Source organism: Macaca thibetana, chromosome 2, assembly GCF_024542745.1.
Source record: "Macaca thibetana thibetana isolate TM-01 chromosome 2, ASM2454274v1, whole genome shotgun sequence".
NCBI lineage: Eukaryota > Metazoa > Chordata > Mammalia > Primates > Cercopithecidae > Macaca > Macaca thibetana.
Window position 1 is genome coordinate 32450010 of NC_065579.1, and position 124703 is coordinate 32574712.

Sequence of the window (124703 nt, forward strand, 5' to 3'; positions counted from 1 at the left end):
AGACTAATTATCCATTCTGCACTTAAAAAATGATCTGAAACAGCTACTAGGCATGAAGTCAAAATCCTTTTTAAAATGGCTGTGAAATGTTGGACACAAATTACACAGAAACCAGTGGCCTAAAAATGTCTTCACCATATTCAATCTGGTAATTTTGCGTCTGGAATTCCTGACATGGGAAGCTCCTGCTCTGTGCCTGTTGGGTGATTGAATACATGCATGACTAAAGTAGGCCACCCTCCACGCCCTTCATGGTAGTCCTTGCAACTTATCTCTATGGGGTGCCAAGCATCGCTGCTAAGCAAGGAGATCCTCTATAGGGCTCCGGATCAAATGATACCAGCATCAAGCCATCCTGCACAGTCAGGCAATGTGCCCAACTCTTGCCCAAAGCTACTGTGATTTATTAAGGTCCCTGGAATCCCCGGATGAGCTGTGTTGTACAGAAAGAATTCTATTACTCATACCTTCCCATGGCTGCCCCCATCTCAACATTTTCCAGTCCCCACCCGCCCTTCACCCCGAAGCGCTGCACTCTCTCCAGTTATTCCAGGTCCTGCCTACACATTCCATTTACTGACAGAAAATTCCATTACTGGCAGATGTGAGGAACACTTCTTTTCTATTTTTAAAAGCCGCTTTAAGGTCTACATTTCTGACGCTGCCGGTGGAGCTAGCGTTGCCATTTCATCTGGATAGAGTTCCGGTTGGCCAGAATGGGAAAGTTCCCCACAGGGGCCATTTCTAATCGAGCTTTTGCTTTGAGAGCTTGTTTCTTACCTCAGAAAATGTTTAAGGCTTATGAAATATTTACATGTCCTGGGTAAGTCACTTGATCAACAAGATTAAAAACAACAACAACAACAACAACAAAAACCCAAGCCACTACCTTGTGGATGTGTAAAATAGAAACTGACATTTATTTTTGTTTTAGCTTGAGACCAATTGCATACTGAGAGATTTGTTAGAGGAAGATGTGGCTTGAAAAAGATAAATGTGAATAGAAAATACCAGCTAATGTCTCGATGATTGAGGTTTAAGAGGAAGACACTGAGGGAATCTGCCTCTCCTACTTGTTCCACAGTCCCCAGGGTGGAATCTGGTGCCACAGAAGTGGGCTCCTGCCCTTAAGGCAGAAAGGTGGTCCCAGGGCTTGTAGCCTGTGGAAGTGCAAGGCTGTCACCATGATGGCCAGAGTCCGCCCCACAGACCACATACTTTTCCTAGTCCCTCTCATACAAGCGCCCATAGAGAGCTGCCGTCACCAGCCCAGAGGACAGCCCACTCTTCCTCAGGAAATAGTGGTCCTTCTCCCAGCCAAGCTGGTCAGGGACTTCTAGGGTCATCCCCGAGGTCAGAAACAAAGGAAAGATATAGGAAGTACTGAAGTTGCCCCACAGGTGAAACTCGAATATCCCTGTGGCCTCTGTGATCTCCTGTCCACAGGTGCCGAAGCCAAGACCCCCACACCTGACCAAGGCACACACTTGGATGTAGTAAGTGCCATGTACTGTGTGAAGCCCATCAAAGACCCCCAGGGCATACAGCTCTTCGGATAAGGTGGGCCTCTCGTAAAGTAAATAACAGCAGAGGCCATTTGAACAGACGTGGAGATAGCCTTCCTTTCCCCAGACAGGGACCAGGGTGAAATTGTCATACATCATCTCAGAGTGAAATGTGGGAGGAGCATTCATGTTCCACTTGGTGGCTTCATCACAGTGGACTTCCTGAGCATCCTTCTCACAGTACGGATCGCCTGACAAAATTTTTAAAAACTTACTATGGGATGGGTCCGTTTCGCCTGTTGCATTCTCTGCACCAATGAGACCCACTGGATTTTTGGCCACCTGGGCAATTATAAGGTGACTTTCGGGATTCTCCATGTCATGGTACCAAAAGGACTCCAGAGGGGTGTGTATGCCACTCCCTGTCATCCCCAGAACTGGGTGGTGGACATTAGCTGCCAGAACGTTGATGCCAAAGGCAACAGCAAAAGCTTTCTGAATCTCAATTGCTGCCAAGAGTGGGAGCTGGTTCATCCAGGCAGTCGGGTACACAACATGCTTCACCTTGTAGTCTCTGAGGAGTCTGACGGCAGGGTCAAAGAACAATATATCAAAGCACGTGAAGATGCCAAACCTGCCAGCAAAGGGGGTATCAAAGGTGATGTGATCCACGTTAAGAGGAACATCAAACGCTGCCTCAAAGTACAGGTTGTGTTTACGGTAGCGGTCAACAAGGGTTCCCTTATTGCTGAACACGACATTTGTGTTGAACTGGTATCTCCCATCATTTGGGCACCCTGGGTCACTGCTATGACAAGGCTGCTTTGTCCCAAGATTGGCCACCAAGAACATATCTCCCTTGATGGCCATACAACTCAGGCGCTGGAGCACCTAGAGGAAAAAAAGGTATCAATACATGAGCTTTTAAAATCCTTCCTTTTGCTTCTTTTATTTTTTTTTCAAGAGACAGGGTCTTGTTATATTGCCCAGGCTGGACTCAAACTCTTGGCCTCAAGCAATCCTCTCGTCTCAGCCTCCTAAGAAGCTGGGACTACAGGTGTGCACCATTGTACTTGGCTCTCACAATTTTTAAATACAAAACTACTTATATTGTATCCATAATAAACAGCTATCGTATATCAATAAGAAAAAAGCAATCACTACTGAAAATGTGCAAAGGATATAGATAGGTGATTCACAGAAGAACAAAGAAAAATGGCCTGCGAACATCTCAAAACATGCTCAGTCTCATTAGTGAGAGAGAAATGCAAACTAAAGCAACGAGATAGCTATCATTTCTCACCTGCATAAGACTGGCAACAATTCAAAAGATTATTCTTTTTCTTTTCTTTTTTTTTTTTGAGGCAGGGTCTGGCTCTGTTGCCCAGGCTGGAGTGCAGTGGCACAATCTTGGCTCACTGCAACCTCTGCCTCCCAGGCTCAAGCCATCCTCCCACCTCAGCCCCCCGAGTGGCTGGGACTACAGGCATGCATCACCACATCCAGCTAATTTTTGTATTTTTTGTAGAGACGAGGTTTCACCATGTTGGCCAGGCAGGTCTCGAACTCATAAGCTCAACCTATCCGCCAGCCTCGGCCTCCTAAAATGCTGGGATTACAGATGTGAACCAACGTGCCCAGGCTCAAAAGATTATTCTATCTTGCATTGACCAAAGGATGAAAAAAGAGGCACTCATACTGTATTACTGGGGTTGTAAAGTGAAATCAAAGTTTTTAAGGGGAAATTTGGTACTCTTTAATATCATTTAAAAATGTATATATCCTTTGAGGGATTCCATTTTTTTTTGAGGCGGAGTTTTGCTCCTGTTGCCCAGGCTGGAGTACAGGGGCGCGATCTTGGCTCACCGCAACCCCTGCCTCCTGGGTTCAAGTGATTCTCCTACCTCAGCCTCCCGAGTAGCTGGATTGCAGGCATGCACCACCACCCCTGGCTAATTTTGTATTTTTAGTAGAGATGGGGTTTCTCTATGTTGGTCAGGCTGGTCGCAAACTCCCAGCCTCAGGTGATCTGCCCACTTTAGCCTCCCAAAGTGCTGGGATTACAGGAGTGAGTCACCGTACCTGGCCTGAGGGATTTCATTTCTAAAAATTTTATTTTACAGAAAAACTTGAACATGTTTACAAAAATATAATAGCAAACATTTAAAAGTGAATAAGCATATAGTACGCTTAAAAAGAGGATGTCAAGGCCGGGTGCGGTGGCTCACGCCTGTAATCCCAGCACTTTGTAAGGCCGAGGTGGATGGATCACGAGGTCAGGAGATTGAGACCATCCTGGCTAACATGGTGAAATCCCGTCTCTACTAAAATACAAAAAAAAAAAAAAAAAATTAGCTGGGCGTGGTGGCAGGCACCTGTAGTCCCAGCTACTCGGGAGGTTGAGGCAGGAGAATGGCGTGAACCTGGGAGGCAGAGCTTGCAGTGAGCCAAGATTGCGCCACTCCAGCCTCGGGGACAGAGCAAGACTGTCTCAAAAAAAAAACAAAAACAAAAACAAACAAACAAACAAAAAAAGAGGATGTCAATAACTATGAAATGCATGGAAAAGAATACAGCTGAATGCACATCAAATTGTTGATGGCAGTTTCTCTAAGCAAGGGCATAGGACGAGGGGCAGGCTGTGGTGAAGATGAACTTTTCTTTTTTAACTTTTGGTTTGTTTTGGTTTGGCTTAAGTATACATTCCTGTATTTCTTGTATAATTAATAAATGGAAAGATCCGTAGATGAATAAGATAATTAATAAATGGAAAGATCCGTAGATGAATAAGTGCCTTGTAACGTCAGACATTCTTTAATGGAATGAACATGTGGCACGTGGATCTTTGGGAGTCTGGGTTGGATTTTTGGGATCCTAAGGGCTCCTTTTGATCTCAGTTAACATGTCATAGCTTCTGGTCCCTGACTTAGTTCATCTCTGTGTACCCTCAGCCTATGGAGGAAAAAGGCCAAAATCACCTCCGTGTCATTGAAACGGCGAGGCTCCAGGCATGGGTTCCACCCGACCACCTGGGGAGACGGCATGAAGTCCAAAAATGGATAAATGGATGTTCTTGTAAAGTTGAATCCATGAATGCCATCTTCTGGAAACACTATAATCTGTACACCCTGAAAAGGAAAACATCGAAGAATAGTCTGTTATGAGACGATGGGAAGACCGCTGCATTCGTTCATTCTTCTGTTCATTCACTCGGCAACCATCACGAAGCTACTCTGTACCGGAACCGGAGGCACAGACATAGTGTCTTTACTGTCCTCAGAGACCTTAGTCTTGGGGATGCCGTCTCGCTTCACCTGATCCCCAAGGAACAAAGACAAAGTCCTCTAGGAACAACCATTACCTGTGCTTGGGGTCATGTGAGGGAAGGAGGGAATGAAAGTAAGCTCAGGAGTTTGACAAGCAAATAGCTAGAAAGGATTTAGAGTTCTTAGGGCACCAGGGGAGATGGGGCTGACTACAGGGCCTTGAATACACTGGGCCCATTAACACATGTGGCATCTTCGGTCTGGTGGTGGTCAACTTTCATTGTGCATCTAAATCAGGTGGGGAACTCCTGAAAAGCACTGATGCTGGGGCCCTCCCCTGCGAAGTCTGATTTAATTGACTCTGGGTGGGATACTGGCAACAGTGTTTGTTTAAAGGCCCCCTGGGTGATTCTCATTTGTAGCCAAGGTTAGGACCCACTGGGCCAGTGGGTAAGACGCAAGTGTGTTGATCTCAGCCTGGAAACAAGAACTCACTTGAAATCTCCATTCCCCAGCTGGGAATTAGGAGGCTCCCTTTGGGACTCTGGCCACCCTAAAGGCCTTTTCCCACACCTGGTAACATCCTGTGCTTCCTGGCTGTGATGGCCTGGGGCTCCCTGTGACATTTACAGCAAGCTAAAAAAATACAAACAAACAGGGCAGCCCTCAGCTCTCAGGGCTGGGGCGTCATTCTTCCACTGCTCTCCACTTACAGGGTTTAAAATGTCAAGTCGGGAACACCAGCCCCAGGGAGGAAGGTAGAGAAGGCAGGCAGAGAAGGCATGAATAATTCAAATTAGCAAAGTTTGAGACACTTATTTCTGGAATACACTGCAAACTTTTAAATTTTTTTCCTGGTTATAAAAGCTTCAAAACTTTAAATGTAGAAAATTTGGAAAACAGGGGGAAAAAAATCATAATTCTATAACAGATACTTATTGTTAATATTTTGGATATTTTCATTATTTTTTCTCTCTCTGTATACCTGTATATGTGTATATAATGGACATAATAATAAATATATGGTTTTACATCTTGACTTTCCTCATTAAAAATACGACCAAGCATGGTGGCTCATGCCTGTAATCCCAACACTTTGGGAGGCCCAGGTGGGCAGATCACCTGAGCTCAGGAGTTCGAGACCAGCCTGGCCAACATGATGAAACCCCATCTCTATTAAAACTACAAAAATTAGCCAGGCATGGTGGTGTGCACCTGTAATCCCAGCTACTCGGGAGGCTGAGGCAGGAGAATCACTGGAACCTGGGAGGCGGAGGTTGTGGTGAGGTGAGATCACTCCATTGCATTCCAGCCTGGGTGATAGAGTGAAACTCAGTCACACACACACACACACACACACACACACACACACACACTTTCAAAAATACATTTGTAATAGGGCCACATCATATTTAAGAGGACGCCATAGTTTACCCTCTATTATTGGAATTTGAAGTGTCCCCAACTTTTTGTAATAAAAAGAAAACTGTGGTAACCATCTGCATAGTGTGCCTAAAACACTTATTGCATAATTATATACTTCACACAAATCTTTGATTGCATCTCTGATTATTTCTTTGGAAGAAAGTCTTACAAGTGAAATTACTGGGTCAAAGGGTATAAAAATTAGAGTTTTAAGTTTTGTTTTGTTTTCTGAGAGACGGTCTTGGTCTGTCGCCCAGGCTGGAGTGCAGTGTTGTGATCTCGGCTCACTGCAACCTCCGCCTCCTGGGTTCAAGTAATTCTCGTGCCTTAGCCTCCTGAGTAGCTGGGATTACACACATGCGCCACCACACCTGGCTAAATTTTGTATTTTTAGTAGAGATTTTTAGTAGAGATGGTTTGAGACCATCAGGCTGGTCTCAAACTCCTGAATTCAAGTGATCCACCCGCTTTGGCCTCCCAAAGTGCTGGGATTACAGGCATACGCCACAGCACCTGGCCTAAAAATTAAACTTTTAAGTTCTTAACACACACTGCCAAACTGCTTTCCAGAAATATTATACCAATGTATGTTCCTTCCAGTACAGTATCATCTCATTGCACACTTAGCAATGAACGTGTAAAGAAAAATTATCACAAACCTAAAAATAAGGCAAAGATGGAGATGCAGGCTTTCCAAATTATACTAGGGTATTGTTTAACAGGCTCACTCCATTATTCTTTAATTAGCTACAGAATGTACCACTGTTTGACTTTGTTATTTAAAAGATCACCTCAAAGATTACAATTGTATTGCCCTATAGGACATTACCCAGTTTTGCATCTATTAGGAAATTCATTTCAACAATCAGTGGACTGACTGATATACACATTTCCATTCCTCAAATTTTCCTTTGAACCAGCTTTACCATCTTACTGGTGCCTTAATTAATGAATTAAATAAAAGCTTTATTCATTCTATATTTGCATGAGTCATCTTTTCAGATTTTTGAAAATTATAGTTGGATAGACATTTTTCTTTATTAAAAACAAAACTTTGAGAGCACCGAATGGTTCTTCACGGAGAAGAACATTGAAATTATGTATACATACTAGATTATTATCAACCAGGAATGAGGAGAGGAACCAAACCTGAGCTGGGGCAAAACTTTGGGTCTGATGTGATGAGGATATCTAGGAAGTAATTTGCATTGCTGATAAATGGCTTCAGCAACTTTCTGGTAGACCTCAATGAGATCAAGAACCCCTTCCTTCTGAGGAATGAAGGTTACAAACCCAAGTGACTGCCCAGCTGAATCACCTTGAAACTGGACTCTGTTTTTCCCCTATGAATGCCTCTACTGAGACAGAAATATAGTCATGCACTGCATAATGACAGTTTGGTCAATGACAGACCACATATGTGATGGTGGTTCCATAAGATTATAGTACTGAATTTTTATTGTACCTTTTCTATGTTTACATACACAAATGCTTACCATTTGCTACAACTCTACAGTGTTCAGTGTAACATGCTGTAAAGGTTTATAACCTAGGAACAATGGGCCATACCATATAGCCCAGGTGCATAGTAGGCCCTACCATGTAGGTTTGTGTAAGTATATGCTATGAGGCATGCACAATGACACAACGGCCTAATGATGCATCCTTTCAGAACATATCCCTGTCATTAAGCAATGCATGACTGTATTTCAATTGGTTTGCTCAGGAACCTCTTATAACAACTTTGATATAAAACTTTCACACAAACTTGCTATCAATTTGTCTTAGAAGTTGCTTTAAAACATATAACCAGATTTGCTTAATACCCTGTACATATCTTTGATTTTCAACCCTCAGTACATGTGGCTTGGTCACTTTGTGGCTAAGGTAAGAAAGTGCTTATGGAAGACAAGTCTGCGGCTTGGTGAGCCTGCGTGGCCAGCAGTCTCTGATCTGTGCAGGGTATTAATGTGTCAGGGTTGCGTGTTCTGGGATTTCTCTAGAGACTGGCAAGGGCTCCTGAACCAGTAGTTTCTGTGCTGCTGGTCTGTAAGGGTTGGAAAGTCCAAGACTTAGGACCCAGCTTCCTTTGTTAGCTGATGTTTTTTGCCAGAACACCATGGGCTGTTACTTGTCTGAGTTGAAAGTTGTTTGCATTTACTCCTGTAAATGTATTCATCCTTTTAAATTTACGTAAGGTTTTTCTGTATGCAATTCTCGATTCTTTAAAGAGAGGACAACAAATTACGGTTTTCTACTGTTATGTGAGAACATTAGGCCCCAGCAACACATCATCGTGTAAGGAAAAATAAAAGTGCTGCTGGAAAACAAACCAACACAAAACATAGAACCAGGTATGGGAACTGAGATATCTGTAAATTCTAAAAGTGATCATATCAACAGCTTCATCCTGGTCCTGGAAAACAAATAGAGACGGAGTGATGCTGTGCAGCTGGCGTGGGTTCAACAAAACCGTGTTAAGTGCTTCCTTTGGGGGCAGGTTATGGAAAGGTGAATGCAGGAGAATTCTACAGTCACAGTCTGGGTTTCAGTGTGTCATTTGCCAAATGTCTCAGAATGGTCCGGTGGACAGGGGAGGGAAGCAAGAGGCAGATGACATTTCAGGTGCTGGACTCAGTGCCATGCAGGCAAACATCTCTATCAAGAGAATGCCTGCCCTCTAGGAGATCAGTGTCATCAGGAGGTCTGAGGGCATAGCCTGGGTTTTTTTTACACTGACTTCAGCATAGACATAAATGAGGTGTGTATCAAATGTGTGAATGACGTAAAGGTAACTGATACTTGGGATGTCAGTAAAGATCCCTAAATAGCCCAACAGGCTGGAATGATGAAATTTCACAGCATAAATGTGAAGTCTTGCCCTCAGCTTAAATCAATCACCTTTATAAGTACAGGATGGCAACGGCAGCATGTGTGTCTGCTCGTGTGAAAAGGTGTTTTAGTTGACAGCAAGTGCCTTATACATAACCCACAGTGAGATGTGTGGCTGCCAGCGGTTTGCTGGGGACAACATCTAGAATGAGACAGGTGAGAATTCTCCATCCTGCCCTTGTTAGAATCGGGAGAGCTACATACAGTTCTGAGCACAGAGAACACGTGGAAGTCTTTAGTAGAAGGTTTGGAAACTGAGTCTCCTAAGGAACTGTGGAAGAGACTGAGGATATAGCCTGGGGGACAGATGCTGGGGGTCATGACAGCTGCCCTCAAAGGTGGAGAAGATGGCATGCCGCGGTAAGGGACACGGCCTGCTCCCTTTAGCTGTGAGGACGGAATCGTGGTGGCAGTTACGGGGAGGCTGACTGCTGCTCATTGAAAGGAAGATCTGTCCAGAAGTTCCCACCATTGGAACAAATGGGCCTGTGAGACTGAGAGTTCTGAGCCACTGAAGGTGTTCAAGGAGAAACCGTACGTCAGGTTGGAACTAAAGAAAAGTGTCACCCTTGCAAAAGTTGATCTTGGTTGAAAAAAAAAGAAGTGTCACCCATCAGAAGCTGGACCAAGTCTTCAAGTTGCCTTTCAACATCATGTTATACACACATACATACCCCCCAAAATCACCCCCAACCCCGCACACATAGCCTTCGTACATGTATTATAGACTAAACTTTTAAAACGTAGCACTTTTTTAATTGCTGTGGCTGTCCAGGCCATCCTGACCGCCCTGCTCTAAGGCAGGGACTGTTTGGGGCAGGACCTGCCGGCAGGGCAGGACCTGCTGGTTCTGCCCTGTACGTTCCCAGAGAGCAGGAAAGCGTTGCTCACAATGAGTTTACATCCTGTTGAGGCACAGCAGAGCTTCCTCAAGCAGCTGCGCTTGGTCACCCTGCACCAGTTACAGCCCAAACTTCCTTTGGGTTTGTGTTTTCCAGCAGGGCATTTTCTTAGGCAACCTCTGGCACCACATTTCCCTCTTTGCCCCCGGGGGGCCTCTCCTTTGTCCCCACCCTTCCTGGAGGGAGCAAGAAATTCAGGTCAACCAGGAAGCCTTCACAAAGGCTGGCACTGACCTTCCCTTTGTCAGCTTGGGGTCTGTTCTGTCTGGGCAAAGGTCTCAGACTGTTCACAGTCCGACACAGAGACCGGAAACGAGCCCCAAACAGTCTGAAGGGAGCAAAAGGCATTCTTGCAGATGTTTACTACTTCAGTGAGGCTTTGAATGACTCAGAGAGGTCGTCACGCCCAGTCATCTTCAAATTTTTCTGCACATTAGACTGCCCTGGGGAGCCGGAAAACAATCCCAATGCCCAGTCCACACCCCTTCCACACCAATTACAACGGACTCTCTGGGACCCAGGCAGCATACTGTTTACCACTTGTCTGGTGATTCTTATGTACAACCACACTTGCGAACCGGAGATCTAGTTCTGGGCTTCTCATACTTGCCGTGTTTGAAAGCATCACCTGGGGATCCCGCTAAAACGCACATTCTGATTCGGTAGGTCTGGGGTGCGCTCCAAGATTCTGCATTTCTTTTTCTTTTCTTTTTTTTTTTTTTTTTTTTTTGAGACGGAGTCTCGCTCTGTCGCCCAGGCTGGAGTGCAGTGGCGCAGTCTCGACTCACTGCAAGCTCCGCCTCCCGGGTTCACGCCATCCTCCTGCCTCAGCCTCCCGAGTAGCTGGGACTACAGGCGCCCACAACCACGCCCGGCTAATTTTTTGTATTTTTTAATAGAGACGGGGTTTCACCGTGTTAGCCAGATGGTCTCGATCTCCCGACTTCGTGATCCGCCCGTCTCGGCCTCCCAAAGGATTCTACATTTCTAACAAGCTCCCAGGGGATGCTGATGCTGCCAGTCCACGGACCACTCTCTGAGGGGTAAGGCTCCTAATCCAACTGACTAATTCAACTCAGGTTAACTAGCTGGATGATTGGTTTTGTTTTTGTTTTTGTTTTGAGACGGAGTCTCGCTCAGTCGCCCAGGCTGGAGTGCAGTGGCGCAGTCTCGACTCACTGCAAGCTCCGCCTCGCGGGTTCACGCCATTCTCCTGCCTCAGCCTCCCGTGTAGTTGGGACTACAGGCGCCCGCCACCTCGCCCGGCTAATGTTTTGTATTTTTAGTAGAGACAGGGTTTCACCGTGTTAGCCAGGATGGTCTCGATCTCCTGACCTCGTGATCCGCCCGCCTCCGCCTCCCAAAGTGCTGGGATTACAGGCGTGAGCCACCGCACCCAGTCGTTGGATGATTTTTCAGAGGCTGGTAGGAAGCCTAGGATTACCCAAGGGGTAAAGGGATTTACTCAAGGGATAAAGAGCAATTTGCTCTGTTCTACGAGAGAAACTCAGGTTCTGAGAAGCATTCTTGCCTTTTGGGCTGCAGTCATCACTTGCTGTTCATAGATGTCAAGGTTCTGGTTCATGAGCTCCAAGGCCTCCTGGCGGCTGATGAGCGCCAGAGGGTTCGGACTCAAGATGGATGGATGCTCGTACACGGCAGCCACGTAATATTCAGCCTCGTGATGTTCAGCCACGCTCTCCTCCCCGGTGTGGGCTCCCAGGGCAACCACGTAACAGCCGCAGAGGAAAAGAGCAAGCTTACTTCTGGCTCCAGACATAATGCAGACCATAAATCTGGAATGTAATGGGGCAAGGGGAAAACAGCTGAATAAAGAATCCTGCCAAGAATTTAACGTTCGCAGCTGTGATTTATTAATCCCAGCAATTAAACTCACTCGCAGTGATACTGCGGCTCAAAGAGTTTGTTTCATGTTCCTAATAAAAGAGTATGTGTTTCTCTCCAAACACGTAGCAAGCCACATTTAAAATGGCTCACTGTGTTAATAGTCTGGTTTTAGAACATTTCCAAAACAGACTCAACGTTTGCCATGATTTTCTTACCCAGTGTTCAGCAAGACCGTAGTGCATCACTACCCACTTTTCTAGCTGTGCACTTCAATTTTAAGCAATAGTAATTATCCAGATTATTTGACATAATTCTGTGATATATTTCACACTCCACCCTCTGCCCTCTATCCACACAAACACGCGACAGGTCAGCCATCCGTAATGTCTGTGATTGTCATGACCCTAATAACACAGCTTGACTTTCCTGACCATCAAAACCTGATGAATTACAATTCTCCTTGCATTTCTTTGGTTAGTAAAAAATACTATGGATAATTCTCCCTCGATTCACAACAAAATTATTTATTTGGTGCCAAGAAACTGCTGACTTCTACATAAATGCCAATAGCTCCTTTCTTTTATAGACAAGCAAAGTCTCCCAATAAAAGCATGTTATTTTTCCTCCTTGAACTTGAGAATCGCCACTGCACATTGTCACTTTCTTAACTCCGTCTCTGTGACTCCAAAACTCTTGCTCAAAAGCCTACTCATTTGGAAATAAAATCCTTTTTGCAGTGATAAAATGCAATTTTCTAGAAAATAAACTACAAATTTCCAGAAAGTAAACTCAGTTTCATAGCTTCTACCAGAAAAGACTAGAAGTAAATGACACTTCTGTGTGTCTCCTCCTACCTCCCAGAATAGGAATGTTTCTTTCTAAACAGTGTGTGTTACTGAGTGTTTGAGAGTAAATAGTCCAATTCTGCCTTTAAAAATCAGGCTGGCCTCCCAGCTGAAGCATCCTCTCAGGCAGAGATTTACTGGGTAGTGTGCCAAAGCCAGGCCACCTGCCCCTGGAGATGTCCTGGGGCTGACCAACTGCCCAGGAATCTGGATTAAAAGTCAAGATAACAAAGACAAATCCAAGAATCATACTGCTGCCCTTTAAAAAGAAAATGACACCCTGTCCAAGTCTTGACTCATAACTCCTGTGTTTGCATTTTAAAACCAAACTCCCTCAGCTACAAATTTATTTATTTTTTTGTCAAAAGTTCCAAAAACAAACCAGTTATTTTCATCAATAGACTAAGAACCAGGAATGCTCATCTTGGCAAAATTAGATATTCCTCAGAATGAGAAGTATTCTCCCACCCCAACCCTGCTCCATCTCAAACTGTTACTTCTTTCCCCAGGGAATAAATGTACCATCCAAACAGCAAACCCCAGGATTTGTTGCCATTCATCTGGGACACTGTAAACAATGTTTTAAGATAAGAACAAGGAGCTTTTGAGTGAGTAGTCATGAGTTTTTGAGTAGAAACAAAAGTATAATTGATAAGCTTTCTTATCTGAATTTTGCCTCTAAAGACAAGCAAGGAATAATTTAAAATGTCTCAGAAATCCATTTTTCCATTCCATCTCTGGTTTCACAGTGATAACAGAGAGCGGTTTTTGGGGCGAACTTTCATCTTCAAAGTCATACTGACAATATTTCTGAAGTATAAGGTAAAGGCCTCACTAAGAGGTGTGGAAACTGAGGCCAGGAGAGGAGGGTATGAACCAGTCCCCAGTGGAGGCAGGTCAGGAGTGCCTGGGGCCAAGAGTGGCATTCACATTAATTACATCTCTTTCTCAACTGAGAGCTGGGTACTACCGATGTTGGGGTACAGAGTATTTGTTTAAGCCTGAAGAACTTGCAATCCAGCAAAACAAGGAAACCACAGAACCTGCAAGGTATCACATTTCTTTCTATCTTGAGAAAATAAAATTTATTTTACCAAAGGAGCCTAGTAGGAGAGCTCTAAGCAGCAATCATTTGTGTGTGAACAAAGGTAGGTCGATAATAAGAGGTTATGCAGATTCAACCAGGTATTCATGCTTGAAAGAACCAAGCTTAATGAGGTAGAAGAGAATGAGTAATTACAACAAAAATAGGTCTAGTCAGCCGGCCCTCAGTATCCATTGTTTCTGCATCCATGGATTCTACCAACCTTGGATTGAAATTACTGGGGCAGGAGGGGGAGAGGGGAGTCCAATAAAATAATAGCACAACAATAAAAAAAAAAGCAATTTAAAAAATACAGTACAACAATTATTTATATAGCATTTAGATTGTATTAGGTAGTGTAAGGGATCTAGAGATGATTTGAAGTATACAGGAGGAAGTGTTTAGGTTATACGTAAATTCTACACTATTTAATATAAGGAACTTGAGCATCTGAGGGTTTTGGTATCCACAGGGGTCCTGGAACCAGTCCCAACAGATACTGAGGGACAACTGAACATCAATTTGCCCTTCCCAAGGAAACATTTTATCCAAATTAGCAAATGCTGCTTTTCTCTCTTTGGCATCACAGATACCTTCTCAGAAAAAAGTAAACAGGGCCAGCGGCAAGGACTCTGAAGGACTCAGCAGGCTGCAGCGGGAGGTGCTCAGTTGTAAAGTGGCAGGACTAGAGGTAGGACTGGAGGAGCCCAGCCTTCCAGCAGCTACCAGGTGCTGGCCCATGAGGTTATGCACAGGACGACTGGGGTGTGGGGCTTCCCTGGGAACAAGGGGCCCTGGAAGTCATGGGGTTCTTGGAAATACAGCAGCTGGCCCATCTTTAGAACTGGTCAGGACCTGGACCATAAAGAAAATGGTAACTAGAGGTGTGACATGGTGGCAATGTACTTGCTTTCATTGAAGGGCATCTGACATAGGAGAGTAAACTGCAGGAAGGGCCCAGTGTGAATGCACAGTTGAGGCGGTGACCATGTGCATGCCCTCTGAGATGAGGGCCTTGGTTCGTGGGGTACACTGAACCCCACTTCCAGGGAACAACAGAACCAGGAGGGTGCTGGCTTCAGACAGCCATGCAATTCCCAACTGTGGGCCAGCCCCAAGGGTAGGTGTCAGGGGTCCAGCAGTGGACAAGACAGACCCTTCCTCGTGGGGCTCGTGCTCTGGATAACCATGTCAGATGGTGAGTAAGTGCAAAGGAGAAATGAGGCAGTGAAGGTGGTAAGGTGAAGCGAGGGGGACAATTTTAAGCAGTGTGGTCAAGGAAGGCCTCGATGAGAGGGTGATGTTTGAACAGAGGCCTGAAGGGGCTTCAGGAGGAAGTCACGTGGGTCTGCGGAGTGACAGCACAGCAGGCAGAGAGCCTGAGGCAGGAACATGCCTCACAGGTGCAAGAAACAGCAAGGACGACAGGGGGCTGGAGCCAAGGGGACAAGGAGAAAGTGGCAGCAAAAGGAATCAGAGAGAGAGAAATGACAGGGACCTGCCCAGTGGTCTCCTAACATCCCCCTGCATTTGTCCTCATCCTCTTCCATTCTGGACTCATAAGAGCAGCCAATGAGATCCAGAGAAAGCGTGAGTCTACCAAGGTGCACCTCTGAAACTCTTCCAGTGACTCCCCGGTTCATGCAGCATAGAAGTCAAAATCCTTACAATAAGCCAATAGGAAGCAGCCGCGAGACAGGAAACACTTGGCAGGTGGGGAGAGCGGCAGAGTGGTATCTTGAAGCAAGCATCCTGATCTCAGATGGCCCTACAGAAGCTCTGTTTCTCATTTCATAAGGAAAACATTCCCCCAACACCACTCCTGATCAGGAAGGTTCTTTCCATCTAAGAGGAAAAATCAGTCTCAATTACATGGAAATTTATTTTGTATAAATTTGGTAACATGTCAATCACTAGATATTTTTACACACAAGGGATTTTTCCCCACCTTGCTAAATGATTCATCTTAATAATTAGCTATGTTTCCTTCCTAGTCATGCTATTACAATAGTGTCTTCTGCAATAAGATGAAAGGGATTATTATTAAGCCATTCTTAATAATTTCAGAGGCATTTAAATACATTAAATTTAATGTAAATTTAAATACATTAAAAATATTTAAAAGATACATAAAACATCTTTTTAAATAAAAGTTCTTGTCATTCTTTACTTGTCAGGGAGAACAGCAGTCCTATGATTGGGAAAGGAGGCAGGAAAAGTTGGCAGAGGAAATGTCACATCCTGTGGAACAAAGCCTGAGGGACCTGCTAAGTCATTAGGAGTCGGCATAGTATACATTTCTATGTGTAGTGACTGAATGCCAAGAAAAACATTGGGAAGTTCCAACAGTTTTTAAATTATTCTCATGAATTTCGTGACTTCATTGTCTAAATTATTTTACATAAACAGGAGAAATAATGTCTATCTCCACCTAATTAATATGATCTGAATTTAAAGAAATCACAAAAATGATCTTTTATTTCCCAGAAAATCTTCTCTTGCCTCTTGTTATCTGATTGTCGCATCTGAGCGTGCTGGTCATGAGCTTGTCCGTGACTGGCCCCGGAACAAGAAGCTCCACAATGGTTCTCGCGTGGGCAGCTTTGTTAAAACCCACCCACTACCAAGACGTTTGATGTCTCATTAGGAAAGGTCAAGTGTAAACACTTGTGAGTGGCAGCTGATATTTAAGCCTGAACTCACCAGCAACCGTGAATAAGTTATCAAGCTAATATGTCCTCTGAGTTGAGGTGGTAAATTGTAATTTCACTTTTTACAAAATTCCAGCTGTTATTTTCAAAAAAGAGAATGATATACAGAAGTGTAACTGTGCACTGTTCCTTTGATTAGCCAGTTTCTGCTCCACTGGCTAGAATAATTTATCCTAGGAAACTAAATGTGCAATCAAAGGATCTTGACATTTCAACCGAAACATGTTATCTTTCTTTTCCTCAAATGAGAAACTGCCTTCACAATTTAAGTCAAATAAAACTTCTTCCTGAAATACCTAGGTATTTAATGTAAGAAGGCTTTTTTTGCATGTGGAATTTGAATAACAGTCTTTCACTTTCTGTAGACAGAAGGAACCCCAGCGGAGACGGATTCTCAGACAGTTGCTACTGCCACTCTGTGGACAAACTGAGTATCATTAACCCAAGTGGCTACGCATGTGACCTTAGGTATCGCGATAGCAGAGACATTCTTAAGCAGTAAATGGATGGCTTTTTCCCTCCTTTCCTTCTCCATTTCTAATACTTTATCTCTTTTACAGTTAAAGAAGACCCAGAAAGCATTGATTTTCAAGATTTGAGTTTCATGAAAGCTGTTTTTTATTCACCACACTCCCACAATGGCATCTTTTATAGTCACAAGTTCGAATTCGTTGCAATTTCATAGAATATGACTGGATGTAAAAAGTGATGCTGTCCATTCCCCTGTGACACACAGCGTCTGCCTGGGGAAATCTGTCTGAATTAAGGGATCTACAATCAATGCCACATTGCATTTTACATGCAACATAAGCCGTTTGAATATCCATTATTATTATTTTTTTTTTATCTTCCTGCAACACAAAGCAGAGAAAGCAGATGGTAAATATCCCATTTTCATGGTGAGGGAAAACTCCAGGACTGGTTAGTAATGAGAATGAGACTGGGAGCCAGGTCTCCCGGCTTCTGGTCCAGCCTGCCTAGTGCATGCTGAAGAACCAGGGCAATTTAGTGGTCAAGCTTTAACGACCACTGCGGAGGTGAAACCCTGTCTGTACTAAAAATACAAAAAGTTAGACGGGCGTGGTGGCACGTGCCTGTAATCCCAGCTACTCAGGAGGCTGAGGCAGGAGAATCGCTTGAACCCGGGAGGTGGAGGTTGCAGTGGGCCTAGATCGCACCATTGCACTCCAGCCTGGGCGACAGAGTGAGACTCTGTCTCAAAACAAAACAAAACAAAACAAAACAAAACAACCACTGCAGAGTCTTCAATATGCTGTGGGGGAAGTAAGCAGAAATTTCAAGGTAGCTCTCCCAAGGGAGATTCTGGGTGATCAGACCAGAGCAGAGGGTCTCAAATGTGAGCATGCCATCAGAGTCACCCGAGGACTTGAACACACAGATCTCTGGAGCCCATGCCTGAAAGTTTTGATTGAGTAGGTATGGAATAGGGTCTGAGAATCTGCATTTTATGGCAAATTCCCAGGTGATGCTGATGCTCCTGGTCTGAGTCACACTTGGAGAAGCACTTGAGGAGAAGATAAAGGAATGTATATCCTCTATTCTGTTTTTTTTTTTTTTTTTTTTTTTTTTTTTTTGAGACAGAGTCTCGCTCTGCCACCCAGGCTGGAGTGCAGTGGCCGGATCTCAGCTCACTGCAAGCTCCGCCCCCTGGGTTCACGCCATTCTCCTGCCTCAGCCTCCCGAGTAGCTGGGACTACAGGCGCCCGCCACCTCGCCCGGCTAGTTTTTTGTATTTTTTAGTACAGACGGGGTTTCACCGGGTTAGCCAGGATGGTCTCGATCTCCTGACCTTGTGATCCGCCCGTCTCGGCCTCCCAAAGTGCTGGGATTACAGGCTTGAGCCACCGCGCCCGGCCTTATCCTCTATTCTGACTCCTATCTTTGCCTTATGTCAAAGAAAGATATGAGTCAGAAACATCATCTTCATTTCTCAGGTGCCTCTCCAATAGGGCTGATGGAATTTGGGCAGATTTCAAAGTGTTTCTACCATATTGAGTGAAAATAAGCAGCAAAGAAAGCATTAAACACTCAAACTAGAGGGAAAAATCTCCCTAAGCAACTTGATGCAGGTCAGTTAAAGGACTCAGTGCTTGTCTTAGCCATGGCAGGAATACCACTGAAGAACCCGGTTGTTATTGGTTTTTGCTTAAAGTTCCTGATTTTAAAAAAGGTGGGGGGCAATATGGTAGACTAGATAATCTGAAATATCTTTCAACCATATCCTGCAAAAATGGAACAGATTATTTTTAAATGCATATTTGAGTTTGCAGGAAAGTTAAAGGAAATCCTGAGTGGTCGAAAATGAACTGTGAAAAAGTTTTAAACTATTGATTGGAGACCTTGACCAGGTAGCAAGGAAAATACACACACATAAAGCTTTTCCACCGTCAGTCAGTCCTGGGACACATGAATGGTGGGGGCACTTCTAGCTACTCTGTTCTTCTGGAATGCTTATGGTTTCCAAAAACCATCATCGAATTCTCTGAAATGAGTTTCAATGAGTGTCAGCAAGGTATTGCTTTTAAAAGCCTTTGGGAAATTTCTCCCCCATTTCCTTCTTGGACTACCTGAAAGAACCACCTTCTAGATAATGTGGACCTGAGGGCTTGACATCCAGAAGAAAAAAAACCAGTGCGTGGAAAATGTGACGTCCTAGAACCACATGTCAAAATTTTCAGGGAAGATGTGCTCAGAAATGTGGGCAATGTAATGGCTTTTTGTGATTATTAAATGTATGATGGACACAATATTGCTGATTGTATAGTGCATACAACATCTCTAGATGTATGATGGGTGCAACATAACTGTATGATGGATGCAACCTCACTAAGCCTGTGATGGATACAGAATCTCTAAGCCTGTGGTGGATGTAACCTCTCTAAGCCTGTGGTGGATACAGTGTCACTACATCAAGTCCCATTACCCTTGTGCTCATCTTCGCCAGTACTCAGGAGTGAAAAATGCAGATGAAGATGGTCAGGATGCAGAGTGGAGAACAATGTGGTGGGTAATAGGGCCAAGGAACCCTGTTCCCCCAAATCAAAAGAATAATCCTTGAGGCCAGGCATGGTGACTCACACCTGTAATCCCAGCACTTTGGGAGGCCAAGGTGGGTGGATCAGCTGAGGTCAGGAGTTCAGGACCAGCCTGGCCAACATGGTGAAACCCCAACTCTACTAAAAGTACAAAAAAATTAGCTAGGCATGGTGGTGGGCGCTGTAATCCTAGCTACATGGGAGGCAGGGGAATAGCTTGAACCTGGGAGGCAGAGGTTGCAGTGAGCCATGATCATGCCATCGCACTCCAGCCTGGGCAATAAGAGCGAAACTCCATCTCAAAAAACAAAACAAAACAAAAGAACAACCCTTAACAGGATAGCTAGAAACGCCAACACTGGATGACAGTAGAAATTATGAAGGAAACAAATTAAAAAGCTGAAGTAAACCACAGTGCTGGAAATAACATGCCAAAGGCCACCTTCGCTCGTGCTGAGGCCAAGAGGTATATATTTGGGAGAGGCATAGTCAAAATTACCAAGAGAGGCCAGGCATGGTAGCTCATGCCTGTCATCCCAACACTTTGGGAGGCTGAGACAGGAGGATTGCTTGAGCCCAGGAGTTTGAAACTAGCCTGGGCAACATGGAGAAACACTGTCTCTACCAAAAAGAAAATTTTAATTAGCTGGGCATGGTGGCATGCACTTGTAGTCCCAGCTACTTGGAAGGCTGAGGTGGGAGGATCGCTTGAGCCTGGGAGGCAGGGGTTGCAGTAAGCTGTGATTGCAAGACCCTGTCTTAAGAAGAACAGCAAAAAGCAGGCAAAAAGCAGGGGATCCTGGTGCTGTAGCTTCTGAGAACCTGTGGAGGTGCTCTTGATCCATGTGTGGTAGGAAGCACGGTGAGGCGTGCAGCGGCTGCTCAGGGATGTTTGGTTGGAGGGCAGAGCTCAATCCAGAATGATGGTAACCTTTCCAGATCTATTCACCAACCTGGCTCTCTTCTTCACCCACGGCATGCCAGATGCGCAGAGAAATGATTAGTATCTCTATCTTTGCCTCTCTTCCTGGAGGCATTGGATATTTTGGTTTTCTTCTGCTTTGGTCAAATGAGTAACTATTTGCATGCCTTTTTTCCTCTGACAGATGGTTCCAAGTCAGCCATAGCTGCATTCTGGTTCTAACACATTTCTGCATTCTGGCCCTGTGCCATCTAGACTCTTAGTAGGACAGACATATGACTAGCTCCCCTATGTCCTATAGCTTCTTTTTTTTTTTTTTTCTTTTTTGAGACAGGGTCTTGCTCTGTCACCCAGGCTGGAGTACAGTGGCGTGATCATAGCTCGCAGCAGCCTCAAACTCCGAGGTTCAAGTGATCCCTCCCCAAGAGCCTCTCAAGTAGCTGGGACTACAGTGCACGCTACCATGTGTGACTAATTTTTAAATTTTTTGTAGAGATGGGGTCTTGCTATGTGGCTCAGGCTAGTCTTGAACTCCAGGCCTCAAGCAATCCTCTCACCTAAAGTGCTGGGATTATGGCTGTGAGCCACCATGCCTGGCCTCTGTCCTACAGCTTTACCTGGCATGAAAGTCCGAGGCCTGCAGAGCTGGGGCTCCCTGAGGGTGTTGGGAGTACAGGGTTGCATACCAGAGGCTTCAGCGTCTTCCATGATAGTTGTAGGTGCAACATTCCTCAGCACTAGAGGCAAAGCAGACGATCTTCTAGCGCCTTTTGTGAAGAAGTTACTCTTAAAGTAGGAGGGGACTGATACTCATAGCCAGGATTTTACCCAAATCTGTTCTGACCAAAAGCCCACATGCTTTTTAATGCAACCACACTCAAAACAGTGGTGGTGGTGGGGGAGGTTGATTGAATATGATACTAGGATGACTAAATAACAATAGGAATAATAGCATCTTAGGCCATACACAAAAATATACTCAAAATCAGAAGCTGAATATCAAATGTTAGAAAAACTAGCATAAATTAGAATTAGGTATCAGATACTTGAAACAACTTTCTAAAATTTGGAACAATTAAAAGAAGAAACAGATTGACAAATTAAAATTTACATGTCAAATATAAACATCAAGACAACACTTATAAACAGGCAATGAACAAGAACAGATTTTAACAAGAAAATAAATCATAAACAAACACTTTGGAAGGCTTTGAATTTATGTACAAAATAAAAAATTAAAACTGGTACTACTCAAAATATTAATTTTGAGTATACTAAGGGATAAACTAGTATAGTGATAAAGAATAGCAATGTCTTCCTAGTATAAACAAGCTTGAAAACTCATATTATGAATCACAAACAGTGTATTTCTGGGATTTTATCTTAGGAAGTCATTCAAAAGAAGGAAAAAAGGTGTTTGCTGAAGTAATGGCATACCATGGAGGTAAGGAATACAGGCTTTTGATCTTCCGCATATCTGAGTTGAAATCCTGCTCTGATGCTTACTTGTTACATAATCTTGTTATATTTAACATAACTAAACTTAAATTCCTTCCTCAATAAGTTGAAATAAAAACATCTGATGTGGCTGGGTATGGTGGCTCACATCTGTAATCCCAGCGCTTTGGGAGGGCAAGGTGGGAGGACTGCTTGAGGTTAGGAGTTCAAGACCAGCCTGGAAAACATAGTGAGACCCTCTCTATAAAAATGTGAAAAACATTAGCAGAACATGGTGGCACACACCTGTAGTCCCAGCTACTTGGGAGGTTCAGGTGGGAGGATCACCTGAGTCCAGGAGTTCAAGACTGCAGTGAGCCATAACTGCACAACTGCACTCCAACCTGGGCAACATAGTGAGACCCCCATCTCTACCAAAAAAAAGTTAAAATCCGATATAAAATGCCTCATGTTTAGTAAGTTGAGGCTAGCTGAAACTGAAGAATGAATCCCAACAGAAGACAGCTAGAAACAAACAATATCCAATAGGAAGAAAATTAGGAAAATGAATGAATATCAGTCAGGTGGAATATTAAACAAAAATTTAAAAAATAATTGTGAAGATTCTGAAAATAAAATATGCTTAAGGTGTGCTAAACACTTAATGAAAATTTTTATACATTTACTGTGATAATAGCTAAGTTAAAATGTATGCATGTAAACAAAGATTGAAAATCAATGTGAATAAATGAAAACATGAAGGTTATTTTACAAGGATTTAAAATGTCTTCTTCAATGTTACACTGTTTTTCTAATAAATGAAAACCACAAGGAAAAAAAATAAATTACTGGCTGACTTCAGGTTTTCAGTCCAGCCTGTAAGGAGCTTGGAAGTTGCCACTCCATCCTAACAGGAGGAACACTAAACAAGCTGAAAACCAACAACTCTTCCTAGATATATCAGAGAATTGAGGTCACAGGGCAAACTGCTGTCCCCAGTATTAGAGAAACACACAAGTGAATTCAGAGTCACAAGTTACCAAAGCACAAACCCACAAGCAGAACCTCCACAGGAAAACCTAAAATGCAACTGATGAATTGCTGGACGCTCAGGATGAGTCAGTTAAAAAGTCCAGAGGGGGCCAAGCACGGTGGCTTACGCCTATAATCCCAGAACTTTGGGAGGCTGACGCGGGCAGATCATGAGGTCAAGAGATCGAGACCATCCTGGCCAACATGGTGAAACCCTGTCTCTACTAAAAATACAAAAATTAGCTGGGCGTGGTGGTGTGTGCCTGTAGTCCCAGCTACTCAGGAGCCTGAGGCAGGAGAATTGCTTGAACCTGGGAGGTGGAGATTGCAGTGAGCCAAGATCATGCCACTGCACTCCAGTCTGGCAAGAGAGCGGGACTCCGTCTCAAAACAGACAGATAAAAAATAAAAATAAAAATAAAAAATAAAAAAAACTCCAGAGGGGCCCAGACTTAGATGGAGACACCTACACTTTTGTAAGTTTTACCTGTAGGAGCTCTACCAGGTTCTCACAACGAAGACTGGAGTAAAAATCCTCCCATGCTTCTGCCACAGGAAGAAGGAAAGTAAAAAAGCATTCTGGTCTTTAGCAGGCCTCTCCTCGAGAGAAACTGTTTTTACCTGAGCCTAACTTATTGGGGTTTTATCAAAGCTTAACTGACCTGGGGGAAGGGAAATACCGAACTCTAGCCCCATTCTGTCCCACGTGAGTGGAGCTGGGGGCTGAGAAGCACTTATAAAGTTCACAGTCCAGAAACACTGGCTCCCTAAAGACTGAGCCTAATTATAAGACAACAGAACACTTTCCCTCCCACCACATTTCAATTAAATGCCTTTTTACTGCAGTGCCTTTACTCAATACATCGTGTCCAACTTCCAACAGAAAATTACAAGGTATACTTAAAGGTAAAAAAATTGAGTTTGAAAACAGAGCAGGCATCAGAACCAGAGTCAGGCCAGGTGCAGTAACTCATGTCTGTAATCCCAGCACTTTGGAAGGTCAAGGTAGGTGGATAGCTTGAGGCTATGAGTTCAAGGCCAGGAGTTCAAGACCAGCCTGACCAACATGGTGAAACCCTGTCTTCACTAAAAATATAAAAATTGTCCAGGCATGGTGGCACATGCCTGTAGTCCCAGCTACTTGGGAGGCTGAGGCACAAAAATTGCTGGAACCCAGGAGGTGGAGGTTGCACTGAGCTGATATCACACCACTGCACTCCAGCCTGGGTGACAGAGCAAGACTTTATCTAAAAACAAACAAACAAAACAAAACAAAAAAACCAGAAGAACCAGAGTCAGATATGGCAGGGATGTTGTAATTATCAGACTAGCAATTTAAAATATATATGATGAATATGCCAAAGGCTCTACTGGAAAAAAACAAAACAAAACAGACAACATGCAAGAACAAATAGGTAATCTAAGCAGGTAGATGGAAATTCTAAGAAAGAATCAAAAAAGAAATGCTTGAGATTAAAAAACACTAACAGAAATGAAGAATCGCTTTAATGGATTCATTAGTAGATTGGACATGGCTGAGGAAGGAATCCCTGAGCTTGAGAATATGACAAGAGAAATGCCCAAAACTGAAAAGCAAAGAGAAAAAAGACGGAAAAAAAGGAAAAAAAATCAACAAACAGTGGAACTACAAAGGTTATAAATATGTACAATGGGAATACCAGAAGGAGAAAGAATAGAAGCAATATCTGAGGCAATAATGACTGAGAATTTCCCCAGATTAATATCAGACACCAATCCACCAAACCATCAGACATCAGACCCAGGAAGCTCAGAGAACACCAAGCAGGTTAACTTCCAAAAATGAAAATAAAAAATAAAAAAAATGCATGCAGGCAAATCATATTCAAATTGCAGAAAAGCAAAGATAAAGAAAAAAATCCTGAAAGAAGCCAGAGGGGAAAAAAACATCTTATATATAGAGAAGCAAAGACAAGAAAGATATCTGACTTGTCAGAAATCATACAAACAATAAGATAGTGATGTGAAATATTTAAAGTGTTGAGAGGAAAAAAGTACCTACCTAGCATTGTATGTCTGTATTAGCCCATTCTCACACTGCTATAAAGAACTACCTGAAGCTGGGTAATTTATGAAGAAAAGAGGTTCCACAGGCTGTACAAGAGGCATGGCTGGGAGGCCTCAGGAAACTCAGAATCATGGCAGAAGGGCAAAGGGGAAGCAAGCGCATCTTCACATGGTGGCAGAAGACAGAGAGAGCTAAGTGGGAAGTGCTACACACTTTTAAACAACCAGATCTCATGAGAACTCTGTCATGAGACAGCACTAGGGGGATAGTGCTAAACTGTTAGAAACCATCCACATGATCCAATCACCTCCCACCAGGCCACACCTTCAATACTCGGGATCACAGTTCAACATGAGATTTGGGTGGGAACACAGAGCTAAACCATATCAACATCCTACAAAATTAACCTTCAAAAGCAGAGAAATAAGATACTTTCAGACAAAACCATGCGACAATATCACATAAAATGTTCAATTAAAACACCAAAACTCGGAAAAAGAGTGGAAGACAAAAACAGGAACAATGAACAAAGGCGGCAAGTAGAAAAAAGTAACAAATATGGTAGATAATAATCCAATTATATCAATAATCACTTTAAAAGTCAATGGTCTAAATATATCAAGTCAAAACAAGAGATTGTTACAGTAGATAAAAAACATGACTCAACTATATGTTGTCTACAAGAAACCCACTTTAAATATAAAGACACATGTAGATTGTGTAGTAAATGGATGGATATACCATCCTAATAGTAACTGATATGGTTTGGCTGTGTCCCCACCCAAATCTCACCTTGAATTGTAGTAATCCCCACGTGTCAAAGGTGGAGCCACGTGGAGATAATTGAATCATGGGGGTGGTTTCCCGCATACTGTTCTTGTGGTAGTGAGTAAGTCTCATGATATCTGATGGTTTTATAAACAGAAGTTCCTCTGCACAAACTCTCTTGCCTGCTGCCATGTAAGACGTGACTTTGCTCCTCATTTGCCTTCTGCCATGATTGTGATGCCTACCCAGCCATATGGAACTGTGAGTCCATTAAACCTCTTTCCTTTATAAATTACCCAGTGTCAGGTATGTCGTTATTAACAGCATGAAAACAGACTAACAGTCATCAAGAGAAAGCAGGAATAGCTATATAAATTTCAGACACAGCTGACTTTAGACCAAGGAAAGTTATCAGGATTAAAAAGTGGATCATAAAAGGGATCAATTTAATAAGAAATAAAAATCCTTAATGTACACGTGCCAACAATGGAGCATCAAAATACATGAGGCAAAAATGGACAGAACTGCAAGGAGAAACAGATGTATCCACTATTATAATTGTAAACTTCAACACTCATCTATCAGTAATGGATAAAATCCAGAAGGCAGAAAATCAGCAAGGACATAGTTGAATTCAATAGCACCATCAATCAACTGTATACAAGAGACATCTATAGACTACTTCATCTAATAACAGCAAAATACAGATTCTTCTCAAGCTCACATGGAACATTTACCACGACAAGACACACTGTGAGCCATAAAATGCACCTTAACAGATTTAAAAGAGTAGAAATAATACAATGTCTGCTCTCAGACCACAGTAGAATTAAACTAAAAATCAATAACATAAATTTAGCAGGAAATACCCAAAATACTTAGAAATAAAACCACACAGTTCTAAATAACAAATGGGTCAGAAAAGAAATCCCAAGAGAAATGTACAAAAGAATTAAGATACAAGATTAGTAGTCTAAAGTTTTACTTCAAGAAACTAGAAAAAGAAGAGCAACTTAATTCTAAAGCAAGAAGAATGAAAGAAATTATAAACACTAGAGTAGAAATCAATGAAATGTAAAGCAGGAGACCAATAGAGAAAAATGAAACTAAATTCTGGTTCTTTGAAAGATCAAGAAAAATCAATAAGCCTTTAGCCAGGCTAAGAAAAAAAAAATAGAGAAGACACATATTACTGACATGAGCAATGAAAGAAGGCACATAACTACAGATCCCATGGACACTGAAAGAATAATAAAGGAATATTATAAACAACTTTATTCCCCAAAATTTGATAACCTAGATGTCAATTTAAGAAACTGATGTCCAGGCATGGTGACTCACGCCTGTAATCCCAGCACTTTGGGAGGCTGAGGCAGGTGGATCACCTGAGGTTAGGAGTTGGAGACCAGCCTGGCCAACATGGTGAAACCTCATCTCCACTAAACATACAAAAATTAGCCGGGTGTGGTGGTGGGCACCTGTAATCCCAGCTATTCAGGAGGCCGAGGCAGGAAAATTGCTTGAACCAGGGAGGCAGAGGTTGCAGTGAGCCGAGATTGCACCACTGCACTCCAGCCTGGGCGACAAGAGCAAAACTCCATCTCAAAGTAAAGGAAAAAAAAAGGAAAATGATAACAAATTCCTTAAAAGACAGAATTTGCTAAAACTCACATAAGAAAAACAGACAATCTGAAGAGGCCTATATGTATTAGACAAATTGAGTCAATAATTCATAATCTTTTAAAACAGAGATCACCAAGTCCAGGTGGGTTCACTGGTGAATTCTACCAAACATTCAGAAATAAACCATACCAATTCTCTACTATCTCTTCCAGAAGACAGAATCAGAGGGAATACTTCTTAACTCATTCCATGAGGGCAGCATTACCCCAATACTGAAACAGACAAAAACATTACAACAAAAGAAAACTACTGTGAGGATTAATTTTAGATGTCAACTTGAATGGATTAAGGAACACTGTAGAAACCTGGTAAAGCATTACTTTTGGATGTGCTTGTGATCAGCATGAGAAGGTGAGTGTGTGAGTCTAAGTGGATTAGGTAAAGATGAGCCACCCTCAATGTGAGCAGGCACCATCTAATAAGCCAAGAGCTAAGAGAGGAAAAAAAACAGAAAAAGCAAGTGTGTTGATTTATCTGCAGGAGCTGGGATATACCCATCCTCTCCTGCCCTGGCCTGTGGACTCCAGGACTTGCACTAGCAGCCCTCTGGGTTCTCAGGCCTTCGGCCTTGGATTTAGTTATGCCATTAACATTCCAGGGTCTCCAGCTTGCAGATGGCCTGTCATTGGACTTTTCAGCCTCCATAATTGTGTGAGCCAATTCCTCTAATAAATCTCTTTCGTATATCTCTCTCTATATATCCCTTTGGCACTGTCTCCCTATTACAGGAAGTCAGGGACCCCGAACATAGGGACCGGCTGGAGCCGTGGCAGAGGAACATAAATTGTGAAGATTTCATCTTTATATGGACATTTATCAGTTCTCAAATAATACTTTCATAATTTCTTATGCCTGTCTTTAATCTCTTAATCCTGTTATCTTCATAAGCTGAGGATATACGTCACCTTAGGACCACTGTGATAATTGTGTTAACTGTACAAATTGATTGTAAAACATGTGTTTGAACAATATGCAATCAGTGCACCTTGTAAAAGAACAGAATAATAGCAATTTTTATGGACTCCTGCAGAACCCTCAGGCTTACTAGGGTTGCGAAAACTCAGCCCTAGTAAATTTGTGGTCAGACAGGTTCTCTGCTCTCGAACACTGTTTTCTGTTGTTTAAGATGTTTATCAAGACAATATGTGCACCGCTGAACATAGACCCTTATCAGTGGTTCTGCTTTTGCCCTTTGCCCTGTGATCTTTGTTGGACCCTTATCAGTGGTTCTGCTTTTGCCCTTTGCCTTGTTCCCACAGAAGCATGTGATCTTTGTTAGACCCTTATCAGTGGTTCTGCTTTTTGTCCTTTGAAGCATGTGATCTTTGTACCTACTCTCTGTTCTTACACCCCCTCCCCTTTTGAAACCATTAATAAAAACTTGCTGGTCTGAGACTCAGGCGGGTATCACAGTCCTACCAATATGTGATGTCACCCCTGGCGGCCCAGCTGTAAAATTCCTCTCTTTGTACAGTCTCTCTTTATTTCTCAGCCGGCCAACACTTATGGAAAATAGAACCTATGTTGAAATATTGGGGGTGGGTTCTCCCAATATCTCCCTAGAGAATTCTGACTAATACAACTACGGAGAAGTATCTCTCATGAATATAGATGCAATAATCTTTAGCAAAATCCTTGGGTTGGTGCAAAAGTCATTTGCCATTACTTTCAATGGCAAAAACCACAATGACTTTTGCACCAACAAATATTAGCAAATTGAATCTCATAACCCATAGAAGAAATTATATACCATGACTAAGTGAAATTTATCTCAGGTATGAAAGGTGGGTTCAATATTTGAAAATCAATTTATGTAATCTATCACATTAACAGGCTAAATAAGAAAAATCACATGGCTCAGGAGGTGGAGGCTGCAGTGAGCTGTGTTCGCACCACTGCACTCCAGCTGGTGCGACAGAGTGAGACCCTGTCTCAAAAAAAGAAAAGAAAAATCACGTGATCATATCAATAGATGCAAAAAAATAGATGTCAAATAGATGTATTTGACAAAATACAATACCCATTTGGAATGATAATAACTCTCAGTAAACTACAAATAGAGGGGAACTTCCTCAACTTGATTTAAAAAAACCACCTACAGCTAACATCATAGTTAGTGGTAAGAAACTAGAGCCTTTATACTAACATTAGGAACAAGGTAATGATGCCCCCTCTCACCACTGCTTTTCAACATCATACCGTAAGTCCTAGCTAATGCAAAAAGCAAAGAAAAGATACAGACTGGGCAAGAAGAAATAAAACTGCCTTTGTTCTCAGATGAAATTGTCATTGATGTAGAAAATTGGAATGAATTAATAAAAAATCTCTGTAATAAGTTATTATACCATTCTTGTAGGATACAAGGTTCATATGCAAACATCAATTTATTTCTCATATATCAGTGAAGAACAGTGGACTTTTAAATTTAAAACATAATACTATTGGCTGGGCGCAGTAGCTCACGCCTGTAATCCCAGCACTTTGGGAGGCCGAGGCAGGTGGATCACAAGGTCAGGAGATCAAGACCATCCTGGCTTACACAGTGAAACCCCATCTCTATGAAAAATACAAAACATTAACCAGGTGTGGTGGTGGACATCTGTAGTCCCAGCTACTCAGGAGGGCTGAGGCAGGAGAATGGCATGAACCCGGGAGGCGGAGCTTGCAGTGAGCCGAGATCATGCCACTGCACTCCAGCCTGGGCGACAGAGCGAGACTCCATCCCACAAGTAAATAAATAAAACGATAACATTATTTATATTTGTACTCTACATATGAAATATTTAGGCATAAATTTTTTAAAAATGTGTAAGGCCTGTGTGAAAAAAACTACAAAACTCTGTTGAAAGAAATCAAAGCAGCACTAAATAAATGCAGAGACTCAATATTGTCAAGATGTCAGTTCTTGACAACAACTTGATCTATAGATTCAACACAATCCCAACTGAAATCCCAACAAGTTATTTTGCAGGTATCAACAAACTGATTCTAAACTGTATATGGAGAAGTGGCTTATGCCTGTAAGCTCAGCACTTTAAGAGGCAAGGCAGGAGGATCATGTGAGGCCAGGAATTTGAGACCACCAGCCTGGGCAAAATAGAGAGACCGTATTCTCTACAAAATTAAAAAAGAAATTTAAGTTAGCTGTGCAAGGCAGTGTGTACCTGCAGTCCTGGCTACTCAGCAGACAGAAGTGGGAGGATCACTTGATCCCAGGAGTTCAAGGTTATAGTGAGCTATGATCACGCCACTGCATTCCAGCTTGGGTGACAGAGCAAGACCTGTCTCTAAAGAAATACATAAAAATAAATTGCATATGGAGAGGTAAAAAGACCAAGAATGGCCAACACAATATCGAAGAAGAATGAAGTCAGAACACACACTACCAACTTCAAGACATTATAAAACTGTAGTAATCCAGACAATATGATATTTTACCTATTGGCCAAAGAACAGACAAATAGATGGAACAGAATAGAGAATCCAGAAATAGACCCACATAAATACAGTCAACTGGTCTTATTTATTTATGTGTGTATTTATGTATTTATTTATTTTACAGATGAGGTCTCACTGTGTTGCCTAGGCTGGACTCGCATTCCTAGGCTGAAGCAATTCTTCCACCTCAGCCTCCTAAAGAAAACTATGGAACTCTACTGAGCAGCTGGGACTACAAGTGTGCACCACTGCACACCAGGCTGGAGTCATCTTTGACAAAGGAGCAAAGGCAATGTGATGGAGCAAAGACAGTCTTTTCAACAAATGGTGCTGGAACAAACGGACACCCACACGTAAAAAATAAATCTAGATAAAGATCTTATACCCTTTACAAGAAGTAACTCAAACAGATCATAGATCTAAATGTAAAGTACAAAACTATAAAACTCTTAGAAGATAACATGGGAGAATATCTAGATGACCTTGCATTGGGCAAAAAAGAAAGAATTGATACACTGGACTTCACTAAATGTAAAACTTTTGCTCTGCCAATGAAACTGTCAAGAAAAGAAGAAGATAAGCTACAGACTGAGAGAAAATATTTGCAAAAGATTTATCAGTTAAGGCCGGGCGCGGTGGCTCAAGCCTGTAATCCCAGCACTTTGGGAGGCCGAGACGGGCGGATCACGAGGTCAGGAGATCGAGACCATCCTGGCTAACACGGTGAAACCCCGTCTCTACTAAAAAATACAAAAAACTATCTGGGTGAGGTGGCGGGCGCCTGTAGTCCCAGCTACTCGGGAGGCTGAGGCAGGAGAATGGTGTGAACCCGGGAGGCGGAGCTTGCAGTTAGCTGAGATCCAGCCACTGCACTCCAGCCTGGGCGACAGAGCAAGACTCCGTCTCAAAAAAAAAAAAAAAAAAAGATTTATCAGTTAAAGGAATGTTATCCAAAATATCAAAGAACTCTTAAAACTCAACAATAAGAAAGTAAACAACTTGATTATAAAATAGGCAAAAGGCCGAGCGTGGTGGTTCACGCCTGTAATCCCAGCACTTTGGGAGGCCAAGGCAGGCGGACCACGAGGTCAAGAGGTCGGAACCATCCTGGCCAACGTGGTGAAACCTCGTCTCTTCTAAAAATACAAAACATGAGCTGAGTGTGGTGGCTCGTGCCTGTAGTCCCACCTACTCGGGAGGCTGAGGCAGGAGAATCACTTGAACCCGGGAGGCAGAGGTTGCAGTGAGCCGAGATTGCACCACTGCACTCTAGCCTGGGTGACAGAGTTGGACTCAAAAAAAAAAAAAATTAATTAATTAATTAAATAAAATAGGCGAAAGATCTGTATAGACATCTCACCAAGGAAGATATACAAATGGCAATAAACTTATGAAAAGATGCTCAGCATCATATGTCCTTAGGGAATTGCAAATTTAAAAAATCAGACACCACTATGCACCTATTAGAATAGCCAAAATCCAAAACACTGACAAGACTAAATGCTTAGTTTGGTAGAAGGAAAAAACAAACCAATTTTTTTTTTTTTGAGAGGAAGTCTCGCTCTTGTCCCCCAGGCTGGAGTACAATGGTGCGATCTCGGCTCACTGCAACCTCCGCCTCCCGGGTTCAAGCGATTCTCCTGCCTCAGCCTCCCGAGTAGCTGGGATTACAGGCACCTGCCACCACACCCGGCTAATTTTTGTATTTTTTAAGAGAGACAGGGTTTCTCTATGTTGGTCAGACCTGTCTCGAACTCCTGACCTCAGGCCTCCCAAAATTGCTGGGATTACAGGTGTGAGCCACTGCTCCTGGCCCAAAACAATTTTTAAAAAGACTAAATGCTGTTGAGAATATAGAGCAACAGGAAGTCTGGTTCATCGCTGATGGGAACACAAAATGACACAGCCACTTTGGGAGGCAGCTTGGCATTTTCTTACAAAATGAAAAATACTCTTATCACATGATTCAGCAATCATATTCTCTGTATTTACCCAAAGGAGTAGAAAACTTATGTCTCCACAAAAAACTGCACAGGAGTGTTTACAGCAGTGTTTTTCATAGTTACCAAAACTTGGAAACAATCAAGATATTCTTCAGTAGGTGAATGGATTTATAAAGTGTGGTACATTCAGACAATGGAATATTATTCAGTGCTAAAAAGAAATGAACTATCAAGCCATGAAAAGATACGGAGGAACCTTAGATGTACACTATTAAAGGAAAGAAACCAATCTGAAAAGGCTACATACTGTATGATTCCAATATGTAACATTTCCAGGGGTGGAAAAAGCAAAATTGCAGAGATAGTAAAATGATCAGTGGTTGCCAAGGGTTAAGGGAGAAGAAGTGAATCCTAATGTAAACTATGGACTTAACGTTATAACAATGTGTCAATGCAGGTTCAGTGATTATAACAAACACACCATTCTAGTCTGGGATATTGATAATAGGGAAGGCTATGCATGTATTGGGACAGGGAGTATATGTAAACTTTGTGCTCAATTTTACTGTGAGCCTAAAACTTCTCTTTTGTGGCATGGGAGTTAGAATTGTTAAAAAAATTGTTTATAATGTACCAGAGATGACAAAAGCGAAAAAAAGATGATGAGACATGGAAGACATACATAATGTTCCATGATATTTCTTTTCTTTTCTTTTTTTTTTGAGACGGAGTCTCGCTCTGTTGCCCAGGCTGGAGTGCAGTGGCCGGATCTCAGCTCACCGCAAGCTCCGCCTCCCGGGTTCCCGCCATTCTCCTGCCTCAGCTTCCCGAGTAGCTGGGACTACAGGCGCCCGCCACCGCGCCCGGCTAGTTTTTTTGTATTTTTTTAGTAGAGACGGGGTTTCACCATGTTAGCCAGGATGGTCTCGATCTTCTGACCTCGTGATCCGCCCGTCTCGGCCTCCCAAAGTGCTGGGATTACAGGCTTGAGCCACCGCGCCCGGTCTGTTCCATGATATTTCTTATTGGAATTTCAGAAGGGGAAAATACAGGCTGTGTGCAAAGGCTCATGCCTGTAATCCCAACACTTTGGAGGTCAAGATGAGAGAATCGCTTGAGGCCAGGAGTTCAAGATCAGCCTGGGCAATATAATCTCTACAAAAAGTAAAAAAGTATTAGCTGGGCATGGTGGTGTGCACCTGTGGTCCCAGGATCTCAAGAGGCTGAGGTGGTAGGATTTTGAGCCCAGGAGTTCAAGGCTGCATTGGGCTATGGGTGTGCCACTGTACTCCAGCTTGGGTGACAGAGCAAGACCTTGACTTAAAAAAAAAAAAAAAAAAAAAAAAAGAAAGAGGGAGAAAATACATAAAATGACACATGACACATTACACATGTTTGAAGGTAAAATAGGTGAGAATTTTACCAATAAAATACAGAAATCCATAGATTCAGGACAACCAAAAAGAAATCTACACACAACATAAAGAAACCAGAACACCAAATACTTTAAGAAGAAAAAAATCTTAGACGCAACCAGAGGGAAGAGAGATTACCTTTAAAGACACAGTGACTTGAAAACAGCAGACTTTTCAAGAGTAACAGTAGAAGTAAGAAAACAAAATCTTCAATGTGCTAAGAAAAAATAACTGTGAACCAGAATGGCCTTGTTCACACATAAATCTCCTACAAATAAACAGTAGAGGAAAAACTCACTCAAAAATGAGTAAATAAAAAGCTCAAGATCTTTTGAAAGATACCATAACAAAGGTTATACCCCCCAAAATTGCCACAATGCAAATAAAAAGTGTGACAAAACATTCTGCCATGAGTGAAAAAAAACACTGCTTATATTAAATAAAGGCACAAAATAGACCAAGACGAGAGAATTAAAAGATGAAAGGGAAAAAGGGGAGAAGGGGAGGAAAGGAGGGGAAGAGAAGAAGGTGAGGAGGGGAAGAGGGAAGAAGGGAGTGGGGAATAGAAAGCGGGGAGACAGATGAAATATTATCTGGCAGAGCTTAGGAAAGAAACAGAAGAAAAAATTAAAACGTCAAGAAATTAGGGCAAAGACAGAAGCAGCAAAAGCAATCAGAAGATGCTGTAAATAAATAAGCAATATGAATGGAAATACAGAATTGAAAAGGAGTCCACAGGAAATGACAGGGAGAACAGGTGAACGAGATCCATCTATGCATAATTGGAAAATACATAAAAGAAAAAAAAATAATATGTGGTGGACACACCCTAAGGTGACTCCTTGTATAATCCTCTTTTCTTGAGTGCAGGTGGAAATTGTGCTCTGTTCTAACCAACAGAATCTGACAAAGGTGAAGGGCTTTCACATATGTAGTTAAAATCCCAAGCCAGTTAATCTAGTTAATCAAAAGAGATGATCCTGCTGGGTCTGACTTAATCAGGTCTTTAAAAAAAGAACTGGGGTGCTGCAAGATTTCAGATATACTCTCTCCCCTGCTGACCTTGAAGAAGCAAGCCACCATGAATACAACTGCAAGGAAATTCATTCTTTCGACAATCAGTTGAATTTGGAAGAAAACTCAGCCTCAGATGAGACCATGAGGCCAGCTGACAACTTCACTGCAGCCTTGTGAGATGGTGACCAGAGGATCCAGTAAAACTATGCACAGACTCCTGACACATAGAGACTTTGAGATAATAAATGGGTCTTGTTTTAAGCTGCTAAATAGGTCGTAGGGTAAATTTTTATACAACAATAGACAACATATAATGGAGCAAACAAAATATTTAAAGATGAAGAAAACTCACCAGAAATAAAAGCATATTTCAATTTATAGACTGAAAAGAGATAGCAAAACTCAAGAAAGAAAGGAACAGAAGGTCAACATCAGCAGATGGCCTAGTAAAATTCCTGATCTTCAAAGATAAAGTAAGAATCATTTGGGAAGCTAAATAAAAAGATCAAGGGCATTTATTAGGGGCAAAAAATCAGGCTGTCCTCAGACTTTACTACAATAACACCAATGCCAGTAAAAGCCTATAGAATCCTTCTGGAAAGTAAAACATAAGCCAGAAATTATATATTATGCCAACCTATGGTTGAAGTAAAGAAAAAAAGCCAGATAATAGGTATGAAAATGTAAGAACTCAGGGAATATTATTCTCATCGGCCTCATCAGCCTTTGAAAAAATGCATAGAGGGTAATCTTCGGCTAAGTAAGAGGTGAATGGAAAAACTGGCAAGAGCCTTGAATATAAAATAAACATAAGGATTATGTTTATAGAACACAGTGCAAATGTTATTAACTCTGGCAGTGTAGAGATTGTAAAACTAACAAAAGGTGGTAAGAGTGAGGAAAAGAGTAATGGCATGCTCAAGAAAGCAAAAGGAAGGAAATAAAAATAAGACTGCCCAGAACTCTGGGAGGCCGAGGCGGGCGGATCACGAGGTCAGGAGATCGAGACCATCCTGGCTAACACGGTGAAACCCCGTCTCTACTAAAAAAAATACAAAAAACTAGCCGGGCGAGGTGGCGGGCGCCTGTAGTCCCAGCTATTCAGGAGGCTGAGGCAGGAGAATGGCGTAAACCCGGGAGGCAGAGCTTGCAGTGAGCTGAGATCCGGCCACTGCACTCCAGCCCGGGCGACAGAGCGAGACTCCGTCTCAAAAAAAAAAAAAAAAAAAAAAAAAAGACTGGAAATTAAATTAGAAAACAGAAAAATGAGAGAATGAATAAGTATGTCTAAGGAGTTGTTGTTTAGAGGAAAAAAAAGGTAAAGACAAATGATCAGCTAACCGAATTAAGAAAAAAAGAGAAACAAATATACAAAATAAATAATAATAAAGAGAAATCTATAAATGCAGAAGAAGTTTTCAAAATAAAGAATAATCACCTCATTCAATCCTATATTGATAAGCTTGAAAATTTAGATGGGTAATTTCCTAGAAAAAATATATATATTTGTTTTGTCTTTTTCTTTCTTTTTTTTTTTTTTTTTTGGAGGCAGTCTCGCTCCATCACCCAGGCTGGAGTATAGTGGTGCAATCTCAGCTCATTGCAACCTCTGCCTCCTGGGTTCAAGCAATTCTTGTGCCTCAGCCTCCAGAGTAGATGGGATTGAAAAATATATTTTTATCAAAACTTCAGATAAAAGAAAAAACTAAACCTTGCCAACAATCATAGAAGAAACAGTTATCAAACAATCATTCCCTCCCATTCTCCACCCTCAAAACAGGCCCAAATAGTTTCTAGAAGAATTCTTTCTAACCATAAAGGATAATCAAATAATCCTAATGCTACTCAATGTGTGTGAGAATATAGTAAAAGAAGGCATTTTTTCTTATGAAGTGATACAAATCTGATAATAAAACTGACAAAGGCAAGAGTCATATAGGACCCAGGATCCCTCTCTTTCTGGGCCTAACTTCTTGGCATGTAGCTTCCACCTTCAAAGTCATCTTACGGTTCCAAAACGCCTTCTGCAACTCCAGTTATCATGCTGTACAGGGGAAGAGTACAGAGGGTACTTGCCAGTTTCATCAGCTTTCCCAAAAGCCCTGCCCAGTGACTCCTATTTAAATTGCTTTGGCCCATGTGTGGACACGTGACCACTCCTAGCTACAAGGAAGGCTGGGCAATGTAAACCACATTATCACCCTGAATAAAATCAGGATTTTTTCAGGTAAAAATACAGGTGGCCCAGTTAAATTTAACTTTCAGATAAATAAGTATGTTAGAACATACTTATACTACAAAAAATTATGCATTGTTCATCTAAAGTTCAAATTCACCTGGGAGTCTTGGTGTCCTGTTTTTTTTTTTTTTTCTAAATCTGACAACATTACCCATGAGGCATCAAGCAACCATAACGCTGACTTTTATAGTCATCACTTCTTTGTCTTTTAAAATAGCTTTATCACCCAGTGTGCATCCCTAGACACGGTAGTTTAGTCTTGCCCACTAAAAAAACTCTGTATCTTTTAAATCTCTTTTAATCTAAAGTTTCCTCTTCCACCCCTTCTAGTTCCTTAAAACTAATATAATAAACTAGATGGCTTCAAAAGAATGAAGTCCAGGGACTACTTGTCCTACCAACATCAAGACTTATTTTAAAAATAGAGAAATTAAGATAGTGTGGGATTGGTGTTAGGATAGGAAAAGAACAGAGTACAGAAATACATCATAAATGTGTGAGCATGACATTCCACAGAGGGGAAATTATGTATCACTGGGATGAGAATCAACTATATTATGAATGGTGCTTGGACAACTGGATGTTATGGTAAATTGACTATAAAAAAGGCCAGCAACTGCTCCCCTCTCTGTATCCATGTTCCATTATCATGTAACTTTAATGCCTTTAACTCAGAGTCTGAGCCCAGTCACATAACTTGCTTTGGCTAATGAGATGTCAGCAAACACTGCACATAGAGGCTTGCACAATGAGGCTTATTCCCTTTTGCAACCTGCTGCCATCAAATGAAGAAGTCCAGCTAGTCTGCTGAGTGGTGAGAGCTTTGTGGCTCATTGGCAATATGCCTGCTACCCCAGTGGACAACTAGCTAACCTCCAGGGGCTGAGTGACTCAGCTCACTGGCAACTGACCACCAGACACACAAGTGAGCCAAGTAGAGCCCAGCCTCATAGGAATATATGTTAAATAAATGGTGGTTCTTTTAACCCACTAAGTTTTGGGGTGGTTAATTACACAGCAAATCTAATTGACATATATTATATGGATTCCTACTTCTCAACATACAAAAATCAATTCCAGGTAGAGACTTAAATATAAAAAATTAAACTTCACACTTTTTGATATCCAAAAAAATCCTCATAACCTCAGGTTAGAAAAGTTTTCTTTAGCAAGTTACAAAAAAAAAAAAAATAAGGAAAAAGAATTGTCAAATGTGACTACAAAAAAACCCTTTATACCTCTACAATCACTATTAACAAAGTTAAAAGACAAATAATTAGCGTTCAGAATACATAAAGGGCATCTACAAGTCAAAAAGCAAAAAATAATCAAATAAGGAAATGGGCAACAGATGTAAACAGGTAATTCACAGAAAAAGAAACACGCATGGCCAATATATATATACAAATATAACTTAACCTTATTAGTAGTCAGCGAAATGGAACTGAGAAGCCATTTCACATCTAAAAATGTTTAAAGCTTCACAATTGAGACTATGGAGAAAGGGTAGCTCTAATACACAGATCTTGGGAGTATAAATTGGTATAATACTTTGGAGATCAAATGATGATGACCTCCACCTTGATATATATGTAGAAACTCTCACACATGTGCACAACAAGGAAACATGCAAGAATTTCAGAGCACACTGTTTTTACACCAAAAAAACTAAAAATGACCCAAATATCCATCATCTAAAGAATGGATAATGTGGGAATTATAAACACCAAATTCAAGACAGTGGTTACCTCTGCAGGACAGGAAAAGAGGTGTAATGGGGAAAGGATACCCAGGGGCTTCATTATATTTGTGATGTATTTCTTAAGCCAGCGGCTGGGTACATGGGTGTATATTAATCTCTGATCCTATTCATGTGTCTGAAACATGTCATACATGTTAAATGTATTTTTTTAAAGTGTAAACAATAAATCACAGCTAAGCTCCAAAGAAGAACTCAAAGGTTATGATGCAAAAAGAAGTTTAAGGGCTTAAGTTCATCATGAAGATGTCCCCATTTCAACCCCCAAACCCTGGGAATCACTCAGAGATTCTTCCCTAGAGATAAGTCTTTGTTTTGCTGACATGGAGAATAGATTAAGCTCAAAACAAAGCAATAAAGTACAAATTAAAAAGTTAAAGGAAAGGGCTGTAATGAATGCTAATGGCAAAGGAAGCAAGTGAAAACAAAATATTTCAACACTAGTACCATATTTCATGGGTGATAGCTGCCCCCCTACCCTGTGGGACACTCCCCCAAGTGTGGAGTTCCATCATACGGAGAAATATTATGATTTCTTTTCTTTTCTTTTCTTTTTTTGAGACGGAGTCTCGCTCTGTCACCAGGCTGGAGTGCAGTAGCGCAATCTCGGCTCACTGCAACCTCCGACTCCTGGGTTCAAGCGATTCTCCTGCCTCAGCTTCCCCAGTAGCTAGGATTACAGGCGCGCATCACCATACCCAGCTAATCTTTGTATTTTTAGTAGAAACAGGGTTTCACCATGTTGGCCAGGATGGTGTCAATCTCCTGAACTCATGATCTGCCCACCTCGGCCTCCCAAAGTGTTGAGATTACAGGCGTGAGCCACCACGCTGGCCTATATTATGATTTCTAAGCTATTTGAGATAAATCTCTTACACCCTCATAGCACAACATAGAGTTGTCACTATTTTCTGATGCATTTTACACAAGTAAACGTCCTCATCAGTGATGTAATGACTGCTGCTGTCAAACTATCTCAAATGCTCTTAAAAAAAAACCAAACTCATAATGGATGAATACAAAGCTAAAACAAGGGAACAACATTCCTTCTGTTTTCTTCCCACGGCACTCCCTGCTTCAGTCCTGGGTCTCCCTGGCATTAAAATGTAGAGTAAAGACACAGGGCTTGCCAGCTCAAGCCAAAGGCAGGAATCCAAGCTTTCTCTAGGTCACAGAGTACCTGGGGAAAACTCTCAGTGTCTGTCAACCGACATCAGGCACTGGGAGTTTCATTATCAAGCTTTTTTATTAGTGAGTTATTATTGATATCAATCCTCAGCTCAATAATAAAGTTGCTTTTCACTGGGTTTGTTTCAAGCCTATTGCTGAGCTTTGGTACTTTGAAGTCCACAAATTTAATAAGCAGCAAAGAAAATCAATTTAACCCACTTTATTCAAAGAACCTTTTCATTACATTATTTTACTTCCTATGTTGACATATTTCCTACAGCACATTTCCTGCTGTACAGTTTTCGCATTGCTATAAAAAATAGTGTTCTATATAGATTCCTTTTTTTGTTGTTTCTGCCTTTTTTGTTTTTGAGATATTCAGTTTCAGCTTCATCATCTTTATGTCAGGCAATTTCATTTTAGGCTTCTATAATGTATCACAAATGACCTTGATTCATTTCCTCATTTGATAAGTAAACATTTCACATTTTGATAACACGTTTGTGAGAATATTTAATCACAAGTTCAGCTAGTGTTATGTCTTAAAATAATCACAAGGATTTTTAGTGTCCTTGTTAGTGTATTGAAATTAAAATGCACTATCCCAATTTGGGGGCTTTAAGAGTTACTGCCTGTAGAAGCTGCAGTCTTTAGAGAATTAATTTTCTCCAGGCACTATATTTGCAACTCTTACTAAATTACCTGGTTGCCTGGATATCTCCTTGGCCCAGATAGAAGAAAACCAACAATTTGCTCTTTTTCATAATCTTAAATCCAGAACCCACAAATAGAGTAATTGGTATGCAGATTCTTTGATGACTAGCTCTGCTCTTTGGAGAGCATGTTATGAATATTTTAGCCTTTTCTTTTAAACAGGTTAGCTTTATTCCTCCTTTGACTTCCTCCCACCAATCAGTAAATAAGCAAAAGCAAATAAAATTTCAGTAAAATATCCAACAAATAAAGTGTTATACCTATTGCCAATGAAAGTAATAAAGAATGTGGATAGTGTTTACAGAGAATGCACAGAGGGCCTCTGAGAAATTACAGAAGAATCCTGGGATTCTGTCAGGGGTATCCAATCTTTTGGATTCCCTGGGCCATACTGGAAGAAGAATAATCGTCTTGGGCCACACATAAAATACACTAACACGAATGATAGCTGATGAGCTAAAAAAAAAAAAAAAAAAAAAAAAAGGGTCGTTGCATACATCTCATAATGTTTTAAGACAGTTTATGAATTTGTGTTGGGCCGCATTCAAAGCCGTCCTGGGCCAAGGGTTGGACAAGCTGGCTGTAATTACAACTGGATTGCAAAGGAGTTGCTCCTTGGCCCCGTTAATTCAGGGAGCCAGAACTCAAATCACTTCCTTCTGCTGAATCATCAAGCCCAAGTTAACAATTGAACACTGCATTCTGAACTGAAAGGTGTAAAGGTGAAAGCAAGTTTAAACAATCCCAATGATTTTTCTTTGTTAAATGGCAGAATCCAGCCAGTTGAGTATTTATCCTTTTGCAAAACCAGTTAACTGAATTCCAGGTATTTGTTCCAATTCAGAGTTGTTTTCATTGCACTTCATACTGAGTGGTTCTGTCAGTGTTTCTTCTGACACAGAAGTAGGGCTGGTGAACTGACTATCTGCCATCGATACAGCTTGTTCTGCCAATGTCAAATCAGCCTTGAATCTGTCAATCCAAATTAATCAACAATATTCCTTTGGTGACAGGCAATTATATGTTTAATTAGTAAGTCATGCTTCTGGCACGAATATAGAGCTAGGGTTCTCAACTCTGGGCTGCAAAGCAAAATCAGGTAGCAGCTTTTTAAAAATACAGGTGCCTAACTTGTCCTAAGATGCTGATTCAGGAGATCTGGGGTAGGGCCCAAGTAACTATTTGGAAAAAGCTTTCCAAGTGACTCTGATGCAACAGGGGCAGAGACTGTCACAGAAGGTACTGATATAAATAATACATGATGGAAGGGGGTGGGGTCCATACTTCTCCAACAAGGACAGGAGGCATTGTGTCAAGGACTATTCAAAGTGCAAAGATGATTTCACATCTTTCTTCTTTTTTCTTTTTGAGATAGGATCTCGCTCTGTCACTCAGGCTGGAGTGCAGTGGTGCAATCTTGGTTTACTGCAACCTCTACCTCTCTGGCTCAAGTGATCCTCCCACCTCAGCCTCCTGAAGAGCTGGGATTACAGGCATGTGCCACCACACCCGGATAATTTTTGTATTTTAGTAGAGATGGGGTTTCACCATGTTGGCCAGGCTGGTCTCGAACTCCTGACCTCAAATGATCTGCCCAGCTTGGCCTCTCAAAGTGCTGGGATTACAGGCATGAGCTATTGTGCCCAGCCCATTTCACATCTTTCTGGAATGTCAATTTTACTTGACAGGTAAGCAGTTTAAAACGTCATTTTTATTTTGGGTAGTGATTTTATAGGTATGTATAGATATATATATAAAACTGTCAAAACTCATCTGACTAACATTTAAGATCTGGGCATTGAATTTTATCCTTATTATAACTTAAAAAATGTCATTTTAAAGTTAAAATATGGATACATTCTAGATAGAATGCAAAATCTGCATTTTCTTTTTAGATATACTTTGAGACTTGAAAGAAGTCACCCTCTTAGATGGGTCCCTGATATAGTTTGGTTGTGTCCCCACTCAAATCTCATCTTGAATTATAGCTCCCATAATCCCCACATATGAGTGGTACCTGGTGGAAGGTAACTGAATCATGGGGGACGGTTTTTCCCATGCTGTTCTTGTGATCAAGTTGTGATGGTTTTATAAATGGGAATTTCCCTGCACACACCCTTGTCTGTTGCCATGTAAGACGTGCCTTTGCTCCTCCTCCATTTTCCACCATGATTGTGACGTCTCTCCAGCCATGTGGAACTGTGAATCTATTAAACCTCTTTTTCTTTATAAATTACCCAGTTTGGGATATTTCTTCATAGCAGTATGAAAATGGACTAACACAGAAAATTGGTAATGCAGAGAGTGGGGCACTGCTGTGAAGACAACCGAAACTGTGGAAACAACTTTGGAACTGGGTAACTGGCAGAGGTTGGAACAGATTGGAGGGCTCAGAAGACAGGAAAATGTGGGAAAGTCTGGAACTTCCTAGAGACTTGGAGAGCTCAGAAGACAGGAAAATGTGGGAAAGTTTGGAACCTCCTAGAGACTTATTGAATGGCTTTGACCAAAATGCTGATAGTGATATGGACAATAAAATTCAGGCTGAGGTGGTTTCTGATGGAGATGAGGAACTTATTCAGAATTGGAGTAAAGGTTACTCTTGCTATGCAAAGAGACTAGTGGCATTTTGCCCCTGCCCTAGAGATCTGTGGAACTTTGAACTTGAGAGAGATGATTTAGGGTGTCTGGCAGAAGAAATTTCTAAATGGCAAAGTGTTCCAGAGGAAGCAGAGCATACAAATTTGAAAAATTTGCAGACTAATGATGCAGTAGAAAATAAAAACCCATTTTCTAGGGAGAAATTCAAGCTGGCAGCAGAAATTTGCATAAGTAATAAGGAGCCAACTATTAATCACCAAGACAATGGGGAAAATGTCTCCAAGGCATGTCAGAGACCTTCACAGCAGGCCCTCCCATCACAGGCCCAGAAACCTAGAAGGAAAAATGGTTTCATGGGTCAGGTCCAGGGTCCCCCTGCTGTGTGTAGCCTAGGAACTTGGTGTCCTGCATCCCAGCCATGCCAGCCATGGCTAAAAGGGGTCAATGTACAGCTCAGGCCTGGCTTCAGAGGGTGCAAACCTGAAGCCTTGGCAGCTTCCACATGGTGTTGAGCCTGCAGGTGCACAGAAGTCAAAAATTGAGGTTTGGGAACCTCTGCCTAGATTTCAGAGGATGTATGGAAATGCTTGGATGTCCAGGTAGAAGCTTGCTGCAGGGGTAGAGACCTCATAGAGAATCTCTGCTAGGGCAGTGTGGGAGGGAAATGTGGGGTGGGAGCCCCCATACAGAGTCCCTACTGCTGCACTGCCTAGTGGAACTGTGAGAAGGGGGCCACCATACTCCAGACCCCAGAATGGTAGATCCACTGACTGCTTGCATCATGTGCCTAGAGGTGCAGGCACTCAATATCAGCTTGTGAAAGCAGCTGCGAGCGGGAGTTGTAGCCTGTAAAGCCACAGGGGCAGAGCTGCCCAAGGCCGTGGGAGCCCAGCTCTTGCATCAGCATGATCTGGATGTGAGACACGAGGTCAAAGGAGATCATCATAGAGCTTTAATATTTGACTGCCCTGCTAGATTTTGGACTTGCATGGGGCCTTTAGCCCCTTTGTTTTGGCCAATTTCTCCCATTTGGAACAGGTATATTTACCCCACACCTGTACCCCATTGTATCTAGGAAGTAACTAGCTTGCTTTTGATTTTATAGGCTCATAGGCGGAAGGGACTTGCCTTGTCTCAGATGAGACTCTGGACTGTGGACTTTTGAGTTAATGCTGAAATGAGTTAAGACTTTGGGGGACTGTTGGGAAGGCATGATTGGTTTTGAAATGTGAGGATATGATATTTGGGAGGGACTGGGGCAGAATGGTTTGGCTGTGTCCTCACCCAAATCTCATCTTGAATTATAGCTCCCGTTATCCCCACATGTGGTGAGAGGGACCCAGTGGGAAGTAACGGAATCATGGGGAGGGGGTTTTTCCCATGCTGTTCTTACGATAGTAAGTCTCATGAGATCTGATGGTTTTATAAAGGGCAGTTCCCCTGCACACGCTGTCTTGCCTGCCACCATGTAAGACATGCCTTTGCTCCTCCTTCACCTTCTGCCATGATTTTGAGGCCTCCGCAGCCATTTGCAACTGTGAGACCATTAAATCTCTTTTTCTTTATAAATTACCCAGTTTGGGGTATTTCTTTATAGCAGTATGAAAATGAACTAACACAGTCCCCATATGCAGGGAGGCAACCACTTCACTCTCCTCTGCTTGGGGTGGGGTTGAGGGGTTGAGAAAAAGAGGGGAAGAGCTTTTGAAAATACCCGGGACTAGAGTTTGAAAATGTCCGGGTTTAGAAATCCTTTCACTTCCAGTGCTTCTCATTCATTTCACTACCCATGACCCACCCCCCTCTCATCTCTTTACTGTCCACTTATCACTGGTCTTTTTGCTTAAAATGACTCCAAATCCTCAAAAAATTAAAGTTCCACTGTTTATTATAATTGGGAATTTTATGTTTATTGTCATTGAGCAGAGGGTCTAATGACACTAAGGCAGTAGTTTCAGATATTGCACATTGCAAACGATTTTCACACAAAAATGTTTTAAAAGGCTACCGGGTGCAGGGCTGGTTGTAGGTAGGGACCCAACCTAGAATTATGAAACGCCATAGTTCCTAACTTTGGAAAGAGACGAGCGGAAAGTAATATGGATTAGTAGCAACGGCTGGAGAAAACAGTGCTCTCTACTACCTTCAAGGTGCCCTACTTCATCGCTTGGGACCCAACGGCTGAATAGTGGGTAGGAAACAGGATTCAGGGTCTCAAGCACGGTCTGGATCTACCGACTCTCACCGTCATTTTAACTCTCGCTGGGGTACACACCTGCTTCTGGATTTTAGTAACGTGTGTTACAATCATTTAAGGACTATAAAACCACAAGATTATGAGAGCGTAAACCACAAAGCGTGTAAGTAAATGTGCAGAAAACGCAACGCAGTAGCACAGCAGCAAGGAACAAAGCTAAGAACCCGAACCACACAAGCGCGCCGCGCTTTCCGGCTCCCGGCAGCCTTTGCGCAGCCCTCCCGCAGCCCCCTGGTCGGCCGGGGGCGGGGTCTGGGCCGCACGCCGGCACCACGTCCATTCCACGCCACGCCGCGCCGCGCCCCCTCCGCACCTGCTCTTAGCGCGCCTTCCGCCCCGAATATGCGCATGCGCTACTCTCCCTTTACAGCGCCGAAAACGCTCCGGCTGGCCGACTCCAAGACAATGGCGAGAGGCCTCACAGCGCGGCTTCTTACTGCTTTGCATAGGCAGCAGTCTCCTGCTAGTCCCGCCTCCCTCTGGCACTCTGGCGCGCAAATGGAGGAGCTGGGAAGAGAGCGCAGTTCTGATTGGAGAACGCGCGTGTTTACATTCTCACCTCTCCCGGGGAGTGGAAGAATTTAGACCGCCTCTTCCTTCCCGTTCTTTAAGAGAATTGGTTGCCCTCCTGTCCGTCAGAGGTGCAGTCCCACAGGGGGCGTGCCGCCGTTTTCGCGTTTGCCTCGCTGGGTGACTCCGCTTGTTTGTCGGCTGCATGAGTGCCTAGAGGTTTTCGGTGGAAGATGCCGGACAGTAACTTCGCAGAGCGCAGCGAGGAACAGGTGTCTGGTGCTAAAGTCATCGCCCAGGCCCTGAAAACGCAAGTACGATGGACCTTCCTGGAATGAAACGCTCCTACGGAAGGTGGCGGAGACCGCAATGTTGTCTCGGAGACGAGTAGAAATGGGCGATGGGAGTCGGGGGTTTTCTTTTTAGCGTCCAGGAGGGAGGGAAGGATGTGGCGATGTGGTGGGGCCGTGGGAGATTACTCTCTTGTTCTTCGTCCCTCAGGATGTGGAGTACGTATTTGGAATCGTAGGCATCCCAGTGACCGAAATTGCCATTGCTGCCCAGCAGCTAGGCATCAAGTACATCGGGATGAGGAATGAGCAAGCGGTGAGTATGGACGCAGGTGTCTGAATCCGTTACTGGGAATGATCAATAATAGCGGTAGGTATGCATTGCAAACACTCAGATAGCGCTTACCACTCTTCTGCTGCTTTACACATATATCAATCACTATTGAATATTAACTGTTGTTATACCTAGTTGACAGTTGAGAAAAGACACAGGTTAAGTAAAACTTGCCTTTGGTGACACAGCTGGTAGTAGCAGAGCCAGGATTTGAACCTACGTATTCTGGGTCTGAGTCCATGCTCTTACTACCATACTGTATGTCATGATTGGAAGAGACAGTTTATGAGTAAAGTCTGATTTCCTTATTAGGCTACAGGCTCCATTAGAGCGGGGATATTATTTCTTCACGACACGTCTGGTACCCCCAGTGCTTAGTGTGATGCCTGCATAAGCAAGGTGTTCAGAGGTTACCTGTGGGATAAATGAGTGAAGGCCAAGTCTTTGTTGTATGATCCGTTCGGGGCAGGGTGGAGGATATCACAAATGGTAAAGCCTTAATGGAAACTCAGATGTCTCAGATCCTAGCCTGACGCTCTTTCCACCACATCATGCTGCCACCTTTCTTAGAGGCTTACTTGGAAGCAGGATAAGGAAGGTACGGCATTTTGTCAATCCACTTTTAAGTGCATCAATCCAACCTTGCCCTTCTCTCAGTAGTGCTGGCTTAAAAGATCAAGAATCCAATTCTGTGATATCACATACTGTCAGTCCAGCTGAGGCTAAGTATTCCTGCTCTACACTCCCACTGTTGCTTTCTAATTTAGATTCTTGCCTCCTCTTGCCCAAACAACTGCCTGGCCGCCCTAAATGGTGCCTTTTGCCATCATACGTGAGTGCATGGAGGGCAGAAGTTGTGGTTCATTTGTTATATCACCACAGTGCCTGGCTTGGTTGGTGCTTTCACATGGTATGGATGCTTAATATTATGCATTATTTATTAATTGAATGACATTCTTTATAAGGTTTGAGATTTGTATTTTTTATCTTAAAACTAGCAAGTCTTGAGTTTCTGTTGCTTCTACATTTTACTTGTCTTTGTTAGAACAACATTCTGTTCTTTCATCTGTGTGAAAAAATGAAGCTATTGACCTATGAATGGAACCTATATTTAACTCTTTTTGTAGAGATGACATATCTGCTACTGATTTCTTTATACAGCAAACATTTATTGACTAAATATTGTATACTAAGGATTGTGCTACATAACCTGTAGGGGAGAGGGATGTAAAGGAGGAGTGAGGTTTAGTCTTGATCTTCAAGTTGATCAGTCTTGGAAGGTTAGGGTAAGACTTACAGAAAAAAACTCATCTATTATAACTCTCACAATAGATGTAGTAGCACAGAAGGGATGACTGGTTCTCTTTGAGGACAGAGAAGATTGCCTGTAGAGGTAATGTTAGTTCATGTGGTTCCATCGAGGTAGGTAAAGGCATGGTGAGCTGTGAGACGGGTAGGTAGGTTGAGGTTATGTTGTGGAGAATCTAAAAAGAATTTGAACTTTTTTTTTTTTAACAATAGGCAATGGGGGAGACTAAAGGTTTTTCTAAACAGGTGGGAGATGTAATTAGGCTTGTATTTCAGAAAGATGATGCCAGGCATGGTTGTACATGCCAGTAATCCCAGCTACTTAGGAGGCTGAGGCAGGAGGATTACTCAAGTCCAGGAATTAGAGGCTGCCTGGGCAACATAGCATGACCTCTGTCTCTAAGTTTTATTTCAGCCCCTATAAGCTTAATTGAGGGTTCTTTAGGTCCCATGTGCTGTGTTGGGTGTTGGATACAGAGATGAATGATAGTTCCTGGCTTTAAGGGGCTTACAGCCAAGCTATGGAGACAGACACAAACAATTGTGTTATAAGGTGGTAAGTGCTGTGATAGAGAAATACCTAGGGTGCTATAAAGCCCAGGGAAGGAGTACCCAGGCTCAGCTTCCCACAGGAGATGATATCTGTGCTGTCCAGAAGGATAAGTAGTCATTAACCAGTTAGGAAGGAGGAGGCAGGCTCCTCTGGACATGATTCCTAGATTTTGGGCTTGCTTGATTGTGTGGATCTTACTGTCTGTGACTGAGACTGGGAATATAGAGGGAAGAGCCAGTTTGGAGGAGAAAGGTGATGTTCAGTTTTGAACACATGCATTTGAGATGTTGGTGGAACATCCCAGTAGATGTGTCCCTCAAGCAGCCTGACTCTGTGGTAGTCAGAGGAAAACTTAAATGGTGTCTGAACTAAGGGTAGTGACAGAATGATTCAGAGGGAACATGAAAACAGGCTAAGGCATTCAGGAGCATGTTTGTGCTAAAGAGAAAGATGTAGTTGGGGGTGACTTGATTGTCTTTGATTAGATCCATAGAGTAATCAAGACATACTGACCAATTGGTCAGCAAGTAGGCAGATTGTCAGCAGGTTCATTGTTCTTGAGAGCTTACTGTGTGTGGGCACTATTCTGAGTGTTTTACACATATGAACTGATTTCATCCTCACAGCAGTGCTTTGAATTATTTTCATTTTATGGATGAGGAAACAGAGATGTAGAGCAACTTGCCAAAATTACACAGTAGAAAGTAGGGAAGCTGGGATTTAAATAAAAACAGATTGGCTCCAGAGTCAGCTCTCTAAGTACCATGTACACTGCTCTGCCTGTGAATGGAGGTAGTTTAGTAGAGGAACAGATCTTTTATGGTCATAAAACCGGTTACGGCCAGGCGCGGTGGCTCATGCCTGTAATCTCAGCACTTTGGGAGGCCAAGGTGGGCGGATCACCTGAGGTCAGGAGTTTGAGACCAGCCTGACCAACATGGAGAAACCCTGTTTCTACTAAAAATACAAAATTAGCTGGCTGTGGTGACGCATGTTTGTAATACCAGCTACTCGGGAAGCTGAGGCAGGAGAATTGCTTGAACCTGGGAGGTGGAGGTTGCTGTGAGCCAATATTGCGCCATTGCACTCCAGCCTGGGCAACAAGAGCGAAACTGCGTCTCAAAAAAGAAAAACAAAACTGTTACCTCTCAACTTTTGACATTTCGTACCAGAGGAATATACTTTTTGTCACATGTTGTATGTTTTGCATTGCCTAGCAACATTTCTTACCTAGCTATCATAAGTGGGCAATTCTTTTGGGTGTCTAAATAAAGTGTTCTTATTGCAGCAGGTATTTACATGCCTGCATTTCTTAGGAGTTGTCTTATTCTTCTAATGTGAATTTGGCCTTATGTGCAAAAGGGAAGAGAGACAGGACCAGTAGAGAATAGCAACACAGGAAAAGAGCAACGCCTTTTGTGCAGGTTCTCAGTGGGTATATGATAGTAGAGACAGTTGAGATTGTGATCCATAAACATTTCCTTTCTGTTTTTTTTTTTTACATTTATGTTCTTAATGTGGATTTCTTTAAGACAGTATACTACTTCATTTAAAGCTGAGTGAAGGCTAGGAAATACACAATCTATTGTTATTTCTAAAGAAATGAGAAGAAATAATACTGGGAAAAAAAATGATGTCACAAACTAAGAAGAAGAATTTGAGAGAGCACTCAGCATTTTCCCAGGTTATCTTGTGTGCATTTAATTTAGTGCCCCCTCTCTTCCTGATTATGAGCTAAAGTAGAGTTACAAGGTAAAAACTATCCATATGCAGGCCATAAAGGAAATCTCAATAAATTGCCAAGGATTGAAAGCTTGCAGTATGTGTGACCTGACCATGTGGAAGTAAAGTGGAACTCGGTAACAGATCACTGAGAAGAATCTCAAACATTTGGAAATTAAGCAACATAGTTTTTGGTATTGTGTAAATATTTGAAAAGATTAACAAGATGAATAAACTTCAAGATAGACTGATTGAGAATAAAAGAGAAAACAGATTACCAATGTCAGGAATAAAAAAAGGAGATATCACTACAGATCCTAATTAGCCAATAGGTTGAAGAAGAAATCACAATGGAAAGTAGAAAATATTTTGAATGGAATGATAATGAAAAGATGCAATCTCAAACTTGTAACCTATAACTAAAGCAGTTCTTAGAGGGAATCATTTTAAACAAATCTATTAGTAAAGAAAATTAAAAACCAGTGTTCTAAATTTGTATTTTAAGAAGCTGGAAAAAGAAAAGCAAATCAAATTCAAAATGACTGAAATAATAAATACGAGAACAGAAATCAATGAAATAGAAAACAATAGAGAAATACCAACAAAGGCACAAATATGTTCTTTGAAAAGATGGATAAATTTGATAAACGCCTCATGAGACCGATGAAGAATAAAAGAATGAAAACAAATTACCAATATCATTAATAAAATAGGACATTCCTGTTGATCCTGCAGATACTTAAGCAATCGTAAGAGGATGTTTCGAATAACACACATATGAACAAATTTCCTGAAAAACTGAAAATTAGATAATTTTAACCATTATTTGAAATTTTTGCATAGAACATTTATTACTAAGATGGAAAGTGTTTTAATTCTGCCTTTACCATTACATTTTTGTCTCTTAATGTAATAGTAAGTTGCTCTCGTAAATGTACTATAAGGATCCCAATATGCTCAAGTCCCAGTGTTCTTTCTTCATAGGCTTGTTATGGTGCCTCCGCGATTGGATATCTGACAGGCAGGTAAACTAAAATCTGTTTCACTTCAATTTAATATTTTGGGGTAGAGCTATTATGTCTTTCAGCTGAAGGGTGAGTTCATTTGGAAAGATTATAGAAGAATATATTAAATAACAAGATAAAAAAATTGAAAACTCTCTGAGAGCCACATCAAAAGAATAATGATACCAGAAGTGTTTTAGAGTGGAACACATTGCCATTTTGCAGGTGAATCACTGGTGATCAGATAGTGAGTTGATGTGTGATACCTTGTGTTGGATCTCACAACTACACCCCAGCACACTTAATACAAAAATGCTTGGTTCAAAATGTGGCTGTTGGGACCTGTTTCATGCATTCTGATTTTTTAGTGTGTATCCATGTTACCTAACTACTACTCCCTTTTTATTATTAAAAATTAATACATTTTAAAAATGTTCATTTTGGAAAACTTGGAAAATATAGAAAGCATCAAGAAAAAATGAAAATCGACTGGGCACGGTGGCTCACACCTGTAATACCAGCACTCTGGGAGGTTGAGGCGGGTGGATCCCCTGAGGTCAGGAGTTTGAGACCAGCCTGGCCAACATGGTGAAACCCCATCTCTACTAAAAATACAAAAATCAGCCTCATGTGGTGGCATGCGCCTGTAATCCCAGCTACTCAGAAGGCTGAGGCAGGAGAATCGGCTTGAACCTGGGAGGCGGAGGTTGCAGTGAGCTGAGATTGCGCCACTGCGCTCCAGCCTGGGCGATAGAGCGAGACTCCGTCTCAAAAAAAAAAAAAGGAGAACAAGATGAAGAGAATGAAAATCACCTATGATCTCACAACTGTTAAGAATTGGTCATTTTCTTCCGATTTTTTTCCCCTACAGTTGTATTTTTTAAACAGAATTTGGACTCTCACGGTAATATGTATCATACTTTTTTCATTTATATTACATTTGTATTTTTTTATTTGTTTGTTTGTTTTTTGAAGTCTCGCTCTGTCGCCCGGGCTGGAGTGCAGTGGCCAATTCAGCTCACTACAAGCTCCGCCTCCCGGGTTCCCGCCATTCTCCTGCCTCAGCCTCCCGAGGTAATGGGATACAGTCGCCCGGCTAGCTTTTTGTATTTTTTTAGTAGAGATTTCACTGTTTGGTTCGATCTCCTGACCTTGATCCGCCCGTCTCGGCCTCCCAATGGGATTACAGGCTTTTATATGACTTTTAATACACTTTCTAATTTCCAAAAATGAAACTAGTAATTTAGTTGCTAAGAAATGTAAACTAATAAGATCTCAAAGTCTAGACCTCACCAGAACAGTTTTTTTTCTGTGATAAGAAACTTGTGAATTTGAGCCTGAAGAAAATAGGCCATCAAGTAACACTATTGTCAGCATTTTCTGCCACTTTATTTACGTATGACAAATATTTTTAATCTTTTCGTTTAGCTTGGAAAGCATTTAAATTATAGTTATTAATTGATGCCTTAATGTAAAAAATGCTAGAACAATGATTAAGACAATGGTTAAAAGTTCATACTTTTTTTTTTTCTTTTTCGTTTTTTCTTTTGAGATGGAGTCTTACTCTGTCGCCTGGCTGGACAGTGCAGTGGTGCGTGATCTCAGCTCACTGCAACCTCTGCCTCCTGGATTCTAGCAATCCTCCTGCCTCAGCCTCCTGAGTAGCTAGGACTACAGGAGTGCACCACCATGCCCAGCTAATTTTTGTAATTTAGTAGAGATGGGGTCTCACCATGTTGGCCAGGATGGTCTTTATCTCTTGACCTTGTGTTCCGCCGGCCTCGGCCTCCCAAAGTGCTGGGATTATAGGTGTGAGCCACCGTGCCTGGCGTAGAAGTTTGTATTTAAACATTTTTTGCTATTTGAATGAACTTCTGGAACTGCACTGGCAAGTATAGTAGCCACGAGCGATATGTACCTGTTTACATTTAAATTCATTAAAATTAAATAATATTTAAATCATAGTTCATCAGTTTGTAGTAGCCACATTTCAGGTGCTCAGCAACCATGTCAGTAGTGGCTACCGTATCATACTGCAAATGCAGAACATTTCTATTACTATACAAAGTTCTGTTGGATAGCACTGTTCTAGAAGTTTAGTTTACTTGGTGATAATTACTTATTTTCAAGTCTGTCTTGAACAGAAATTTTTAAGAAATTATTTTATAAATGTAAAGTGGCAAACTGAATTATATTAAGATACCTTTTCCCTGAGTGCTTTAAGCTTAGAAAGTCACACCGAAGGGTAAAACATTCAAGTTGAATATTTATTTGGAGTCTCACTCTCGCCCCCAGGCTGGCGTGCAGTGGCACCATCTCGGCTTGCTGCAACCTCCACCTCCCAGGTTCCAGCAATTCTCCTGCCTCAGCCTCCCAAGTAGCTGGGACTACAGGTGCACACTACCACACTCAGCTAGCTTTTATATTTTTTATAGAGACAGGGTTTCACCATATTTCCCAGGCTGGTCTTGAACTCCTGGGCTTCAGTGATCCATCTTCCTCAGCCTCTCAACATGCTGGGATTACAGACATCAGCCACTGCCCTCAGCCTCAAGTTCAGTTTTAAAAGATTTTGGGGGCCGGGCGTGATGGCTCATTCCTGTAATCCCAGCACTTTGGGAGGCTGAGGCGGGCGGATCACCTGAGGTCAGGAGTTTGAGACCAGCCTGACCAACATGGTGAAACCCCCATCTCTACTAAAAATACAAAAATTAGCCGGGCATAGTGGCAGGCGCCTGTAATCCCAGCTACTTGGGAGGCTGAGGCAGGAGAATCACTTGAATCCAGGAGGTGGAGGTTGCAGTGAGCTGAGATCGAGCCATTGCACTCCAGCCTGGAGGACAAGAACTAGACTTCGTCTCAAAAAAAAAAAAAAAAAAAAAAAAAAAGATTTTGGGCAAAGCACTTTGCGGATCACGAGGTCGGGAGATCAGAATTACTTTCCTATCAAAGATCAGTTGACGTTAGTGAGCTAGATTTCCATTTGCCTCAAAAAAAAAAAAAAAAAAAAAAAAAAAATCAGTTGACGTTATATTTATTTGTTAAGAAATGAAAAAAACCTGTTTTTCATACAAAAGTGAACTCAGCAGTCAAAAATTTGCTTTTGTAGGCCATTAACTTGATTTAGCCCAGATGTAGGATCAAAATAAGTGGTTAGTGATATAAGGTGTGAAAATGATAGGTACCTTATTTCTTGCAAGAAATCCGATAAATATAATCTTTCTTTTTTTGGGCCAGGCATGCTGGCTTATGCTTGTAATCCCAGCACTTTGGGAAGCCAAGGCAGGCGGATCGCTTGAGCCCAGGAGTTCAAGAGCAGCCTGGGCAACATGGTGAAATCCTGTCTCTACCAAAAAAAAAATACAAAAAATTAGCCAGGCGTGGTGGCATCTGCCTGTAGTCCCAGTTACTTGGGAGGCTGTGGTGGGAAGATTACCTGAGCCTAGGAGGTTGAGGCTGCAGTGAGCCCTGATCGTGCCACTGCACTCCAACCTGGGCGACAGAGTGAGATGCTATCTCAAAAAAAAAAAAAAAAAAAAGTATGTGTGTATATATATATATATGTGTGTGTATATATATATACACACACACACACATATATATAAATTTTTTATTAAGAATATTCTAATAATTATTTTACCAGTTATACTATAGACCTGTAGGTCTTTCTTTTGAAGTCCAAGATTGCCGTGTTTCACACTAAAGTGTTATGAATCAGTTGTTAACATTTGACTTGATTTTAATAAAATAAATTCTGTTTTGCTTTTAGGCCAGGAGTCTGCCTTGTTGTTTCTGGCCCAGGTCTCATCCACGCCTTGGGTGGTATGGCAAATGCAAACGTGAACTGCTGGTAATCATGCTATTATTACTGAAAACATTTTCTTAAAAAGGTCACTGCAGGATTTTACTGAGTAGAGCTAATACTGATCTAGGGTAGAAAGACTTGGAAAAAAAACCCTTCAATTCTTAGAAACCGAAAGTGGAAAGTTACTGGGGAGGGAATGAGGAGGAGGAGGAGGGGGAATAGGGAGCTAGGTCAAAGGGTACAAAGTTTCAGTCAAGTAGAACAAAGCCTGGAGATCTAATGTACAACATGAAAGCTGTAGTTAATAATATTGTGTATTGTAAATTTGCAAAGAGAGTAAATTTTAGGTACTTTTACCAAAAAAGTGACTATTTCTACAGTATCTTAGGAAAAAAGTACCATGAATGTGTTAATTTGCTTGACTGTAGTAATCATTTCACTATATGTGTGTCAAAACATCATATGGTATTCCTTAAATATATATAACTAACAAAAGAATATTAGGACGAAAGTTCAAAGCACCAGCAATTTATTTACTTAGAGACGAACACTTTTTCTTTTTTTTCTTTTTTGACGCGGAGTCTCACTCTGTCACCTAGGCTGGACTGCAGTGGTGCAATCTTGGCTCACCACAACCTCTGCCTCCCAGGTTCAAGTGATTCTCCTACCTCAGCCTCCCAAGTAGCTGGGATTACAGGCCCCCGCCACCACGCCCGGCTAATTTTTGTATTTTTAGTAAAGACGAGGTTTCGTCATGCTGGCCAGGCTGGTCTCAAACTCCTGACCTCAGGTGATCCACCTGCTTCGGCCTCCCAAAGTGCTGGGATTACAGGCATGAGCCACCGCACCCAGCTGAGATAAACACTTTTAACATTTTAGAGTTTCCTAATATGTGTGTGTATGTGTGAATGTGTATGTAGTTCTATTTACTTTAAGTGATGAATTGTTTTTTTAAAGATCCCAGCTCAGTGTGTAAAAATGTGGCCAATTTTTCACCTTGTTTGGCATAGGTAGGAAGATATTTAAAATTCTTATATTCATTTAGTTTGCTTTATATATAAACTACTTAGTACTTATTCTCTGATCTTGCCCTTAACTCCATCTCTGGCACGTTACCAATGAGATCAGGTTGAAGGGGGTTAGGTTCTAATCAATTTGGAACATATTTAATCTTTCTAGTGGAAAGGACATTGTTTTCTTTCTTGCCCTGTGTTTCTTATAGTTTCTTCTTTACTTTCCTTTTGATCTTTCTCTTCTTTATCTACTTAAAGGTGTTACATTTTTTAAGTACCTTAGGGTTTGCCATATCTTTTTTTTTCCACATTGAAGGGTAAGAATTTCATTGCTGAGGAATGTCACTTATTTTGTAATTTCCAAATATATTCACTTAGGAAAGTGTAAAATTTTTCTTCCCCTTGTCCCAAAAGTAATAAGAAAGGCATAAAAATTTATTTTATGTCAGTATACAGGGAAGTTTAGCATCAGCATCCAAAAGGGGAAGAAGGGAAGAAAAACTATACATTTTGTCTTTTTCTGATATTGAGGGAAGTTCTGTCATATCAGGTTGCTTCCTAGCTATTTTTTAATCAACAGTTTCTTTTTTTTCTTTCTTTTCGTTCTTTCGTTCTTTCGACAGAGTCTTGCTCTGTCACCCAGGCTGGAGTGCAGTGGCACAATCTTGGCTCTCTGTAACCTCTACCTCCTAGGTTCAAGCAATTCTCCTACCTCAGCCTCCTGAGTGACTGGGATTACAGGTGCCTGCCACCATCCCCAGCTAATTTTTGTATTTTGTATAGAGCTAGGGTTTCACCATGTTGGCCAGGCTGGTCTTGAACTCCTGACTTCAAGTGATCCACCCGCCTCGGCCTCCTAGAGTGCTGGATTACAGGCATGAGCCACCTTGCCCAGCCTTAATCTACAGTTTCTAAGAGAAAAATATAATATTCTCTCCCTTTAACATTTATTATTTGTTATGAATTAGACATTCTGTTTAGTGTTTCACATGATGATCTCATTTGTAATTATCTTGTTAAAAAAATGACTGTTTCAGGCCCTTGCTTGTGATTGGTGGTTCCCCTGAAAGAAACCAAGAAACGATGGGAGCTTTCCAGGAGTTTCCTCAGGTATCCAACTTTAAGATGTTATTTTTTTAATTTTTAATTTTTGAAACAGGATCTTGCTTTGTTGCCCAGGCTGGAGTGTGATGGTGCGATCTCAGCTCACTGCAGTCTTGACCTCCTGACCTCAAGCAATCCTCCCACTTTGGCCTCCCAAGCAGCTGGGACTACAGATTCGCACCACCATGCCTGGCTAATTTTTGAATTTTTTGTAGAGACGAGGTTTCACCATGTTGCCCAGGCTGGTCTTGAACTCCTGAGCTCAAGTGATCTGCCCGCCTTAGCTTTCCAAAGTGCTGGGATTACAGGCATGAGCCACCGCACCTGGCCTGCAACTCTTAAGATTTTGGTAACACGATACATACACACCATTAAGAGTTAGGGAGAAGATTAAAAAAACCCTCCTGTTTGCAAAATAAAATAAATAAATTAGAAGTACCTGAAGTAACTTAAAGGTAATTATCTTGAGCTACTATAAGACAACCTCAGGGTGGGTATTAAGGGTAAGCTTAGGCCCTGCTTAGAAACAAGCTTTTAAGAAATACACCTTTGTGGCCGGGCGCGGTGGCTCAAGCCTGTAATCCCAGCACTTTGGGAGGCCGAGGCGGGTGGATCACGAGGTCAGGAGATCGAGACCATCCTGGCTAACACAGTGAAACCCCGTCTCGACTAAAAATACAAAAAACTAGCCGGGCGTGGTGGCGGGCGCCTGTAGTCCCAGCTACTCGGAGGCTGAGGCAGGAGAATGGTGTGAACCTGGGAGGCGGAGCTTGCAGTGAGCCGGGATCACGCCACTGCACTCCAGCCTGGGTGACACAGCGCGAGACTCCGTCTCAAAAAAAAAAAAAAAGAAATACACCTTTGTGACAGGATTTTAAGCTCTGAAAATAGGCTCTTAAAAGAGTCAAGAAGAGGTAGGAATAAAAATGATTTTGGACTATGCCTCCCAGACTTTAGGGAAATAAATGAGAGGAAAAATCTTACTCAAAATGATTGTCAGTAGACTCTGGGTAAGCATATTTTTGTTTTAGAAGGAGGAAAGAAAGCATTTCAAAATTAAAAGAAACTTGAAAGAATGTATCAACAAAATGCTATAGTTTTAAGAATAAAGCTCTCACGCCTGTAATCCTAGCACTTTGGGAGGCCAAGGTGGGCAGATCATGAGGTCAGGAGATCAAGACCATCCTGGCTAACACGGTGAAACTCCATCTCTACTAAAAATACAAAAAAATTAGCCGGGCTTGGTGGTGGGCACCCGTAATCCCAGCTACTCGGGAGGCTGAGGCAGGAGAATGGCATGAACCTGGGAGGCAGAGCTTGCAGCGAGCCGAGATCGAGCCACTGCACTCCAGTCTGGGCGAAAGAGCGAGACTCTGTCTCAAATAAATAAATAAATAAATAAATAAAAATAAAGCTAGACAAGGTGTTTCATAACTGTATTCCTAGCTACTCAGCTGCTAGGCTGAGGTGGGAGAATTGCTGGAGCCCAAACGTTTGAGACCAGTCTGTGTAACATATTCAGGTCTTGTCTCTTTCTTTTTTTTCTCTCTCTTTTTTGAGACAGGGTATGACTGTGTTGCCTAGTCTGGAGTGCAGTGGTGCGATCTTGGCCCACTGCAACCTCCTGGGCTTAAGCCATCCTCCCACCTCAGCCTCCCAAGTGGCTGGGACTATAGATAGGCACACACCACCATGCCCAGATAATTTTTGTACTTTTTGCAGAGACAGTGTTTTGCCATGTTGCCCAGGCTGGTCTTGAACTACTGACCTCAAGTGACCCACCCACCTTGGCCTCCCAGAGTGCTGGGATTATAGGCATGAGCCACCACACCCATCCAAGAGACCTTGTCTTTTTTTTTTTAAAAAAAGGAACAGTTGTAGGAAACAAATAGATGAAAGTGAATGATTGACACTTAAGATGCAAATATATTTGAGCATTTACAGGGACAAAGTTAAAATCATTAGACAGCCGGGCACAGTGTCTCATCCCTGTAATCACAGCACTACTTTGGGAGGCCCAAGCGGATAGATCACTTGAGGTCAGGAATTTGACACCAGCCTGGCTAACATGTTGAAACCCTGTTTCTACTAAAAAATACAAAAATTAGCCGGGCTTGGTGGCAGGTGCCTGTAATCCCAGCTACTTGGGAGGCTGAGGCAGGAGTATCCCTTGAACCCAGGAGGCAGAGGTTGCAGTGAGCCGAGATTGCACCACTATACTCCAGTCTGGGTGACAAGAGCGACACTCTGTCTCAAAAATAAATACATAAATAAAATCATTAGACAAAGTCTATTTGTAAATCAGGAATCATTGTTGAGAACTTCAAAACATAAACTTTCATATATGATAAACTAAAATACTGAACTGTAGTATAGGTTAATGCAGAAATTATATTTTTATACTCTTAGAAATGAATTAAAGTTTTATTTAGTTAATGGTAGACGATAACAACAGTTATTTAAAAGATGCTGATGTGTTTGGAAAATAAGTAGAGCAGATAAGTTAATTAAAAGGAAATCTAAAGTTACTGTAGAAACTATATAGGTGAAAAAGAAAACAGGATAAATGTCCACTATATATTTTTTTCCTGAAATGGAAAATAATAGTTTATTAGATCAAATTTAAAAACAGAAGAGGAAGAATCCAAATATCTGTTTTTTGTGGAAGTCCTTAAAACTAAAGGACATGAACATAGACTGAAAATCATGGGGTGATCTTAATTTTGTCATGCCTGGGACTATCAGTTTTTCATAGATTTCATACTGAAATTGTAAAACTGTTTCAAGAGAAACAGTTTCTATATAATGCCTCAAGATATATTAAGCAGTGAAAAATTATCACTACTGAATTCATATGTTCTAAACACCATAGCAAGAAGGCACATAAAAGGAACACTGGCAGAAATGTAAGAATAGATTATTATTATAACAAAATATAACAGATGAAGTTACATATTCTTATCTGTGAAATTGCTGGATCCAAAGATACGCTGATTTAAATTTTTTGTAGATTGTGTTAACTTCCTTTCCCATTTATAGTCTCACCAGCAGTTTGTAGAATTTTCCTGTGTTGTGTTGGATGGTGGGTATTATCAAACTTTTGCATCTTTGCCAAAAGATTTTGCATCTTTGGTATGATATGCTTCCTGAATCATACCAAGGCAAAACTTTGTGCTTTGAATAGGCTTTTAAGGGACAGTCTAGGTAATGCATTTTCTCCATCTTGCCTCTAAACATAAAAGAAACTAATTATTAACATTTTGTCTTCTTTCAGGAGAGTAATATGATTGTGAGCTGAATTTTAAGTGATTTTCATTTTCCCCGTAGGTTGAAGCTTGTAGATTATATACCAAGTTCTCTGCCCGTCCAAGCAGCATAGAAGCTGTTCCTTTTGTTATTGAAAAGGTATGGTATTTAGTAACAAGCTCTCCAAGTCAACTGATTTTTCTCAGTTGCTTATATTTAATGTTATTCTTATTCTCAGAAGAATGAGTGACAAATTGGAATATACTCAGGCAGTTAAAAATGGCATTGTTAGAAAACTATTTACATTTTAATGTTCACTGTCATTACATTTAATTATAGAGAGGTAAAATAAGTTATTTTTGGAAAAAGTTTCTCCTGTGTTTTAGTTTTTAAAATTACCTTTTTAATTATACAAAAGTAAAGAGAAAGGTTTATAATGAACCCCTGAGTACCTTTTCTCTTGTGCTTTTGCAAAAGATTATTTTTGAAAATTGGGACTAAACCAAAACCCTCTAAGACCCTCTGTTCGTTAATTAAACAGCATACAGGTTGATTATTCCTTACCTGAAATGCTTTTCAGAAGGGTTTCTGACTGCAGATTTTTTCAGATTTTAGAATATTTGCATATATATAACGAGACATCTTGGGGATACGACCCAAGTCTAAATATGAAATTCATTTATGTTTTATATGTGCCTTATATACATAGTCTGATGATAACTTTATTTTTCCCTTGGGGACGCTGAATAAACTGTTTAGACACCTGCATTTTGACTGTGAGCTGTCACATGAGGTCAGATGTGGAATTCTCCACTTGTATCATCATGTTGGCACACACAAAGTTTCACATTTTGGGAGATTTTGGATTTTTGGATTACAGATAATCTGTATTATAAATTATAATCAGCATTTATACATGAAATTATGTTTGAGCTGTTTCAAAACCAGGAGTTACAGAAACCGTTTGATACATGTAACAACATCACAGTTTCTGAAAACACTGCCAGATTATTAAGATTAGGGAGCAGGTGAAAGTACATATTACAGTGCAAAAACTTGGCAGGCAGAGCCTGGTGAATAATTTCCAAAACTAAAGTGTAATAGAACATGAATTTTAAAGCCCTAAATGAATACTTTCTTATCTGTCTCCCTTTTAAATAAAAAATCTTTAAAACTGTAGTCAATAGAAGACATTTCAATTGTGATCATCAGAAAGATGAAAATAGTGTTCATAATTACAGTTTTAAATTATCTTTGAGTAGAATATGATAAGACTGAGATTTTACAAATCTTTTCTTCTACTTGTAATGAACGTAGGCAGTGAGAAGCAGTATCTATGGTCGTCCAGGTGCTTGCTATGTTGACATACCAGCAGATTTTGTGAACCTTCAGGTGAATGTGAGTTCTATAAAGTGAGTAATAGTTATGCTGGAATTCTTTCTTCAATGTACATGTATTATCATAATGCCTACCTTTCTAGAAGAATTTACCCAGCAGTTTATAAGTTAATTTCCATTTGTCTTAACTTGATGATTTAGTAATTAAACTGAATCCTAGCCAAAGGGCTTAATTCTCTTAATTAAAATGATATTAGTAGGTATTTCTGGATTTAATTACTAAACCAAATACTTAGAACGTCCTGAACTCCTCGTTGAAATTATTCCTCCATTAACCATAAATATACATCCCTTGTTAATGTAGTATGGGTCCTTGAGAATCTTTATAATGTAAGCCAAGAGGTTCGGTGATTATTAAAAATTATTAAGACTCAGGATAAAAAACATCTAGCTGTCTCTCTCTGTGGTTAACAAATATTCCAATATAGAGGTTTCTATGATTTCTCATATTCTCATATTTCTTAAATAAACACTAAGTGAAAAGAAGTACAAAAATCATTTTTCACTGATATCTAAGTCATCCCCTGATAAGGATAGGTACTTGGGGTTAAAGCATCATGGGTACCGTTTAGTGCATTTCTGCTGTTGTGGACCAAATGGATCTTTAGTGACTACAGAGAGAGTGGGTCTTACTGTTTACTCTGTGTACCAAAGAGTGATTTTTTTTGTTTTTTTTTTTGAGACCGAGTCTCTCCCTGTTGCCCAGGCTGGAGTGCAGTGGCACAATCTCAGCTCACTGCAACCTCTGCCTCCCAGGTTCAAGCGATTCTTCTGCCTCAGCCTCCCAAGTAGCTGGGATTACAGGCGCCTGCCACCATGCTCGGCTAATTTTTGTATTTTTAGTAGAAACAGGGTTTCACCATGTTGGCCAGGCTGGTCTCGAACTCCTGACCTCATGATCTGCCAACCTTGGCCTCACAAAGTGCTGGGATTACAGGCATGAGCCACCGTGCCTGGCCAGGAGTGATTTTTATTTGAGAGAGCTGGATAAAAAAGACATCTGTTTATTCTGCCTAATAGCTGAACATGATAATCAAAATAATACTAAGGGGAGGATGGCAAGCTCAGGTAAGTTAACTCTGTAAGCCTTCTTTTAAATTTTATACAGATTGTCCTTTTCTATTATATGTCTAAATATTTTGACAATATGTCTAAATTTTATACAGTATAATTTATGTTAATTAGAATAAATGAAATGTCACAGGACTTGGTGTCCAGAAATACTTGACTGTGACAGTTTGAATATTTATTTTACTAATGCATATTGTGATACTAAAATATTAACACCCAGTGAGTGGAAATGTAGTGAGGCCAGGTGTGGTGGCTCACATCTGTAATCCCAGCACTTTGGGAGGCCGAGGTGGGTGGATCACCTGAGGTAGGAGTTTGAGACCAGCCTGGCCAACATGGTGAAACCCCATCTCTACGAAAAATACAAAAATTAGCCAGGCTTGGTGAGATGTGCCTGTAGTCCCAGCTACTCAGGAGGCTGAGGCAGGAGAATCACTTGAACTCGGGAAATGGAAGTTGCAGTGAGCTAAGTTCGCACCACTGTACTCCAGCCTGGGTGACAGAGTAAGACTCTGTCTCCAAAAAAAAAAAAAAAGAAATGTGGTAAGGTGTTTAAAAGCATGGACTTTGGAGACAGAATGACTGGTTCAATCCAGTCTCTGCCATGTGCCATCTGGAGATCTTGGATAAGTTACTTTCTCTGAGTCCTTTTTTTTCCTCAGTGGTGAAGTGGAGATGATGTTAATACCTAACCTCATTGTTTTGACAGATAAATGAGAATAAATGGCACATAGCAAACATTAGATTTTATTATGTTTTTACTGTTAAGACAGCTGCTACTGCTACTGCAGTACAAAGCCATTAACTCAGATTTTCTGTCAATGAATTGACCATTTCACTGGCTATTAGATGATATCAGGGAATAACTCTTAATTTACCAGATGTGATAATGATGTGATAGTTGAATATAGGAGAAGGTCCTTATTATTCACAGCTGCACGGAGAAATTTTTAAGGGTAAAGTGTCTTGATGCCTATTATTTACTTTAGAATAGTTCAGGAAAAATAAATGCATGTTTATGTGTGTATATATGAAACAAATGTGGTAAAATGATATTAAGTTGTTAGATCTATATGGGGGTATGTGGGGACTTATTGTACTATTTTTTCTACCTTTCTATATATTTGAAATTTTCACAATAAAAAGATCAGAGCTGGCCTCTTTTAATTAATAGGGCTCTTTTTTTCCAGGCACGTGGAGCGCTGCATGTCACCTCCTATTAGCATGGCAGAAACCTCTGCTGTGTGCACGGCAGCTTCTGTTATTAAGAATGCCAAACAGCCCCTTCTTATCATCGGGAAAGGTAACATGAATAGAACTCTAAATCTTGCTAGGCTTTTGAAAGTGCCAATTCTTTTTATAAACTTTTGTTGTTTATTAATGTCTGTTCTAATGTTTGAAATTGGAGTAAGAATTCTCATCATCCATTTAGCATTATTTGTTTTGAAATTATAGACATTAATGCCCAGAGATTTCACCCTTTTAAGGAAATACTACCTATTTAATTTCTTTGGTCTTATTAGTGAAATGTGTTTATTCTATTATAAAACATTTTGGAAAACCAAGAAAAGTAGAAGTTCCTTCATCTAAGGTAGCTATTTTTAACATTTAGTACATTTCTATTCCTTTTGACATATATATTACATACTGTGCTCATACTATATAGACAGTTTTGTATTCTACCTTATTCATTTAAGATTATAATATTTTTCATCTTAGAAGTATTTCCTAAGTATATTTTTTAATGTGTCTTCATGTGTACATTAACACTTACTTTCCTGGCAAATATTTAAATCTTTGCCAATTACTATTTGTTTGTTTAGAGTAGCTGTGGCAAACATGTTTGTGCCTAAAGCTTTTTCTGTATTTAGGATTTAAGATTCCTAGAAAGAAAAGTTAGAGGGTATTAATATTTTTAAGAGTTTTGTACATATTGTCATATTGCTTTCTCCAGAGGTGGTGTACCAACCAACTTATACTCCTGTCAGCAACTGATTATAGTATCCATTTCGTGTTCTAGAACGGAGGCTGCTGGGATCACCTATGACCGTGCTAATCAATTATCAACTGCTTAGGAACTAAATACGTAGAAACTAAAAATAGTTTGATAGTGTACGACAAAAAAATTGAGGTCAGAATTGAGTTGAACGTGTTATATGATGTATTAGCTCGGTGACTTTGGGAAACAACTGCTTTGAGTCTCAGATTACCTCACTTGTAAAATAGGGATATTAACTGCCTCAGTGGGATACAATTAAATAGCAAAATATGTGGAAAGCACTCAGTGGATGCTAGTTTTCATTCTTCTTTTAACAAACATTTGATGAGTGCTTATGATAAGGCAGGGATTACATAAAACATTCATGAGGGATACAGAGAAATAGTAGTTCCTACCTATTGGGGAGGGGAGATAGACCTGGTAACAAGTAAGTGCGGTATACTCTTGTGCGATGGGTACAGAGAGGCTGAGGTGGGTTTTCAAGGAAAGCAGAAACAATTTGCTTGTGTAGGTAATACGGAAGGACTATCCAGAAGAGGTGACACAACAGCTGTATCTTGAAAAAGCAGACAGTGGTTTACCAAGTGGATAGAGACCAAAGGCAAAGCAGGAAGAGAGAACTGAGTGTACAAAGACATTGAGACAGGAAGGAGAATACAAGAACACTTTCTGGATAAAAAAAGGAACTGATTTTCATCATACATGTATAAGAAGGGATTTCAAGGTAGTTTTGTAGAATGGAGCATTATATTGAATCTGCAAGTGCATGATACTATTTACTAGGATTCAGTAGAGAATTATAAATACAGAATATGGAATAATATACTAGCCTTGAAAAAGTATAAAATAGCAAAAAAATATAGTGGTCTTGATGACGTTAGAAATGGAATATTTGAACAATAAGGTATTTTTCGTGCCATCAAGGGAATAGGGTATAGGGTTATTCCCAGGCACACAACTGTGAAAACAAATGATAATGTGGGCCGAGCGGGGTGGCTCATGCCTGTAGTCCCAGCACTCTGGGAGGCTGAGGTGGGTGGATCCCCTGAGGTCAGGAGTTCAAGACCAGCCTGGCTAACATGGTGAAACCCCGTCTCTACTAAAAATACAAAAATTAGCCGGGCGTGGTGGCAGGCGCCTGTAATCGCAGCTACTTGGGAAGCTGGGGAAGGAGAATCACTTGAACCCGGGAGGCGGAGGTTGCAGTGAGCTGAGATTGCGCCATTGCACTCCAGCCTGGATGACAAGAGTGAGACTTTGCCTCAAAAAAAAAAAAAGATAATGTGTCCCACTGGGGTTAGCTCTGTTACAATCACAGAATTATAGAGCCTGTAGAAAGATCTGCATATCTTTAGAAACTTAATGCACCTTAGAATTTCCATGCCTGGACTAGGAGACCTTGTGTAGAGGAGGTTTGCTGGAGATGAGGACCAACATGTGAGGGTAGAGAGGGCTTTTCTCTTTCGGGGCAACATTCTTCCCAGGCCACCTGGGCCTCCCAATGAAGATAGTGTGTTCAGGGAATTGTAGAGTGGAGTGTAGTTCAGTAGGACCGTAGCATAGAATGGGTAAGTGACAGTAGCAAGAGCTGTGAGATGTGACTTTTGTTTTGAGATAGACATCCTTCAGAATAATTGAGAGTATTATTGGTGGAAGATTAGAACTCTTACTTTGGTAAGCATTTAAAAATAACAGCAATAAAAACTGTAGTCACAATTTGTTTTGAGTTTAAGCTCAGGTATAGGCAGAAGGAGAGTATTTGAGTATTGATCTACAAGCAATTTCGTAGGAGGTCAAGGAAGGAGGATTGCTTGAGCCCATGAGTTCAAGACCAGCAGACTTGCCTGGGCAATATAGGGAGACCTCGCCTCTTCAGAAAATTTTAAAAGTAGCTGAGTGCGGTGGTGGTGTGTGCCTGTAGTCCCAGCAACTCGGGAAGCTGAGGAGGGAAGATTACTTGAGCCAGGGGAGCAGAGGTTACAGTGAGCCAAAATTATGCTGCTGCACTCCAGCCTGGGTGATAGAGTAAGTCCCTGTCTCAAAAAATAAATAAATAAAAAGCAATTTCACATGAACTTTTTTTTTGAGACGGAGTCTTGCTCTGTCACCCAGGCTGGAGTGCAGTGGCCCGATCTCGGCTCACTGCAAGCTCCGCCTCCTGGGTTTACGCCATTCTCCTGCCTCAGCCTCCCGAGTAGCTGGGACTACAGGCGCCCGCCACCTCGCCCGGCTAGTTTTTTGTATTTTTAGTAGAGACGGGGTTTCACTGTGTTAGCCAGGATGGTGTCGATCTCCTGACCTCGTGATCCGCCCGCCTCGACCTCCCAAAGTGCTGGGATTACAGACTTGAGCCACCGCGCCCGGCCCACATGAACTTTTTTAAGGGTCACAGTGCCTAGAGCTTAACTGAATTGTCCAATGCATTTGTATTTCTTGTAGGTGCTGCTTATGCTCATGCAGAAGAGAGTATCCAGAAATTGGTGGAGCAATATAAACTGCCATTTTTGCCCACCCCTATGGGGAAGGGTGTTGTCCCTGACAACCATCCATACTGTGTAGGTGCAGCCAGATCCAGGTGTGTGGCGTTCCAGATTTTAAATACAATGGCTTGGTAGATTTTAGGCTAATTTAAATTATTTTGTGATCTTCATCTAGGATGGAGTTCTGAAAGAATCGTGAAATTTTAAGCATACCTGTTTATTTTTGGACTATCTTCTGGCTTTCCTGGTTTCATATGAGAAATCTGCAGTTATTCAAATTATTGTTGCTCTGTATGTAATATGTTGTTTTTCCATGGCTGCTCCCGATATTTTCTTTTATCTTTCGTTTCCAGCAGTTTAATTATGATGTGTCTGTACATGGTTTATTTTAATTTAGCCTGTTTGGGATTCTCAAGTCTTGAATCTGAAAATTTATTTCTTTCTCTAAATTTGTCTTTCTCTAGATTTGGAAAGTTTTCATCATTCTTTCTTCAAATATTGTTTTCTATGTCAACCTTCATCCATTTTGATATTGTCTGATATGTCCCTGAGTATCTATTCATTTCTTTTTAATTCTTTTATTTTATATTTTGTTTCTCTGCTCAGATCTTCTATTTTCACATTTCTTTCAAGAATATTTTTCTATACTTCATGATGGAGTAAGTTACAATAGTTTCTGCAGTCTTTGTTTATTAATTCCAACATCTGAGTCATCTCAGATTGGCATCTATTCATTATCTTTTATTTTGAGACTTGATCACATTTTTCTGGCTCTTTTTGTACTGAGTAATTTTGGATTGTATCCTGGATTTTTGAATATTATATTTTGAGATTCTGGGTCATATTAAATCCTCTGTAGAATGTTGATTTTTGTTGGTTTCTCTTAGCAATCAATCAACATGATTAGATTAGCTTGACTACAAATTGAAGTGTGAACTTACCATAAGTAAGTAGTTCCAGGGTCACGTAAGTTTCAGAGCCTTTGCTGTGCTGTTTTCAGGCTGTCTGCACATGCTCAGCTCAGGGGTGAGCCCCAGACATGTACTGGTTCATACCCAAATTAGAGATTTATTTTCTCTCCTCCGTAGGCTCCCTACCCCCACTCTCCCATTCTCAGGTGCCCCCTTTCCTGGCTCTTGCTGCTCCCTTATAGTATCACATAACTAAAGCTGCCCTCTGAACAAGCTGCAGAAGAAAAAAATAATGGGGATTGTCCCCATGCTCTTCAGACCACAGGAACCCTTTTTTCCAATCCCTCTTGCCTGAGAGATGACGTTTCTCTTGGAATTTCAGCTGCTTGGGAGCCACCACAATGCAGCTCTGCAGTAGGGCTGCCCTCAGAGCAGAGCTGGGAGATAAAGAAAAAAAGAAGAAAAATCTGACCATTTTCCCCTAGACTGTCCAGCTTGCAGTGGCCCTTTTCCTGATCCTTTGGCCAAAAAAACAGTTTCTCTGCGAGTTTTCGCTGCTTGCAGTTCTGCAACTAGGGCTGTCTTTGAGTGAAAGCCAGGAGACAAAACACGGGGGAGAAATACCTTGGAAACTCACCCTCTGTGTGGGTTGCTTCTTCAGACTTACCCAATCTTGGCTGGCATTGGAAGCTTCCTCTTTTTAGATTTTTAAGACATGCTTTTTAATGTACTATAACTTTTTTCTTTTTAATTTCTTGAAATGTCTTTATCATGAAATATTCTAACTATACACACAGGAAGAGAGAATAATGTAACGAACACTTACATAACCACCACTCAGTGTCAACATAAAAAGTACAGACAGATGAATCTCTAAGTAAAAAAGGTTTCATTTGGGAATAATATATAATAAGTAGGATTGCATCAGTTATTAACATTATTTTATATTGCTTTAGGGTTTTTGGGTTTTTTGGAGAGGGGGTCTTGCTCTGTTGCCCAGACTGGAGTGCAGTGGCACAATCACACCTGATTGCAACCTCTGCCTACTGGGCTAAAGCAATCCTCCCACCTCAGCCTCCCAAGTATTAATAGCTAGAACTACAGGCGTGTGCCATTACAACCTGGCTAATTTTTGTATTTTTTGTACAAACGAGGTTTCACCATGTTGCCCATGCTGGTCTTGATCTCCTGGGCTCAAGGAATCCACCCATCTAAGCCTCCCAAAGTGCTGGGATTACAGGCATGAGCCACCATGCCTGGCCTAGGGTTGGTTTTTTTTTCTTTTTAGGAAGCAAAAAATTATGGATTCATTTGCAGTCCCCTAAATATCTTTTTTGATCCCATTTTTTCCTTCCCTTTCCATAGTTTATTATTGTCACGTATTTGGTGTTCTTCATATTTTCATTCATGGGTTAAAATTAATTCTGAAGGTTTTTAATTTTTATTTTGTAGAGACAGGGCCTCACTGTGTTCCCCAGCCTGTACTCAGACCCCTAGGCTCAAGTGATCCTTCCACCTTGGCCTCCCAAAGTGCTGGGAATACAGGCGTGAACACTTGGCTTCTGAGGGCTTTGTAAATGTAATATTTGCTGCTAGATCTTTAATTGTTCCTCACTTAATGCTACCTTAATATATCATCTTTTTATTTATATTACTATATACAGTAACCAAGTTAAGTCTTACACTGTTAATTTTTTTTATACTTAGGTTAAAATGAAGTTTATCTTCAACCTAGCCAGATTTTAAGAGGATAATATTAATGACATTGCCAGTGTAAAAAAGGTTGCAAGGGGCTATAAATAATCAAATCAATGATTTCAAGAGTTTTAGAGTATCAGTAAGCAAGTCTGTCCTGCTGATTGCAGTTATCTGTTTGTTAAATTGGGTCTCATAGGACTATTACAATATTGAAGATGATTTTTGAGTATGTGCTTAATTTTTGAGTATACAATTTCTGCGAAAAATTGCATTTATCACCGAAGAAGACAAAAGCAGTAAATACAGATCCTGTATGGCAAAAGACAAGAAAAATGGGAACTAGATAAAAGACGCAGAAAAATGAGAAGTGAAAAGCAAAACAAAACCCACAGCGATGATGATAATAAACTCTCTTGGAAAAAGGCAGACATTCAGATTAGATTAGTAATAACAGCAACTATATGTGTTATAAGAGCCACATCTGAAACATAATGATACAGCTTTAAAACAAGACTGGGCAAAGATAAGTGAAGTAAAGAAAAAGCAAGCAAGGGTGGTTGTGTTATGAAAGTAAAAATCATTAAAAGATTAGAAGTTATATTGACAAAAGTATTAAAATAAATAGAACTTAGAAATCTAGTTGATACAATATTTTAGAAAGCAATTCTGGAATATGGATCAATAGTCTTAAAAATACTTCTTTCTAGGGACCAACATGAAGAGTGCATTAAGACTTAAGTATGAAGATGTGCAACCCAGCACTATTAATAACAGAATATCCAGAAATTGAGAAAACATTAAATAAATTTTGGTATATGTGTTCAGCAAAATATGTAGACTTTAAAAGTTGTATTTAAGAACTTAATGACAAAGGAAAACTTTTTTTTTTTTTTTTTTGAGACATAGTCTCGCTCTGTCGCTAGGCTGGAGTGCAGTGGCGTGATCTCTGCTCACTGCAACCTCTGCCTCTTGGGTTCAAGCGATTCTTCTGCCTCAGCCTCCCAAGTAGCTGGGACTACAGGTGCACACCACCAAGCACGGCTAATTTTTGTATTTTTAGTATAGACTGGGTTTCACCATGTTGGCCAGGGTAGTCGCCATCTGTTGACCTCGTGATCTGCCTATCTTGGCCTCCCAAAGTGTTGGGATTGCAGGCGTGAGCCACTGCACCAGGCCAGGAAAACATTTATGTAAGCAAAAGTATATGAGACAGCCAGGCACAATGGTTCATGCCTGTAATCCAAACAATTTGGGAGGCCAATGCGGGTGAATCGCTTGAGCCCAGGAGTTCGAGACCAGTCTACAAAAAATTAAAAATTAGCCAGGTGCAGTGGCACGTGCCTGTAGTCCCAACTGCTCAGGAGGCTGAGGTAGGAGGATTGCTTAAGCCTGAGAGGTAGAGAATGCGGTGAGCCATGATTGCACCACGCATTTCAGCCCAGGCGAAAGAGAGAGACTGTGTCTCAAAACAAAACAAAACAAAGTGTATGAGACAGTATTATAGTATATAAAGTCAACTATGTAAAAATATATTTGCATACAAAAAAAGAGTGGATGAAAATATGCCAGGATATTCATAATAGTTTATAAGTTGAAAGTATTATGGGGTGATTTTGTTTTTAGCCTTATACTTTTTCTGTTTTTTTCTGGATTGTCTACAGTGGACTTGTACTAATTTTTCTAATTATAAAAAAGTAATAAAAGTATAGATACAGCTTATGGTAATTTTTTAAACTTAATTTATATTTTAGATAACTATTTATATAGAATGGTTTTATAAATTATTTTAGCTTGAAAGATCAAATATACCCTAGAAGCTGATTCTGAAGTCTGATGTAAGCGCCAAATGATTTAGACTTTTCAAATACTTTAGAGATAAATTTTAGAATGATTCAAATAAGAAATATAGTTATACTTTTATATCAATTTTTTTAATAGGGCTTTGCAATTTGCTGATGTAATTGTGTTATTTGGTGCCAGACTAAATTGGATTTTACATTTTGGACTGCCTCCAAGATACCAGCCAGATGTGAAGTTTATCCAGGTACTTAGGAGGAACTTAAAATCAGAAATGTCTGTGTTCATTGTTCTCCCTATCAGCCATAATCAGCTCTGTTTTCTTCTTGATTTCTATTAAAAAAACTGTTCTCGGCTGGGCGCGGTGGCTCAAGCCTGTAATCCCAGCACTTTGGGAGGCCGAGGCGGGTGGATCACGAGGTCAGGAGATCGAGACTATCCTGGCTAACATGGTGAAACCCCGTCTCTACTAAAAATACAAAAAAACTAGCCGGGCGTGGTGGCGGGCGCCTGTAGTCTTAGCTACTTGGGAGGCTGAGGCGGGAGAATGGCGTGAACCCGGGAGGCGGAGCTTGCAGTGAGCTGAGATCACGCCACTGCACTCCAGCCTGGGAGACACAGCGAGACTCCGACTCAAAAAAAAAAAAAAAAAAAAAAAAAAAAAAAAACTGTTCTCTTTTTACGTAAGTAGAATTTTATAAATTGTCTAACATAATTACAGGTACCAAAATAAGCTTCCTTTTCTAGCCTATGAAACATAATGGGCCGCTTTACTTCTAGCCAGAAAACCTTTCAAAATTAACTTTCAAACAGTTTAAAAAGCATAATTTGTCTTTTCTTCACAATTCAAGTATATTTAAAGGTAGAGAAAAGAGACTGTAGGATGGTAGACTAGAACAAAACATTTGGCCTTGTTAGGGAGTGAGGTTTTCTTTCAGATGCCAAAACTTTTACCTTTCCAATGGGAATTTCTAAATGACACTGTTTTATATGTCATTAAACAGTATCCGGAATGTATTCTGACCTGTCTTTGATGATTCTTCTATCGTTATGACCCACCTTATAAGCCAGTTTCTTTACTGATGTGGAAAATACTACCTGCATAGTGGCATGCAAACCTTTTTGCTCTACACTGATTGGCCCCATTTTGCTTGATGTTTTTGCTTGGTGGTTGTTTTTGAGACAGCATCTTGCTCTGTCACCCAGGCAGGAGTGCAGTGGCATGATAATGGCTCACTTCAACCTAAATCTCTCGAGCTCAAGTGATCCTCCCACCTCAGCTTCCTGACATGCTGGGACTATAGATGCGTACAACAATGCCTGGCTAATTTTTTATTTTTTTGTAAAGACACAGTCTCACCGTGTTGCCCAGGCTGGTCTCAAACTCCTGACCTCGAGCAATTCTCCTACCTCAGTCTCCCAAAATGCTGGAGTACAGACTTGAGCCACTGTGCTTGGGTTATTTTAATGTTTGATGAGCCAGCTGCAGTTGCCCTTTTCCCAGTCTACCTTTTGCTACTTAAGGAGTCAACGTCTAATTGCTCCTTTCCCAGCTGAACGCATTGAGAACTAAAACCGCAGACAAGCAAGACTGAGTTAACTGGAAGATACTGATACCTCTTGATTACCCCTCTTGATTATAGAATAAGATACATCCCCTTTGGGGTGGCTACATTATTCCTCTTTGCAGAAGCCATTTTCGTTTGTCCATGGCCATCCAGACATGGAACTTCTGAGTAAATGGAGAAGTAATCACACCATGTTCTTGGAGTGATTCTCTAAATGTGATTCCCTGGGCCAGCTACATCAGCACCACCTGTGAAACCTGTTAGAAAAGCACATTTCTGGACCCTACCCCAGACTTATTAAAATAAAAAACTCTGAGGTAGACTCCTACAGTCTATGGTTTATCAAGCCCAGAATACACCAGGTGACTCTGATATATGCTCAAATTTGAGAACCTACACTCTAGATAGGAATTCCAAGTGTGATTCAATAAAACTTACTGATTAGATGCAAAACCATAATTGATCAGGTCAAATGCATTCGCTATGGGTATAATGAAGCAATACCAAAATTCCGTAGAGTAGATTTTTAAATGAGGCTCTCTATACTAGCTATGATACTAATATAGTTCTATGGACTTTTACTTTTTTTATTAAGGAACTTCGAAATATCAAATCTTCTTTATCATGTGTTCTATATACACAGTTCATTTATTCAGTCTTAATTGATTTCTGACATATTTTTCAGAATAAACATGGATTGTTCTTTAGCCTTGTCTCTTTTTTAGGTTGATATCTGTGCAGAAGAATTGGGTAATAATGTGAAGCCGGCTGTTACTTTACTAGGAGACATAAATGCTGTCACTAAGCAGGTGAGAACTTTTGTTTTAGTTTGTGTGGAGCGCTCTTTAGGGAATAGTCAATTCTTGAAAATGTTTTAATCTTGATTCACTTGGTAACAGGTCTACTATTCATATCTGTTTTAAACAAAATGTGTGATCGAAAACTATTCTTAAATACAACTTTGGAACTTGATAAGTCCAACTTCTGGTACATAGCTCATTTTTATGTAAGTTAAGCATTTTTGGAAGGTGATCGAAAATGTAACATCTTTCAGTAGGCAAACCGTAATTTACTAAATAGGATCCAGCTATCTGAAAAAGTATACCTTCCAAAGGAACTGAACTTACTGCCAAGAAATGGCTTAGCACTGGAAAAGTCTAACAGTATTTTTTTAGGTAAAAAAGAGCTTTTTACTCTTTAATCAGTGACTTTTCAGGTTCTTATTATTTGTACGTAGTTTGTACACTTCACTGTGACAGGAGATAAAATATAGACACATTTATCACTTGATTTTGGATGATACAATTTGGTATGGTTGTCACGATTACACAGTATAGGATGTAATCCCGAATCACATATTAAATCACTCTGGAGCAAATGGTCTGTATCATAGAAGTCCATGGTTATTTTTTGGTTTTCCTATAAGAGTTCTGTGGAAGGAGTGATTTTCCTTCTAGTGTCAAAGACCAAGGAGGGTCTCAGAGCCCCTGCTTGAGGTGTGGAGGAGGTAACAGTACTCCAGTCTGTCCTAAGGGCATTCCAGCATCTAGCAGAAACCCACACTGACCCAAACGGAAGCCTTCCATGTTATCCATTGATATTCTATCAGGTGTTTACTAACTAGAGGGAAAAAAGAGTCTGAGTAATATGAAGAGTAGTATGGCCATACTGTCTTCCTTAAGAAGATATTTCCATGTTAATATGATTTAAATTTATTTTTTTAAAGCAGACTGGGCACGGTGGCTCATCCCTGTAATCCCAGCACTTTGGGAGGCCAAGACAGGTAGATCACCTGAGGTTAGGAGTTTGAGACCAGCCTGGCCAACATGGTGAAACTCCGTCTCTACTGAAAAAACAAAAATTAGTCGAGTGTGGTGGCAGGCACCTGTAGTCCCAGGAGTTTGAGGCAGAAGAATCGCTTGAACCTGGGAGGTGGAGGTTGCAGTGACCTGAGACTGCGCCACTGTACTCCAGCCTCAGTGACAGAACGAGACTTTATTTCAAAAAAAAAAGGCAAAGAAAAAGTTTATATGGTTTTGTGTGTGTGTGTGTGTGTGTGTGTGTTTTTTAGCTTTTAGAGGAACTTGATAAAACACCATGGCAGTATCCTCCAGAGAGCAAGTGGTGGAAAACTCTGAGAGAAAAAATGAAGAGCAATGAAGCTGCATCCAAGGTAAAATGGGACCTACTGAAGCTCAAGAACAGGTCAGGCGCATGATTCAGTTACTTCTGCCGTAACGTGACATGTGTATTCCTAAAAATCACCTTGCTGTGCAAAATTGTGCAATAAAAACCCCAGGGCTCATGGAAAAAGGGGTGTAGTGGCACCATTCTCAAAAACTTGGTGTAACATAAAAATAAGATAAGAGCCTAATGTTTTAAACATGTTAAATGGTTAAGAAATATATGCCAATGAATATAGTATTTTACTTTGAAAAAGACCTGAAGTTTCTGAAAGGTTGTAGCTTGTGAGTTACTGTGAGCTGGTGGAAGAAAGGTGATCAGACGTCAGATGGAAAGTGATAATAGTAGAAGTGGATGGGTGTGTTTTCAGTTTGATGTTGGCATAGAACATCATATTTAAACACCTGTAATCTGAGTGCTTTTGGAGGCCAAGGCAGTAAGATCAGTTGAGGCCTGGAGTTTGAGACCAGCCTGGGTATAGCAAGACCTTGTCTCTACAAAAAAAAAAAAAATTAGCCAGATGTGGTGGGACACACCTGTTGTCCTGTCTCCTCAGGAGGCTGATATTGGAGGATTGCTTGAGTCTAGGAGTTGAGGTGGCAGTGCAGTAGATCATGCCACTGCACTCAAGCCTGGGTGGCAGAGTGAGACCCTGTCTCTAAAGGAAAAATTAACTATTAAGTGATTTTTTTGTTTTGGGAATCCTTAAATTTTGGGATGTTTGAGATGTTTTTCTGCTTTTAAGATTTAAGTCCTTCAGGGCGTGCTATTATAATAGCTTGTTTCATAAAAATTGAAATTTTGATCCAATGTATAGCCTTCTTTTCTATTTAACTTTTGTATCACTGCTGGAAATTTTTTTGCGGCACTCTCATTTGCACTCTTGGCTTTGCCTGGTAGCTAAGGTTTTGGAAATTGTAGTGATGCTAGAAACCATCAAACTGTCTACTACTAGCACTGAAATGAATCAGTGCTGTAGGATTTGGCAATTTACAGTAAAGTCTGTATGTGTGTATGTACATGCACCTGTGTGCATGTGTGTGTGTGCATGTGTGTGTGTATTGTGCTTTCCCTATGTGAGAAAGGTGATTTTTAAAAATTGTTTTGTGTATTCCTATGTATCTTTGTTCAACTGGGTGCAGATTTCTGGTAGAATCATGCATAAGCAAATATAAAATTTGAGTTATGCTCACTTGGTTCCCTAATATATCAATTGTCTTAGAATAAATTCACGTTTTTGCATCAAGCATTATAGCAGAATTGATTATGCATGAATCTATCTTACATTGGAATTTTTTTTTTTTTTTTTTTGAGACGGAGTCTTGCTCTGTCACCAGGCTGGAGTGCAATGGCCTGATCTCAGCTCACTGCAACCTCCGCCTCCCGGGTTCAAGTGATTCTCCTGCCTCAGCCTCCCAAGTAGCTGGGATTACAGATACATACTACCATGCCCAGCTAGTTTTTGTATTTTTAGTAAAGACGGGTTTCACCATGTTGGCCAGGATGGTCTCCATCTCTTGACCTCATGTTCCCCCTACTCAGCTTGCCAAAGTGCTGGGATTATAGGCATGAGCCACTGTGCCTGGCCTACATTGGAATTTTAATCAACGACTGTTTCTATCTGGAGCCAGTCTCATTTTTTTTTTCTGACGTGGAGTTTCACTCTTGTTGCCCAGGCTAGAGTGCAGTGGCGTGATCTCAGCTCACTGCAACCTCTGCCTTCCAGTTTCAAGCGATTCTCCTGCTTCAGCCTCCTGAGTAGCTGGGATTACAGGTACCTGGCACCACGTCCGGCTAATTTTTTTTTTTTTCTTTTTTGAGATGGAGTATTGCTTTTGTTGCCCAGGCTGGAGTACAGTGGCGCGATCTTGGCTCACTGCAACCTCTGCCTCCTGGGTTCATGTGATTCTCCGGCCTCAGCCTCCCAAGTAACTGGATTACAGGCATGCGCCACCATGCCTGGCTAATTTTGTATGTTTAGTAGAGGCGGAGCTTCTCCATGTTGGTCAGGCTGATCTCAAACTCTCGACCTCAGGTGATCTGCCCACCTCAGCCTCCCAAAGTGCTGGGATTATAGGTGTGAGCCACCACACCCAGGCAATTTTTGTATTTTTTTTTTTAAGTAGAGACAGGGTTTCACCATGTTGGCCAGGATGGTCTTGAACTCCTAACATCGTGATCCACCCGCCTCAGCCTCCTAAAGTGCTGGGATTACAGGCGTGAGCCACTGCACCCAGCCACCAGTCTCAATTTTATTTCCTGAGTCGTATCATGACTAATCTTTTCTTTCACATAGGAATGATATTGGTTTAAGATAGAAGGGACTTGCCTCTCTTCCTTGGTGCCAGAGTATAGGAGGGTCCCTCATTTATCATGGGTATAATGTCCAGCAGAACAAAGTAGCATAAGTGAAGAGGCAGTGCCGGGACCAGATGGGACTGTTGCTGCTAAAACTCTCTATGGCTTTCTCTCAGCCCTAAAAGGCATGTGGCTAAACAAAGGCATTTACTTTGCTGTTTTTCTCTCCATTCAGGGACTCTTTAGAATAGTGGGGGTAACGTATCTCCTTTACTCTCAAGTGTGTTGGGGGAAAAACTAGATTTTCAGATTGTGTTCTAAATTGTGACAGTTTAAGTTTAGGGTCATATTTCAGATGAAAATATTCTGAAATAAATTTTACTTTTTCTAAGGCACCATTTTCCTAAGAGTGCTCAAATAAGAATGTTTAGTTTTATATAACCCAGTGCTTCCCAGCTCTCTTTACTATAGGACTTCTCAGAGTCTTTAATACACTCCTGTGCGTTGCAGATCTCCAAGAGGAGGGATATTCCCAAGCTTATTTAATTGTGTTCCAAACTGGGACTGTGGGACACATGTCCCCCAGGGCTGTTCACAGGTCAGCCAGCTTCTCAGAGTGGCCATTTTATAGCCATTTGGGAACCTTGTAGCTTTTGTAGTTGTTGCATATTTCCAAATAAGTTTGATAACAGTTTATTAACATTGGTTATTTTCATTGTATCCCAATTTAATTTGATTACATTCCCATCTACTTTTCAGGAACTAGCTTCCAGAGAATCTCTGCCTATGAATTATTACACAGTATTCTACCATGTTCAAGAGCAACTACCTAGAGACTGCTTTGTGGTAAGCGAAGGAGCAAATACTATGGACATTGGACGGACTGTGCTTCAGAACTACCTTCCTCGCCACAGGTAAGACTTCTAAAGAAGAAAGAAGTCGTAATTCATTATGATGTGTTTAATATGAAACTATAATAGTGCAGATTAAGAAGACATTTGAGAATTAATACATGTTCAGTATGTAAGGGCATATTTCATAAAAGTATTGTTAGGTGAGGTTTTGTAGAGTTTTTATGCTTGATGTGTTCTTGGTATCCTGTGATAATTATTTACTTAGTGTTATAGGAATATGTTTATAGTCTCCCAAGCAAACATGAGTGGCTTTTTTCTGTCCTTGACAAATTAGTTCCTAACAGTCTAAGGATTTTATATTGAAGAAAGAGAATGTTTTTATGGTTCTTTATTTTTCCATCAACCATGTAAATAGGACTAGAAGGTTTGTGCCAACCCCATCCTCTATGACATGCCCCAGAGGGTTTCATTTTAGCTTTGTTCTCCAACAGGCTTGATGCTGGTACTTTCGGAACAATGGGAGTTGGTTTAGGATTTGCTATTGCAGCTGCCATGGTGGCTAAAGATAGAAGCCCTGGGCAACGGGTCATCTGTGTGGAAGGAGACAGTGCATTTGGGTTTTCTGGCATGGAGGTGGAAACCATCTGCAGGTAAAACATCATCCTGAATCAGAGCACTTGATTCTCTAGAATATGAAAAATGACACAGTCATCTGACAAATACTTACCAGGTGTTCACCAGCTGCCCTGTGAATAGCACTGTGCTCTGTCCTGAGGATGCTAGTGGCAGTAACCCACGGTCTTTCTCTTCCAGAACAGTATCTTTCTGGCCTCCTCACTGTGTGGTAAAAACCTATAAAACTGTGGGGAGTGGTTTTGAGGTCACTGAGAAAAAAATGTTGGGGACTGAAAGAAGCTTGTTTCCTATGGGAAATAGCGAGTGTGGTGGTTAAGGGCATGGCTTCTGCCAGGTGCCTTGGCTCACACCTGTAATCCCAGCCCTTTGGGAAGCCAAGGCAGGCAGATCACTTTAGGTCAGGAGTTCAAGACCAGCCTGGCCAGCATGGTGAAACCCCATCTCTACTAAATATACAAAAAAAAAAAAAAAAAAATAGCCAGATGTGGTGAAGCATGCCTGTAATCCCAGCTATTCAGGAAGCTGAGGCAGAAGAATTGCTTGAACTGGGAGGTGGAGGTTGTAGTGAGCTGAAGTCACACCACTGCACTCCAGCCTGGGCAACAGAGTGAGACCCCGTCTCAATGTGGGACAGATGGCCTGGATTTAAAAACTGGTTCTATCAAGTCAGAGCCATGTGACTTTAAGTCACTTAACCAAGGTTGGGCATGGTAGCTTACACCTGTAATCCCAACACTTTGGGTGGCCGAGGTGGGCAGATCACCTGAGGTCAAGAGTTAGAGACCAGTCTGGCCAACATGGTGAAACCCTGTCTGTACTAAAAATATAAAAAAGAGCCAGGTGTGGTGGTACATGCCTATAGTCCCAGCTATTTGGGAGGCCGAGGCAGGAGAATCGCTTGAACCTGGGAGGCGTAGGTTGCAGTGAGCCAAGATCGCACCACTGTACTCCAGCCTGGGCGACAGAGCAAGACTCTGTCTCAAACAAACAAACAAAAAAGTCACTTAACCAAGCCTTAGTCTCATCTCTTCTAAAGTAGGAATAGTATCCTTTAGGCAGAAATTCCTTGAAAAAAAAAAAAAGGTAGGATTAGTCATAGTTCCTACCTTAGAAAGATGATTATGAGGAACAAATGAGATAATCCAAGCAATTTTTTTTTTTTTCAAGATGGGGGTCTCGCTTTGTCACCCAGGCTGGAGTGGAATGGTGCAATTGCGGCTCACCGTAGCCTCAACCACTGAAGTTCAAGTGATCGTGCTTCCTTAGCCTTCTGAGTAGCTGGGATCACAGGCATGCACCACCACGCTCAGCTAATTTTTTGTATTTTTTTTTGTAGAGACAGGGTTTTGCCATGTTGGCCACACTGGTCTCGCATTTGTAAGCTCAAGCAATCCACCCACCTTGGCCTCCCTAAGTGCTAGAATTACAGGTGTGAGCCACCGTGCTTGGCCCCAGCTAAACTCTGAGGTGATGCTCAGTGAACATGAGCCATTTGGATCATGTGTGTAGTTATGAGAATTCATGGAGAAACTCATGAATTGTAGATCCTAACTATAGAAGGATGGGGGTTTTATTTTTCCAGCTATATTTAAACTGTAGTAAAACTATTCTATTCTTAGCCAGGGTTCTTATTAGGGCTTTTGTGACTCATGTTTTTGGGCTGGCAAAGCTTTGGTAGATGAAACGTTCAAGATTTGGGAAGGTATAGTTGTCCCTCCATATCCATGGGGGATTGGTTCCAGGACCTTCCTCAAATACCAAAATCCAAGGATGCTCAAGTGAGTCCCTGATATAAAATGGTACAGTATTTGCAAATAACCTATGCATATCACCCCGTATATTTTTAATGATCTCTAGATTACCTTAAAATGCTGAATACAATATAAATGCTATATAAAAAATTGTTGTGCTGTATTGTTTAGGGAATAATGACAAGAACAAAGTCTGTGTGTGTTGAGTACAGACCCAAATTTTTTTTCCAAATATTTTTGACCTGCAGTTGGTTAAATCCACGGATGCAGAACTCAGATAATGAGGTCTGACTATATGTGTCTGGTAGAGTGTCTTTATTGACATCAAAGTGATCTACATAAAAAAGATGACTTATGGGGAAGTCAGCCTTTTAGTGAATAATGATTCCTTTTGAGCATGGAGAGCAAATAATTACCACAGTCCTGTTATTTAACGGTATGCAGTTTAGTTTTGTTTTTACTACTTGCCCTTGGAAATTATGTTAGAAAATAAAACCTACATTCTTTTCAGTCAATAACATTTAATCAACCTTTTCTTTTTTGTCTTTGCTGTACTGTTTAGCACATTGTTAAATACGCCTTTTCTGTAACGATTACACCATGTAATGTGTTTCTGATTATGGGTGTGGTAGTTTGAGTGCAGATTGTGTGTGCTAGTCACTTGTGTATCTCCTACAGCATCTAGCAAGGGCTGGGTGTCTGTGGCGAGCTCAGTAAATAGAAAGGTACTTTTCAAACATTGTTCCTAGGAACCAACTAGAAGTGGTCCTTTAGAGAGTATTAAATAGGGAAGGTGTTCTTCGTATACCATCTAGACTTATGAAAACCTAGATTCAGAAAAGCTCAGTGATTTGTCTGAGGTTCATAGCTAATAGCTAAAGGACTATCAACTATTTTTTTTTTTTTTCTGAGATGGAGTCACGCTCTGTCACCCAGGCTGGAGTGCAGTAGTGTGATCTCGGTTCACTGCAACCTCCACCTGCTGGGTTCAAGCGATTCTTCTGCCTCAGCCTCCCGAGTAGCTGGGACTACAGGCCCGTGCTACCATGCCCAGCTAATCTTTGTATTTTTAGTAGAGACGGGGTTTCACCATATTGGCCAGGCTCATCTTGAACTCCTGACCTTGTGATCTGCCTGCCTCAGCCTCCCAAAGTGCTGGGATTACAGGCGTGAGCCACCACGCCCAGCCAGGACTAACAACTCTTAATCTTGCAATCTTTCTGCCTTTCCATGATGTTTCTGTTAATGATTTGATATTCTTTCTTAGGATAATAAATGCTTGACTTTTAGTCTTCCTCTAATATCACAAAAAGCTTATAGAAAACTATTCATTTTTAAGTTAAAATTTCAGCCCAAAGAAAAGAAATTACTTTAGAATGAAGAATAATTTCCTTCATATTTTACTCTCACTTTAGGTACAACTTGCCAATCATACTCTTGGTAGTGAATAACAATGGAATTTACCAAGGTTTTGATACCGATACTTGGAAAGAAATGTTAAAATTCCAAGATGCTGCTTCAGTGTAAGTAACCAAGACCAATGTCTATTTACTTCCTCTCACCCGTTTTAATCTCTTAAAAAGTCTTCTATATTGGTAATAGTGTGCCTACATGGTATGAGTATTGTCTGTTTTGATTGTCAGCCCTTCTAAAGAGCAGGAATCCTGTCTTAGTTCCTCTTTGCACAAATATCCATGATTAGGTGCTTCAATAAATAGTTTATAATCAGGGAACAGCTGAAGACTCAGATAAATGAGTGTGATGTCTGAGCCTTGTTAATGAGAAGGCTTATTGCAAAATGCTGCCAGGACTGGGAGCAATAGTAGGACCATGTAGAAACACCATGTAGAAATGTGGATGTGTACATATTATATATGTTCCAGAGGCCTACCTTCCTTTTACCACTTAGCTAAATCTTGATCATCTGATGGCAGAGCCAAATTAAGACGGTATTGTAGCTGGCCGTGGATTGTGAGATAGACGTGAATTTGTGAGCCAGCCTTGGGGTGGAACAGGATATGGGCGTGTCTATTTATGCCTCGCCAACTTTATTTGTTGTTTTCTTGTTATTTGTTGTTTTGCACTAATCTTTTTTTTTTTTTTTTTTTCATATTTTTCTTCTGGATTCATAATAGTTGGTAGTGTAGCCTGTACTATCTAGTATGGTAGCCACTAGGCATGTTGCAACTGTTGCAATTTAGATTTAAATTACTTCAAATTAAATGAAGTTAAAAATTTAGTTCCTCAGTTTAGTCACGTTTCAAGTGCTCACAGCAACAGGTAGATAGTGGCTACTATTTTGGATCACACAGGTTTAAAACATTTCTATCATCACAGAAAGTTCTGTTGGACATTGCTTTATAGACAATTATAAACATAGGAAAAACTCAGTGTACTGGCATCTCAGCTTAAGTGTTGAAGTTAAAATTATGCCTTTCAGTTCAGCCTAAATTTTTTTAATGAAGTATTTCAGAGAATGACTTTTTGTTTTTTTTTCTACAAGGTTTAAGATTTAAATTTCATTGACTCATGACCTTGTTTTTCAGGGTCCCTCCAATGTGTTTGCTGCCAAATTCACATTATGAGCAAGTCATGACTGCATTTGGAGGAAAAGGGTATTTTGTACAAACACCAGAAGAACTCCAAAAGTCCCTGAGGCAGAGCCTAGCAGACACAGCTAAACCCTCTCTTATCAACATCATGATTGAGCCACAAGCCACACGGAAGACCCAGGTAAATACAGTTGCTAAGCAGAAAGCAAGAAATGCATCTGCTTCCCCATCCCCCTCCAAAAAGTATCTACCAAACAGAACACCCTCTATCGTGCACAGAGGTCTTTCTAAACCTTTTCTGAGTTTGGCAGTTTCATTTATTTGTTCAGTGAATATTGAGATATGTGTTAGGTGCTACGAATAGCATGGCGAGCCAAACCAGGCTCAGTCCTCACCTTCATGGAGCTTTTATGGTCTGGTAGGGGAGAGGGACAGTCTGGTAACCTCACAACTGAACACACTACGACAGAGTGAAGCAATTGCTTGGAAGGAAAAGAACCCAGTTCTAAGCAAACATACCACAAAGGAATCGATTTATGTTGGGGTTACAGGGAAGGCTTCTCAGGGGAGATGATTCTTAAACGGAGATCAGAAGGATAAGCAGAGACTAACTCGGCAAAGGGGAGAGGGAAGAGATGTGCAAAAGGCTCTGTAGCAAGAGGAAAGAGAAAGCATGGCAAGTCTGAGGAAGAGGGAGATGCAACTCTAATACGAGGATTTGTGCAGGTACATTCAAAATTAGTTACTTTGACCTCTAAAGTGAAACTACAGTGTTGATTATAGCAGTAAAGTGAATGACAAAGTTCATAGCATGAACCTCTCCTATCCCAGATTAAGTTGCATTTCATACTTAATTTTCTACTGCCATCCTGGTTCTGCCACTTGCCTCCTCTTGTAACCTGTCATCCATGCGAACACTTTGCATATCAGCCACTGTTTTCAGAGCAGGTATTTTTTTCAAGTACTTTCTGTCTTGGTTCTTAAACATATGGGATCTCTTTCTTTTGTGAACAAAGCAGAGGATGAATGGGCAAACAGATACCTGGATAATCACTGAAATATAAATTAACTAATTTAGACACTAAAATATATAGAATTCTACTGAAATTCTATTTGTGTGAAAATAGATTTCAGCGACTTTGGCATTTACTTCCTAGCAGAGAGAGGAGACACTCAGGAAGCCTAGTGATGAGGAAGATAAATGCCGAAAAAGTAGGCCAGTAAGCTGAAGGGCAGGGGGCATTAGCAGGGATTTCTGTGGAGCAAGCAGGCAGACTGTTTTAAGGGAGGGTCAACAACTTTCAGAATCTGTCTGTACTCCTGCGGGTTTGTGGATTGTCTTCTCTTTTTAAGTTCTATTTAAAATGATTTATGCCAGTCAGACACTCAATAGACAGGCTTTTTCATCTCATGCCACTTTATGGATTTATAACGGGGTTTATACTTTCCAGTGACTGGGATGTTAGTTTGGTAACCAAAAACACCCTCCTCTGGGCATCAGGCCGTCAGAGCACTGGGGAAACTAAAGCCACTGTAAGAAGCCTAATGAATACATATAATCTTGATGGCTGGGCCCAGTGGCTCATGCCTGTAATCCCAGCCCTTTGGGATGCCGAGGTGGGCGGATCACTTGAGGCCGGGAGTTTGAGACCTGCCTGGCCAACATGGTGTCTACTAAAAATACAAAATACAAAAAATACAAAAATTAACTGGGCATGGTGGTGCATGTCTGTAATCCCGGCTACTCAGGAGGCAGAGGCACGAGAATCGCTTGAACCCAGGAGGTGGAGGTTGCAGTGAGCTAAGATTGTGCCACTGCACTCCAACCTGGGTGACAGTGAGACTCTGTCTCAAAATCATCATCATCATAATCTTGAGACCTATGTTAATCACAGAAAAGCCCTAACAAATTCTCTGCCAGTGAGTTCGCGCTTCTATTGATTTGCTTCCAATGATCTGTTCTACAATTTCTCTATGAATTTTGTTTGGATATTGCCAGAGAAATATAAGTTCTCGTCTTCCTTTTATAATTCTATGAGGATTATCTTTATATTTCTTACATTTATCACTTTGAAATTATTTATTTTCATTCCAGTGGAATTTACATACATTATACTTTCCAAACTGTTGATTTTTGTCTGTCTGTCCCTCTGCCATTTGTCATTGATTCTCAGTGTTGGCTGGCCACTTTCTGCCTCAATATGGGAATGCCTGTATCTGTGTCTGTGTCCAGGCCGTATGTGTAGGATGGTGTTTGTTCTGGAAGAGGCTTCCGTGCACAGTTCTTCCTACTTTTGTTCTCAGACCCAGGAGCTCAGCCCTCTGTGGGCCTCCTTTATCTCCCTTCTCCTTCTGAGTGTACTTGTGGTTCTTTTAGACTATAGTTTTTGTGCTCTGATTACTGTTAATGGAAGAGGACCCAGAATGCCATTTTAGATTGTTTTATAGGACACAGCAGGAAGATTCACTAGTAGGTTTTAAGTCCTTTTTGGGAAAAGCACCAGAACAAGACAAACCTCATTTTGCCACCATTGTGTAGGACTTTTAGGTTTTAGAACAAGTGAAACAATGAGGATATAATTTGAGACAATCATTTCTTTTTACTGAATGTTTGTTGTCTTCTTTTTCTAGGATTTTCATTGGCTGACCCGCTCTAATATGTAAATAAAGACGCCAGTTGGTGGTCTTGAGTTTTCTCTTTCTTGCAAGATGAAATTTTATTTTCCACAGCAAAATTACTCTACTGTTAAAATTGTGCAAAATAAAATAAACATTTTAAAATGACATTTTACAGTAAAGGAATTGATTAAAAACAGAAAAAGTTAGAAAAAGTAACAGAAAAAGTTATTCTGCCACAAAACTACTTACAGATGAATGGAGAGCTTTTATTAAATAATAGCGTTGTAACTGCCTAAATGTTGATTTACATATCAATATTCTTTTTCTGCCATAGTGTGCATGTTTGTTCCCCAGAACCTCATGTAGAAATTTGATCTCCAGTGGTGGAGGTAGGGCCTAATGGGAGGTGTTTGGGTCATGGGGATGGATCCCACATGAAAGGTTTGGTGAGTTCTCAGGGTAATGAGCTCTCCCTCTATTAGTTACCACTAGAGCTGGTTGTTAAAAGGAACCTAGCAGCCAGGCACAGTGACTCATGCCTATAATACCAGAATTTTGGGAAGTTGAGGCGGGCAGATCACCTGAGGTCGGGAGTTCGAGACCAGCCTGACCAACATGGAGAAACCCCATCTCTACTAAAAATACAAAATTAGTTGGGCATGGTGGTGCATGCCTGTAGTCCCAGCTACTCAGGAGGCTGAGGCAGGAGAATCGCTTGAACCCAAGAGGTGGAGGTTGCGGTGAGCTGAGATTGTACCACTGCACTCCAGCCTGGGCAACAAGAGCGAAACTCTGTCTCAAAAAAAAAAAAAAAAAAAAGGAAAGGAACCCAGCACCTTCCCTGCAGGGAACCTATCACCTTCCCCACCTCTCTCCTGCTTCCTCTCTCCTCATGTGGACTCTGCACACACTGGCTCCCCTTCACTTCTGCCATGAATGGAGGCAACCTGAGCCCTCACCAGATGCCCAGTCTTGAACCTTCCAGCTATCAGAACTGTGAGCTAAATAGACCGCTTTGTAAAACAAGTTACTTAGCTGTAGTAAATATTCCTTTATAGCAACACTAAACAGACTAAGGCAGTTACCTATCTTTTAAGAATTGAAGAAAAAAGCTGTAAGAATTATCTAATGTAGAGACATGTTCAATTAGTTGAGATACATAGGCTCTTTCTGCTTCCTATTTTATTTTTTGACTACTCAGTACCTAAGTGTCCCCAGTGTTTAGTGGGGCTTGTCCTATATTTTATGAATTTGGTGGTTTTTTTTTTTTTTTTTGGAAAGAATTTATTGAGCCAAAGGCAAAGTCACACCACACCCAAACTAATAATTTCAGGATATATTTGGACTAGCGACCTAAGTTCAAGCATACCACATTTAGACCAATGAAGTTAACAATATATAAAGAACTCAGACCGGAGGCAGTGGCTCACACCTGTAATCCTAGCACTTTGGGAGGCCAAGGCGGGTGGATCACTTGAGATCAGGAGTTCAAGACTAGCCTGGCCAACATGGTGAAACCCCATCTCTACTAAAAATAAAAAAATTAGCCCGGCGTGGTGGCACACTCCTGTAATCCCAGCTACTCAGGGAGCTGAGGCTCGAGAATCACTTGAACCCGGGAGGCAGAGGCTGCAATGAACCAAGATCCCGCCACTGCTCTTGAGCCTGGGCAACAGACTTAGTGTGACTCCCTCTCAAAAAATAAATAAATAAATAAAATAAAAAGAACTCTTTTATATATAAGAAAAATATTAAGGTGCCAGTAGAAAAATGGGCAGAGGGCATGAATGTACAATTCATAGAAAAAATATAAATGCTCAATGAAAGTATGAATATAAATAAATATGAATATGTAAGTTATATTGAAAATCCCTTTTTTCCCCCTGGCCTATCCACCTGGCAAAGAACTTTCTAAATTAATCTGAATTGTGGTGAAGTGGAAGTGAAAATGAGACTCCCTACGCTGCTGATGGAAGTTGAAGTTGGTACATTTCCACAGAGTAATTCTAGCATTGCTTGTATTTGGAATCTTAAAAATGTTCATACCCTGTAAGTTTTGACCCCATGAAGTTTTTTTTTTTTTTTTTTTTTTTTTTTTTCTCAAGACAGGGTATTGCTCTGTTGCTCAGGCTAGAGTGCAATGACGTGATCACGGCTCACTGCATCTTTGACCTCCTTGGGCTCAAGTGATCCTCCCACCTCAGTCTCCCAAGTAACTGGCACTACAAGTGCATGCCACCATGCGCGACTAATTTTTTTATTCTGTTTTTGTAGAGACAGGGTCTCAATATGTTGCCTAGGTTGGTCTCAAACTCGTGGGCTTACGCTATCCTCTTGCCCCTGCCTCCCAGGGTGCTGGGAGTACAGTCATGAGCCACCGTGCCAGGCCCCAGTGATCTTATTTAGGGAATATATCCTAAAGAAATAATAAAATATTTGGTCAAATATTTATATGAAAGGCCATTTTACATAGTTTTATTTAGGAACAACCCCAACGTTTAATAGGAGGACATTGGTTACATAAATGATGATCTATCATCATAAAATAAAAATTGTGTTATTTATTGATTGAGAAATAATCACAATACAACATGTGAAAAGAGCAGCAAGCTACAAAATGAAATGGAGTGAAGTAAGGAAATATGCATACTCATGCATACATGCTTGCTTACAGAACAGAGATGGGCACAAAATTAACTAAAACTGTAATACAACTTGGTAGATGGAATTGTAGGCAGTTTCTATTTCTTTAATTTTTTCCTTTATATAATTTTATAAATATGTAATTTTTATTATCAGAAGCAGGCATTATTTTAAAAGAATATTTGAAATTGAAAAACATCACTTATTTTCAGGGTCATTCATATTTTTTATCTGCAGTTTTACATACATTGAAGCATAAGACTTTATATCAAAATTCAGCTTGTTTGCACCACCCAGATCAGACTTGTCTACACTGGTTAGTTTAGGCACAAGTGACCACCGTGAAGTGGTAGACTTCAGTTTTAGGGGTGAACCCAGAAGATACTGTGATTGGGCCCCTGACGGACTCATAGAAGCAGCCCCATTTTGCAGGTATTCTTATGTCCTGCACAGGAGGAAGACACTATGAAGAGGAGCATTCGGACTGGATAGCTCCTGTAACCTCACCAGCCTCCTCCCACTCTGCCTCTGGACACACCGCTGGCAGCCAAATGCAATATAAGATTTTGCCATTAGGTGGTGTAGAGGGCTTGATTAATATTTATAAATTGAACTTGTAAATCTGTTACTAAATACTAGATAAAATTCGGGGAAAATGCCCCTTTCCTAATCATATTCTCTCAGAGAAAAAAAAAAATTCAGACAGGTTATTAGACTGTCCAGCAGAGGTCAGTCTAAATGTGTATAGACCACATTAGTCCAGGTTTATTTAGTTTATTTAGTAAAAATGATCTTGAAATTAGTCTCCTCACAGCAGATTTTCCTTGGATAAGATACTGAAAATACCCCTCTAAAATGGATCTATTGGTTGATAGATACTTGATAGAATATTTTGCAGCCCCTAGTTTAATAATGAATTTCTTATGTGAGCCTAGTATACGTATTAATAATACCCAATTGCCTCACAAAAACTGAGCTTCAAAAGATTATGGCAGTTTTCTTAATTAAGGAAAACCTAGAATCTAGGGTTGAGGAGATCAATGGGAAATGAATTTTTTTATTATTTTTTTGAGACAGGGTATTCCTCTGTTGCCCAGACTGGAGTACAGTGGCATAGTCATAGCTCACTGCAGCCTTGAACTCCTGGGCTCAAGTAATTCTCCCACCTCACCCTCCCAAGTAGCTAGGACTACAGGTACATGCCACAACACCTGGCTAATTTTTTAAATTTTTTTGGAGAGATGTGTCTGTTGGCGAGGCTGGTCTCAAACTCTTGGGCTCAAGCGGTCCTCCCACTTCAACCTCCCAAAGTGAAATGGTTTCTTAGGTTACTTTCTCTGCTAATAGTCTTTCCAAAAATCTTTCATATTTCGTGGGGTTATTTGGGGATTCAAAAAGCCACCCAGAAGCTCCTAGCCCAATGCCTGTCATATAAAAGGCACTCAATAAGTGCCACTGTGTTTTAGGAAGGTGAGAATTTAGAGAAGAGAACACCACCTGGAGTCTCAGCTTAGCAGTGAATGTAAAAGTATACATAGTGGTTTCCCTTTTCTCAAGTGAGTGGGTCTTCAAGTAAATTAGACATTTCCTGGAAATCAGGGGTTGTGTATTTTCACTTCTCTATATAGCCATAGTGCTCTGTAAGAGTTCACTAACTACTAGTTGAGTGGGAACTCATGATGGTTAACAATAGCTCAGTGGAGATGTTCTACAGTTACTTCATACATGCTACTTTGAAGTAGCTCAGCTTTTTTGTGAAGTGAGTGTGTATGCCATAGGGAAAAAAAGTCTCAAATCCATTGCAAGAAAATGATAGGACTTTTGGACACTGAAGGAAAAAGAAAATGAAAAGGAAAATTATATTGAATCCCAAAACATTTTTGTTCCTGTATTATTTTCAAGACAGCTAGGCGGTGGGGAAGCAGTGCATGTGAATGAAGAAGTAGCCCATGACTCTGAAATAATGCAAATGTAAAGTGATTACCGTAGAACATCATATGACTGTTTTAAGAAAGTAGGAAACCAGTTACTTTTGTGACTGGTTGGGAATTGTGACTGAGAAACCCCGAGAAAACTAACTACTGACTATTACAGAGAGTAAAATACAGACGAAGTGTGAATTATCTGGTGTGTGTTTGGTTGCATTTGCTGCTGCTAATGTGAATAAATGGAATAATGTGGAAAGGAGAAATTGACAATCCTGTAAATTTTACTTTTGGAAGAGGTGGAGATAAAAGCATATGCCTTGGATTCTGATCTAACTGACAGGATTGCCTCTGGCTTTCACTAGATGTCTTGACTCTTCCCTCCCTTCCAGGACCCTCTCTTTCAGAAGGGGGCTAGCTGGCCAGTGAACCCTTGACACATTCAGGTTGTGTGGTCACTCTTTCAGTTAGGGAGCTATGAAAGGAACACATAGAAACTCCTGGATCTCCTGTTTCAAAGTTTGAAGGGACCACTTTAAATTTTGATTTACGGCCTAGAAATACCTGCAGAGATGGCAAGATCCATGATTTTCCTTCTATGCAGTGGTTGCTGGAGCCTGCTCTGTGGAGTGGCTAATCTACAGCCATGTAGTTCACTGCCAAGGCTCACTTCCCTGGTCCCTCCATATTTCCAGGAATTGCCTCCCCATTGCATGGTCAAGTTGGGCTCAAGAAGTCAGACCTGGTTTCGCCTTAGCCCCAGCTTTGCTTGTGCTGTTTCTGCTGTGATGCTCTGTACTCACCCACCCATTTTTGCCATGTGAAATTGGCTATATGCTTCAAGGCCCAGCTCAACAGTCCCCTCTTCCGTGAAGCCTTCCTTTCTCTGGATGCTCCTGCAGCACCTGGGGTGCACCACTGTCACAAACTCACAGTGTTCATGGTGAGCTAAATTCCCATCTCCCTCACCATCTTGTCTTGGTAAGGAAGTAATCCAGGAAGGGTTTATATCACAAAAGCTATAGCAGACAATGTTCAACAAGGATGCAGGGTGGATAGATGAGCTACCAGGGATCAGAAGCCCACCCTGATACCTAGGTATTAAGTAAGCCCAGTAGTTCTTAGAGCAATGCTGGGGATGGGGGCTGGTGGGCGTGAGGCCCTGAAATGACTGAAGTTTTATTTCCACCTGGCGAAATGAAGGTCAAAATTAAAATTAGGTAGAATTACTGAAAATAAATATTTCTTTCACACTGTTGTGGACTGAGATTTATACTCACTACATTCATCAAACCATTTAATGGTTCGTAGTGCCATCCCTGGCTCCCTACCCTCCATCAGCCACTCCATCTGTCCCCTCTCCCCACCACCCTATATTACTCGTGCATTTCAGAATTTTTATGGCTATTTTATTTATTTATTTATTTATTTAGAGACCAAGTTTCCCTCTGTCACCCAGGCTGGAGTGCAATGGCATAATCTCAGCTCACTGCAACCTCTTCCTCCCAGGTTCAAGCGTTTCTCCTGCCTCAGCCTCCCTAGTAGCTGAGATAATAGGCGCCCGCAACCACGCCCAGCTAATTTTTGTATTTTTAGTAGAGACGGGGTGTCACTATGTGGTCAGGCCAGTCTCGAACTCCTGACCTCAGTGATCCACCCGCCTCGGCTTCCCAAAGTGCTGTGATTACAGACATGAGCCACCGCGCCTGGTGGTTATTTTCACTTGATTATTTTTCCATATTAACTTTAGTAGCAAAAAAATCTGATATTTCAATTAGAGTGTGTTTTTTAAAATAGAGTGTGTTAACAGAAAATCTTAACATTCAGTAAGGCCAACATATCAGGAGACTGTTGCCATTGAAAAAATAGTTGTTACTCAAGAGTTCCCAAGAAGAGGTCTCAGGTAGAAAGAGAATGAGAACTAGTGGGCTAAAGCCCTATCGTGATTACTGCAGGAAGAAAGAAGTGAGGCAGGGTCAACACGTTTAGGATTGGTTTGTTTGAACAGTGTTGATATGCTCAGGGATGGTGTAGAGGCTGTCCCTAGCTGTCTGGATATGGGGTGATTGGGCAGGGAGATGGTCTCCCAGAATGTGAGAGCACCATAAAGAGGGCCATGAAGAAGGAAGCTGGGGTTATGAGCTCTGGATTGGTTGGCTTGTGTATGAAAGGAAAGTTGTTTGACCTCTCCACGGTCAGTAAGGCTCAAGCAGGTGAATCGTTTACTATAACTGGGAATTGTCTAACCCTGTGCTGGGCAGTTCTTTCAGGATCATTGAGGCCCAATTGTCAGTGGGATTTTAAAGTTTTCATTATATTGATCTTACACAATTTTTGTTAAATTTGTCTCTAGATATTAATCTGTTTTGTTGCTATTTAGTGGCATTGGCAAGTACTTCCAAAACAATGCTAAATGGCATTGGTGGGCATGCACCACTTTCCTTCTAGGTGTTTTAGAATCAGCATGTCATTTATCTACTTTCCTCCTTCAGGAGGAGTAAAAGATGACAAGAAAACCTCCCTATTAGGAGTTAGTGAGGCTGCAGAGTTTGAATGTCTTTCCCAAAAATACATGACAAGGTCAAAAAAGAATACCTACTACCATTTCCAAGTTGGGGCTTGTGGTCACCTGCAATGACAAGTGACTTATTGGCAATTAATCCTCAGTCAGGGCTAGTTGAAAGCTAGTCAATTATTTGTTGCCTAAACCACCTTCCTTTATAGCATCGAGACCAATGACAAAGGCAAACATATTGAGAAAGCTGCTTCTCTGTAGTCTTTACCTTCAAAATCTCAGACCAGAAAAGAGGGAGGAGGTGGCACAAGATGACTGAATAGGAGCTTCCACCAATTGTCCTCCTTGCAGAAACACCAAGTTTAACTATCCACACGAGAAAGCACCTTTATAAGAACCAAAAATAAGGTGAGAAATCACAGTACCTATTTTTAACTTCCTATCACTGAAAGAAGCACTGAAGAGAGGAGGAAAGATAGTCTTGAATTGCCGATGCCACCCCTCCCCCATGCCCCAGCAGTGGCTGTGTGGCGTGGAGAGAATCTGCATTTAGGGGAGGAAGAGTGCAGTAATTGTGGGACTTTGTATTGGAACTTAGTGCTGCTGTGTCACAGCAGAAAGCATCATGAGGAAGAATTCAGCTGGTGTCCATGGAGGGAGCATTTAGACCAGTCCTAGCCAGAAGGGCCAAAGTGCTTTGGGGTCCTAAATAAACTTGAAAGGCAGTCTAAACCAGAAGGGCTTCAATTCCTGGGCAAGTCTTGATGCTGTGCTGGGCTTGGAGCCAGTAGACTTCAGGGGCACACAGTCCAGTGAGACATCAGCCAGGGTGGCCAAAGGAGTGCTTATACCACCCCTTCCCCTGCCCCGGGCAGCACAGCTCATAGCTCTAGGAGAGACTCATTCCTTCTGTCTAACGAGAGGGAAGAGTAAAGAGGACTTTGTCTTGCAACTTGGATACCAGCTTAGCCACAGTGGGGTAGGGCACCCATTCTAGGCCCTAGGTCCTTGATGACATTTCTAGACATACCTGAGCCAGAAGAGAACCCACTGCCTTGAAGGAAAGGACCCAATCCTGGCAGGATTCATCACCTGCTGACGAAAGAGCCCTTGGGCCCTGAATAATCAGCAGTAGGAGCCAGGTGGTACATGTCATGGGCCTTGGGTGAGACTCAGATGTGCTGGCTTCTGGTATGATCCAGCACATTCCCAGCTATGGTGGCTATGGGGGGAGATTCCTTCTTGAGAAAAGGAGAGGAAAAAGTAAAGGTGACTTTGTCTTGTAGCTTAGGTACCAATTCAGCCACAGTGAATAGAGCACCAAGCAGGCTCTTGGAGTTCCCAGTATCAGGCCTTGGTTCTTAGATGGCAATCCTGGTCCTGCCCTGGGCCAGAGGGGAGCCCAGTGACCTGGAGGGAGAGTCCCAGGCCTAGGAGCGTTCATCACAAGCTGACTAAAGAGGACTTCAACCTTGGGTGAACATTGACAGTGGCCAGGCAGTAGTTGCTGTGTGCCTGGGGTGGTGGTGACAATGAAGAGACTCCTCTCCTTGTGGAAATGGGAGGGAAGAGTGGGAAGGACTTTGTCTTGTGACTTGGGTGCCAGCTCTGCCTCAGTAAAATAGTGAACCAGGTAAATTCCAAAGTTTCTGACTCTAGATCCTGTTCCCGGATGGCATCTCTGTACCTAGTCAAGGCAGAGGGGAACTCACTGCCCTAAAGGGAAGGACACAAGCCTGGCTGACTTTGTCCAGCTGATTGTAGAGCCCTAGAGCCTTGAGTGAACATACACAGTAGCCAGGTAGTGGTTACCGTGGGCCTTGGGCAAGACCCAGTGCTGTGCTGGCTTCAGGTCTGAGCCAGTGCAGTCCCAGTGGTGGTGGCCATAGGTGTGCTTGTGTCATCTCTCCCCCAGCACCAGGCAGCTCAGCACAGAAAGATTACGTTTGTTTGGGAGAAAGTAAGGTAAGAGAACAAGAGTCTAGGCCTGGCAATTCAGAGAATTCTTCTGGATCTTATCCAAGAGCACCAAGGTCTTGGGATTACACAGCATTACTGGGCGTGGGGTACCCCCTAATGCAGATATGGCTGCAGCAGCCAAAAATTTGGATCACAACACCCAATTTCCTTCAAATGCCTGGAAAGCCTTCCCAAGAAAGATAGGTACAAACAAGCCCAGACTGTGAAGACTACAATAAATAACTGTATTAGTTCATTTTCATGCTGCTAGTAAAGACATACTGGAGACTGGGAAGAAAAAGAGGTTTAATTGGACTTACAGCTCCACATGGCCAGGGAGGCCTCAGAATCGTGGGAGGCAGCAAGAGAAAATGACGAAGAAACAAAACGGAAACCCCTGATAAACCCATCAGATCTCCTGAGACTTACTATCACGAGAATAACACAGGAAAGACCGGCCCCCATGATTAAATCACCTCCTCCTGGGGTCCCCCCCAAACGTGGAAATTCTGGGAGATACAATTCAAGTTGAGATTTGGAGGGGGGACACAACTAAACCATATCATTCTGCCCCTGGCCCCTCCAAATCTCATGTCCTCACATTTCAAAACCATGCCTTCCCAAGAGTCCCCCAAAGTCTTAACTCGTTTCAGCATTAACCCAAAAGTCCACAGTCCAAAGTCTCATCTGAGACAAGGCAAGTCCCTTCTGCCTATGAACCTGTAAAATCCAAAGCAAGCTGGGTACTTCCTAGATACAATGAGGGTAGAGGCATTGGGTAAATACAGCCATTCCAAATGGGATAAATTGGCCAAAACAAAGGGGCTACAGGGCCTATGCAAGTCCTAAATCTAGTGGGGCCATCAAATGTTAAAGCTCCAAAATGATCTTCTTTGACTCCAGGTTTCACACCCAGGTCACACTGATGCAAGAGGTGAGTTCCCATGGTCTTGGGCAGCTCTGCTCCTGTGGCTTTGCAGGGTACAGCCTCCCTCCTGGTCGTTTTCATGGGCTGGTGTTCAGTGTCTGCGGCTTTTCCAGGTACATGGTGCAAGCTGTCAGTGGATCTACTGTTCTGGGGTCTGCAGGATGGTGGCCCTCTTCTCACAGCTCCACTAGGCAGTGCCCCAGTAGGGACTCTGTGTGGGGGCTCTGACCACACATTTCCCTTCCGCACTGCCCTAGCGGAGGTTCTCCATGAGGGCCCCGCCCCTGCAGCAAATTTTTGCCCGGGCATCCAGGCATTTCCGTACATCTTCTGAAATCTAGGCAGAGGTTCCCAAACCTCAGTTCTCGACTTATGTGCACCCACAGGCTCAACACCATGTGGAAGCTGCCTAGGCTTGAGGCTTCCACCCTCTGAAGCCACAGCCTGAGCTGTATGTTGGCCCCTTTAATCCATGGCTGGAGCTGCTGGGGCACAGGGCACAAAGTCCCTAGGTTGCATGCAGCACAGGGATCCTGGACCTGGCCCACGAAACCACTTTTTCCTCCTTGGCCCTTCAGGCATGTGATGGGAGGGGCTGCTGCGAAGTCCTCTGACATTGCCTGGAGACACTTTCCCCATGGTCTTGGGGATTAACGTTAGGCTTCTTCCAAATTGTGCAAATTTCTGCAGTTGACTTGATTTCTTTCTCCCCAGAAAATGGGGTTTTCTTTTCTATTGCACAGCCAGGCTGCACATTTTCCAAACTTTTATGCTCTGCTTCCCTTATAAAAGTGAATGGCTTTAACAGCACCCAAGTCACCTCTTGAATGCTTTGTTGCTTAGAAATTTCTTCTGCCAGGTACCCTAAATCATCTCTCTCAAATTCAAAGTTCCACAAATCTCTAGGGCAGGGGCAAAATGTTGCCACTCTCTTTTTTAAAACTTAACAAGAGTCACCTTTGCTCCAACAAGTTAATCCTCTCCATCTGAGACCACCTCAACCTGAATTTTATTGTCCATATCGCTGTCAGCATTTTGGACAAAGCTATTTTACAAGTCTCTAGGAAGTTCCAGACTTTACCGCATTTTATTGTCTTCTGAGCCCTTCAAACTATTCCAATCTCTGCCTGTTACCCAGTTCCAAAGTCACTTTCGCATATTCGGGTATCTTTTCAGCAACGCCCCACTCTACTGGTACGAAGTTACTGTATTAGTTCATTTTCATGCTGCTTGTAAAGACATACCCGAGTCTGGGAAGAAGAACAGGTTTAATTGGACTTACAGTTCCACATGGTGGGGGAAGCCTCAGAATCATGGTGGGAGGTGAAAAGGCACTTCTTACATGGTGGCAGCAAGAGAAAATGAGGAAGAAGAAAAAGCAGAAACCCCTGATAAACCCATCAGATCTTGTGAGACTTATTCACTATCACAAGAATAGCATGGGAAAGACCAGCCCCCATGATTCAATTACCTTGCCCTGGGTCCCTCCCACAACATGTGGGAATTCTGGGAGATACAATTCAAGTTGAGATTTGGGTGGGGATACAGCCAAACCATATCAGTACCTAATTCTTCAATGTGAATGCCCTGATGAACATCCACAAGCATCAAGACCATCCAGGAAAACATGACTAATGCACTAGGGACCAATCCCAAAGAGAGAGAGATATGTGACCTTTCAGACAGAATTCAAAATAGCTGTTTTGAGGAAAGTCAAAGAAATTCAAGATAACACAGAGAAAGAATTCAGAATCTTTTCAGATAAATTTAGCAAAGAGATTGAAATGATTAAATAGAATCAAGCAGAAATTCTGGATTTGAAAAATGCTGTTGACATGCTGAAGGATGTACCAGTCTCTTAACAGCAGAGTTGATGAAGAAGAAGAAAGTAAGCTTGAAGACAAGCTATTTGAAAATATATGGTCAGAGGAGACAAAAAATAAATAAAGAATGAAGCATGCCTACAAAATCTAGAAAATAGCATCAAAAGTGCAAATCTAAGAGTTGTTGGCCTTAAAGTCCAGGCGTGGGTGGCTCACGTCTGTAATCCCGGCACTTCAGGAGGCTGACGCAGGTGGATGATGAGGTCAGGAGATCGAGACCATCCTGGCTAACACAGTGAAACCCTGTCTCTACAAAAAAAAAAAAATACAAAAAATTGGCCGGGCGTGGTGGCACATGCCTGTAGTCCCAGCTACTCGGGAGACTGAGGCAGGAGAATCCCTTGAACCCAGGAGGTAGAGGTTGCAGTGAGCCGAGATTGCGCCACTGCACTCCAACCTGGGTGACAAAGTGAGACTCCATCCCAAAAAAAAAAAAAAAAAAAAAAAAGTTATTGGCCCTAAAGAGGAGGTAGAGAGAGAGATGAGGGTAGAAATTTTATTCAAGAGGATAATAGCAGAGAGCTTCCCAAACCTAGAGAAAGATATTAATACTCAAATACAAGACAGTTATAGAATACCAAGCAGATTTAACCTAAGGAAGGCTACCTCAAGGCATTTAATAATTAAACTCCCAAACATCAAGGATAAGGAAATCATCCTAAAAGCAAGAGAGAAGAAACAGTATACAATGCTGCTCCAATATGTCTGGCAGCAGACTTTTCAGTGGAAACCTTACAGGCCAGGAAAAAGAGTGACATGACACATTTCAAGTGCAGAAGGAAAAAACTTTTACTATAGAATAATATAACCATCATAAATTTCCTTCAACTATGAAGAAGAAATACTTTCCCAAACAAAAGCTGAGGGTATTCGTCAACACCAGACCTGTCCTACAAGAAATGCTAAAGGGAGTTCTTCAGTCTGAAAGAAAAAGACTTTAATGAGCAATAAGAAATTATCTGAAGCTAGCCAGGCGCAGTGGCTCACGCTTGTAATCCCAGCACTTTGGTAGGCTGAGGCAGGCGGATCACGAGTTCAGAAGATTGAGACAATCCTGGCTAACACGGTGAAACCCCGTCTCTACTAAAACTAACAAAAAAAATTTAGCTGGGCGTGGTGGCAGGCCTCTGTAGTCCTAGCTGCTTGGGAGGCTGAGGCAGGAGAATGGCGTGAACCCAGGAGACGGAGCTTGCAGTGAGCCAAGATTTGCACCACTGCACTCCAACCTGGGTGACAAAGCGAGACTCCATCTCTCAAAAAAATAAAATAAAATAAAATATCTTAAGGAGAAAGACTAAACGACGGACAAGTCAAAAATAGCCAGGCACAGTGGCTCTTTCCTGTAATCCCAGCACTTTGGGAGGCCAAGGTAGACAGGTCGCTTGAGCCCAAGGGTTCAAGACCATTCTGGGCAACATAGTGAAACCCTGTCACTACAAAAAAGTACAAAAAGATTAGTTGGATGTAGTGGCATGTGCCTGCAGTTTCAGCTACTCAGGAGGCTGAGGTGGGAGTCACCTGAGCCCTGGAGGTTGAGGCTACAGCCAGCCTGGGTGTTGAGTGAGACCCTACCTCCAAACAAAACAGTAACTGCAACAACTTTTCAAGACAGAGAGAGTAAAATAAGTTATAAATTGAAACAACAAAAAATGAAAACTAGGGAGAAGAAGTTAAAGTGTAGAGATTTTTTATTTTTATTTCCCACACTACACTCATGTAAGAAGTGTAGCATTTTAATTAGTTTTCTCTTTGCTTGTTTATACAAGTGTTAAGTTGTCATCAGTTTAAAGAAATGGGTTATAAGATATTATTTGCAAGCTTCATGGTCACCTCAAATCAAAAAACATACAATAGATAACACAAACAATGAAAAGCAAGAAATTAAAACGTACCACCAGAGAAAATCACCTTCACTAAAAGGAAGACAGGAAGGAAGGAAAGAAGGAAGAGAAAATCACAAAACCACCAGAAAATAAGTCATTACTTATCAATAATAAATTGAATGTAAATGGACTAAACTTTCCAATAAAAAAGTGTAGAGTGGTTGAATGGATTAAAAAAAAAAAGACCCAATGATCTGTTGCCTACAAGAAACACACTTAACCTATAAAGACACTGATAGACAAAATAAAGGGATGGAAAGAGATATTCCATGCCAATGGAAATCAAAAAAGAGCAGGAGTAGCTATACCTATATCAGACAAAATAGAGTTCAAGACAAAAACTGTAAAAAGATACCAGATTATTATATAATTATAGAGGAATCAATTCAGCAAGAGGATATAAGTATATATGCACCCAATACTGGAGCACCCAGATATATAAAGCAAATATTATTAGAGTTAAAGAGAGAGATAGACCCCAATATAATAATAGTGGGAGACTTCAACACCCCACTTTCAGCATTGGACAGATCATCCAGACAGAAAACAAAGTAACATTGGACTTAATCTGCACTACAGGCCAAACGGACCTAATAGATACTTACAAAACATTTCATGCAATGGCTGCAGAATACACATTCTTCTCCTCAGCACATAGATTATTCTCAAGCATAGACCATATATATGTTAGGCCACAAAACAAGTCTTAAAACATTAAAAAAAACTGAAATAATATCAGGTGTCTTCCCTGATCTCAGTGGAACAAAACTAGAAATCAATAATGAGGAATTTTGGAAACTATACAAACACATGGAAATTAAACAATATGTGCCTGAGTAACCAATGGGTCAATGAGGAAATAAAGAAGGAAACTGCAAAAATTATTGAAACACAGCTAATGTGATAATGGAAACACAGCACACCAAAACCTACCGAATACAGCAAAAGCAGTGCCAAGAGGGAAGTTTATAGCTGTAAGTGCCTACATCAAAAAAGTAGAAAAACTGGCTGGGCGCAGTGGCTCACAACTGTAATCCCAGCACTCTGGGAGGCTGAAGTGGGCAGATCACCTGGCCAACATGATGAAACCCTGTCTCTACTAAAAATACACAAAGAAAAAAAAAAAAAAAGCTGGGTGTGGTGACACGTGCTGTAATCCCAACTACTCGGGAGGCTGAGGCAGGAGAATCGCTTAAACCCAGGAGATGGAGGTTGCAGTGAGCCAATATCGCACCACTGTACTCTAGCCTGGGTGACAGAGCAAGACTCCATCTCAAAAAAAAAAAAAAAAGAAAAAAGAGAAAATAGAAAAACTTAAAATAAACAACCTAACAATACATCTTAAAGATTTAGCAAAGCAAGAGCAAACCAAACTTAAGATTAGTAGAAGAAATAATAAATATCAGAGCAGAAATAAATGTAATTGAAATAAAACAATGCAAAAGATCAACAAGACAGTTTTTTAAAAGATAAAATCCTTTCACCAGATTAAAAAAGAAGAGCAGACCCAAATAAATCAGAGATGAAAAAGGAGACATTACAACTGATAGCACAGAAATTCAAGGGATCATTAGAGGCTACTATGAGCAACTATATGACAAGAAATTGGAAAACCCAGAAGAAATGGATAAATTCCTAGGCACATACAACCTACCAAGATTGAACCATAAGTAACACCCCACGAGCACAGGCAACCAAAGCAAAAATAGACAAATGGAGTCACATCAAGTTAAAAAGCTTCTGCACAGCAAAGGAAACAAAGTGAAGAGACAACCCACAGACTGGGAGAAAATATTTGCAAACTACCCATCAGAATATATAAGGAGCTCAAACAGCTCTATAGGGAAAAAAATCTAATACAATTAAAAAATGGGCAAGAGATCTGAACAGACATTTCTCAAAATAAGTCATACAAAAGGGAAACAGGTATATGAAAAGGTGCTCAATATCATGGTCATCAGAGAAATGCATATGAAAACTGCAATGATATGTTATCTCACCCCAGTTAAAATGGCTTTTATTCAAAAGATAGGCAATAACAAATGCTGGAGAGGATGTGGAGAAAAGGAAGCCCTTGTACACTGTTGGTGGAATATAAATTAGTACAGTCATACTATGGAGAGCAGTTTGGAGGTTCCTCAAAAAACTGAAAATAGAGGGCCGGGCACGGTGGCTCATGCCTATAATCTCAGCACTTTGGGAGGCTGAGGAGGGGAGATTGCTTTAGCTCAGGCATTTGAGACCAGCTGGGAAATATGGCAAAACCTTGTCTCTACAAAAATACAAAAAAAAAAAAAAAAAAAAAAAATTAGCCAGGCATGGTGGTACATGCCTGTAGTCCCAACTACTCAGGGGACTAAGGATGAGGTATTGCTTGAGCCCAAGAGGTCGAGGCTACGGTGAGCCGAGACTGTGCCACTGCTCTCCTGCCTAGGTGACAGAGCAAGACCCTGTCTCAAAAAAAAAAAAAAAAAAAAAAAAAGAAAACCACTAAAAATAGAGCTACAATATGATCCAGCAACCCACTCCTAGGCTTATACCCAAAAGAAAGGAAATCAGTACATTGAAGTGGTATCTGCACTCCCATGTTTATTGTAGCACTGTTCACTGTAGCCAAGTTCTGGGAACAACCTAAGTGTCCATCAGCAGATGGATGGATAAAGAAAATGTGGTACATATACACAATGGAGTACTATTCAGTCATAAAAAGAATGAGAACCTGTCATTTGCAATAACATGGATGGAATTGGAGGTCATTATGTTAAGTGAAATAAGCCAGGCACAGAAAGGCAAACTTCACATGTTCTCACTTATTGGTGGGAGCTAAAAATTAAAACAATCGAACTCATGGACATAGACAGTAGAAGGATGGTTACCAGAGGCTGGCAACAGTAGTCAGGAGAGGGGCAGTGGAGATGGTTAATGGGTACAAAAAAATAAAAAGAATGAATAAGACCTAGTATTTGATAGCACAACAGGATGACTGTAGTCAACAATTGTACATTTTACAGTAACCGGAAGAGTATACTTTGATTGTTTGTAACAAAAAGGATAAATGTGTGAGGTGATGGATGCCCCATTTACCCTGATGTGATTATTATGCATTGTATGCCTGTATCAAAATATCTCATGTACTCCATAAATTTAGACACCTATGTGCCTACAATTTTTAAAAAAATTTCAGACCAGCTTCCCCTTGATGAGTCAGCTGATGACCTTTTCTCTTCCCGCACTGTGACCTTCCCCACTGTGATGTGTGTATGCTTGGGGGCACCATTAGGGAGGGGCATTTCTGTCATCCAGGTCCTCTGCAAAGTAGATGCCAAGGTGGGATTAAATACATGAGGGACTTTATTAAGGGAAATGCCTCTGTGAGAGAAAACAGAAGAGCTGGGAAAGGCTGAGAGCCATGAGGCTGCAATGCAGGTCACACCCCAGTGAGAAGAGAGGGTAGCAAGGATGGGCAGAAGCATCCTGGCTGGGTGCCATCTGAGGAGAATTTGGCAAGGCTTCTATCAGAGGAGTCCCATGCCTCCCAGGAACAGGCCCACCTTCGTATTTCTACTGGAGATTGGAGAGGAGCAGCACAATGCCTAGGAAATGTGGCCTCAGCATAAATGTGGGTGACAGATTTCAGAGAGTGGCAGCTGGGGCTCTTGGTCAGTCATGCTCCTGTGGTTGGAGACAGATTCTCGTGGCTGCACAGGTACTTTCTGGAGGTCTCTTTGCTGCTGCCTTTAGACTGTTAGAACTGAAAAATTGGGAGGTGAAGTTTGCTTAGCAGCACTTAAAATCTAAGGATCTGACCCAAGTCCATCTGCATTTCTCCCTCTTCGACGGACAGATGGTATGTCAGAAAGTGTTGAGTGTGATAAGCCGGAGTTTCTATTCTGGCTCTGCTTTGGGTTATACAACCTCGCTGAACCTCAGTTTCCTCATCTCTATAATGTGGGTTCCGGAATGCCTAACTCTATAGAACTAAGACCATATGCTATTTATAGAAATGCTTCCTATGAAACCTGGCACCAAATAGCTCCTTGAAAAACATAAGCCCCTCTTCCTTTGTTCCTTCTTTATGCCTCTAGTCCCCAACCCTCATAGAGTACAGGATGAGGAGAAAGCTAGCTTTGCTCCGTCGTGGAATCCTCTGTTAGGCAAGTCCCTTCATATGGTTACCATGTGCCATTGACACCTTGTCTGTTGCCCACTGGAGAACTGGCTGCAGCTGGCGTTTAATTCAGCCACCTTCCTTCCACATCTCAGCACAGAGCTGGGTTGTCAGTGTCAGTGCAGGAAAGAGCACATTCATTTCGACCCAACTGAATTAGCCAGGCCAGTCGGCAGCCAGGAAGTCATGTGCTGCTTTCCCGAACCAAATAGAAATTATTTTTAGATTATTCACTGTTTGGTATTGTCCATACCACAGCTCCCTCCTATTACAGCACATCAGAGAAAATTGGCTGCAGCCAATTAATGGATATTTAGCAAACCATTTGCCAGTCCTGGGCCTCTGTGTTCTCATTTGTGAGAAGAGTGGTTGAAATTGACCCACAGTTCTCAACCCTGGCGGCACATTGAAATCACCTGGGGAGCTTTAAAAAAATCCTGATTCCCAAGTCACACCTCAGATCAATTACCTCAGAATCTCTAGAGTGGGCCCCAGGCATCAGTATTTTTTAAAGCTCTCCAGGTGATTCCAGTGTGCAGCCCAGTTTGAGAACCAGCGAAGGAGGATTTCAAAGCTTCCTTCCATCTCGAATTCCAGGGATGATGATCTTGAAAAGGGTATAGTCTACTTCTAATTTAACTCATTGAAATAGGAGTTACAAGAATGAGTATTCCAGCAATGTTATAATTTTATATTCTCAGGTTCCTTGTTCTTAATCATGTTTCTGTTTGGCATCTTGGTCACTCAGTGTTTAGATCCATAAATAATACTTTTTTCCATATACATTTGTTTACTTCATGTGTCTGCCATTCTTTGTTTTCACTTATGTTTGTTGCAGGTGTACATTTCACAGAATTGGTAAACTTTTCTTTATTACTCTGTAATAGAAATTAGCTCCTCAACTCCATTCCCACTTAGTATTTAAGTGTACAGCTCAGTGAATTTTTCATAGGTATGTGCCCATGTAACCACCACCCAGATCAAGGTATAGGGCACTGCCAGCAATCCAGAAGGCTCCCTCATGTCCTCTCCAGCCAACCCATCCAATCCCCCGAACTATTACTCTTCTGACTTCTATCACTAGGGGTTAAAACTCAAGTCTCTTGAGTAAGTGTTTAATTTAGTCTCATTCCTCTCCCTTGTTTTCTTCTTCTTTGGGGACGACCTAATTTTCAGGGGTCTTATTACCATCCTGCCATCAGGGTAGAGTTCTTCTTCAAGAATGACTGATTCAGCAATCCATGTATACGCAACAAACTATCCCAAACCAGAGGGACTAAATCCAAGAAATTATTCTCTCACATTTTGTGGGTTGACTGGATTCAGTGGTTCTGCTTATCCTGCTTGAGCCATCTTATGCAGCTGTGGGCAGATGGCAGCTAAAGCCGGGTCCTCTTGAGGACAGCAGTGGGCTGGAAGGCCTGAGTTGCTTGCCTTCTTCACTTTGAGAAAATGAAAATGAGCTTGGGCTAAGAATGTAAAAAAAAATAAATAAATCTGCCTAAATAGGCATCAGGCTGGAATAACAGATGCAGATTAACATGGTTTGAATCTGTGTCTCCACCAAATCTCATGTCGAATTGTAATCCCCCCTGTTGGAGATGGTGGGAGGTGATTGGCTCATGGGGGCGGGGTTCTCTTAAATGGGTTAGCACCATCCCCTTGGTGCTGTTCTCATGATGGTGAGTGAGTGAATTATTGTGAGATCTGGTTGTTTAAAAGTGTGTGGTGCCCCATTCTCTCTTCCTCCTGCTCCGGCCATGTAAGACATGTCTACTTCCCCTTCACCTTCTGCCATAATAGGTTTCCTTAGGCCTTCCCGGAAGCCAAGAAGATGGCAGCATCTACGCTTCCTCTATAGCCTGCAGAACCGTCAGCCAACTGAACCTCTTTTCTTTATAAATGACCCAGTCTCAGGTATTTCTTTATAGCAGTGTGAGAGTGGACTAATACATGGATAAAGCCAGATGTGAAGTTAACAGGAGGAAATTTTTATTCAGAGGCACACTGCAGCTATAAGTGGCTAACACCTGCCTTTCTTATTCAGTGAGAAGCTTTGTTTTCTAAAATCATAGATCATTAGAAACTTTTATAAGTGCGAATGACATACTCCACTTTTGCCTGGAGGAGCTCAGTCGCTTTGGAACAGAGAAACAGTTTTAATTTGCAACTCAGATGCAGAGGGTTTTCTGGACACAGCATTCTACATCTACCACAGCTTTCTAATATATGAGGAAGCAGGAGGACCCTGGCATCTCCTTCATAGTCCACACCTGATGTTGAAACCTTTACACAGAGCCTGCTTTACTTTGAGACCATCAACACTCAAATTTAATACGAAAAATCAGTGAATCGTGTAGTCTAAAATGATGACTTACGTGAATTTATGGTCTGTGGAATATGGCATCTCAATTTGTTAAAATGACATACATTAAAAGACTTGGAATGTTGTATATGGCTTTGCATCTGTTGGCACTTCCAGGGCTAGTATTGTCTTATTACTTGACTCCCAGTAGATCTCCATTGCTTCAGTGTGTACCGGGGCTAGTATACTAAGGTTCCCTCATGCCCCTCATCCCTCACCTTCTGGTCTATACCCACCTCATTCTTCTTTTATTATTTTTTTTTGTCGAGATTGGGTCTTGCTCTGTTGCCCAGGCTGGAGTGCAGTGGCACGATCTCAGCTCACTGCAACCTCCACCTCCCAGGCTCAAGTGACCCACATCAGCCTCTTTAGCAGCTGGAACTACAGGCATGTGCCACCATGCCCAGACAATTTTTGTATTTTTTGTAGAGACTGGGTTTCACCATGTTGTCCAGGCTGGTCTCAAACTCCTGGTCTCAAGTGATCCGCCTGCCTCAGTCTCTCAGATTTCTGAGATTACAGGCGTGAGCCACTGTGGCTGCCCCCCACTCATTTTTCTTGAGTCCCCTTCTCATATATATATATATAAGGCATATATATTCTTCAAACGCTTTGTGTGAAAATTGTTTGACTCTTAATGTCACTTTTGAGTTTCGTTGATGACTTCAATTTATAGAACAATTTTTCAGTTCAAAAACAAGCAGAAAAAGATCGACTTCATTTAAATTCCACCTTTCCCCCAAATCCTGTACTAACTCCACATTACGTTTGTTTGGCAAGCTGCCCCACAGTTCCTCTGGGCTGCTGTCTCCCTCATTGCAGTGGTGAATAAACCTGATTTTGTCAGACTTCTGATTTGTTTCTGACAGCCTTAAACTGATTGGTCCAGGACAACTGTGGCCCCTTGGTACTCCTCCACGTGGTCTCTCTCCAGTAGGGTACCTGGTTTTTCTCATGAGGGCAAAAGTAAAAGCTGCCAGGCCTGAAACTGGCACAGTGTCACTTCTGCTGCATTCTAATGGTTACAACAAATGACAGGACCAAGCCAGGTTCAGTGTGCGAGGGGACTACACAGGAATGTGACCACTGGGAGGTGTGGTTGACTGGGGGCCATCTTTGGAGACCAGCTACTATAATTGTCCCCTCTCCTCACGGAGTTCCCATCCTGAGGCTCCACTTCTAATTTGCTAATGGATCTACTCTTTGCAAACAGGACTATTCCAGTTTGCCATCTGCTCAGCCCCTTTCCACATCCTTGTGGGGACATGGGAAGTTTCTGGCAACCTTCTTCATACTATGCTGGGATGTACAGATCTCTGCAGGTCTCAGGCCCGTCTGCCTGGACTTCTCCCTCAGACACTGGGATGCTGCCACTGGATGCCATGTTGGGCATGGGCTTCTCCTTGGGGTCCACACTCTGGAGAGTCAGGCAATGGTCTCTTCTGCTCAGGGCTTCCCCAGACTTGGCTGACCCATCCACTCCCTGAGATGACCCAAGGAATGGAGGACTTTGGGAAAATAAGAAGAAAACATGGAAGAGAAAATGGCTAATGTTCTGTTTTAGGTAACTATCAATGTTGATTACTGGTATAGTTTTGATCTAGATTTGAGGGAATAATGATAAGTTTATATAACTCTTAGGAGCATTCATACACATAATTTTATTTCAGTCTTCACAGAAATCTTTTGGAGGGAGTGGTATTATCCCCAGGTCAGGAAAGAGGCCCAGGGAAATTAAGTGGCTTTTTCAAGGTCGCGTATCGTGTGGTTTTATCTTGAAGAGTGCAATTTTAAAAGACAAAAGATTTAAAAGAGAATAAATGGGGCTGTGGTTTTAAATTGAGAACTTTTGAATTTTTCCATTTTGATCTTCTTGTAAAATTCTGGGCTTAATATTTAGGTGACAAAACTCAGGATGACCCAAAGAACAAGCAGTGGCAAAGTACAAGGAGGAGCGGTGATAAAGTGGTAAAGAAATAGATCATAACTCCTCTATGTCATTCAGCTTCTACTGAGTCACCATTGTGTGCCGTGCACTTTGCTAACCTTGTGTATAGCAAGATGTGAGCCTCTAGATTGCTCATCTGAGAAGACACTAGACACAGTTCCCACAGAACAGCTAACGGGGCGACCAGACAAACTGTTGGCTGAGATTTGATTCAGTGAGATTGATAAATAAGAGAAAGCAGGGGAGATGGTGCTCCTCAAATTGCAGGAGACGTGAGGTAGGCTTCTCCAGGGACGCACGCTTCAGGGCACTGAGCAGTGACCACCTAGGGGAGACATCTAGCCCCTAAGCAACAATAACATGTGGCAGTGTGCCTGGCGATGTGCATCTGAATCTGCTCCTCAAAGTCATGGCAACATGGAACTCAACACAACAGGAGGGAGTTGTGATGAGTCCCCGCCAGTGTGGGAAAGTGCTCACCAAAGACTTTGGTATTGGTATTGGGGTCTTAATTTTGAAAATTTCTTCCCAATGGATATTTTAATATATCTTCATCCTGCCATCAAGTCATTATGCAATAAACACTTTACATTCATTTTTTAAAAGACTTTATTTTTTAAAGAGCAATTTTAGGTTCACAGCAAAATTGAGAGGAAGGTATGGAGATATCTCATACACCTCTGGTTTCCACACAGGCATAGCCTTGCCCACTATCAACAGCATTCATTATTTATTATTATTATTATTATTATTATTATTGAGACAGAGTCTTGCTCTGTTGCCCAGGCTGGAGTACAGTAGCACGATCAACTCACTGCAGCCTCCACCTCCCGGGTTCAAGTGATTCTTTTGCCTAACCCTCCTGAGTAGCTGGGACTACCGGTGTGCACCACCACACCCATCTGATTTTTGTATTTTTAGTAGAGATGGGGTTTTGCCATTTGGCCAGGCTGGTCTTGAACTCCTGGCCTCAAACGATCCACCCTTCTTAGCCTCCCAAAGTGTTGGGATTACAGGAATAAGCCACCATGCCTGGCCAGCATTCATTCTTTTTAAAAGCCAGATTCCATTTTTAATAGAAATAGATTACTAGCTGGCTGGAGAGAGAGGTTATTAATAAAAACAATGTTATATGCTGGTGTAGTTTTCTTTTTCCTTTTCTTGCAAATATGTTTAAAATTGTACATCAGGAATATAAACCATTTCAACTTTCTTTGACAATTTGACTCAACTGGAACAAATAGGGTTGAGAATGATCCAGAGAAAAGTAAAACAAATTGGCTATTTATGGAGCCAATTACTAATATAAATGGAAATGCTTTTAGAACATGCTCTTTCCAGAAATTTCCCAGACTGACTGAAATAGAGCAGAATAAAAATAGAAAATTACTTTAGAAGGTCATTTGCACATTAGATGCTACCATTTGTTAGCTGCTTTGAGTTTGTGAAGTTCCTAAGTCAAGTACTTGGCAGATTCAAACTGATACGGAAGGGGAGAAATGTAATGGAAAGTTGGAGCATGTAAGAAAGTCCAACTTTTAAGTTGGCCTCAATTCAAAATGTGTTTTTGAATTTGCAAACCACAGGGCCTCCTCCAAGGCCTCAATTCTCAGAATTTGTGTACCAATAAAGTGAAAGGCAGTTATAAACAAAAATCTAAAAGAAAAAAATAGGTTATATATGCTTTTAGGGTGGATATATTTAATGGAAGGAGAAGAACATAGGAAGGAGATAAGAGACCAGCCACAAAACATAATTTTCAGGGAAGTTGTAAGTTTGTCCAGATTACCCTGCTGAAAATGGCCACCTGGATAAGTGTGCCCCAATTATTCAATCACTGTAGGTGCATTCATTTTGCTCAATTAATCCTTATACCAGTGGTTCTCACAGTGTGGCTCATGGACCAGCATCAGGAGCATCATAAAACATAAGAAATGGAAATCCGCACCCAACTCCCAAGACTTTCTGAGTCAGAAAATCTTTGTTTTAACACATTCTCTGGGTGACCTGATGCATGCTAAGATTCGACCTCTCGGCTTACCCACAAGGTGACATGTTTTTAGTTGTAGTATCTAAGAAGAAAAATTGGCCCATTTTTCTTCTATCCAGGTGTACGTGGATGTTTGGCCTCATTCCTGAGGCACAGGATGTCAAAAGGATAGGGAAGTGGAGTTTGGGTATAAGTTTGTTCTGGGCCACGATGGCATACAAATGGGAGGCAAGTGTGCTGGGCTCAGGATAAAGGCTGTGTGCCCTTGCAGATTCGAGGAGATGGCAGAGAGGATGCTAGGATTCATTTGCATAACAAACCGGCGAGCCTTATGAGAAGGAAGTCACTCTAAGAAAGGAGATCCTTGGTGTGCACAAGTTTGACTCAAGAAAAGTAGATGAGTGAGAGAAAGTGATGGTTTTGAAATATGTCTACAGATTTGTTGGTACTCCTTCCTTCAAGTGGTGAAGCTTAATTCTCTCCTTGAGTGTGGCCTGGACTTAGTGACTTGGCTCTAGTGGTAGTGTGTCACTTCTGGGAGTAGGTCATCAAAAGGTATGGAGGCATTTTCCTTTATATTGCTCTTGGATCACTTGCTCTTGAGGAAGCCACTTGACATATCCTGAAGATGCTCATGAAGCCCTATGGAGAAGTATAGGTTTCTGAAATCTTCCAGCCCCAGCTAACTCTTCAGGTAACTGCAGAGACTGAGCTCATTGCATCCTCCTGCAGCCTGACTCATATTGCCTGTCTCCACCCTCTGCTATCTCTCCCACCCACACTTGCATTGGAACCCTCAGTTTCAGTCTGTATTACATTTTAACATGCTTTTTAAAGAGCACTTTGTAAGAGGTTTGGGATTTTTTGTGGGACAAATGGTAAAAATCAAGTGAGATGTAAGATTGTATTCAAAGGGGATAACTCAATTAGGAGAGTGCTTTGACTTGACTCTTGTATTGTGGCAAAAGTTGGAAGATCTGAACTTCTGGTGCTTTGAAGAAGTGTTAGGGATATAAGATACCAAAGAGACAAGAAATAGTAAGTACTGATAACTAGTTTATTGAAAGTTTGGGGCTCTTAAAAGAGCACTATCACTTCTCCCTTTTCCAGATTTTGGGTTATAGTTTAAGCAGGAATCATAACTTTCGCTGTTAGTTTCAGCTATTAACCAGATATCTCATTTTCAAGCTTTAGAAAGTTCAGTCTTGTCTATATCAAAACTTCTCATTCAATTCAAATAGGAAGGGAGGTCTCTACCTAAAGAGAGGTAGTGGCCGTCTCTATGTGCCTGATACTAGGTAGCCTACAACCTGATCTGTTTCCTGTGGCTGGCACAGTGATGCTCCCCACCAGCACAGGGGTAGGGAAGATGTCCTAATGCATCTGCTCCATAGAGGCCTTCTTTCTCCTTAGGGTAGGGCTGGGCTAAAGGGAGCCATGAGCACTCCTCCCTCTTCCCCTCTCTTCCCCAGGGCTCCATCAGCAAGTTGCCCTGTGTATTCAAGAGGACAAACATTCCCATATGTAGGCTAAGGGGGAAACTTTCCACATGACCATTCCTTTGATTCTCACAAACCCAGGAACCCCAGTTTGCAAATGAGGAAGCAAAAACTCAGAGAGGTTTAACAACTTGCCCATGACCATATAGCTGGGAAATAAATGGACTTAAATTCAGGTCCGTCTGACCCCAAAGATGTGTGCTTTCTTCCACAGCTGAAACCAATTAAGCTGAGTGTTACAGGCTGAAATGTGTCTTCTCCAAATTCATATGTTGAAGCCCTAACCTCTAGTACTTCAGATATGACTGTATCTGGAGATTGGGTCTTTAAGAAGTGGTTGGGATAGGCTGGGCACGGTGGCTCACTCCTGTAATCCCAGCAATTTGGGAGGCCGAGGCAAGCAGATCGTGAGGTCAGGAGTTCGACACCAGCCTGACCAATATGGTGAAACCCTGTCTCTGCTAAAAATACAAAGAAAATTCGCCAGGAGTGGTGGCGCGTGCCTGTAATCCCAGCTACTCAGGAGGCTGAGGCAAGAGAATCACTTGAACCTGGGAGGTGGAGGTTGCAGTGAGCCGAGATAACGCCACTGCACTCCAGCCTGGGCGACAGAATGAAACTCCGTCTCAAAAAAAAAAAAAAAAAAGACGTGGTTAGGATAAAATGAGGTAATGAGAGTGGGCCCCAATCCAATCCAATTGGTGTCCTTATAAGAGGAGGCAATTTGGACACATGAGACACCAGGGCTGTGTACACAGAGGTAAGACCACGTGAGGACACAGCAAGAATGTGACCATCTGCCAGTCAAGGAGAGAAGTCAGAGAAGAAACCAACTCTGTCTGCGTGTTGATCTTGGACTTCTGGCCCCCTAAACTGGGAGAAATAAATTTCTGTCGTTTAAGCCGCCCAGCAGGGGGTACTTTTTATTATGGCAGCCCTAGCAAACTAATACACTTGACTAATGCATTTTCCAGGCAGTGTGTGGAGAATCACAGACTGAGAATCACAAGCTGTCATTGAGGTTATGTCATCATGTCAGCATCTTCCCATCTGAAGACTATTTTTTTCGGATCAATGACCTGGCACTTCCTGAAGCCAGAGCTGAGGAGAGCTGGTTCTTTTGTCCCAGGCTAGGTGGCATCCCTGATATGGGAGATGTCTGGCATATCGTGGAGAGAGACTGGGGGAGGCAGGTGGGCATCAAGGCACTCACCCCGCTGCCAGCTCAAACAGAGGGCCGTGGGACCTCACATTCCTGGGCCAGACTTGTGCAAGGTGCCTTCCATGTGTCATCCCATTTAAAGCAAAGGCCCGTGGGTTCTCTTGGCAAGAGGCCATCTGTTCTGAGACTTTATAAAGGGAAGCTTGATCCAGGCTGAATTACTTTTTTTTTTTTTTTTTTTTTTTTGAGATGTAGTCTCGCTTTGTCACCCAGTCTGGAGTACAATGGATCTCTGCTCGCTGCAACCTCCGCCTCCCAGGCTCAAGCAATTCTCCTGCCTTAGCCTCCCGAGTAGCTGGGATTACAGGCGTCCATCACCATGCCCAGCTAATTTCTGTATTTTTAGTACAGATGGGATTTCACCATGTTGGCCAGGCTGGTTTCAAACTCCTGATCTCAAATGATCTGCCTGCCTCCGCCTCCCAAAGTGCTGGGATTATAGGCATGAGCCACCACGTTTGGCCTGAATTACTTTTAAGGTTCTAGATATATGCAGTGTAGTTTGTCTATCTTGCATGCATCATGCAAATCAACTCATTAATTAATTCAACACTATCAAATGCCCACTATGAATCAGATTTGGCACCTGGAGGAATAAAAAGATAAAGCAGCAAGGGCCTTGTGCTCAAGAATTAATAATCTACTTAGAGAAATAAATCACATGCCTAAATAGTTATGGCTGTAGACCAAACATTTGTGTCCTCCCCAAATTCATATATTGAAACTTAATCCCCAAGTGATGGTATTAGGAGATAGTACCTTTGGGACGTGATTAAGTCATGAGTTTAGAGCCTTTATGAATAGGATGAGTGCCTTTAAAATAGAAGTCTCAGAGAGACCCCTTGTCCCTTCTGCCATGTTGAGGACACAGTGAGAAGACTGCCATCTATGAACCAGGAAATGAGCTCTCTGCAGACACCAAATCTGCCACCACCTTGATCTTGGACTTCCCAGAGCTGTGATAAATAAATCTCTGTTGTTTATAAGCCACCCAGGAAAATATATTCTGTTCTAGCATCCCAAACAGACCAAGACAATTATATTGCAAGGTTGAAAGAACCGACTAGAGCTTCATTTACATTTACACGTATACATACACACAAACCTCAGTATTCATATTTTGGAATAGTTTAGATCACTCTTGCCACATGGCAAGGCATTCTATAAGGTTTTTTGTTTGTTTGTTTTTTTGAGACGAAGTCTCACTCTGTTGCCCAGTCTGGAGGGCAGTGGCATGATCTCAGTTCACTGCAAATTCCGCCTCCCAGGTTCAAGCGATTCTCTGGCCTCAGCCTCCCAAGTAGCTGGGGTTACAGGCACGTGCCACCACACCTGGCTAATTTTTATATTATTGTTAGAGACGGGATTTCGCCATGTTGGCCAGGCTGGTCTTGAACTCTTGACCTCAGGTGATCCGCCCACATTTGCCTCCCAACATACTGGGATTACAGTCGTGAGCCACCGTGCCTGGCCTTTATAAGGTATTTTACATGCTGTATGTCTAATCCATACTGTTGAAGAGGAGACCCCTTTCCCCACATTTCTACCTGGGCTACCGCCATCTAAATCCATGCTCCTATGCCCTACAAGAAAAAAAGGAGTTATCAATTTGATCAGAACCAAGGATACTCTGTGGGTCATTTTACTCATGGGTGGGTGTCACCCTACTGTAATTATCAGCACGGTGGCACGGGCTACCTTTGTCCCATGCTTATGGTCAGGAGTCCTCCTAGCAGCTGCTTACTCAGATCTGGACTCTGTGTGCCACCTCTCTCCTTCCTATCCCTGGAGGGGAGGCAGACAGGAGCCCAAAGAGGAGCTGGCCATCTTAGATTCCATGGGGAGGAAGCAGGTAATTCTTTGTGGTCTCCAGGCTTAACCCACATTCCCCAACTTTAGCAGAACCTGTTTGGTTGTTACCACAATTATTAAGGTGACCTCCCATTTCCATTTGGCTGCTAAGGCTTACATGGAGCTTCCCTAGTTAGGAGTCCTGAAGGAAGGAGGGAGGAGAACTGAGTCCTGAGATCTGGATAGTCGTTGTCCAAGGAGCCTCAGCAGTAATCTCTGACGCTATTGAAACCCCAGAAGGATTTTTCAGAGGAACTCTGAAGAGTTTCCTAGCTATTGAGTGGCAGAGCCAGGAATCAAACCAGGTACTGTCCGCTTTAAACCATTTTGCTCTTGCCCTCAAGCACACTGCCCTACGAGTGCCAAGGAAGAAAAGCAGAGCATGAACTAGGGAAGTTCCCAGAGGGAACACATTCCTCCTGGCAAAGGCTTTGTTGAGGGGGAAACATATAAATTTGGGAGTTGGGAGGATTTGGACATGAAGGGATGGGGCAGGAGGCTTTCCAGGTGGAGGAAATGCAGGGATTCTGGAATAGCATGTCAGGCCAGGGAAAACACAGGGCAAGCTGTCCTTGCTGGCAGTTCCCAGCAGGAGCAGGAGCTGGAGTGCAATGAGCCCAAATAAAATGTTCCCCCACTGTCCAGCCGTCCAGATTTGGAAGTGGCCTTCTGCTATGCTGAGCCACCAGAATCTGCCAGCAGTTTATCATCCCAGCATAGCTCATTCTATTTCTCTTCAAGGGCTCCCAGCCAAGAGACCCTGCCACTGGCCCCCAAAGGGACATGATCGCGCCCACACTGTGCCCTGGGATGGGGCAGTTCACTCACCTGCCTCCCCATTTCCCTACTGTGTCTGATCCTGGAGCTGGGTAGTGAGGTGTAAAGAATACAGGCTTTGAGGTATGTGGGCTGGCTTTGCGTTCTAGCTGTGTGACCTTGAGCAGATTACCTAAGCTACCTTTGTCAACCTCTATCCCTAGAGATAGTAATACCTACCTCATAGAGTTAACTCAAAAGCCTAGAGGCTTTCAAGAAATCACATCTGTAGGAACATCATAGGTATTTAATGATTGGTGGTTGTAGTTGGCATTTTCATCCCTGAAGGTCAGAAATGACTCTTCCATGAATTCTTGCCAGAGAACTACAATTAAAATTCATCTCTTACCTTCCTCATCGACTCTGGCACTCCTCCTTCCAAATTCCTGTAACTCAGATGGCAGTGAAGCCTCCCAGATCACCAATGACCCCAGTTCCATAGCTCTGATCACACTAAGTCCCCTCCAGATTTCCACAGCGTCTCGGGAAAGACTTTTCTGCCCGTCCCATCCCTACTTTGTCCTACACTAGCCTAGAAGCCAAGCCTGGCTCCTGCACCTGTGTCTGTGAGAAGGCCGCTCACTGCAAGCCCTTTCTGGGTTCTGGTAACTTTAATAAAGGCCTGGAGGCTGGGGAGAAGGAGGCATCAGGTTGGGGTGAGTGTGACCTGGAAAACAATAGAGGTGCAGAGAGTTGGGAGGGGAAGGAGCCAGAGTTCAGAGAAGGAAAACACACACCACCTCTCAAGGAAAAGTAGCAACATTCCATCAGGAGAAGACAGTGGAGGGTGGGGTATTTGGTGGCGCTGCAAACTTTGGAAAATACAATCTGCTACACTACCTTAAATATCTATCCAATCTGATCATTACTCACCACCCCCATTGTCACTTCTTGGAAAACCAACCATCATCTCCACCTTCAGTGTCCTCCTATTAGGTCTCCTACTTCCCCCTACAATCTACTGTGGTGAAGCCAGAGGTGATCCTGTTACAACACAAATCAGAGCTGCCACTCTCCTGTTCAAAACCCTCCACTGACTTCCATCTTAAAACAAAGTCCAAACTCCATGCGTGGTCTACAAACGCCACATGACCTGGCCCCAGCGGCTTCTTGGATCCTATTTCCTTTACTCTCCCTCTTGCTTACTCTGCTCCAGCCACACGTAACTCCATTCTGCTCCTCCTGGAAAAAACAAGCTTGTTGGTGCCTTAGGATGTTTGCACCTGATGCCTTAGAGTACTTTCCTCCCAGATATCTGCATGGCTCATTTTCTCAGGTCTCTGCTCCGATGTCACCTCCTCAGGGAGGCTCTCCCTGATCAATTATTTCCCTCCATTATTCTGCGTTACACTAAACACCAGTGTGCTTCTGTCTTCAGACCTCCTCAGAATGTAACTTCCCAAGGGCAAGGACTTTTGTACATTCTGTGCATGCTGAGTCTCCAACTTGTAGATCTTGGCCTGTGTTGTGATAAGAACACAGTAAATATTTATTGAATGAAAAAATAATGGGCCAGGCGTGGTGGCTCACACCTGTAATCCCAGCACTTTGGGAGGCCAAGGCAGGTGGATCACATGAGGCCAGGAGTTCAACACCAGCCTGGCCAACATGGTGAAACCCCATCTCCACTAAATACACAAAAAAATTTGCTGGGCGTGGTGGTGCACATTTGTAATCCCAGCTACTCGGGAGGTGAGGCACGAGAATCGCTTGAACATGAGAGGCGGAGGTTGCGGTGAGTCAAGATAGTATCACTGCACTCCAACCTGGGTGGCAGAGTGAGACTCTGTCTCCAAAAATAGATAGATAAATAAATAAATAAATAACGGGAAAAAAAGAAAAATAATGAATGAATGAATTCTCTGACCTCTCTCTTACCTTCCTGAATCATTGCTTTTCTGTTTCTGTTTTCTCCAGTTTAACCTTGTTCATACTTCCTGAGGACACTCTTGTGGTTTTAAGACATCACAGTTACATTTGGTAACTCTTTATATAATGAAACAGATTGCCACGTAATCCATGATAACTGGGTGGAAAATGTTTAATCTCTCTTGTGCTTAAAAAAAAAAAAAAAAATCAGCCGTTCCTCATATGTTCACATTTGGCCTTGGAGATAACCCTTTCCCTGTGGCTGCGTATTTTTAAAGCACTTTAAGGCCTTAAGTGGATTAAATCCAGAACATACTGAGACCTCAGGTTTGTGCGACTTGTACTACAACCTGCAGGATGGGAAGAACCTCCTTGTCACAGGGATTGTAAAGCTTCACTGGAGCCGCGTGGGTGCCTATGGATGTTCTGGTCCATCTCTGAGGAGATTATTTCCTCCATATCCAGCCTCAGCTAGTAGGTGACTCTGCAATACTCCCAGCAGTGCCTGATAATTGCACACATTGGCTAAGATCTCTCTTCTCATAACTGGGATGCAGGATGCATAATTATATGCAATAAGAGCGGTTCCCTTTCTTACCCTTTACTTCTCAGTCTTGGTCAGCATTAGCCTATTGTTGTTAAAGGTTTTGCCAGACATAGCCACATGCCCTCGATCTCCACCTTTAGCTGGGCAGAGACAAGATCCAAGCTTTGAAAAGGGCTTTGGGCCAAATGAAGTTGTTAGTTGGGCCTTCCTCCCCACCCCATCCAATCTCCTCAAATTGCAAGAGGAACCATCTCTCCAGGAGGCAAGGTGGTGGGGTGGGGGAGTGGGACTGAGGAAGGGGCCGGTGATGGGCTGAGGTGTTGGGGGAGGTGATGGGATTGTGGGTGGTAATATTATTTCAATAAGTATATAAAAATAAAAATTTGCAATTAACTTGTGTTAAGTACAAATAGTGTACTAGGAATATGCATTTGAACTGGCTAGAAGAGTTTGTAGTGAATGTCACCTAAGTTTCTCAGGATTCACCTTAGGGGAAATCTGGGACAAGCTCCACCTGACAGAGTGAGGCAGATTTGTTTTACCCTTTGGTGGCTTACTAAATATTATGAGCTTATATATTCCTATCATTATTGAAATAAATGACAGTAGGATTTATTTGTTCAGGATTCAGGATATTTTTCCTTCCTGCAGGCTTTAGTTGAAGAACCGTCAATCCTCCGGTTGTCATAAAGCATTTTGGGGTCTCCTCGGAAGTCCCTGACCTTCCCTGACTTCCTATCTCCCTACCAAGAATGTGGTTTTGCATCCTCAGAGTTGAGTGATTCTTGGACTCAACAGCCTTTCTGAGTCTGGTTTCAGGTAAAGACAAGGTTGATTGGTGCTCCATGGAGAACATGTCTAGCCCTAAAGGCTAGAGCACTGGTGACATCTGATTCAATGTGTCATTCAGCAGCCTGCATGGCTCATATCTAGTCTTGCTAGTCATTGTTCCAGCCAGCCAATGACCTGAACCTCTGCTGCCATCTCCAGAACTTCACATAAGCCTCAGTTTTCTCATTTGTAAAATGGGAATTATAATTCTAGTATTGCTGCCTCACTTATGAGTATCAAATGAAAAAGAAGATAAGGATTTTATACAAAATAAGGCCCTATATAAAAAGTGTTTATCATACCAGTAACGTGTTTAGTGTACAACATGTAGATAAGAGAAAAGTGGGGAGCTAAATAATAAGAATTAAATAAAAATGGGTTTGAGGGTCAAGTATGTTTGGGGTAAAAGCAAAGTCAATGCATTTCTTTACTGCAGGACTTCTCAGTGTTTTTGATATGCCAATATATGTTGTAAGTTTCCAACAGTGACATAAAACAGGCAGGGTTTCCTAATGTCCATGAACTCCTCTACTTTTCAAAAACCGCACATCTCAGAATGAGCACACCTCCCAGCATGGTATGAAAAACACTGTATTGGATAAGATTACTGTCACTAGTGTTGTGATTGCACTCCAGATGGCTCAAGGCCAGCCTACTATCTGTGCCCTGAAAGTGAGGAAAACCAAGATCCTGGCCCTGGAGATGTAACTATGGGCGAGATGCCTGGATAAGTCTAATGGGTCTTATCAGATTCGTTAGCTCTTCTGGCCCTCTGACGAAGCTATGCTTTGCATTTCCAGGCCCCATCAGTTCTGGCTTTGATTTAAGCCTGAGTTGCCAGGGAACAGTGAGCTGTGAGGAGGGGCTTTCCTGGGGCTTCTCAGTTGCCCAGGCTTGCCTGGCTATGACCTCTGCATAACTGAAGTGTCATCCATTCTGGGCCAGAGAGACCAGGCTCAGAGCTCTGTTCCTCTGCCAGGACCAATCAATAACTCTGTCTGCTCTTCACAACACGTCTGCGAAAGACTTGTTGGACCTCGGGCATGCAGGATTGGCGCCTTTTTCCTTTCTGCTGTTTTTTTTACTCCTAAGTATGCCATAACTTGATTTTGTAAAAATAGAATTTTGTTTTTCAATTACAAATTAAATAAAGCTCATTGTAAAAATTTTAATATAAATATGTATAAGCTTGAAAAGGGAATTCTCCTTTTATCTTCCCTCATCCCATATACTGTGGGATGTACATCATTCTAGATCTTTCTCTATGCACATATAAAAACTGATAAACAGATTTGCTTGTTGGTTCAGAAATTTGGTCAGATATACTGCCACTTTCCTATTTCACTCGACAATGTTCCACTGACAGTCTTCCATTTCAGTGCACACATTTGACATTTTTCTTACTTTTTAAAGTCAAGTATACTGATGGAAAATGTACATATAATAAAACTCACCCTTTTTGAGAGTATGGTTTGATGAATTTTGACAAAATATATAACCACTCTAATCAGCATAAAGAATATTTTCATCACCACTAGTTCTCTTGGGCTCCCTTCTCTTCTCACAACTCTAACCCTTAGCACCATGGATCTGTTCTCCAGCTCTATAGTTTTGCCTTTTCCAGAATGTCCTACTAATGGAATTATACAGTATGTAGCCTGTTGTGTCTGGCATCCTTCACTTAGCATAATGCACTTGAGATTCTTCCATGTTACTTAGTTTATTCCATTTTATTGCTGAGTAGTTTTGCATTGTTTGTACACATGCAGTTTGTTTATCCATTCACTGGTTGATGGCCATTTGGGTTGTTTCTAGTTTTAGCTATTACAGATGAAGTGGTTATGAACTTTCATGTACAGTCTTTCTGTGGACATGTGTTTCATTTCTCTTGGATAAATACTGAAGACTAGAATTGTTGGATGTATAATAAGTATATATTTGACTTTTTAAGAAACTGACTTTCCAAAGTGGTTACACCATTTTGCATTCCCACTAGCAATGTTTGAGAATTCCAGTTGCTCCATATCCGTCAGTCTTTTAAATTTTAGCTATTCTAGTAGATGTGTAGTGGTATCTCACTGTGGTCTTAATTTGCATTTCCCTAATGACTAAAGATGTTGGGAATCTTTTACAAATGTTTGTCATTAATGTATCTTCTTTGGTGAAATATATATTTGCATCTTTCTCCTTCCTTCCTTCCCTCCCTTTTTTGAGACAGGGTCTCACTCTGTTGCCCAGGCTGGAGTGGTGCAGTAATGGCTCACCGCAGCCTTCACCTCCTGGGCTCAGGTGATCCCTCATCTTCAGCCTCCCAGGTAGCTAGGACTACAGACGTGCACCACCACATCCAGCTAGTTTTTTTTTCATAGATATGGGGTTTTGCCATGTTGTCCAGACTGTGTCCATTTCTTTATTTCATTTCATTTTTTTTTTTTGAAACAGTCTCGCTCTGTCACCCAGGGTGGAGGGCTGTGGTGGGATCCCAGCTCACTGCAACCTCTGCTTCCCACATTCAAGCGATTCTTGTGCCTCAGCTTCTTGAGTACTTAGGATTACTGGTGTGTGCCACCACACCCAGCTAATTTTTGTATTTTGTGTTGAGATGGGGTTTCACCATGTTGGCCAGGCTGGTCTCAAACTCCTGACCTCAAGTGATCCACCCACCTTGGCTTCCCAAGGTGCTGAGATTACAGGTGTGAGCCATGTCTGGCCTGCCATTTCTTTTAATTGAGTTTTTAATCTTATTATTATTGAGCTGTGAAAGTTTTAATATATTCTAGCTACAAATCATTTATCATGTATGTGTTTGGCAAATATTATGTCCTAGTTTTTGGCTTGGCTTTCTAATTTAGCATTATATTTTGAAGCGCAGAAGCATTAAAGTTTTTATAAAGTCCAATTTAACCTTTTTAAATTTAAGATTTGTATCTGCATCTTATTTAAGAAATCTCTGCCTAACCTAGGGTCATTAAGATTTTCTCCTGTTTTCTGCCAGAAGTTTAATATTTTAGCATTTACAATTAGGTCTATGGTCTATTTTTAAATAATTTTTATGCATGGGGCAAGGTAAGGGTTAAGCTTTGTTTTTATTTGTTTGTTTTGCATATGGGAGTCAGATTTTCCCAACACCATTTGTTGCAAAGGCTTCCTTATTCTTTCTAGTCACTGCATAACATTTTGAATGGATGTCCCGTGATTTATTCCACCAATGTTTTATTAATGGACAGTTAGGCTGTTTCCAACTTGAGGCAACAATGCACATCCTTGCACCTAAACCACTGTGCAGTTGAATGAGTATTTCTGAGACCTTCTGGGTCAGATGGCATGTGCATTTTAAGTTTGATGGGGCCAACAGATTGTTTTCCAGTATACACCAGGTCTGCCTACAAGGTCTGAGAGGGAAGACTCTGACTTTGAATGGCTTTATTGGTGTGAGCTTTTCTCAAATCTCAAATAGTTTCCTTTTGGACAAATCTAATAGTCTATGTTATTAGATTCTGGAAGCATCAGAGCCCTTCCAGGAGGATTTGAAGAAAGATGATAATTTCTGTCTTGGTCCGTTAGGGTAATCTTATAAGAAGTAGGCTCATAAAATATAAGATACCTGAGGAAATGGAAATTTACTAAAAATTGTTTAATAAGTATTGGGGCCTTATAAATAACTCTGTGATGGGGCCTCCCCAAAGGATAGAGGCTCCTGTAGTAACTTTAGATCAGCAGTGACTCATTCTCCAGTGATTTGAATTATAAATTTAGCCTCTCTGTCTGCGGGTCCTAACTCAGGGTGGCCGTCCGTAGTCCCTCTCACACTCTCACCGTACTCACCAAAGCCCTCCATTGTACCAGGCCCAGGTCAGCCAACTGTATGTGCAGAGGCCCCAAGGGGTGCTGGGGAAATGCAAGTTGTGCAGGAAGCTGGAGCGTAAAGTTATGCTACTTTTGTACATTATTCTCTTTTCATTCTATTCAGTGGTGTGATTTGATCAAAGTAACTTACATTGTTGAGGATCTGTTAGGTGACAAGGACTGTCCTGGGGGCCTTAAGAGTACACAGAGCTGTGGGATATTCCCCTATCTTAAGGGATGTTAATGCCAGCTAAATAGCAACAGAAGGTGGTGTTCAAAAACAATAGCAGCAGGTGTCACTGGTAAGACATATTGACAGAATTCATTCCAAGAATATGGTGAGTGGTGAACTCTTTGTGCTGAGAGAAGGAGGAAGTCATACTGGCTTTGCAGAGGAGGAATCTGAGCTAGATAGTGAAAGTTCATATTCTGACACCAAGTCACTCAAGAGATACCTTCCTCCCAGGTAGACTGTACCTTCTCCAAGCCACCAGAAGCTGGCTGCTGGGGCTCCAAGAGTTAACAAGAGTGAGCCTGAGAATGTCCTGATTGGGTTTGGCCAACAGTCACAGCTGCTTCTGGTAAAAATTTTGGGAGCAGCTAAATGGGGGTACCCTCTCTTTAATGTGTCCTATAAATTTTGAATGTAGTTCAAGTATATTTTTCATGCTTTCAAAAGCTTTCCTTATCAACTCTGTGTCAGTTAGCTATTGCTACATAACAAGTCATCCTAAAACTTGTTGGTTTCAAACAATAGCCATTTTAACTCATGACTCTGTAATCTGGGTTGGACAGTTCGTTAGAGGGTCTCACTTGGGGTCACTCCTGTGGCTGGCATCATCTGAAGGACAGGGCTAGATGTTCCAAAATGGCCTCACTCACCTGTTGATGCTGCATCTGGGATAGTCAGAACAGCTGGAGGCTGGCTGCTTCCCCCTCCATGTGGCCTCTTCAGTAGTCCAGACTTTTTAAAGTGGCAGCTGATTTTCAAGAAAAGGCAAAAAGCAGGAGCTGCCAGGCCTTTTAAGGCCTAGGCCGGGACATGGCACAGTGTTCCTTTAGCCACATTCTATTGGTCAAAGTAAGTCACAGAGCCACCTCAGATTTAAGGGAGGGGAACTAACCCTGCTTTTTGCTGGGAAGAGTGGCATGCACATACTGGGATGGGAGGATTTTTGGAGGCCATCTTTGCACCCAGGCTACCATGGCTCCCTGGGTCTCCTTTGTGCTGTCTCTATATGCAAGTTCTAATCCGTGTAGGATTCAATTCCGTTACCTCACTTAACTTTCCAACAAACCTGTAAAGGGAACATTGTCTCCATTTTATGGATGAGA

At 41.7% G+C, this 124703-nt stretch overlaps 2 protein-coding genes across 5 annotated transcripts; one reads left to right on the forward strand and one right to left on the reverse strand.

Annotated features, from left to right (window-relative positions):
- Positions 1–893: 893 nt before the first annotated feature.
- On the reverse strand, positions 894–46423 carry BTD (biotinidase). Of its 2 annotated transcripts, none has more exons than XM_050777588.1 (4): positions 46290–46423; positions 11522–11786; positions 4484–4633; positions 894–2396 (listed from the first exon to the last, which is right to left on the reverse strand). In XM_050777588.1, the coding sequence occupies exons 1-4, from the start codon at positions 46421–46423 to the stop codon at positions 1224–1226; spliced, it is 1722 nt and encodes a 573-aa protein (XP_050633545.1). In that variant the 3' UTR covers positions 894–1223. The 2 variants fall into 2 exon arrangements, with proteins under 2 accessions (XP_050633545.1, XP_050633553.1); XM_050777596.1 differs by lacking the exon at positions 46290–46423 and adding an exon at positions 23413–23686.
- Positions 46424–46625: 202 nt separating this feature from the next.
- HACL1 (2-hydroxyacyl-CoA lyase 1) lies at positions 46626–86845 on the forward strand. 3 transcript variants are annotated; one of them, XM_050777573.1, is made up of 17 exons: positions 46626–46800; positions 46988–47092; positions 51678–51718; positions 55467–55547; positions 57553–57625; positions 60947–61024; positions 62183–62277; positions 64524–64636; positions 67772–67907; positions 72360–72465; positions 74512–74595; positions 75858–75959; positions 79028–79182; positions 79614–79772; positions 82925–83032; positions 84056–84242; positions 86693–86845. In XM_050777573.1, exons 1-17 carry the CDS (start codon positions 46720–46722, stop codon positions 86723–86725), a joined length of 1737 nt encoding a protein of 578 aa, XP_050633530.1. In that variant the 5' UTR covers positions 46626–46719; the 3' UTR covers positions 86726–86845. The 3 variants fall into 3 exon arrangements, with proteins under 3 accessions (XP_050633530.1, XP_050633535.1, XP_050633539.1); XM_050777578.1 differs by having other exon boundaries at positions 46627–46800; positions 84613–86746; XM_050777582.1 differs by lacking the exon at positions 75858–75959 and having other exon boundaries at positions 46627–46800.
- The last annotated feature ends 37858 nt before the right edge of the window (positions 86846–124703 follow it).

Bases quoted from the DNA above. Each gene is read 5' to 3' on its own strand.
- BTD (XM_050777588.1), bottom strand. From the start codon at position 46,423: ATGCAAAGCAGTAAGAAGCCGCGCTGTGAGGCCTCTCGCCATTGTCTT. The intron at 11,787-46,289 runs GTGCGGAGGGGG...ATTACATTCCAG, and splicing joins GGAAGGCGCGCTAAGAGCAG to ATTTATGGTCTGCATTATGT. The intron at 2,397-4,483 runs GTGATTTTGGCC...TTTTTCCTCTAG, and splicing joins GCCGTTTCAATGACACGGAG to GTGCTCCAGCGCCTGAGTTG.
- HACL1 (XM_050777573.1), top strand. From the start codon at position 46,720: ATGCCGGACAGTAACTTCGCAGAGCGCAGCGAGGAACAGGTGTCTGGT. The intron at 64,637-67,771 runs GTAACATGAATA...TATTTCTTGTAG, and splicing joins CCTTCTTATCATCGGGAAAG to GTGCTGCTTATGCTCATGCA. The intron at 84,243-86,692 runs GTAAATACAGTT...TTCTTTTTCTAG, and splicing joins AAGCCACACGGAAGACCCAG to GATTTTCATTGGCTGACCCG.